A 144179-nucleotide genomic window follows, 5' to 3' on the forward strand; every position below is an offset into this window, starting at 1 on the left:
TGTCAATATAAGAAACCGAGGTAACAAATGAGAAACTTGAGTAACGAATGAATAATATGAATGAAGTATAACGAATGTGATTTTTGATTAACGAATAAAGGACACAAATGTCATTATTCAAACGCATGAAAAATAACATATGAGAATGTAACGGGTGAGGTGTATCAATGAACGAATAGGGTAACGAATGTGGAAATTTAACGTATGAGTGAACAGTGTAACAAATGGGTGAATAACCGAGCGAATGGGTTGTTATGAGTTCAATTGGAATGAATGTGAATCTTAAACGTATTGAATCAAACGCATATCTTGTCACACCCCAACCTACGGCGGAAATTCCGGGGCGTGAGTTGATTACTCACATCTCTTAAGGTACTATCATGCAATATTAAAAGAGACAATATCTATTAAGTTTAATTAAATAATCAAGTACATCAAAGTAGACGAATTACATAACTTAGAAATAATGCATGTAAAACAAAATCCAACATCTACTTCTTGTATCTTCTTCTCTAACATGCAATCCTAAAATTCTTCAACAAATCTTGCTAATCATATTATACGGTAACCTGCATATGCGTTAAAAATACAATAATTTTGTCAACACTAGGTTAAGTGAGTAAAACACCAGATTTAAGAAACTATAATAATAATAATATAAAAGAGCAAACTGTGTCAAGTGAGATAAGCAATTTAACCAATAAGCAAGTAATAATGTTGTCTGTAAGCTTGATGCCAGTTGAACTGAACGAAGGCTAACACGACGGACGTATGATCATACTAGTCTGGGAATGTGTTGGACCTCTTCGACATGTATTCAAGTAAATCATATAAGCATACAACACGTTAGGCATAAATTGTTAAACACATAAGACTAACAGTTGCAAGTTTGAGTATTAAATAATAGTAAAATATCTACGAACGCATGTGTCCCCAAAAACGGTATAAAATAAGTAAAAAGAGGGGATTGGGATACTCACTTTAGCAATTAAACAAAGCGGGAAAGAATACGACAAGAACCGATAAATCACGCTCTTCGGGAATTACCGACGAGAATCCTAAGTAATAATAATTGCGAAATAAAATACAGATTGAATAAAGAATCTAAAAATAGAGGTCCGGGTTTTGATGATCGAGTGTAATCTTACAAAATCTATCTATTAGTTTAATTTATTACTAATTCTGTTAATTTGGATCATTACCATTAATTAAAAAAATTTGGTCGGTTTTTGTGTTTCGTTACCCCTAAAAACAGCCCAACTAATTTAATACTTAAACCCAACGAAAGCCCACTTAAATTATAAAGACCGAACAAAAAAACCTAATAACCCAAATAATCCTTTTAAGTTTAACAATAAAAAAACCCGGATACCACACCCCACCAGTTCACCACGCCTACCGCCACCTGTCGCCACTTGCCACCTCCTGACCTCACTCTGCCCCTCCACCTCCGACCTCTCCATCTTTCCGGTAAGATATCTTGTATTTAGGGATTTATGGTTGTGTTTTTATTGAATATATTTGGGATTTATGGTTTATGTTTAAATTGGAATTTATTTGGTATTTAGGGTTGTGTTTAAATTGGAATAAATTAGGGATTTAGCCTTTAGTTTTATATGTAAATTGGAATTGATATTAGGTTTTTGGTTCAAATCTTGTTTAGGGAACTTTGAAGCTAAGTAAACAAATGATTAGGTATTTAGGGTTAGTTTTATGTGTAAATTGAAGATGGTTCAAATTAGCAACATTTTTAAACGTCAAAGAAAAGAAAATGATGACATTGGATCATCATCAAGTTTAATATATTCCAACTTCAAGTTTAAACATGGTTGATATTGTATGAAATATGGAAAACAAAAATTCGTTAACATTGTTTGAAATATGGAAAACAAAAATTATATTTGTTTCGTTAACATTGTCTGAAAAATGAAAAAAAAATTAAGCGCTATCTTTATGTTTTAAGTCTAGATCGGCCACTGGCTTGTGTCATATGTAAAGCAAGAAAAATTAAACTTTATGGGGGTTGTTGTGGTTGGAATTTATTTATTTGTTTATTTGGGCATGTATTATTATTCTTTCAAAATATTTAGTAACATGATAGTTTTTTTAATATATTGTTATAAAATATATATTTAAGAAGGTGAAGATACAAAGATGGTGCCTAAATGAAGTTTTTCATGGTGACCATTAGATGGATCTTGAAGCTAGTGGAGTTTGGTGTAAGTTCAAGTTTATATATATATCTTTTATGATCTAATGACTTAAATTGGTGATTTTGTGTTGGCTCACAAAATTACTATAATGGTTAGGCATTCAGATTATTTGCTTGTTTGGTTGTGTTTTATTTTGTGTTAACAAACTAAAGAATAATAACAAACTTGGTAAAAGTAAATAAAGGCTTTTTGATAAAAAGAGATTTTATAAAAGGCTTGTGACACAAAGTAATATTTAAACATGTAATAATAGAGTATTTAGTAAAATTGGTGCATTGTTAAAACTCTAGAGATACACACGTATATATACGTAGAATATTAAAAAATGAATTATTTCATAAAATAGTAACCAACTTTGAAATTTGTTTCAATCAGGTCACTGATAAAAACTTTTATTCCAATTAGGTCATTGAACTTTCATTTTTGTTCCAATCCTAGATATTTTACCTGGATAGCAGGTAATCTAGGTTTTTTTTTTAATTTTTCAATGTTTTTACTTTGAATAATAACTTTTAAAGGTTGCGAAAATTAGTAAAAATGCGAAATATAATTTAAAATTTTCGAAAATTTGAAAAAAAAAAAGTTTTTAAAAATTGCAATAAATTGCAAAAATTGAAAAAAAAATGCAAAAATGTTCAAATATTTTTTTGAAAAATTGCAATAAATTACAATCGTTTTAGTTATATTGTTAGTGGGTTGGGTCGAAACGGGTCATGAGTCGGAATGAGTTAGGGTCGAAACGAGTCACTTAAAAAAAGAGTTGTTTTGGTTCGGGTCGGAACGGGTTAAGGTCAACAGGTTCGGGTTTGAACGGGTCAAGGTCGGAACGGGTCAAAACGGGTTTCGGGTCAGTTTTTTTTTAACCAAGGAATCAGCGCGTTTTCAACACGTTACAACTCGTTTTAACAGCAAAAGCTCGTTTAAGCGCTTTTTTCAGTTCGTTTCAGCACTTAACAGCTCGTTTAAGCGATTTTTCAGTTAAGTTCAGTACCTAACAGCTCGTTTAAGCGATTTTTCAGTTCGTTTCAGCACGTAACAGCTCGTTTAACCGATTTTTCAGTTCGTTTTAGCACGTAACGGCTCGTTTAAGCGGTTTTTCAGTTCGTTTCAGCAACTAACAGCTCGTTTAAGCGATTTTCAGCTCGTTTCAGCACCTAACAGCTCGTTTAAGCGGTTTTTCAGCTCTTTTCAGCACCTAACAGCTCGTTTAAGCTGTTTTTCAGCTCATTTCAGCACCTACAGCTCGTTTAAGCGGTTTTTCAGCTCGTTTCATCACCTAACAAATCGTTTAAGCAGTTTTTCAGCTCGTTTCAACACCTAACAGCTCGTTTAAGTGATTTTTCAGTTCATTTCAGCACCTAACAGCTCGTTGAAGCGATTTTTCAGTTTGTTTCAACACTTAACAGCTCGTTTAAATGATTTTTCAGTTCGTTTCAGCATTTAACAGCTCGTTTAAGCGATTTTATAGTTCATTTCAACATTTAACAGCTTGTTTCAGCACGTTTTGGTTGTTTTGAGCCGAACCAAAACAACCCATTTTGGTCAACACATGCTGAAACAAGCTGTTAAGTGCTGAAACGAACTGAAAAATTCATTAAACGAGCTGTTAGGTGCTGAAATGAACTGAAAAATCGCTTAAACGAGCTGTTAGGCGCTGAAACAAACTGAAAAATCGCTTTAAACAAGCTGTTAGGCGCTGAAACAAACTGAAAAATCGCTTAAACGAGCTGTTAGGCGCTGAAACGAACTGAAAAAATCGCTTAAACGAGCTGTTAGGTGCTGAAACGAACTAAAAAATCGCTTAAACGAACTGTTAGGTGCTGAAACGAACTGAAAAAATCGCTTAAACGAGCTGATAAGTGCTGAAACGAGCTGAAAAATCTTTTAAAACGAGCTGTTAGGTGCTTAATTGAACTGAAAAATCACATAAACGAGCTGTTAAGTGCTGAAACGAACTGAAAAAATCGCTTAAACGAGCTTATGATGTTAAAACGAGCTGTAACGTGTTGAAAACACGCTGATTCATTGGTTAAAAAAAACCGACCTGAAACCCATTTTGACCCGTTCCGACCTTGATCCGTTCTAACCCGAACCTTTTAACCCTACCCGTTCCGACCTGAACCAAAACAACCATTTTTTTAAGTGACCCGTTTTGAACCTAACCCGTTTCGACTCATGACCCGTTTCAACCCAACCCATTAACAATATAATTAAAATGATTGTAATTTATTGCAATTTTCCAAAAAAATATTTGAAAATTTTTGCATTTTTTTTAATTTTTTAATTTATTGCAATTTTCCGAACTGTTTTTGCAAATTTTTGGAATTTTAACTTATATTTTGCATTTTTACTAATTTTCGCAACCTTTAAGTTATTATTTAAAGTAAAAATATTGAAAAAAAATATAAAAAAAAAACCTAGACTACCTGCTATTTAGGTAAAATATCTATGATTGAAACAAAAATAAAAGTTCAATGACCTGATTGAAACAAAAGTTTTTATCAGTGACCTGATTGGAACAACTTTCAAAGTTGGTTACTATTTTATGGAGTAATCCCAAAAATCATCACATAATTTTAAGTATAGAGGCAAGTAAATAAAAACGCAGTGCTATATCGCTACATAAAACGTTTTGTAAAATTCACTTATATTTAAAGCTTTATATAAATCTTCCTCCTTTTTACAAAAATATAAGAATATGCCACCCTAAGTAAGACGCTTATGCATTATCGGATTTTTTCGTGGAGAGTTGCCTTTGGCCATTCACCTTAAATCTTTATGACGATGTTAGGTGGTTTGTCACAGCCCATGTGATAAGTGCTCAGGCCAAGCACGTTGGTTGGGTGGAAAACATACGCTTTGAAGCAGGACATCGTACCTTGTGAAAAGTGCTCAACCAATCACAAGGGGAAGGTCGGCATAAACGGGATTAAACGTGCCAATATTAACAAAGTAATGTTAATGAATCCCAATGGATCTAAGATTTGCAAGGAGGAAATTGTTTTTTTTTCAAACCAACCAATCAACTTAAATTCTTATGGTAAGAGCTCATGCCAAGCATAAGAAGTTAAGGGTGATGTGTATCTTAGCCTTTTAAATAATTAATTAGTTAAGGTTTTAAAAATAAATCATAAGAGTTCTCTATTATTAAGAGTTCTAAAGTACTAAATCTTAAAATTTTATCTTGTAGATGACAACTACAGCGATTACCAACACTTCGTCCACGTTGCCATTTAGTCTATGCTCCATTCTAGACTGAAACAAACTTAATGGCACAAATTTCATGAATTGGTACCGCAATCTTCGGAGTGTGTTAACCAATATTGAGAAATTATATGTTCTTAAGGGACCTGTTCTCGAGGTACGAGTAGGCAGCACAACTAAGGCTGTGAAAGACGCATGGTACAGGCATTCGAAATATGCTCAAGTTGTACAATGTCTTATGCTTGCATGCATGGAACCAAATCTACAACATGAGTTGGTAACCAAGAAAGCCTACGACATCATTAAGCAGTTCAAGTTGATATTCGAGGAGCAAGAAAGAAAAGAGATATATGGCATTAATGTGCTAAAAGTAGTTATAAAATTGTTAACTAAATTAACAAAATTTAACAGTAGACACTAAGTAATACTCTAGATTCTCTAAAACTCGACTAAACTACTAACCGGAAAGTGAACCAATTGACTCCAGTAAAGCTAAATAAGTCCGGATATCGAATTCACGAGACTCTTTAAGTTATGTAAATTAACTACTTAGACTCGAAAAATCAACACGGTTATTTATTTTTAAATTTGTTTAAGGTGGTTATAAATTATAAATATTAAACTAATAAATTAATCTAATTTAGAAAAAACAAGTAACAAAACACAAGACAATTTAATTTGACTGATCAGATGATGATGAAAAACCACCTAGGCTTAAATCCCCTAAGTTGCAGTTATCAATTAATTGGAAAAAACTAGTTATGAAACTGAGATAATAAAATAGATACTTATAAGAAAACCCAAACAAGACCCCTGAATCTTCTCAAGAAGACACCTATGAGTTTCTAATAAGTTTTCAGACACACTAGTTTTATATATTAAACTCCCTTATGGTTATTTAATCAATTATAAACGAGTACCTTTATAATGAAATCCTACCTTACATGGCGGAAATCAAATGTGGTTTAATAAACTCAATTGACTTGATAGACAATGTTAACCAATCAAACCTAGATGGACTCCTTACGAAGAACTAAATCTAGCAATCTTAATCAACAAAGATCTAACAAATAACCTATCACTTTACAGCTCTTTATGTTAGCATCACACGTTTATTCGTTTGATTAACAATATTGTTCCTATGATCTTATTGCAAATCAATCATAAACTAGTCAAGAACACACAGTAAATAACCTAACATAATCCTATTAAATGACAGACAATCACCAAGGATAATGTGGAACAATAAAACTCATCAATCAAAACCAAACACGCATATGCAATAATTAAATGAAATCAAACCATTAACCATAACGAAAAGCATATTCCAAATAAAATCAAACATTAACAAAGGTTTATCGATAGTCTAGGCAGTCTATAGCGTTTAGCCTAGCATCGGAAAATCAAACAAAATAGTAATGAAGGAAAACATGGTGAAAATAATAAAATCTAAAGATTAAAGGTGATAAAACCCGTAGTCTTCAATCACGATCGAATAGCACTTCACACGATGATTCATTAACTTAAAAACTGCCAAATAATGTCATCCTAAGCTCCAAGAAACTCCAAATTCGGTTGGAAATCGTAGATTATTCTTCAGGTTGAGGTTAATGGTGTTTATATAGTAAAACAGGGCCTTAAACCAGATTAAACGAGCAAACTTTATGGAAAAATACCCTCTAGGTGCCGCATGACAAAGACGGCTACGCTGGCCGCGCGACGCGACGTACTCTAAAGAGCCGGCTTCGGCCGGTCCGACCGACTATGTATCTGGTTCCTTTATGATTCATTCCAGCTTCTCGGTAACCTAATTTTGACTCGTTTTTCGCCTTTTTCAACCACGTTCAACTTCCGGAACCTACAAAGCACAAATATGTTAGTAGTATACAAATCTTAACTAAAACATGTCACGCCGCCATCTTAGGCCTGGGCGTATGACCAACAGTTGGTACCACATTTGTAAATAAATCAGAGTTAATGGTGTAAAGCGGAAGTCTTTTATAAAATGTGGATTTAATATAATATTTACATTAACAAAAGACGGGATTTTAAAAGTTCCTGTTTAGTGTTTACAAAACATTTACTTGTTTAATTACAAATCACCACTTTATATATATATTGTTTTTAACAAAATATCCGTCGGATATCTTGAGCACTGTCTTTCCAAACTCTAATCTTGATCACCTGCAAAAATGTTTAGAAAATACGTCAGCAACGAATGATGGTGAATATGTTGATGCTAAAATATTTTCTTTTACCTTCTTAACACTCGAGACTACGTAGGTCTCGGCCCATCGTGGCTTAGGAATAACAAAGTTATAAAACAATACAATTATAAACTCAAGTCTTTACACTAAATACCCCAGCAAACACTGCAACGTTCGCCTTAGTTAAGTACCTACTCGTATACACAAGGTGATGCTCTCCGTAGGACAGCGTCATTGTGACCAGGTGTGGTGTGCCCACCACATATGTAAGGATTCAAACAAAGGTACACGATAGCCTGAGGGCTAGTGCTAATACCTTTGTTTATAAATGTTTTAAAGACATGTAGTCTCATGTAAACCTTTTCATTTAACATGTTTGACTCGTTTTAAAAAACAAGTTTGTAAAGTTGGGGCGTATTCACCTTTTTGATTTGGATCAGCTTCAATACACCGTCCCGTTGCTATCTCGCACCTATAGTACGAGTATAACCTTTTGTTAGTCGGATATACAATCCGGCTTAAGACCTTTAGTCTTTTATAATCTTTACCTCGATGAACCTTTAGCTCATATCACATTTTATTTACTTTAAAACCTTTAGTTAAAAAGTATTCTTTTATAAGACAACCTTTAGTTAAATCTTATTTTCTTTAAACCCCCTACGTTTCTTCTTCTCTAAGAAACGTATTTCTTTTCTTTTCTTTATTATTTAAAATTTTTTATTATTACTTAAATAATATTCTATAACAAAAAATCATATATATAATCACACATATATATATATTTATATAGATATACATATCTCTTTCTTTTCTTTGTTATATATTTCTTTTATTTTATCGAGGTATCGAGTATAACCTCGACTTAGGGTTTTAATCCATTATAATATTATTTTATTCGGACATTATACCTACCTTTGTTGGCTTATGAAAACCTACTAAATCGAGCAGCACTTCAACGCCGCTTTGCCTTCTTTTTCTTCTTGATCACACACCTTTCCTTTGACACTTCTTTCTTGGCACGCAACACGAGGTATCAATACTTCTCTAACTTTGCAAACTTCACGAGGTGATTCGTCGGGATGTCCAGATGGTATCTCCTTCTTGATTGGAACGTCGGTGGTAAGTGGCACGGATATCGACGAACAGGCAGGAAATGGAGTAGTATGGACACGCTTTTCGAGGTGGATCGAGGGTATGATGCTTAAGTTCTAGAGAGATGTTAGAGATATGTATGTGAGATTTGAGGTTTGAAATGGCTGAACCCGTAACTTGCTATTTATAGGCAAATCAGGGGAGGCATGGTGATACACGATGGCCTCCTTGGCTAGCCCGTCGCGTATCGCGATGTAGCCTTGCGCAGTCACCATATAGACCTGTCATGTGGCGTCACGTGGCAGGAGTTGTGTCACGTGGCAACACATGGCGGACATGCTGGCATGTGGTGACACGTGGCGGACGTTGTGCCACGTGTGGACAATGTGGCACGCCACGTGCTTTGTTTGTCAGACAACCCATCGTGATACGCGATGGGTTTCTCTTTTGATCCATCGCGTAACGCGATGGGTCAGGAAACCAGAATTTTTATTTTAATCCCTAAGGTTTAGAATTTTGACATTTTTGGTCCCTTGACTTTAGAAACTTTGGTATTTTGAACTCAAAATTTTCACGATGTTACATCTTCCCCACCTTGAAATAAATCTCGTCCTCGAGATTGCTTCTTTAGAACAAGTGGGGGTATTTCTTCTTCATTTCAGATTCGAGTTCCCAAATGTACTCGGGGCCTCTTCGCGAGTCCCAATTTACTTTCATGATTTTCAATGTTCGCCTTTTCAATTCTCTGTCTTTGTATCCTCAATTTGAATTGGTTTTTCAATAAATTTTAAGTTCTCGTTAATTTCTACGTCTTTTAGTGGCATAGACAAAGATTCGTCAGCTAGACACTCACGCAGATTAGAGACGTGGAGTACATTGTGTATCCCTTGCATTTCCTCGGGTAGTCTCAATCGGTATGCAACAGCACCAATTCGTTCAAGTACCTCGAAGGGTCCAATTACGAATCGAGTACTTAACTTTCCTTTCTTTCCGAAGAGAACTACTCCTTTCCACGGCGAGACTTTCAAAAGAACTTTTTCACCAACATTGAAGTCTAACGGCTTTCGACGGACATTGGCGTAACTCTTTTGGCAATCATGTGCCGTCTTAAGTCGTTCGCGGATTTGTAGAACTTTGTCGGTGGTTTCTTGGACTATCTCGGGTCCAGATAATTGATTATCTACGGTTTCAAACCAGCACACGGGCGTTCTACATTTAAGACCATATAACGCCTCGAATGGTGCGGCTTGAATAACTATTGTTGTGCGAGAATCCATTAGGGGTAAGTGGTTATCCCAACTGCCACCTAAGTCAATCACACAAGCGCGGAGCATATCTTCCAACGTTGAATTGCCCTTTCGTTTTGCCTATCAGTTTGTGGATGATAGGTGGTGCTAAGGTTTAACTTTGTACCTAACGCTTGTTGGAAGCTTTTCCAAAAGTGAGACGTAAAACGACTGTCTCGATAAGAGATTATAGACTACGGTACTCCATGCAAAGCAACAATGTTGTTCACATAGATACGCGCTAATCTATCCATCATGTATGATTCATTGATGGGTATAAAGTGTGCGAATTTTGTTAGGCTATCCACAATGACCCAAATAGCATTATGCTGTCGAGTCGTCTTCGGTAGTTTAGTGATGAAATCCATGGTTATTAACTCCCAGTTTCAAACAGGAAGTTTGGGTTGCTGAAGCAATCCCGATGGCTTTTGGTGTTCAGCCTTGACTTTCAAACAAGTTAGACATTTCACAACATGCGAGGCGATGTTCTTTTTCATCCCATTCCATCAGTAGTTTGGTTTAAGATTTTGGTGCATTTTGTCACTACCGGGGTGCATCATGTACTTGGACTTGTGAGCTTCATTCATTATTTTCTCACGCAAGTCCCCAACGATCGGTACCCAAATCCAGTTTCCCATTCTAAGTATACCATCGTCACCCTTAACTAGCGAGTCAATGGTGTCGTTACGTTTTTCGTCAGAGATCTTGTTTTCATTGATCGCTTGGAATTGAGCGGATATGATTTGTTCGATGAGATCGATTTGGAGTTCTAACCTTAAAGCTCGGACTCTTCTCGGTTTCTCATGTGCCTTACGACTTAAGGCATCGGCCACAACATTGGCTTTTCCTTCGTGACAGACGACTTCGCAGTCGTAGTCATTTAGAGTTTCCATCCAGCGTCGTTGACACATGTTAAGCTCTTTTTGCTCGAATATGTGTTTTAAACTCTTGTTATCAGTATACACGATAAATCTTACTCCACAGAGATAGTGCCTCCATATCTTTAATGCAAAGATTATGGCGCCTAACTATAAATCGTGATTTGTAGAGTTCTTTTCGTGCACTTTGAGTTGTCGAGAGGTGTAAGAGATCACTTTCTTTCGTTTCATCAGTACGCATCCTAAGAAGGAATGAGACGCGTCACTAAAGACAACGAAGTCTTCGGTACATTCTGGTCAGGCCAGTATAGGTTCTTGGGTAAGCTTTTGTTTAAGTATATCGAACGCCTCTTGTTGTTTAGCTCCCCATTCGTACTTAATGTTTTTGCGAGTCAAAGAAGTTAAGGGAACGGCTATAAATAAGTATGACCAACCTATCGTGGGAAGAATTTATAAATCAGAGTTAACGGTGTAAAGCGGAAGTCTTTTATAAAATATGGATTTAATATGATATTTACATTAACAAAAGACGGGATTTTAAAAGTTCTTGTTTAGTGTTTACAAAACATTTACTTGTTTAATTACAAACCACCACTTTATATATATATATTGTTTTACAAAAGATCCGAGCCATCGGATATCTTGAGCAATTCGTCTTTCCAAGCTCTAACCTTGATCACCTACAAAAATGTTTAGAAAATACGTCAGCAACGAATGCTGGTGATTATGCTAACGCTAAATTATTTTCTTTTACTTAATTACCCCTCGAGCCTACGTAGGTCTCGGCCCATCGTGGCTTAGGAATAACAAAGTTATAAAACAATACAATTATAAACTCAAGTCTCTACACTAAATACCCCAGCAAACACCGCAGCGTTCGACTTAGTTAAGTATCTACTCGTATACACAAGGTCATGCTCCCCGCAGGACAGCGTAATTGTGACCAGGTGTGGTATGCCCACCACATATATAAGGATCCAGACAAACGTACATGATAGCCTGAGGTCTAGTGCTTATACCTTTGTTTATAAATGTTTTAGAGACACGTAGTCTCATGTAAACCTTTTCATTTAACATGTTTGACTCGTTTTAAAAAACAAGTTTGTAAAGTTGGGGCGTATTCACCTTTTGATTTGGATTGGCTTCAATACACCTTTTGACTAACAAACCTTTTCTTTACTTTTAAAACCTTTAGTTAAATCTTATTTTCTTTAAACCCTACGTTTCTTCTTCTCTAAGAAACGTATTTCTTTTCTTTTCTTTATTATTTAAGAATAGTTATTATTACTTAATTAATATTCAATAACAAAGAATCATATATATAATCACACATATATATATTTATATATATATACATATCTCTTTCTTTTCTTTGTTATATATTTATTTTATTTTATCGAGGTATCGAGTATAACCTCGACTTAGGGTTTTAAGCCTTTATAATATTATTTTATTATTATTTTTTCGGGCATTATGCCTACCTTTCTTGGCTTATGAAACCCTACTAAATCGAGCAGCACTTCAACGCCGCTTTGCCTTCTTTTTCTTCTTGATCACAAAACTTTCCTTCGACATTTCTTTCTTGGCACGCAATACGAGGTATCAATACTTCTCTAACTTTGGCATAATTCACGAGGTGATTCGTCGGGATGTTGGAATGGTAACTCCTTCTTGATTAGAACATCGGTGGTAAGAGGCACGAATATCGAGAAAACGGGCAGAAAATCGAGTAATATGGACACGCTTTCGAGGTGGATCGAGGGTATGATTCTTAAGTTCTAGAGAGATGCTAGAGAGAGATATGTATGTGAGATTTGAGGTGTGAAATGGCTGAATCTGTAACTGCTATTTATAGGCGAATCAGGGGAGGCATGGCGATACGCGATGGCCTCCTTGACTAGCTCGTCGCGTATCGCGACATAGCCTTGCGCAGTCACCATATAGACCAGCCACATGGCAGGCGTTGTGCCACGTGTTGACACGTGACGGACGTGCTGCCACCTGGTGACACGTGGCGGACGTTGTGCCACGTGTGGACACGTGGCACGCACGCCACGTGCTTTGTTTGTAAGACAACCCATCGAGATACGCGATGGGTTTCTCTTCTGATCTATCGCGTATCGCGATGGGTCAGGAAACCAAAACTTTTATTTTAAACCCAAAGGTTTTAGAATTTTGACATTTTTGGTCCTTTGACTTTAGAAACTTTGGTATTTTGAACTCGAAATTTTCACGATGTTTCAAAACAAACAAAAACTAATGAAATATTATATAAAATATAGAAGGTAAATATATATAAATATTAGTATATCAGATACTATGATATCTCCTATCAACTGTTGCATAATAGAAGGTACTCTTATTATTATCCATGTCCTGAAAATGAAAGGATATGTGGAGAGGTTGGAACGCCTTGGATCACTACTTAAGAAAGACCATGTCATTATGATACTAGGGTTACTTACTAATGAATTACAACATGAATGGTTTTGAGAAGTCCATCTAGGAACTTCTTGGCATTCTAAGGATTGTCGAGAAGAACATCTCATCCAATGCTCAACTATTCCTTATGGTTAAGGATGGTTACATCTAGAGATGGTCAAAAAAACCGGTTGGGGAACCGGTTTGCCGGTTTAAACCGGAAACCGGTTTTTAAGAAAACCGGTTTTTTAAAAACCGGTTTGACCGGTTTACAAACCGCCGGTTCGTATTTCGGTTACGAGTTTTAGATCCAAAACCGGTTAACAAACCGGTTAATGAAAAAACCGGTTTTTTTTAATAACCGGTTATGGAAAAACCGGTTAACCGGTTTAAAAAAAAACCGGTTTTTACCGTTGTGGAAAAACCGGTTAACCGGTTTCTCCATAACCGGTTAACCGGTTAAAAACCGGTTTTTTTTTTTTTTTTTTTACCGTTGTATAACGGCTATATGGCCGTTTTTTTTTTGACCGTTTTTTTTTTTTTTACCATTTTACCCCCACAAACATCTATATATAGTTTAGGTTGGGTATTGGTTAGATCACACTCGATTATACAACTCCATACGCTCTAAACGTTTATTTCATACGCGATTATTTTGTTATCTCACGCTCAATTATACCACATTACCACTCCATACGCTCTTATTTCGTAGTCGATTATCATGGCCTCCCAAAGTGCTGCTTCATCCGTCAACATGGGTGCCTCGAACACGGGAGAAACGGTCGTTCGGGTCATCCCCACGAAAAGAAACCAAGATGTTTGGCAACATTTCGACCTATGCGAAATGTCTAACGGTAGCCAAAAAGCTCGATGCAAACATTGTTTGAAGTTTTATGGCAAAGATGCAAACTCCACTTTAAAAGCGCATGTACAAAGGCCCTTTTGCAAGGCCTTGAAGGACGAATCGGGAAGTAGTTCGCAGCCGCAGATGACGAATCAAGGAGCGGTGTTTACGTACGACCTTGAAGCGGTACGTCAAAAGTTTTCAAACTTTGTGATTCAACAAACACTTCCTTTCAACCACTTCGACAACCCTCAATTCACGGAGATGATGCAAAAGTATGTTCAACCACGCTACCAACACGTAAGTCGTTCGACCCTTAGAAGAGATTGTCTTAAAGCATGGAAAAACGCTAAATCCGAACTAATTTCATACTTTTCAAACTTACAAACTGGTGTAAACTTAACAACGGATGTGTGGTCGGTACCTCATGGTTCGCCCGACTCATACATTTGTGTGACGGCTCATTGGGTTGACCCCGAGTCGTGGCAAATGATGAAACGAACCGTTGCGTTTCAATTGTTTGATTACCCGCACACGGGTAGAAATATTTTTAAACTCTTGGATAAAGTCATTCGACAATACAAGATTGAACATAAAATCTTTTCAATTTCGTTTGATAACGCGTCCAACAATACGGCCGCGGTTGGCCATTTAAAATTAAAGTATAAACCTATTTGTGATGGAGCGTTTTTTCATAGCCGATGCATTGCACATATTATCAACTTGGCCGTGCAAGATGGGTTAAACGTGATCGAAAAGCAAAGAAACAATTTTAAAAGAATGTTACGAGATGTTTTTAGCAACAATAAAACATTTTCAAGATACAAAAAATTTTGTGTAGAAGCTAATTGTCAATGGTTGGGGCCAAATTGGGATTGTCCAACAAGATGGAACTCGACTTGTGATATGTTTGAGAAAGCCATCCAACAAAAAGAATCATTAATTGCGTTTCATCAAATTTTGTCAAGTAGGGGTAAATGTGCACCGTACGATCCTAGAAACTGGTTATTGATTGAGATCGTTACGGAGGTCCTTCAAATTTTTAAATCTTGCACAACTAGTTTATCCGGGGTTTACTATCCAACAAGCCCCATTGCTTTACCAAAAATTGCTGTCATGTGCACAAAGTTGAGTGAACTTCATTGTAGGGGTGCACCTTATTTTGATATGGGTGTAAAAATGAAAGAAAAATTTAGAAAATATTTTCAAGAACTACCCGCTGTTTTGACATGTGCTGCTGCGTTAAACCCTTACATCAATGTTGGTGGTGTTGAAGCTTTAATAGAAAAAATTTGTGATGAGCTAGAGTTAAACGACGATCAAAACCCCTATTATAGCCAAACTTTAAAGAATGCTTTCAACACCACCTTGTCAAACATGTATGATGTTTACCTTACAAAATACGGGTCGTCTTCCCAAATTCATGACTCGTTAAGAGCTGTTGCCCAATCCCAATCCCAAACCGACCTTGAAATGGGGATGTACTACATGATTTGGGAAGACGCCGGTAAACGTCAAAAGGTAAACACCCCAAGCAGTGAACTTGGAAGGTATGGTGGTACCAACTTTGTGAAACACATGACTCCGGATGAATTTAGAAGTCTTGATTTGCTGGCTTGGTGGAGAGGTAAGGAGGATGAGTTTCCGATCCTCGCCGCCATGGCCAAAGATTTACTAACGGTCCAAGCTTCCACGGTAGCTTCGGAGTCTGCTTTTTCTGTTTCTGGCAGGGTTATATCGATTAGGAGGACTCGACTCACTCCACCAGCTATAGAGATGTCGATTTGCTACAAGGATTACTTGGACTCTTTAGATAGGGCACAACATCAACGTTCACTCGAGGGGGAAATGGAGTATGAGGCGGGCTTGTATGAAGACGAGGTCAATCAAGGACACACTCAACCAATGACCGATGAAGAAGCCGCGTACGACGATTACCTAAGGAATAGCTCGGGATCGGGTAGCGAAGAAAATTAGTTAAAGAAACAGCAAACATGGAGGCAAATAATGAGTAAGAAACAGCAAGTTGTTCATGTAATCGTGTCTAAGCATTCTTTAATGTTTGTATTTTTGAGTTACGAATATGCGATAACGATTTAATGTTTGTATTTTTAATGTAAAAACTATAAATGAATGTTATGTGTTTTTAATCTTCCAAGCAAAGAACGCTAACAACGAAAGCAAAGAATGGCTTCGGTTAGTCCGTTTTGCCTTGTAGTTACCGGTTTGCCTTGTAGTTACCGGTTTGTTTATACTGTGAAAAAATAATGGTTATTTAAAAAAAATAAAAATAAAAATAAAAATAAAAAAAAAACCGGTTAACCTAAAAACCGGTTATTAAAAAACCGGTTAATAAAAAAACCGGTTTATTAACTGGTTCTAACCGGTTTCTAAACCGGTCCTAACCGGTTAGACCGGTTAGGGTTTTGACATACAAAAACCGGTTATTAACCGGTCCGGTTATTAACCGAACCGGTTTTTTTCCGGGCAAAAAAAAACCGATTTGTGCACCTCTAGTTACATCAATAACGTACCAACTCATCAAGCTAAGGACAAGGAAAGAAGCTAAGAAGCCATAAGTTACACCGAGAGGTAGGGTGCTAGTTTCAAAGTTCAAGAAAGAATACAATCCAAGCCCAAAGGCACCTCAAAAGCCTCAATTTCCAAATAACCCAAACTGCCTGCTTTATGGGGAACCCAATCATCGGAAATGGGATGACCCTAAGTTTCAATTTGAAATGAGGAAGAACCCCAACATGGCCACTTCTTCACGTATACTCATGATAGAGTTATTTTCTTTCACTAGTAATGCATGGGTGTTTATCACTGGGTGTGAAATCACATCTGCAATGAGTTGCAGGTACCGGAAAAATATACTTGAGAGATAAATAGGAGCACGTGAAGGCTAGACCAATGAGAGGATGCCAGCAGGATATTCCCTAACGACACTGCACATGGTCAGCTTTTACACCAAATGTTTTAAAAAACAGGTATTTTCCTTGTACTGGATTGGGCTAAAAATGCTACAACCGGTTGAACCGGGTTATACCGGGAGGTTCAACTTGTTGAAGAGTTTATCTTATAATTTCCAATAAATGTAATTTCAATCAAAAAATAACCTAAAAGTAAATGATTCCATAACAAAAAATGAATCCAAAAGTTAATCCATATTAAAAAAATAATGCAAAAACACTCACTTTAAAAAGTCCTAAAATTTATACGTTTGAATGTTAATTGTTGGGTTAAAAATAATTTTGAAATAATATGGGTCGCAAATATAAAAAATTTCTAGGACTTAAAAATGGTTTGCCGGTAAAAACCGGTATTTTAGACAAAAGCCGTCGATGCAATATTCTAGCAAACCGGCCAAAATACCAGACTCAAAATACCGACATGCTGTGCGCAATCCGGTTTAAATGGTTCAACCATCCGGTTCGAACCGTTTTTAAAACAATGGTTACACCCAATTAGAGGGAACCACATGTTCCTTCAGGTGAATGAAAGGTTCTTTTAACAATGACAACCCATCCAATCATTCTCTATCCCTCTTGGGTAAAAATTCTTTCATACAATCAACAAAGAGGTACAGACACATTTCATTAATCACACAATATTATTCAGTACTTTCTCCTCTCATAACCGTTGTTAATTAATCTAAATTGCAACAAAGCCCTCCATCTTTAATATCTACCCCGTTTTTTTAGCTAAAGTTTCATAAAACCATCAAGTAGATGTGCAATTTCACTTATAACACTAGTCCAAATATTAACCAGGTCACAATAAAAGACACAAATAAGGTTTATTTGAGAATTCAATAAAACATGTATAACTAATATTACATCAAACATTGTTGATCCGTATTACATCATGACATATGCACGACGATATCTCACTTCCTTGTCTAATCTAGAGTTTTGCAGCTATTAATATAATGCAATTATTATATCCAAACGAATAATAAGTATATGTTTAATGTTTTTAGGTTGCGTGTCTTACAGGCACTAAACACCAAAGTGCTCCCAAGAGACTGGGTTGGAAAGGTGGAGAGACTATGAAAGAAAATTGATGAGGACAACAAAAAAAGATGAGATGAGTAGAACAAACCATGCAAAGATCAGTTTAGACGACAATAATTTTATGTATATTGTATAAAAACATTTTATATTTAACTTTTAATGTGATTAAAATCTTATTGGTTTAACGGTGCACTCTTTACGTTTAGTAAATTTTAATTTTCAGAATTACTTATTTTGTTTTCTTGAAAACTTAAAATTATTAAAAGTATTCTTTTAAAATTTATTCGTTATCATTACCGATGGACTCCCGAGAGCAACCTAACGGTAAACTTAACTTAATATTTAAATTGTATGTAAAAACTGTCAAGGTATTCTATTGCTAATGTAAATATCTTAATCGGTCAAAAACGATCACCTTGGCAAACCTACATAAGTTGTCGGTAATGTAATCTATCGGTGATTCCTCGCCACATATGAGATTATGTACTTACTAATGGATTTTTCGGTAATAATGTACTACTTCCTTTGTTCCATTATAAGTGTCCAGGTTTGAAAAACACAAAGTTTAAGGTGGATTGAATGATTACTTTTTTTTTCTTATCAAATGACAATAATACCCTTGAAAAGTGGGTCCATCAATATTGTTTATTAATGTTAGTTGTGTGTGTTTAAGGGTAAACTTGAAAAATGACTAATAAATTTTGAAAGTGGACACTTGTAATGAGACAAATAAAAAAGGAAATGTGAACACTTATAATGGGACGGAGGGAGTAATAAATTTCTTTTTCACAATGTTAACATAGTAATAGTAAGTATATATATAGGGGAATGTTAACGTACAAGTGAAATTAATGTGCTAAACGTGAGAATCAAGTAAATAATTATGTAATTACTCTATCTAATTACTCTATGATTTAATTACATAATTACTCTACTTGTGTATATAATTACTCTACTTAATTCTCACGTTTAGCACGTTAATTTAATTTGTATTTAATTCAAGCCCTATTGATGTAGATGTCGTGCTCTAATCAAAAACAAGTATTTATGAAGCTTAAATACCTATAACGGGTAAGTAAGGCCGTCTCCACAGGGAATCAGTGGAAAGTGAAAGTAAAGTTCATTACTATTAATTATCATTCTAAGCGGACAATCGATGTCAAGCAGTTTATAAAGATGATTATAAGAACACACGATTACTTGGAAAAGTTTGTAAAACAATTATGAGAGAAAGATTCACTTCAGGTTCAGGTAAAGTGATAACCGACGAATCACAGATTCTTTAAGATTAATTGCGCAGTAATTACTAAACATAACAGTTGGGTTGTGAGGACAAACGATAACCTAACCGAATTGTTGACACAACTGAACTCCGTTTACCCAATTACCATTTTAAAATATGAAAATCAGTTATAAGCAATGACTAACGATTATTGGTTCATTGACATAAGAGTTAACCTTACATGTGATGAACACAACCAGAAAAGTGATGCAAAGTTTGACAATCAAAATCATAAACTGTTTGAACAATCAATTCGTAATGTAAAACAAGATTAAAAACAATCAATCAAGTTCATACTCATTCAAAACATAGAATCTGATCAAAGTTAATTTACACAAAACCCTAGCCTAAAGTGAATACAATGGTTTTAGCCTGACATCGACATCACGAAGGATTCGCTTATCTGATGAGAGGATGAAAGCATGCAATGAATGAACGAACCGGAGGCTTCAGGATGGTAGAAAATCGTCCTAGGGCTTGTACTTGGATGCTAGAATGAAGGATATCTCGAATGGGGGCTGAAAACTCAATATAATAGTGTTAGGTTTTGATTTCCCGTCTGGAGGACTTTAGCGCGGCGCTAAAGTCTAGGGGTGAGACTTTAGCGCGTCTCTAAAGTCTTCTTTTCTGATGTGAGTCTTTAGAGTATCTCTAAACTCCCTTAGCGCCGCGCTAAGGGTGGCTGACAAAATTTTCTTCATTCATTTTGCATCGGAAAGCTTGCCAATCTTTATGAGTCTTCTACATCTTCGTTCCAAGCCCGTAATTCATCCTGATAAGCGTCCTTAACGTCAAGTATCCTGAAACACATAAACACGCTTAAAGTACATAAGTTCACATAATATTTAAACTAAAATTAAACAAATAATATAATAATATACACGACTTTTGCCCGACCATCACCTATATATATATATATATATATATAATGTACGCATATTTTAGTTGTCGTAATGTCACGACTGGGAAGCTCGTTCATAGCGTGATCAAAATGTATAAACAAACTGAAAAGGCATGCTTTTGTTTGTTTAGGCTGATGAGACAAATAGGTCCAGCACATGCCAATAAATTATGTAATGTGTCTAGCTTAAGTTAGAAAAACATTTAGGTTGAAGCAACCTATAAGTTATTTATGAGACTTCATTCCCACTCCCTGTCACAAACGTAATAGAATAATCACTTCACTTATGACTTGTGAAATAATTAAAACAATAATACACCCAATATATCTCAACTTTTGACCTCCAGCACATATATAACATTTTAAGATATTCTTGTTAGATACGCAATTAACTATATTTAAAATGTTTGATTACCAACAAATTTCTTCTTTTCATCATTTCTCATCTTCAAATCTAACTGGTCACTATGATCAAAATAAAGAAATATTGTTATGGAACTTGTTTCTTCATTTCTATAGCAATCAATATATTATTTAGCATATATCTTTATGCAGGTGGAGGAGACAAGAATCAGGAGATAATTAGTTACCGATCATCGTTAACATGGAGTGAGAAAGCAGCGGCTGAGGCAGAGGCGGTTGTAGCGATCAATTGCTCGGGCCATGGTAGAGCTTTCCTTGACAGTTTGGTTTTGGATGGTCAACCTGTTTGTGAGTGCTATGCTTGTTATGGCGGCACAGATTGCTCTGAAATAACTCCTGGATGTGCTGCAGATGCTGACATGTTAATTCTTTCTTAATTTCGATCTGTTGACTTTAAGGTTACGTGCTGTTTTAATCTGCATATCAAATATCGTAGTACCTGGAAATGAGAGTTTAAAAACTGATCTTGAATGCCAAGATTCTTTCTTAATTTCGATCTGTTGACTTTAAGGTTACGTGCTGTTTTAATCTGCATATCAAATATCGTAGTACCTGGAAATGAGAGTTTAAAAACTGATCTTGAATGCCAAGAGGGTTGACTTTTCTTTACTATAAACATGAAAATTATATGATCATCTTTAAAGATGAAAATAGTGTTCTAATAAGAATATAGAGGGCCGGATACAAAGTGATTTTTCTTTTAACCCTAATCACCATGACTCATATCTGCCTCCTCCTCTGATCCAACCACCGCCCCTCTGCACACCTTCCTACATCTCATCACTATCCGGTTCTTTCATATCTTAGCCTTCTTTCTCACATTGACGGCTCCCCTGCACCACCAGAATCCATAATCTCTGACAACAAAAATGTTCCAAATCCCGATTTCATTAATTGGAAAGAAGCCGATCAACAGGTTATGTTACTTATTCAATCAACCCTCACATAAGAAGCCATGGCCGAAGCCATTGGCTATTCCTTAGCTTATCAGGTTTGGCAAGCCCTTGAGCATGCCTATAACTACCAATCTCCAGAACACATCCATAACCTTCATGATTCTCTCCACAATTAACTAACGAAGGGAAACTCCACGGTCTCCGATTATGGTTGAAAATTCAAGTCAATTTGTGACCAGTTGGCCGCCATTGGTGAACCAGTTCGTGATGAAGATAAACGCCACTCGTTTCTCTGTGGCCTTGGCTCCTCTTTTGAGATGTTCTCCACTGCCCAGAGAACAATTAAACCCGCACCACCATTCCGTGATCTTCTTGCGCAAGCAGAAAATCATGAAATTTTCCTTGAAACCCTAAACGGACACTCAACCCCTCAAGCAACTTTTTCGGCTCAGTCAAGCCAGTTCTCATCACACTCCAAATCGCCTCGTGACTCATCTCAGCGAGGTAGATTCCGGGGTTCGTCTTCTGGTCGTGGTCGTGTCACCAACACCAGACGTCCACCACATTGCCAGTTGTGTAGAAAAGATGGACACTATGCTAGTGCATGTCCCTCTCTTGCTAGTTATGCTCAACGAGTTGTTCCTCTTGACGCCAATCTCGCTCAAGCATTCCATGCACAATGTCATATTACTCCAAATACACCCGATTGGACAGCCGACTCCGGAGCTACTGTTCATATGCTCTGATCTAGGGATGAGCTTTCTTTCCTAAATACCCGTACCCGTACCTGTACCTGTATGTGTCTATTGGGTACGGGTATGGGTACGCAAGTTTACTGATTATAGGTACAGGTACTTTCGGGTACAGGTACGGGTATTACGGGTACTGGTACCCGTTAGAATATGTAGGGGCTTTTATTGGGTTTCCAACACTTATGACTTAACTTTTAAGCGAGATTTTTAAAACATAATATATATTAGTTGAATAAGTTCATTCTCAATTTATATGTGTATATTCATATATTGTGTATTCGCATATTTTTATTTCATGTGTATATAATCAAATAACATGTATTAATTTCTCTTTTGTTTTTATATAGAAATTGAGAAAACAATAAACTAAGAAAAGGAAAAGGGAATGGAATTTATATTATGGCTGATTTGTTTCATTTTTAGTTTTGCTATTATGTTTTGGTTGTGGTATTACGGTTTTGGTATTATAGATGATTAATTGTCGATATCGTACTGTTACCGAGTTTAGTGGAGATTGTTTTTAAAAAAATAACAAAGAGGTACCAAAGCGAGTACCGTACTCAAAGTACATGTACCCGTACCCGTACCCGTACCATATAATTCGGATACGGGTATGGGTACCAAGATTTATTGATTTTAGGTACGGGTACTTTTGGGTACAGGTACGGACATAGGTACAGGTACGGTCCCGATCTCATCCCTACTTCGATCCTCAGAAGGTCTCGATGACTCGTATGCCGAATCTGGTAATACGCATGTCACCTTTGGTAATGGTCAATCGTTACCCGTAACACAAATCGGTTCAACTAAACTAAATAATACTATACCCTTACAAAATGTGCTTGTCGTTCCCCATCTCACAAAAAATCTACTTTCAGTTAGTAGATTAACCAATGATTCACCCGTTGATGTCTTATTTTCTAATCATTTCTTTCATATTCAGGACCGAAAAACGGCAGTGGTCATCGCTAGAGGAACCTATGAAAACGGGTTTTATGTTCTTCCCAAGGTCACAAGTCTCTTGTTGCAGCTCTCGTTGTTCCTCACCTCCGTGCTTCTTTTGATAAATGGCATAGTCGATTAGGGCATGTCACATTTGATGTTATCTCTATTTTGAATAAACTTGGACATGTGTTTGTTACATCTTTATTACCCAAACCGGGATTATGTTCTTCGTGTCAATTATCTAAAGCACATCGTTTGCCCTTTATTGAAAATACTAAACGATCTACAAACGTGTTATATTTGATTCATTGTGATCTTTGGGGTCCCGCACCAGTATCATCCTATCCTCCGATGGATACTTATATTATGTTATATTTGTGGATGATTTTTCCCGTTTTACTTGGTTTTACCCATTGAAGTTCAAATCCGATTTTTTAACGTACTCACAACATTCCTAACATTTGTTGAAAATCAATTTTCTAGTTCCGTTAAAGTTTTCCAAAGTGATGGTGGAACCGAGTTTACAAACAACCGAGTTCAAAATCTCTTTCGACAAAGGGGCATTCAACATAGACTTTCATGTCCTCACACACCCCAACAAAATGGACGGGCCGAACGTAAACACCGTCACATTACCGAAACGAGTCTAGCCATGATGTTCAATTACAATGCACCGGCAAATTTGTGGCTAGATGCTTTTACATTTGCCACCTACATCATCAATCGGCTCCCAACACCTCTTCTTGAAAATAAATATCCATATGAGGTTCATTTTAAGCAACCTCCCTCATATGAAAATTTTTGAGTGTTCGGATGCCGAGTCTTTCCGTATCTCCGGGACTATGTAAAACATAAACTTCTACCAAGAAGTGCTCCTTGCATATTCATTGGTTATAGTCCTAAACACAAAGGATATCAGTGTCTTGACCACACTACTTCACGTGTTTATATAACTCGCCATGCTAAATTCAATGAAGACACATTTCCATTTTCCGGTATTATTTCCAATGTGGATGAAACCAAGCTTTTATTTTCCAGTTATGAAGACTCCATCCATCCACCAAAACCCCATCTCCCCACTAAACATACACACAAAACATGTCCAACATCAGAACCTCAATTTAATAAATCTTCCTCCACAAAACAAACAGAGTCAACAAACAGTTCCCTTTGTCCTGACAACAATCCATCCATCCATCCCAACTCCAAGCCTACCATCTAGTCAAGCCTACACCCTACCCAACACCCCAGACCAACCTTAATCACAATCTGTCTCCTCTTCAACCATTTCACCAAGTCCATCCATAACCCAAACGACCCCGCCATCACCTTCTTCCTCTTCCCAATCCATTACCGTCCCATCTCAACCAATTCAGCCCCCTCCCATATCTTCATCACACTCAATGACTACACACTCCAAATCCGGAATCTATAAGCCCAAACATTTTGCAGATTTAAGTAACTTCTCCTCAAACCATTAACAACATGCCTTGTTTGCTGTGGATATTCCCAAAGGCTTTAAAACCGCCTCCAAAAATCCTAAATGGGTATCGGCCATGAACGATGAACTCGCTGCTCTCGGTAACAACGACACATGGGAATTTGTCAAACGACCCAACCAATCTAATATTATTGGCTCTAAATGGATTTATCGTATTAAATATAAAGCAGATGGTTCCCTTGATCACTACAAAGCCCGCCTAGTAGCTCAATGCTTCACACAAGTACCCCGACTAGATTTTTCCCATACCTTTAGTCCCGTTGTTAAAGCCTCTACGATTCGAGTGGTGCTAAGTCTAGCTACCATTTATAATTGGCAATTACGACAACTTTGTTGGAATTACGTGTGCCCGAGACACATACTTATACTAATGTGGCTAACTGTGTTTGATCCAAGTCGGGTCATACCCAATAACAAGCTAGACGACACCAAATGTATTCTTTAATGATTTGATCATTTAAACGAATACCGAACACTACGTGTTTAGAAAATTGGTTTTCTAAACAAACACACTTGAGGATTTAAATAAATTATCTGGATAATTTGTTTATATAAAATAATTATTTAATTGGTTAAATAATTACATAAATGTATGTGCATTTTATAAAAATGAGTTTTATAAAATAAATGGAGATGTTTTAAATGTTAAAACAAAACAACTATAAAATAAATAAAAAAAAAAAAAAAAACCGGCCACCCCATGTGGGTGGAGGTTTTGGTCCAACCAAATGTTTTGTCCTTTTGTGTTGACCATCCCTTTATATCTCCATTCAAATTACATGCATTTGAGTCTTGTCCCCTTCTTGGATTCTCAAGTAAACTTTTGAATTTTTCAAACTCTTTTCTCTCTATACACCCCACGGCTCATTTGGGGATTTTGGGAGAGCTTGGTGAGCTTGTTTTGGTGTTCATAATTCCTAGCAATCAACTTGGTGTTATCACAAATAGCTTGGGGTATCACACTCTTGAGGTCTTCTTCTTTGGAGGCTTGCCATTCATCCACCATCATCTTCAACAACTTGCTTGTTCTTCTAAAGGTAGAAGAAGGTACAATTTACATTTTGTGAGCATCTTGTTCTTGTAATTTTGATCCTTGTTCATTGGTTTTTAGTTTTAACATAATGGTATGTTTATAACAAGTTTTAAAATCTAAGCTTCCGTTGCGTTTTCTAGTTAAATTTGGTTAACTTGAACTTTGATAATCTTGTATAAAAACCAACAATGGCATCAAGAGCCGGTTACAAGGACTTATGCTTCTTACATGTTCATAGATTTCGGGTTTTTCATGGGTGAAAAAGGGGTCCGAAATTTGGGTGGATTTTACCCCTCATGGATTTGTAAGATCTTGACATGCATGAAAGATCTTAGGAAACCATTAATAACATTTGGATGTTGAAAATAAAAAATAATAATAATAAGATGGGCCGTAGCCTCTTGGGGGGGGGGGGCCGATTCCTTTTGGTGATTTAGGGCATTGGTTGCTTAGGTTGCATGCTTAGAACATTTGGTATGTTTGGATGTGTCATAACCGAAACCTAGACCTTGGATGTGTTGATTGTTGTTTGTGTATGTTGATTATGTTTATTATTCAATATGGTTGTAATAATTCATAATCTTAGGCTTGTGTAATTTATTTATTCATAAGTTGGTTTGTAATAAATAGATTAGTTGCATTTTCTTTTTTTTAGAAAAATATGTATTAGGATACATTTTGTAAAAATTGAAGATGCAAGAATTGGTGGATTTGGGCCTTGGACCGAAATTTTGGGCTTGTTGGGCCTCACCGGCCCATCATGGGATTCAAGCCCATTAGGCCCATAAATTTCACTCTTGGGCCCAAGAAGACTTTTGGAAGTTTGGAGCCCATTAACAAGCCCAACAAGAACACAACAACTTGGAAAGGATACTTGAAGCATTTGGATGCAAGGTCAAGTGGGAGTCAACATTCCATCCTTGTGTCATGTTTTGTCCCTTAGGTGTGACTTATGACCTATACTTGTTTCGGCTAACAAGTATGGTCAAACTTAGCGGTTCTCGGTTATGACTATATTTTGCATGTGTTTGCTTGGTTGTTTGTTTTACTTATTGTAATGTGTGGTTGATAGATATTAGGATATCCAAACCGTCACATAGGAACGACAACAAGCATAAAACGGGTTCTAATATATATTTGGTAATATCGCGTCAATTAGTTTAATTAAATGGGTTTATTAAAACTAAGCGATTACTCACATATAATAAAATTGGTTTTATTATAACTTGAACCTTGAAAATTGGTTTTCAAAATCGCCATATTACTAAATGCATGTTAGGATATGGCATAATGTTTTTCAAACTAGAATATTGGAAAACTTAAAATCCCTTTTTCATAATTACCAAGGAAACAAGTCTTACACCATCCTTTTGTATGACACTTAACGTATTAGGGAACTTTAAATGGGATAAAGGTCACCTAACCATTTTGAGCAAACTAATATACTTAGGGTAATATTAACATATTTGTGGGATAAAGGTCACCTAACCACTTGTATGTTAATCTTACATGTTTATACAAGTAGGACGACTTGAATTGGAAACCATGTGATAAAGGTCACCTAAGCATAGGATCCAATGGTGTTGATGGGATAAACATGCCAACACGAAATAAGGATTTCGAATGGTCCCATACCTCTAGAAGTTGCAAAGGGTTGCAATTGTCAAGATTGACTACCTTGTTAAATCAAATAACGGGATAAAGGTCACCTAACCGAAATTTGATTTATCGTTGGATTCTAGAATTTAATTATTATTTTAAAATTTGGAATAAAAGGGTATTAATAATTAAATTGTTTATAATACTAAAATAAAACTTTGTTAAATTTTTGTAGATGGCCGCTAACAATGCAAACACCTCTACCCATAACACCCGTAACCTATCCTTAAGAACCATCCTTGAAAAGGATCGTCTAAACCATAATAACTTTATGGATTGGTATCGCAACTTAAGAATAGTTCTCAAACAAGAAGAGATATCATATGTCTTAGACGATCCCATTCCCGATGAGCCTAACGTGGAAGATGAGGAGGCGTATAACGATTGGGTCAAGTACACCAAAGATTCGGTGCAAGCCTCTTGCCTCATGTTAGGGACTATGATTCCCGAAATCCAAAAGGATTTCGAGCATCATGGGGCATACGACATGATAACTCAATTGAAGGAAATGTTTCTTCAACAAGCTAGAGCGGAACGTTTCGAAACGGTTCGAGCGTTTCATGCATGTCGTATGGAGGAAACCCAAAGCGTCTCATCTTATGTCCTAAAGATGAAAAGCTACATCGAAAAGCTTCGTAGGTTGAATTGTCCCGTGTCTAATGAGTTGGCTACGGATTTGATCCTCAACTCTTTGACCAAAAGGTTTGAAACCTTTGTCATGAATTATAACATGAATGGATGGGACAAAAGCATTGGTGAGCTTCACGCAATGCTAAGAACGGCCGAAGCGGGAATGGGTAAAAGGGTTTTACCCGTTCTAACAATCAATGAAGGGAAAAGGGGACATAACTCCAACCCCAAAGCAAGTGTTGCTAAGGGCAAGGGCCACGTTCAAGGAAAGGGAAAGAGGAAAGCCATCACGCCCATCAAACCGAAGGAAAAAAAGCAAAAGGTTGCGGCGCAAGATCCATGCTTTGAGTGTGGAGAGATAGGTCATTGGAAAAGGAATTGTCCGACCTATCTCAATGCGTTAAAAGATAAGAGGGATGCGGGGCATACCTCAGGTATTATCTTTACTATACATATTGAACTAAATGTTATTTCTTCAAATACATGGGTACTTGATACCGGATGTGGAACTCACATTTGCAATTTGTTGCAGGGGTTCAAAAGAAGTAAACAACTCAACAAAGGGGACATTAGTTGTTAGGACATGAAATGTCATGTGTATGTCCCCAGTTCTATCAGGATGGTTCGATATGAAGATAACGATCGTGAAACTAAGTTAACGGACTGAAAATGTCAAAAGAAACTGATTCGATCGAATCAGTGACTGATTCGATCGAACCAGGTCTCGTTCGATCGAATGAGAGACTCATTCGATCGAACCAGTTTTCGATATATAAACGAAACTTAGGAAATTTCACAAGAGAGCATACATTCTACACACAGTCACGAACCACCACTCTGCTGAAATACTCTCTGCCCGTTCTTCACGTGTCGGTCCTTTCCTCCGTCCCTAGGTGTCAAACCGTCTTAGGAATCGTTACCGCGCGTTGTTGATCACCACCGAATCGCCGTGTTAGAGGATTCCGCACTCTAACACGTTGCCCCGTGAATCGTTGGGAAACCGTGTCCCGCACCGGTCCGACAAAGTGGTATCAGAGCCTTTGGTTCTTGATTCACGTTAGATTTGTGGTGAAATTCGTGTTTTTCTCGTGAAAATCGTAATTTTTGCCGGAAAATTCCGAATTTTTGGTGTTTTTGATCTTGGTGTTCGTCGTGTTCTTGTCAAAAACTGTTAAAATTGTCATATTTTGGTGTTTTGATCTTGGAAAAGTGTGTTAAAAGTTCGAGTTTCGTCAAGAACGTTCTTCGCGTTCTTCGTGTTCTTCGTGTTTTTGGTGTGTTTGATCCGTTTTTTGGTTGGTGTTCATCTGTTTTTGTGTTAAAAGTCTCATTTTGATCTTACTTTGCTCCTTGATCTTCTAAGATTCGTGTTTGTGGTTCAAAATTCGAAAATCCGTCAAAATCTCCTAATTTTGGAATTTCCAGATTTTCCGATCGAACCAGTCTATTTTTGGAACTCATTCGATCGAATAGCCCTCCTATTCGATCGAACCAGTTTGAACTTGGACCGAATCAGTTTTTCCCGCCTAGAAATACTCCAAGTTCATTCGATCGAACCAGATTCGTTCATTCGATCGAACCAGTCTCCAGTTGATCGAATAAGTCACACATTCGATCCGTCCATTCGATCACTGTCTTATTCGACTGTCAGAACCCGTTCGATCAAACCATACACTCAATCGATCGAATCTGTTAACCCATTCGATCGAACCAGTTACACATTCGATCGAATAACTTTCAGAAGATCAGTTCGGTTTTCCAGAGAGACATTCGATCGAATCAGAACATATTCGATCGAATAAGGCACTCGTCCGATCGAACCAGACTCATTCGATCAACAGTTCAAAGTTAACCAAAGGATCAAAAATGGCTTCAAGTTCGAGTACCAACAAGAGGATCCAATCGATTCTCGAAAGCGATTCTGAATCGGGAAGCTACAACAAGCCACCAAAGCTGATGACATTAAACGACTTTACTACCTGGAAGACACGATTCCAGATTCATCTTACAGGTGTAAATCCTGGACTTTGGGAAGCTGTCCAGACAAGTTGGGTGCATCCAACGAATGATGATGGTGAGTCGTTGAGTTACTTTAGGCTATCTGAAGAACAAAAGATAGCCTTCGATGCTGAGAAGAAAGCCTTCTCCTTACTATCACAAGCACTCTCCACTGATCTTTTTCATCAGTTTAACCAGTTTACTACAGCGTCAACTCTTTGGAACGCACTGGTTGACCGATGTGAAGGATCTGATTCCCTTAGAGAAATTCACGCACGGGAGCTCAAGCGTGAATTTGATCTGTTTAGTCCAGAGTCGGGAGAAGATATTGAGTCGTTACTGTCGAGATTTTACCATCTAATGTCAGAACTCAAGTCCTATAACGTCAAAACTACAGGGACTGAGAAAGTTAGATGTCTTGCACAAGGACTTCCACCTAGCTGGAGCACCTTCCTGACAGTAATGAGAAGAAGTCATCAGCTGGAGACGATTCTCCTGTCTGATTTTATTAAAGAAATCAGACACGAAGAGGCTGAACTAAGAGCCTCTTCCAGAAAACCGAGATCAACTTCTGACAAATCACTTTACATGTCAAAACCTCCTTTGTCAGATTCAACTGATCATGCTCCGATGAAGACTGCTTTTGTCTCCTCAACGTCAAATCAATCAAAGGGGACTGAAACGAGATCTTCCGTCCCACTATCAACTTCTGGAAACTCAAGTACTAACTCCGGACCCAAGTCAACGGAGAAAGCAACGTTGAATACTGAAGGCTTGGGAACAGTAACAGTGGAGGTTGCCAAAGAACACATGGCAACTCTAGGCACGATAATTGAGTCCTACAGTTTAATGGTGGCGGGTAAGCTAGGAAATAGTCATCTGGACAGCGATGACTATGAACAGCTTGACGAAGATGATATGGAACGCATAGACATTATGTGGGCTCTTGGCAGTGCGTTCCGAAGGGCCAGAAAGTGGACGAAGAAAACAGGTCAGGCCCTCTCAATAAACAACAAATCCAAGTTCGGCTTTGATAAAAACAAAGTAAAATGCTACAACTGTGGCGAACTTGGTCACTTTGCCAAGGAGTGCTCGAAGCCAAGAAGGGAAGGTCACCAATATCCCTTCCGAACCACTTCATCATCATCCACTCCTGCTGCAGCAGCTGCAACTGTCAACCTTGAGAGACAACTGGTCCCTCAAAATCAAACCGCAGCAAACAACGTCGACATCAACAACGAAACTGCTCTTGCAGTTCAAGGGGATGAAGGCGAGACATGGAACTTGAGCATCAACATGGCTGATGTCACAGTAGTAGATGAAAACTCTGAAACAGAGTCTGTCGATGAACCAGCTGCTGAAGTCCATGAAGGAGAACCTGAGGTTGAAGTGGTATCTTTGGAGATTAAGGAGGATCACGAAAAAGAGTCAAATGTTCCTCAAACATCTCCATGTTCGACAATTCCCGCAGAGGCTGCTAAAGTTGAAGAAGTCAACGAAGTAGAGTCTAAAGCAACTTCTGCATCGTTTCTGGAAAAAGCTGGGAATCTTTGCTTTGCATTCATGGCAGAGACATCAAATGCCAAGGTAAGTTCTAACCCATCAACTCCCAAACCAGAAAATGTTAAATGTTTAAAATGTGAATTGTATGAACAAGAAATTCAATCTCTAAAAGAGAGAATTGAAGATCTCGAGGCTTACAAACAAGCAGCCTCAAGATCTTTAATGGAACTGACTGACGCGCTTGCACAGAATAAGGCTTGGAAGCAGAAAGAGTCTGTTTTTAAAGAAAAGATTGATAGCCTTAAGCGTCAGAACAAGGAACTTGAAATATGTGTTCTGAATCAACAAGACTCTATCAATTTTCACATAAATAAGAATAATGTTTTGAAAAAAGAATTGGAAAACTTGAAAGCTGATTTTGAATCATTGAATTTCAAATTAAAAAGTTACTCAAATTCATCTTATTTATTAGAACACATTATTCCCGAGTTCCGAGGCAAAAAGGAAAGAGGCGTGGGATATAACAATGTCCCACCCCCGATCCTGAATCAATTTTCAAGCACACCAGGAGCTGTGCCGGATGATGAATCAAATGATTATATACCCGAGGACACAAACCAAATTTCTAAGTCTAAGGGTAAAGAAGTCATTGACCCGGCTCCTGAGTCCAAACAAAATGTTGATGCCACAGAGTTAGGTTCCACAACTAAATCGGGCCCACCACCATCTAAGTCAAAGGCAACAACAACAAGAAGTTCTCAGAAGAAAAAGTTTAATCCTAAATCTGAGAAAGTCTATGTGGAACATAGTACCCAGTTTGTAAAGGAGGGTAACGTTAATGAAAAACATAATTTCCCAAAACACCCTCCTAGACAAACTTCACCCCAAAATGTCAAATCCAGGGGGTACTATGATAACAGACAAAACCAGAGTTATTTCTCTCCACCAAGTCAAAGGGGGAGAAACTACTGTTTTTCGTGTGGAGAGGTAGGGCATATAGCAAGATTTTGCTATAAGTACACGGATCCTAAGCAGTACATATCGACTCCGGATCCGAGGTATGTCAAGTCACCTCCTAGGAGGCGACCGACCATTGACATTCAAGGTCAAGAACGGTTTCACACACCGAGGTCGGTTTCTCCTCGGAAACCTCAGCCAACCTCACCACACCAATCCCCAAACCCCTCAGATCCAAGTGTTTCCACTTCGACAAGTGAAACTCAGTCTTCAACCAGCTATCTCAAACATGCTGAGAAGAAGACTGACTTTTGGAAACCTAAGAAAACTAACACTGTTGATAACAACGTCAAATCTGAAAACAGTGTTAATGAGGGTAAATGGATTGAATTGTTCATTCGTGATGAAGATGGAAAACCCAAGACCTTAAGGGCTTGGGTTTCCAATGATATTTAAACCTTTTGTTTTTGTGTGCAGGTTGCTCTATATGATCCAAGATTCAACATGTGGATCATAGACTCAGGAGCTTCCAGGCACATGACTGGAAACATGAATCTCCTTTCAAGTGTCAGACAAATAAAAGGAGGTGCAGTTTCCTTTGCAGGAAATCAAGGAGGTTATATCACGGCCCAAGGAATGGTGTCTAATGGGCGAATTTCGTTTGAGAAAGTAAATTTCATCAAAGAGTTGGAGAACAACCTGTTGTCGATAAGTCAAATCTGCGACAAAGGTTTCAAAGTTATGTTTGACGACCGAGATTGCCACATCTTGCCTAAGGATTTCAACTTTCCTGAAGACAAGGTTTTAATGTCAGCTGCACGCCAGAGTGATCTTTACATTCTGGATATGGCTAAGGCAGGGTCAACGTCTCCAACGGCGACATGTTTCGTGTCCAAGGCATCCGAACGTGATACTGTCTTATGGCATAGACGGATGGGACACATAAATGTCAGGAACATGAACAAGCTTGTGCACCGCAGACTAGTTGAGGGAGTTAATCTGAGAAGTTTTCGTCTCCCTGATTCATGTGTGAAGTGCAAAGCCGGAAAGCAGATAAAAAGGTCCCACAAGTCTAAGAGTTTCCACTCAATTGATATTCCGTTGGAACTCCTTCATATGGATCTTTTTGGCCCAATAAGCGTCAAAAGTATCTCTGGGCACTCATACTGTCTAGTGGTTACTGATGAATATTCTAGATTCTCTTGGGTGTTTTTCTTGAAAGTAAAATCAGAAACGTTTGGGTGTATACAACTGCTGGTTACAACTATTGAGTCTCAATACAATCTGAAGGTTCGAAGAATGCGGTCAGATAACGGTACAGAATTTAAAAATGCGAATGTTGAAAATTTCTGCAAAGAAAAAGGGATCGTTCAGGAGTTCAGTGCCCCATATGTTCCACAAATGAACGGGGTTGCTGAAAGGAAAAATCGTACGTTAATCGAGACAGCAAGAACAATGTTAGCCGACTCAGTGTTACCTGTTACGTTTTGGAGTGAGGCAATTGCCAACGCCTGTTTCACATTAAATCGGGTAGGCATCGTCAAGCGCCACGGCAAGACAAGTTTCGAGCTTCTTCAACGACGAAGGCCTAACTTAGAGCACCTGGAACCATTCGGGGCTCTTTGCACGTTACTTAAAAGGCAAGTCGATAATAAGTTCGAGGAGAAGATCATCAACGGCTATTTTCTGGGTTACAGCATACCTCTCAAAAGGGTCTTCAACAGAACAACAAAATTAGTTGAAGAATGGTACCATGTCGATGTTCAACGCTACACAGAACCAGCCAAGGGGACAGGAGAAGACTGGTTGTTTGATTATGACAAACTGTTCAAGTCATTCAATCTGTATGAGATTGCTATTCAAATGATGTATGAGGCGCAAAATGCACCTCCTGATGAATCTTTGCAATCTTCAACTCATCCTGGTCCGTCATCATCTTCCTCCACAGAGTCTAGCGATCAAGTTCAAGAATCTTCCGAATCTGAATCTGAAGATGAATCTCCAGCAGATGATGTACAATCGGCACCAACTCAGGTTACGTCACAACCTTCATCGTCAAATCAAGAAGTGCCGAATGCAGATCAGCCTCTAACGTCTACTTCAGAGGCACCACAATCCGCTCCAGTTCCTGAGCCGAACTTAACTAACTTGGAACAAAATGTTGTCGTTTCTGACAATCCGGTTGTTAGGACTGAACGTGATCATCCACAAGACAACATTATAGGGGACTTTCAACAGGGTGTCAAAACTCGGCGACAGCTGAATTTTGGTCTCTACACAGAAATGATGGAGTCAGGATCAGTTGCTCTTAATGCCCATGAATGCTTCTTAGCACAAGAAGAACCACACAGCACCACCGATGCGCTGAAAGATTCCAACTGGGTCTCAGCCATGCAAGAGGAATTATTGCAGTTTAAAAGACTTGGTGTGTGGAAGCTGGTGGATCTCCCCAAAGGACAGAAGAAAATTGGCACTAAGTGGGTACTAAAATGTAAACGTGACGATCGTGGAGTGATTGTTCGCAACAAAGCCCGCCTGGTGGTCCAAGGGTTTAGGCAAATCGAAGGCCTAGACTACAATGAGGTATATGCTCCGGTTGCTCGTTTGGAGGCAATCCGGATGTTCTTGGCGTATGCATCTTTCAAGAAATTCAAAGTATATCAAATGGACGTCAAGAGTGCCTTTTTGTACGGTCACATCGAAGAGACCGTATATGTGGCACAACCTCCAGGTTTTGAAGACCCATATCACAAGGACAAAGCCTATCTGCTCAACAAGGCTTTGTACGGTCTTCACCAAGCCCCGAGAGCTTGGTATAAAGAACTATCCAAACACCTTCTGAACAACGGGTTTAGAAGGGGAACCATTGACTGCACACTATTCTCAAAAGAAAAAGAAGGAGATCTAATTATGGTACAAGTGTACGTGGACGACATCATCTTCGGGTCCACGAATAAAACACTTTGTAAGGAGTTCGAACAAGTGATGAAAGAAAAATTTGAAATGAGCTCCATGGGTGAGATGAAGTTCTTCTTAGGACTTCAAGTTGATCAAAAAGATTCCGGTATCTTCATTCACCAGACAAAATACGTCAATGACATCTTGAAACGGTTTGAGATGTTGAGTTCTTCTTCACAGGGAACTCCTTTAGAGGTTAATCACGGGATTAATCCTGACGAGAAGGGTGAATTGATCAATCCAACTCACTATAGAGGGATCATCGGATCTCTAATGTACCTGACTGCTTCTCGGCCAGACATAATGTTTGCTACGTGTCTCTGTGCACGTTACCAGTCAAAGCCGAAGGTCTCCCATCTGATTGCAGTCAAAAGAATTTTGCGTTATCTGAAGGGTACTCCAGATTGGGGTCTTTGGTATCCTCATGATGATAACTTTGATCTACATGCGTACAGTGATTCGGACTATGGTGGTTGTAAACTCGATTACAAATCAACAACAGCAGGATGTCAGTTCTTTGGAAGTCGTTTAGTAACGTGGCAATGCAAAAAGCAGACGTCAGTCTCCACTTCAACAGCTGAGGCGGAATATATTGCGGCTGCCAGTTGCTGTTCTCAAGTTATTTGGATTCAGCAACAAATGCGTGACTACGGTATTGAATGTTCTACTACTCCCATATATATTGATAATTCTGCTGCAATTTCAATTACCAAAAATCCGGTCCATTTTAGCAAAACGAAGCACATCGAAATTCGATATCACTTCCTTCGTGATTGCTACGAAAAGAAGTTAATCGATGTGATAAAAATCCCCACTCAGGAACAACGCGCTGATCTCTTCACTAAAGCATTTGATAAACCACGGTTTTTATATTTACTAGAGATCAACGGCGTTAAACGTATATCAGATGATGTTCCTGAAGATATCATTTAAATTGTTTTCATTTTTTCTTTTCTTAAAAATTTGAAAAAGTCCAAAAAGATTTTGTTTTTTATAAATTCTAGGGGGAGAAAGGTTTCAAGAAAAACCAAAAACAATATAAAATACAAAAACCCAAAAACATTAAAAAAATTTCAAAATTTTGAGAAGTTGATCTTGTTACAAGAAAGGTGATAGTACACAGACGCTATCATACTGAGACATCAAAAAGATTTGTTATGTCTGTACAGCTTATTTTCATTTTTCAAATATTAAATTTTTATACATCACTATCGCTTAAAATTATGTCGGTTACCTCAGTTTGATGGACACATTTTCGGATGTGTGTTGGTCCTTACTTCTACTAGTAGATTATGAGGATAGCCATTAACCAGATGACTGAAAGTGATCGGGGCGGGTTTTGATGGGTCTTTATTCTTTCGCTGAAAAATAGTCGGTTATACTTAGTTAGAAGGACACATACTCGTATGTGGTCGGTCCAGTTGATCCATTGGATCTTCAGGATAGCCGTTTACCTGAAGACTTTGACTTGATCGGGGCGAAATAATTTAAACGTTATATGTTTTAAAAGACATTCATATATATTCAGAAAATGAGAAATTGATCCAACCTTGGAAAATGATAGATACACTGATTCTGTGTGCTTAACTAGTGAAGTTATTAGGCTTAAAAGGCTTTAGAACGGTCATTGTGTGTCATGGTAGCTTTTTATGGTGCGTAAAAGTAGATGTGATACAAACTAAATCTACTCGATTTTACGTGGAAACTCCTTAAGAGTTTTGTATGTCTTCATATATATCTTTCCGAATGATAGGCAGAAAAGCGATTACCCAGTCATACACGAGCCCATAAGTGTTCTGATTCCCGTAAAGATAGTGTGTGAAGAAACTGCAGTGATCCAGATTCGGGACTTGCAATTGTTTACTACTCTGAAGTCTATGTTAAAAAAAAAAAAAAAAAAAAAAAAAAAAAAAAAAAAAAAAAAAATTACATTATGAGTGATTGAAACATTCTAGAGTTAACAATGTCAAGACTTCTCAATCATGGAGTAAGAAAGAAAGAAAACGGGAAGCAGATGAAGACACTTACAACTTTAATCAGACACTATGGGTCAAGGTCAATTCGGGGTGACTTGGGGAAAGCCAAATACGCTTTGAGAATAGATAGGAGGCATCATAATCTCTGAGTTGATACCCACTTAAATTTTGAGACATAATTGAACCTAACTCGTATCACAGAAACGATGAAAACCATTTTAAGTTATTTACATGCTCACAACCTGTTTCTTTATGTCATAATACAGCTAAACACGGATCTGTGTGACAGTCACGTAATTAGTATGATTCCTGTTCGGATCTTTCTCACAAAAAGAATATTCATTATGTCTTGTTTAACTTCGTTTATTCGTAAAAAAAAAAAAAAAAAAAAAAAAAAAAAAAAAAAAAAAAAAAAATCTCAGTAGACAGTCATATACGTCTGTATGATTTCTTATTATAGATCCTTCTCAACCAAAAATAATGTGTTTTAAATTTTTGTACAGTTGTTTATTTCAGTTTGAATGTTATAAAAAAAAAAAAAAAAAAAAAAAAAAAAATTTATTCTGAATTAATTTTTCTTTAATTTTATTCTGCTTAAATGACGATGAGAAATCATCGTGACAGGTTGTCTGATCCCTGTCCCCCTCTCTGTAAATATTTTGATAAAAACCAAAAAGATTTTATTTCTATTTATTTTTCATTTTATTTATTTCTCGTGACAGGTAGTCTGATCCCTGTCCCTCTCTGTAAATAGTTTGATAAAAACCAAAAAGATTTTATTTCTATTTATTTTTCATTTTATTTATTTCTCGTGACAGGTAGTCTGATCCCTGTCCCTCTCTGTAAATATTTTGATAAAAACCAAAAAGATTTTAGTTTTATTTTAATTTATTTTATTTTTTTCTGTTTGTTTAAGAATCGATGAGAAATCATCATGACAGGTAGTCTGATCTCTGTCTGTTCCTACTAAATGTTTATCCAGTGTGTAGGAATGAAAGAGAAACTTCATGCAGGTTGCTAAATGTTCATCTGTGCAACAGGCTATGCATGAAAGAAAGAATGAAGAGACGAGAAAACCCAAGGATGTTTGAGCCTGATATTTTTCAATTGTTACTAATGTCTTATGATCTATCTGTTCTGTAGGAACGAAAATCTCAGGATTGGAAAATATCTAAGAAAACTAACCAAATGTCAAAAGTTTATGTTTTCGTGCAGGTTCAAAGGCATCACGATCGATGGACGGGAAATAAGAAATTTAAAAATTTATTTTTCAAATGTTTTCCCTCATTCGATCGAATAGGTTGCTATTCGAACGAATAACTCGATCGAATGAACAGATTCGATCGAATCAGTGGTTGAGGAATGTAAACAGTTGCGAAGAGACTCATTCGATCGAATAGAATCTCATTCGATCGAATGGTCCAAACGAACAAGTCCGTTCGATCGAATAAGTCCAAAAATAGTATAAATATTCAAACTCATTCGATCGATCAGTTTTATTCGAAATATTTTACGGATTTTTGCTCTCAAATTGATTTTCCTCAAACCCTCTTTTTGATCCGATCATATTATTCGATTTTTCACGTAGATCACGAAAATGTAAGTTTTACATGTTTTTAACCGTGTTTTGATCGAGTTCTTGATCGTTTAAGTTTTCCGGGTTCGGGTGTTCTTCGTTTCTGGGTTTCTGTTTGAATGAGTCGAACCAGTCCATTCGATCGAACGAGTTTCTTATTCGATCGAATGTGACTTATTCGACCACTAGTTCGATCGAATCAGAAGTCAACGATAAGATCTATCTCATTCGATTGTCTGTGATCGAACCAGATCTCATTCGATCGAATGAATAGCTCAACCGATCGAATGTGTTACTCGTTCGATCGAACTAGTCCAGAAAATTTGAAAAGTTTAAACGCATTCAGTCGTTTCAATATCTGTTCGTTCTAACACGTTTAAGTTTACAGATTCAATGGCTGAAGTTGCAGTAGTGGTTGCTCAGTACAAAACGTCCATCAAGCACAACATCGTGGCTTTTCTAGACGAAAAGTCGAGCCACGGGAAAGACTTTGCAACGGTGATAAAGTTTTTGAAGAGGTCAAGGATTTTTGGACCTATCTCGAGGGTCATTGAGCCGATAATGTCAATCCAACAGGAATTTTGGAGAAATGCCACGCACGACAAATCAGTCGTGCCGTCGGTTATTCGCTCCACCGTTAGAGGGCATGCAATTGTTATATCTGCCCAGGTCATTCGAGAAGTCTGTGGATTTGAAGATGATGAATCAGACCCGACCTCCCTACATCCTGCTGCAACAAGAGGATGTTTCGCACGTATGAAGTATGACGGCGACCTCAATGCCGGTCTGCTTCATAAGGCCAACTTGTGCCCCGAGTTCAAATATTTGGCACACGTTGTGATGCACTGCTTGGGCCCTCAACGAACCAGCTTTGACAAGCTGAGGGAAAGCATGCAGTTCACTGTAGCTGCTTTGGTGATGAACCGACCATACAACTTCTCTCAGATGACTTTCGGTCATATGGTCGAGAACATCACGTTGAAGCAAGGGAAAAGTGAGAAGTTTCTACAGTTCCCACGGTTCGTGCAAATGATTGTCGATACTCAAGCACCAGGGTTACTGAAAGAAAACGAAGGTGATGTGGTGAAACTGGACCACATGAAAAATGAGACTCTCAACCGTCTCAAATCTTACAAGGAACGTCCAACCAGGCCACCAATCAAAAGATGCTTCGGGCATTTGGTGAATCCGTCTTACAGGGCCCCTCCTAAAAGGAAATGGAGAAATGATACCAGTGACTCAGACGTCGAAAACTTACCTTTGCATTTTGGGGCTAAGTTAAGGACTTGGGTGATTCCTATCTTTGGCATTGTCGCCTTGGACATATAAGCAAGAATCGCATGCAAACTCTTCGCAAGAGTGGTATTCTAGAAACAAATGAGTATGATTCATTTGATGTATGTGAATCTTGTTTACAAGGCAAAATGACAAAGCAACCCTTTAATAAAACTTTTGAAAGGTCAAAAGAATTATTGGGTATCATACATTCGGATGTATGTGGTCCTTTTAGACCAATGACTAGGAATGGTGAAAGATACTTCATTACCTTTATTGACGATTATAGTCGATATGGTTATGTGTACTTAATGAAACACAAAGATGAAGCTTTTGAAATGTTCAAAGACTTCAAAACTGAAGTAGAAAGACAACTTAAGACAACAATCAAAGTACTTCGTAGTGATAGAGGAGGTGAATACCTAAGTGGTGTATTTCAAGATCATCTTAAGAGTTGTGGAATTATTTCACAACTTACTCCACCTGGAACACCACAACATAATGGTGTGTCTGAAAGGAGAAATCGTACCCTATTAGATATGGTTCGATCGATGATGGCTAGAAGCACTTTACCTCTATCATTTTGGGGCTATGCTTTACTTTCCGCTGTTCGCATATTGAATATGGCTCCAACCAAGAAAGTGGAGAAGACACCTTTTGAAGTATGGCATGGAAAGGCTCCATCGCTATCATTCTTAAAAGTTTGGGGTTGTGAAGCTTATGTAAAGCAATACACCCCAAACAAATTAGAAGTCCGATCCACTAAGTGTATCTTTATAGGTTATCCTAAAGATGATTTAGGATATTACTTTTACGATCCTAGTGAGCAAAATGTTATTATTGCTCGAAAGGGTAAGTTCTTGGAAACTAAGTTCCTTGAGGAAGGAACTAATAGTAGAACAGTGAAATTTGATGAGGATCAAGAATCACAAGATGATACACAATTGGTTAATACTAGCACTCAACAAGAGGTTGTTGAAAGTGATCAAGTGGTTGATCAAAACACACAAAACGTTCGCAGATCTGGTAGAATTAGCAATCCACCTGAAAAATATGGTTTTTTTTGTAGAAGGTTGCTACGTGGTAGATTCGGATGAACCGACCACATACCGTGATGCAATGTCCAAGAATGATTGTGACAAATGGCTTGAAGCCATGAACGTTGAGATGCAATCCATGTATGACAACCAAGTTTGGGAATTGGTTGAACCACCACTCAACTCCAAAGCTGTTGGAAGTAAGTGGGTTTTCAAAAGGAAAACTGATATGCATGGAAACTTGGATACTTATAAAGCAAGACTTGTAGCTAAAGGTTTCACTCAAACTCAAGGGGTTGATTATGATGAAACTTTTTCGCCTGTGGCAATGCTAAAGTCTATTAGGATATTATTTGCCATAGCTGCACATTATGATTATGAAATCTGGCAAATGGATGTCAAGACCGCTTTCCTAAATGGATATCTTGAGGAAGATGTCTATATGGTTCAGCCTGAAGGTTTTGTCGATCCAAAACATCCTAATAAAGTATGCAAGTTAAAGAAATCAATCTATGGATTGAAACAAGCATCTAGAACTTGGAATCATCGTTTTGATGAAGAAATCAAAAGTTTTGGATTCATCAAGAACGCTGATGAGGCTTGTGTGTATAAGAAAGCTAGTGGGAGTATAATTACCTTCTTAGTATTGTATGTCGATGACATTCTACTATTTGGAAATGACATTCCAACCATGGAAAGCGTTAAGGCTTGGCTTGGAAGTAGATTTTCCATCAAGGATCTTGGTGAAGCTGCCTATATTTTGGGAATAAAGATCTATAGGGATAGGTCAAGGCGCTTGATAGGTTTGAACCAAAGTACATACATTGATAAAATCTTGAAAAGGTTCAAGATGGAAAACTCCAAGAAAGGTTTTGTACCTATTCAAAGAGGGACTATATTGAGTTCAGCTCAATGTCCAAGCTCAAAGGATGAGCAAGAGATGATGAAACAAATCCCATATGCTTCTGCTATAGGATCCATCATGTATGCGATGATATGTACTAGACCGGATGTGTCATGCGCTTTGAGCATGACAAGCAGATACCAACAGAATCCAGGAAACAGTCATTGGATGGCTGTTAAAAACATATTGAAATACCTTAGGAGAACTAAGGATATGTTTCTGATATATGGATCTGGTGAGGAGGAACTCGCTATAAAAGGTTACACGGATGCGAGCTTCCAAACTGATCGAGATGATTCTCGATCACAATCTGGGTATGTGTTCACTCTTAATGGAGGAGCTGTCTCTTGGAAGAGCTCAAAACAGGAAGTGGTAGCATTGTCCACTACAGAATCAGAATACATCGCCGCTTCATTGGCAGCTCAGGAAGCTGCATGGTTGAAGAAATTCATTACTGATCTAGGGGTGGTCTCTTCCATTCAAGACCCCCTAGAAATCTTTTGTGACAACGAGGGTGCGATTGCACAAATCAAGGAACCTCGTTCGCACCAAAAGACAAGGCACATAGAGCGGAGATTCAACTACATAAGGGATGAAGTTGAAAAGGGAAAGATATGTATTCGCAAAGTTGGAACTGATCAAAATCTTGCGGATCCATTCACAAAGCTCCTAGAAAGACCGAAACATGAGCGTCATGCGAGTGGCTTAGGACTTCGATATTCTAGTAATTGGATTTGATCTATTTTGTATTAAAGTTTAAAAGACTTTTGTAATTTAACTCTTTTATATGATTATGGAATCTTGAGTTAAATTCTGATTTTGCATGTTTAATCCATGAATAAGTTATCTTATTCTAAAAGTCCGTAGTCGATCACATTTGTGGGAACAAATATGAAGCAAGACTATTATGAACTAGGATTGGTGGATATTCATAAGGAATGAATATGGAGCATAGGTTTGCTGCCAAGGTTCATAGATATTTGTGGGATACAAATATTGGACTGACCCGCTCTCAATATTACTACATGGAGTCGATTGACTTGATCATTAGTAATTTTGAGTAAAGGAGAATTTCATATTATCCTTAGACCTGAGATGTATACTGGGTCTTGATTTTCACCAAGTATTACACTTTGACTCTCCCCTTCGCTATTCGTAAAAGATGGTACATAAGGATGAGCTCAGGTGGAGTATAAAAGTGATAGTGAGAGGCGTATACAGTCAAGAAGGAATTTGTTCCTCTTATGTGTTGAGAGTTTAGATGTCTAAGGCCTGATAAAGTTGAATTGTAAAGAGAATGATCGCCTATGTCTCTTAGATCCAACATGACATCTAGTAACAAAGGGATATAATGATAGATTCACCTAAATCATATCAAGTAAGGAACTTGAAGGGATGATGTTATTGAATGGCACTTCGTCAAACACATTAGGGGTGGTGAACTGTTGTTAGGCGGTATTCACCACTTGCATTAATTTTCTATGTATCTCGTGCAAGTGGGAGATTGTTGGAATTACGTGTGCCCGAGACACATACTTATACTAATGTGGCTAACTGTGTTTGATCCAAGTCGGGTCATACCCAATAACAAGCTAGACGACACCAAATGTATTCTTTAATGATTTGATCATTTAAACGAATACCGAACACTACGTGTTTAGAAAATTGGTTTTCTAAACAAACACACTTGAGGATTTAAATAAATTATCTGGATAATTTGTTTATATAAAATAATTATTTAATTGGTTAAATAATTACATAAATGTATGTGCATTTTATAAAAATGAGTTTTATAAAATAAATGGAGATGTTTTAAATGTTAAAACAAAACAACTATAAAATAAATAAAAAAAAAAAAAAAAAAACCGGCCACCCCATGTGGGTGGAGGTTTTGGTCCAACCAAATGTTTTGTCCTTTTGTGTTGACCATCCCTTTATATCTCCATTCAAATTACATGCATTTGAGTCTTGTCCCCTTCTTGGATTCTCAAGTAAACTTTTGAATTTTTCAAACTCTTTTCTCTCTATACACCCCACGGCTCATTTGGGGATTTTGGGAGAGCTTGGTGAGCTTGTTTTGGTGTTCATAATTCCTAGCAATCAACTTGGTGTTATCACAAATAGCTTGGGGTATCACACTCTTGAGGTCTTCTTCTTTGGAGGCTTGCCATTCATCCACCATCATCTTCAACAACTTGCTTGTTCTTCTAAAGGTAGAAGAAGGTACAATTTACATTTTGTGAGCATCTTGTTCTTGTAATTTTGATCCTTGTTCATTGGTTTTTAGTTTTAACATAATGGTATGTTTATAACAAGTTTTAAAATCTAAGCTTCCGTTGCGTTTTCTAGTTAAATTTGGTTAACTTGAACTTTGATAATCTTGTATAAAAACCAACAAACTTGACGTCAATAATGCCTTCTTAAATGGCCATCTAACCGAAACCGTTTACATGGAACAACCACCGGGATTTGTAAACCCTCAATTTCCAAACCATGTGTGCCGTCTCAAACGTGCTTTATACGGCCTCAAACAAGCACCGCGTGCTTGGTTTCAACGCTTAAGTGCGTTTCTTCTCACCCTTGGTTTTCAATGTAGTCGAGCTGACCCGTCTTTGTTCATTTACAAAGTGAACAATGTTCTCTTATATCTACTCATTTATGTAGATGATGTTATTATCATAGGTAACAATGAAAAGGTGATTAATGAGTTTACAAGTCGCTAAATAAAGAATTCAAGATCAAAGATTTAGGTGCCTTGAATTACTTTCTCGGCCTTGATGTTACACAAAACTCATCTAGCCTATTTCTTAACCAAACTAAATATGCCCATGACATTTTGTCTCGAGCCGGTCTCCTTGATTCAAAACCCGTGGCAACACCTCTCACCACTACTGATATGTTTACATCAAAAGGTACACCTTTTCATGACCCCACCTTTTATCGCTCATTAGTTGGCGCTCTTCAATATCTCACCATCATAAGACCGGATCTCTCATATGCCGTAAATCAAGAAAGTCAATATCTTCAAACTCCAACTACTGCCCATTTTCAGCTTATCAAACGGATCTTACGGTATGTAAAGGGCACATTAACTTTTGGATTAACCTTTGACCGACCCTTAAAAACAACATTGGTGGGATATTCTGACGCCGATTGGGCACGTTGCATAGAAACTCGCAGATCTACATATGGTTACTCTATCTATTTAGGAAGAAACTTAGTTTCTTGGAGTGCAAAGAAACAACCAACCATCTCCCGCTCGAGTTGTGAGTTGGAATGTCGAGCTATGGCAAACACCGCGGCCGAGATCATATGGTTAACTCATCTCCTCCATGAATTACATGCATTTCCACCTGATCGTCATACCCTTTTATGTGATAACAAGAATGCATTATTCTTAAGTCAAAACCCGGTATTACATAAACGAGCTAAACATATTGATATTTATTATCACTTTGTTAGAGAGTTGGTTCTTGCTGGTCGTCTTCACATTAATTTGTTCCAACCACGCTCCAGGTAGCCGACATTTTCACCAAAAGTATTCCGCGTCCTCTCTTTGAACGCTTCCTCACAAAACTTCGTGTTGGCCCACTACCTTTTCGCTCGAAGGGGGGTAACATCGGTTAACAAGGAATTAAAAATTCAAATATGGTTAACCGTCAATTATGTAAAGCTTTATTCTCTGCTATTATGGAGGCTAGATTAGTGGTCAAATATTTATATATATATATTGTATCTTTATTGTTTCAATACATACCGAGCATTATTATCCTCAAAATAATGATGAGTAATTGAGTATAATAGGTTTAGTTGGGTGGTTGTTTAAACAATCACATAGATAAAGCAATAAGTACTAAACTCTGATGAATTTATTCATGCTAATTCTTTGAACTAAACACCAGCCATCAAACTATTGGCTATTTCACCTACACATAGGGATAGTTCAATTTATTAAGGACCATCAAATGTATATAAGTTTTGACCAATATTTCACCTACACAAAAGGGATAGGTAACTTATTCAAGGGTACTGAGATATACATTTAACGTTATTTTAATTCTTAGAGATGTGACATCATGCATATTTGCGGTGGGGATCCTATATTCCTTGAACCATTTTGGATGCAGAATGCCGCTGATAGTGCAGTCGTCATACCAGGATGGCATCGTATGAGTTACTGATTCAACGACAACACTATGATGTCAACTGAGCTTGAATATTACATTCGCAAGCTACATTCCATTGTCGGGAATGCAGTCACCGAAGGACGATACATGGTTTTTGGTGTTGGGTCATCCCAACTCCTAAGTGCAGCAGTTTATGCTCTTTCCTCAGAAAACTCTTCTTCACCATCCAACGTCCTTGCTTCCATACCGTTCTATCCGGTAACAAGTTTTAATTAACGTACTTTAATATCTCTACTAGATTTATTGTAATTATTTTTGTTGGTCTATAGATGTATGAGGGTCAGACTGTGTTTTTCAACTCGGATATTTTTAAGTTTGAAGGAGACACAAACTCATGGCAAGCTAATAATTCAACAAATGACATGAATGTAGTTGAATTTGTAACCTCACCAAACAATCCAGACGGGGAGTTGAAGAAACCGGTCCTTGTAGGGAAGACGATCTACGATCATGCCTACTTTTGGCCACATTTTACACCTATCCCAGGCCCTTCAGATCATGATCTCATGATTTTTACTCTTTCTAAGCTCACAGGCCATGCCGGTACACGTTTTGGGCATGTTTGTTTATATTTGTCATTTGGCACATGGATTTATATATAGGGACGCGTTCACTATAGAAACAGTTTTACTTAAAACATTATTATGAAGTTGTATAAATACCTTCTTTAACCATAATATATAAAGCGATTAGCGGGTTATCTACTATTGAATCAACATATATGTCTGTTGATTATAGATGGGCGATTATCAAAGATAAAGATGTATATGAGAAGGTTTCAAAATACATCATGGTGGCTGATTTGGGGATCTCAAAGGATACTCAACTAAGAGTTTTGAAGCTGCTAAAAGTAGCAATTGAAGAAGTTGGAAAACCGCTTTTCGAATTTGCTTATAACAAAATGAAGGAGCGTTGGGACGGTTGACTTCAGTCTTCTCAAAGTCAACTAGATTTTCAATTCAAAAAAGACATCCTTTGCACTGCAATTTCTTCAACGAAACTAGACTACCATCTCCAGGTTAATTATTTCATGTTTATCTAACCATAATAGTCCATGTTGCTTTTAAACCGTTAAATACTTATTTTTAAACGCAATATCAAACACTCCTTATTAATTTATACTCGTATTATATCAAGTAACTTGAAATTTCTGGTTATACGTGTTCATTAATTACAGCTTACGCATGGGTAAAATGTGAAAGAGAAGAAGACGAAGATTGCGGTGCAGTGCTAGAAGCCAGAAACATCAAAGGACGTAGTGGAAGCACATTTACAGAAAAAGATCGTTATACGCGACTTAGTCTCATCAAGAGCCAAGATGACTTTGAGTTGCTTATGCAACGACTCAATGAGCTAGTGTCTACTGAAAATGGTAGCGTCCAGACAATATGAAAGGCTCAAATGAATCATGTTTACAAGGATTAATTATCATATCTATTAACCTTTGGCATAATAAAAGCTTGTTGGATAATTCTTAAGGCAATCCTAATCTAGTTGCCAGCTTGGATGTAACATGTTATTGAAAAAATAAGAAAAAAGAAAGAAAGATTGATTTTGTTTCTTACGGATGTATAAAGTTTGATGCTTATATAAAAAAAAGTATAGCTTTACTTATGCAACTATATAACACAATCGATAAGTATGGCACCTCTAAGCCCTGATTATACCACTTGTCGACACCATACTTGTCATTTGCATTTTTGTTTTGTTTTGTTTTTTTTTTTCTAATTTTTTTGTTATTTTTTATTTTAGTTCTAGTATCCATGAAATAACGGAAGTCGACCAAACGTCAATTTTGTGATTTTTTTGTGTGATTGAATTCCGGTATCAACAACCGTGATATCAACAACCGTGATGGAAACCAACTGATTCCGCCTAGACTCGTCGCCTCAACATCGGGGACCGATAATGCTCAAGTTTTACCAACAAACACCACCCCATTCTTGCACCTCAATTTTTATATTAACCGTTTTTCGCTTTGGTACCGTAACGGAAAACTGCCGAATGTCAACTTTGTTTTTTAGCTTTGGTATCCTAACAAACGTGACGGTAACCGACCGAATTCACGTAGACTCACCATTTTGTTTTAAATCTGGTAACGTAACCACTACTACAAAATTGGGCTTTTGAGACCAGAGTTTCGGTCGCAAAACAGTAGCAATTGCCTTGTTGCGACCGTGTTGCGACCAAAGATTGGGTCGGAAAAACACACATCGCAATTGCCATGTTGCGACCAAGTTCCGACCCCTATGATCTTGCGACGAAATTTTGCAACTAAGAAAACGGTCGCAAATGTTGCAACCGGTATGAAATGGTCGCAAATATTGCAACCGGTGAAAAACGGTCGCAAATGTTGCCACCATTGCTGTGCGGTCGCAGATCCTGCCATCATGTCTTTTGCGAGCAACCTGCTGCAACCAAATTTTCTAGCAGACTAATTTCCGATCGCAATACAATATCAAATTTATTGTAAAAACAAAAATATTCATAAAATCATATATGTGTGTGTGTGCGTGTGTGTGTGTGTGCAAACACATCAAATTACAAATTTCTATTAAAGATTTTAAAGATGTTCAATATTAACAAAAAAGTTATAGTTCTTATAAGCAAATAAAAAAATGTTATTCTACATGTACACAAAACAAAAACGAAAACAAACATTTTAAGCAACTAGCAGGTAAGCCCGCGTTTCACAACGGGTTACAGTAACAGCATTAACTACATCTCTTTTCTTTTGCTTCTACTCCTTTGCCTGAAAAAAAAGTGTATGATTTGTTATTTATGATTCCATATATAATAACCAACTAAACTTGACCATCAGCTAGCTAATTAACCCAACCATAAGAAAGTTTTGCCCTTGATCACAATTTGAGAAAATACTAAAGAAAAATATTACAGTAACAAATAATACCTGAGTTGGAACTTGGAAGGTTATGAGACGCCTACTTCATTCTGAAAATATTAACTAGGATCCCAAACAACACTTCCACTACAAATATTAAGCTCATGTTAATGCAGCTATAAACCTGTTCACCCATCAGCAGAATATATATCAACAAAGGTTTTGTAAATTAAATATTAAATCAAATAAATCTGTTGCAAATAGTAAAAGAAACTAAAAAAGTATATCATATGCCACAGAAGCACAATGTAGCTTCAGATATGAAGATAAAAGTAACTACCTCAACAGATTAAAAAGTTGCTTGCAAAATTGGGATAGCAAACAACAGTTTCATGATCCACCAAAAACACAGTACCGGATTTGATCATCAGCATGTACCTCCTCGGACCATAGGAGCATCTGCATATACAGGGACAAGTTTAGAAGTGTAAACGTTATATAAACATAACCGATACATTTACTTATTTTTCACAAAAGCTCCTTAAGTGCATTGTTTACTCCCAAATATACTATTTTGTTTTAGCCAAGATAAAAGTTAACAAGTCACTATCCAAAACCTTTTTCAAAAGTGCATGCACCGTAGACAAGTTTAAGTACTTAAATATTCAACAGTTAATTTAGAAAGTTTTGCAGGCACTTTTTACATGTTGAAGGACTTTAATATACCCATAGTTATCAAATGCGATAAGCGCTCAAAAGCGTAGAGGCTGGGCCTAGCGCCCAGGCAATAAGCGCAAAAAAGCGCCTGATTTTTTTTAAAAAAAAAGCGCACATTAAAAGACAAAGTTTTAACTAAAATAGAGCATCTTAATAAGAAAGCATACATTCATTCTTCCAATAGTTTATAAAACAACCGAAATCCAAAACATGAAGTAGTACCAAGTACATCATAATAATTAGAAAAACCAAAAACTAAAACAACTTAATCATCATCAAACTGAGAAGAAACCATTTGCTGAATCGAATATTAAAGTTACATAAGATTATAATAAATAAAGAACATAAAATGCAGAATAAAGGAAAGAAATTCGAAAATAGGAAATTAAGAACAAAACTAACCTATAATTTCTTAGTTTCTTGATGATTTTGTGTGCTATATAATTAATTATGGTATACTGGAGTTTTAGGTACTCTTAGAAAATAGGAAAAGGTTGTTTAAATGATATTTAATACACATGGGAATGCTGGGAACAGTTACTGCTTTTAAATATCTAGGCATGCAACTCGCATTTAATGCGCCTGGCGCTTTAAATGCGCTTAAGCGCAAAAAGCGCACGCTTTTAATAACTATATACCAAAATTAGTTTTTGAAACTTTTATTAAAACCCACATGAAATTTTTTTCTGGCCAAACGGTTTGCCTGAAAAAAAAACCTACATCAAATACCTTGTAGATTTTGTGAGAAACGACCTCCAGTAGTCGAAGACCAGCACATACATGACATAACTTAACCTGATCCACTAAACATTAACCACTTAGTCAACATACATTAAAATTAAAAAAAGAAGAAATTATTAATAAACAATACATTTAGCAAATATAAAGACACTAAGACAGAGCACTAATAGCAAAAAATATTGTTCGTTTTACCTTACATTTGAGTAAGTTAATTACACATCCGACTGTGCATTCCTTTGGCAATCTAATAGTGTATATATCTACCTAACCAATTAAAATGATGCATCAGTAACAAAATACTAAGTCAAACATAAGTCAAAAGTCAACACTAACTTCATCTTTAGTAGCATAATGAAAAGCAACCTTTAGAGTCTTCAGTCATTGAAGTTCTAGCAGCAAGATATCCAATACTTTATAATACTAACACTATATGTCTTTGTCTGTTTGACAAAGAAATAAGCATATTCATTATTTACTATAAGAACATTATAGAGGTAAGCATAGTTTTAGATGGGAATATAAAACTTACAAGTCCTGAGAGAAGTCATCATCCTTTGGTTCCAATAAAGAGAGTTAAGAAACAAGTGGCTTGAGTCACAGATTCGATGGCTCGTCCAGAGACCTATAAACATTATCAAAGCGTTTATATCAATCAGTAACTTATGATTAGTTTGGTAATAGGTAGCATTGAAAGTTAAGTAAAAGTACCAACATAAATTATTATATGTCCTATTACAAAAGATACAAATATACACAAAAGTTAGATAAAATCTTACTAGAACAAAAACATCTTTAGTAGGGAGCATTTTAAACTCAACGAAACTCACTCCAATATTTTAGCCGACAATCTAACAGCACCTAACAGATTGTAGCATACTGCAAAAGAGGTTAGATAACTGATGTATTAGCTCAACAATTCACAATGTTTGATGTCATTAATGGTATAAAATTGAGTAGCTAATGAGCAATATTGGTGTTTCAAAGTCTAAAACTTAACTAAGTGAAAATAAGAACTAAAAGAAATTGAAAAGAATATGTTAAGTCATGAAAATTTAGTAAAAACAGTTGACTACTGAATTACCTTATAATTGTCCTTGACATCACTAACTGCAAAAAAAATCTTAGATCCAGTAGCCTCATCTAGTGAATCAGATATCTTAAAGTAAAAGTTTAAAACTATTATAATAATTTATAATCTACTTAATCAATTAGTAATCTTATACCTTTCACTCTTCTGTTTCAATCAATGCAGCTCATTTTCACCATCTATATTTGAGTGTCACCAACCAAAATAAGAAATTTATTTTAATGTACAAAAAGATGCAAATATACTTAACATACTACATTTATTGAAGCATCAACATGATCATCCAAAATTGATGTTGACTTTCCCTACAGAGAACATCACAGTCAATTGAACAATCACAACCTAACAAAGCTTTTTTTTTTATTTGAACGACCAACAAACATTGAATTGCCAAGGTAACAAAGCTTAACTAGTAAGATTAAAATAACGCCAAATGGCAATTTACATTGTACATTTGTACCAAATTAAAACTTCAAAAAAAAAAGATCTTGGAAGTTACTTTTTGAAGGAAATTGTGCGTACAACGCTGTGTTGAGTGGCAATTGTACATATATATCTCTAAGCATAAAAGAGGATACACTTAAAGAAAGTACCTAATAATGTGCAAATAATGCAGCCAGTATATTTATAAAGTATCTTGTAGTAATCAAATGTCAATTGAGCACGAAGTAAAATGAATGAGCAGAAACAGTCATATATCAGGAAGTTAAATAAAATGAAATGTTGAGATTAAACTACTAAACAAGCCACTCAAGTTACCAACAGCTATCTTCAGAGAAGGTATATGAGTAAAATATAATCAAAAACAGAAATCTAAAGTGTAAATGCATACACAATTACACAAAGAGAGGAATGAAAAAAAATTAGAAACACTAGGGCTTAAAAATATGTTTCAGATATCCATATAAACCAACTATTAGCAGGTTAAAGATGATCAATAGACCAAAGTAGAGGATTAGAATTCATAAAAGTTAATTTTCAACTACTTGTTACTAATTAGCCAAACTAAAGACCATTAAAATCAATGCATCATATAAGATCTGATTAGCATAAGACAAAATCGAACAATAAATGTTATAATCACAGGAATCTATCTCGAACAAACAGAAATAACATAACAAGAAACTTATCATTTACTGTCATCAAATATCAAATCCACAAATCAATCAAGCACAACGCCACATATATACATTTTAAACCAATATCACAATAAATGAAAACCCTAACGAAGTGCTTGCTCAATTCGAGCATTTCACATATCAAATAAAATATATGTGGTAATAAGATAAACTTACAAATTAGAAGCTTCATCGTCACCATCTGCCATGAATCCAAACCCTAATTTACACATTCGAAGCTTCAAATGAACATAAAACCCTAATAATCGAACAAACTCTGTTCAATCGTTACCAAATGAATCCAAACCCTAATTTACGCAATAACATAAGCTAATCAGGTGTGTAACCTAGTCTATTAATTTCAATTTCGCACAATAACAATGAAATAAAGGTATTAGAATGGCGTACCAGTACTGTGAAATCAGAAATCGAAAACGAGTAGTACCAGACGAATTAACAGATTGACATGTAACATATATGTGTGAGTGGCTGAGAAATTAAACGTGCCGAAAGAAATAATCAGTGGAGTGAGAGGTGTCGGATGATGCTTCACGGCGGACGGCAGCAATGGCGGTTTCAGAGGTGCCGGTGATCGTCGGAGGAGCAGATATGATAAAGTTAGGGTTTCAATGCTTGGGCGTAATTTGCTTTTAGAAGTCACAGACACAACTTAACTTTGGATTTTATGGGTTTGTGGAAATTTTAAGTTTAATTGAAAATTAACAAAGTCTTACGTAATTAAATTAATTTACCTATTGCTACCCCTACGTTCGTTGCAAATCAAAATCAAAACTACATTCAAAACACCGACCGCTCTGTCACCGGTTGTAAAAACACCGACCACTTAAAATAAGCGGTTGCAAAAACTCTAATCACAAAAAAGGTTGCAAAAACTCCGACCGCTTAGTTGCGGTTTCAAAAGTTCCGACCGCCTAGCCACTCGGTAGCAAAAACTCCGACCGCCAAACCACCGGTTGCAAAATATTCCGACCGCTTAGCTACCGTGTGCATTTCGGTAGCAAATTTGCTACCGTTTTTTCGATAGCAAATTTTGGTAGCAATTGCTCAATTTTCTAGTAGTGAACGCACATGATGATAACCAACCGGATGCCGATGTTTTCTTTGTTTTAGCTCCGGTACCGTAACAAACGTGACGTAAACTGATCGACTTTTTGTACACTCACCGTCTCAACGTTCGGGATCAACAACGCTCTATTCTTCCCAACGTATGGGTTTTACTGACATACGCCACCCATTAGTCCACCTCAATTTATATATTTTATTTTTGGCTTTTAGTGACTATCGCGACACCGAAACCGATCGAATTCACATCGACTTATCGCCTCAACTCCCGCCCGGGACCGACAACACTTAGGTTTTACCAACCTACCCCGTGCAACATGCCGGGTAAAACCCTAGTTCATAACATTGAAAGTGTTTGCAAAAACAAATCGTTTAAATATCTAGGCTTAGAAGAGAGAAGTCTTGGGGTTCAAATCTCATATACAAAAATAATTAGAAAGAAAGTTATAATTAAAAATTAAATACAGTTTTTTGTTTATCCGTTTGATATTTTCTTTTTTGTTAATGACATAGATAATATCTATCTTTTGTGTATTAATATAAATTTAGGGATGCTATAATATGTCGGACATAACACGTTAAGGCATGATGACCTGTGATTTTAAACACGAACACGATACGGTTACTAATCGTGTCATTTTTCAAGCACGAACTTGTTTAGTAACATGTTAACATGTTAAGACATGTTAAGGGACATGTTTAAAGATACAGTGAATAATACACATGTAACGAAACCAAAATGAGCATAAATGTCTTAACTAATAGATAATTCTTAATATATTTGAAACAAAAAACCATAAATCAAAAATATACTGGAAACAAAAGACGACAAATCCATAACAAAATTGAAACATAAAACCATAGAAGCAAATCATAACATTCATAAATAAAATATCTGGTTTTGATGGGCATTATTAGTGAAATGTTGTTTGTAAGTATGAATTTAGGTTTAAGACTTTAAGAGTGTATGTATATTTATTTTTTTAATATGAAAATCTACACAGTTTACTAACACGTTAACATGTTTTTAACCTGTTAAGACACTAATTCAAACATATCTTAAACAGGTCGACATGTTAATATATGAAACCAGTTTGCCACACCCTAACCTATAGAATAAAATACTGGGGCGCGACCTAATTTGTATTATAGCTCAAAGACATTAAAAATAATAATAATAAGTGTCAATTTCTATTTTATTCATTCTAATCATCGTACACAAGAGTTTCACAAAACAAAATAATTCAAAACATTACATTAAACTCAAACTAACAAAGTATTCTGTGTTTTTATTAAACCTAAAGTATAACTATTGTCTTGCATCTTCAATCATCCCTACCTAAGATATGCGTAAAAATATATATGTTTTGTTAACAATAATGTTGAGCAAGTAATCACAAGTTTTGAGATATATATAATGATAAAAATGATAATTTCTTGTGATAATGTGTATTACGTCAACTAGCAAAACATAAAATAAAAGTGTAAGGCCCCGATCCCGGTGCCCTACATTAGCGTTGGATTTACTCATAAACACAGTTCTAAATATCAGAGTTAATTAAAACTATCGCGGAATAAAACTAAAGGTCAACCATTCATTACAAATATTCATAAACTTGTCTTTTAAAACGTAAATAAAATATAATATCAAATCATCATGACAAATCTTCAGATGCCAGCCTCTTCAGATCCTGCTATGTGTCCCTGTCAAGCCAGCTGCATCAGTCTATTAACCTGCGTGCATACTAAAAGTCAGCTACTCTGAGTGAGTTCTAGTTAATCAGGCAACATACATTACATTCACATACTTACATATATACATATCCGAAAATACATACATTCATTTTCCTTACATACTTACACACATACGTACATTCATTCTTTCTTTCATACTTACATACATACATACTTTCATTCATACATATACGTTTTAAAGAGCATTCCGCCCTATAACCTTCGCAGATATTATTAGGGTTTGTTCCCTACATTCGCAGATATTACTAGGGTCTGTTCCCTACATTCGCGGATATTATTAGGGTCTGTTCACTACATTCGCAGATATTATTAGGGTCCTAATGTTCCCTACGTTTGCAGATATTATTAGGGTATGTTTCCTTTTTAACCATACCTTCCATTCGTCATATAACCATACATACCTTTCTTTATATAATCATACTTTCGTACATACTCATTTCATTACGTACTTTCATACATACATATTTCATGCTAGGCATACTACACATTTCATTCCATGTCGATACATGCAATATTTTGAAGATCGTTCATGCACTAACAAACATTCATTCATAACATTCATACATATTATCACATCAATCATTATAGCATACACTTACCATTTAAGGTAAGTGTATTAACGTTCACATTGAGTATGCACACAGCCCCGAAAACATAGCAAGGAAGTGGGGCTAGAAACTCCCCAGAATGCGGTTACGTTCACCGTTAATGGTTATTCCTTTCTTTAGCCATGCGCGACTAACTGTATAACCATTACACGTATCAATTAACTATCACTACCCATATCATGTTTCTAGTTTAATTATAACCCTCAATGAACGGGGGTCCGGGGGCAGTGCCCTTGGAAGCGGGGTTCTAGGGGCAGCAACCCCTAGCGGGTCCAAGGGGTAGAGCCCCTGGCTGGGGTTAAGCTGCCAGGTCAGCTTGGAAAAATTTTATTTTCATTAACTGTTCTTAACAAATTTTCCATTAGGATTCTATAATAATATTTTATTGTTAATTCACTAACCCTTTAAGGTATCTTTCATCAACTAATAAAGTTCGAGGACTTCTTTGTAATTAATCTATATTACTCTAAGTCCAGATTCCTTTCTGTCATTCTTTCAAACCCTTGTTCGTTATCCAGTTCGTTAACGAATGGACTCCTTCATTATTTCTCTATTATAGCGAATTGGCATAGCGAAAGGTTGTTCATTCGTTATTCTTCCTTAACGAATGGGCATAACGAATGGCTGCACATTCGTTATTCTTTCTTAACGAATGGGTATAACGAATGGATGCTCATTGTTATTCTTCCTTAACGAATGGGCATAATGAATGGCTACTCATTCTTTATTCTTCCTTAACGAATGGCTGCTCATTCCTTATTCTTTCTTAATGAATGGGCATAACGAATGGCTGCTCATTCGTTATTCTTCCTTAACGAATGGACATAACGAATGGCATAGCGAATGTAGCTAATTCATTAGTTTTCCGTAACGAATTAGGGTTAGTTCAGAGAATGTCAGAAAGATTCTCTAACATCCCTTATCCTCTTATGCTGTTTTCCGGCACCGTCATTACCGTAAAACCGAGTTCTCGCCGGAAAAGCGAGATCTCACCCGTTTTTCCACCGTTTTCACCGTTTACATCCAATTCGATCCAGATCCGAGCTAGGGTGACCCCTAAGCTCGTCTTTTGATCGTTTTATGCCTGATTCCTTCTGGGTCTCGTAACTTTAACGGTTGAGGGTGTCGGTTTATCGTTTCGCGAATAGATCTAGCGGGTTTGGATCCATATAATATCATAACGTTATTACCTCGGATCGATGCTCGGGTTTTCTTGGTTATTCCGGCTAGAGAGAGAAATATGAGAGAGAGCTTAAGTGTGTGTTTTGAGTGGTGTATAGAATGGGTGAGAATGAGTGAATTAATGGACAATTAAGATATATATATCATGGGTCATGGGCTTAAGCCCATGGTCTTTTCTCCTTCCTTTTTAATCCAAGTCCATCACCCATATTTATTTAACCCAACACAAGCCCATCTCATAATCACTAGTATTATTATTTTATTAACTGAAACGAAAATAGAATGTTACAAAAAGTGTCTTTTCAACATGCCACTATATTCGGACATGTTTACTCGGACGACGTATGATCATACTATGAGGATGAGATACCAACCAACCAACCATAATAGCTATAACACATAGTCATATAACATTTAGAAACTAATCAAGAAATATAATAGTATGCAAATAGTGGAATTATGTATGAGTATATAAATGTATAATAAATAAATAATAAAGTTGTGTATGAATAAAGTCCTCATAACAAAAATATAAAAAAGAGAGTGTGATTACTCACCTTGATTGGTGAATGAAAAGATTGTGTATTTGGTTAAGCTTGGGTGAGTCCTAATGAGTAATCCCTAAATACAAGTAATTATTCTTTAGAATATGTGGATAAATAAAGGTCAAATAAACATATAGGTTTTAAAATAACACAACTAGAAGTTAAAAAAGCAACAAAAACGAAATCAGTTTTGGACAGATTTCTGTCACCGCTTGCGTAAATGTTTAAAAATATCAATAACTACTCAAAATTTATAAACATCTCCAGTCAACTAATAAATGTGTAAGGAACAACTTTTCTTTAGAAAGATTACCCATATTCGGACCGAGATCGGCTAAAATAGTCGATCTTCACAGAGGGTACAAACCTAAGCACTAATTTTAAAATAACGATTGTGAAGCCATACAAAAGAATAAAATACAAATAAACAATAGTTAGGCCGTAACGAAATAAAGCTAATTATAGGGGTTTTCCTTGTATCTTTCCAGTTTTTTATGACCAAGTTATTGCTCGACCTTTGTCGAACAATTCTGTTGTCAAAATTGGAACATTGTAAACAACAATGTTTTTTATGCTTTGAAATGAATTTTGATTAAGAGAATTATGAATCACTTATGGTATGATAAATACAATATGTTTGGTCATGTATCATCAAAATCCTAATAACTCTTGAATTTAAATAAATAAAATAAACAAAAATTTCAAGAATGTAAGAACTTGTTAAGGTGTGACTATTAAGGATCATATTGCATTCTTATGTTCTTTGTCTCCTCCACCCTATACACCATAGTGTATAGATTAGGTGTGATCATAAACATAATTGGGTGATGGTCTTAGAACCAATATTACAATAAGAAAATAAGAAGAAAAAAAGAACAAAGACAAGAAAATATATATGAACAAAACTTTATGTATACCTTGTGATCTTGAGATGAACAAACACAAGAAAATATAAATTGAAATCTCCATTAGAAGAATTATTATTAGAGAGAGGAGAAGAAGAATGAACAAAGGAAAATGATGGCAATAAGGGGCTATTTATAGTTGTGATTAGAAGAGGGTTAAGTATGTAAGTCTTGAAGAGAAAATTGTGTTTGGAATATGCTAGAAATGTGCTTTTCTTTTAATAGAAGGCGCCATATAAAATTGGATGATGTGATATCATTCCTTCAAGCTGTTGAACATGAGATGATTGAGAACCACATGCTCAAATAATATAGACCAAGCTTCCCTATTGCAAATTCTTTGATTGCTCCGATGAGTAATTTGTCTACATGACCTCAACAACAGCTTCCTATTATTGAAGAACAAACTGATTTCAACGCAGAGCCTCCAAGAGTGTATCCTGTTACACCTACTTTTACTCAATCTACTTAGCCTAGATTCAATGTTCAAATGTTAGAAGATGGAGACACTTCTTCAATTACAAGTGGCCATGCTCCCTATGTGCTTTTGTTGGAAAAACTTGATTCATACAAGTGTTGTTCAAGAAGATATTGAGAAAACTGATGCTGACAATCTTGAGGATACAGAATTAAAATGGCAAGCAACAATGTTGGCATTGAGAAGTAAGATGCTATACAATAGGACATGAAGATCCACATACAGGACCAAAAGATAGAATTGGGTTTGACAAGTCCAAAGCAATATGTTATAACTGTCAACAGCTGGGCCATTTTGCAAGCGAATGCAATCTACCAAGACAAGACAGTACAAGAATCAAGCCAATGAGAATTAGTTATACCAAAATTAGAATCAACAACAGTACCCTCAGAGAAACCAAACACTAAATCAACCCCCCCCCCCAGACAATTCTTGACCAACTTCTAACCAAATCAAAACCAACATATTATCCCTCAACAACATCACCAACCTCAAAGAAATAAAAACACCCCTGTTATCCAGAATAGAAACCATCAAAATCAACGGGTATTAATAACCATCCAAGAAACCAAGGGGACGTAGATGTTTCTCAAGAAACACAAGATGAGAACTTTGACTGGAGAAATCATGCACGCTAAAGAAATAGAGAAAGCTAATGTTGCATATATGACAAAGATAAATGAGAATGCGCTGAATCTTCAAGTTCTTAGGCAATTTCTGAACACTCTACTTCTGATTTATTGCTCGTTATTGATGATTTGAGAAAGGAAGTGGGTATGTGGCAAGCTGAACATAGTAAGAAAGACAACATCATAAATGTCTACATGTCAAGTGAAAGATCTTATGAAACTTAAATCAAAGGTCTTAAAGAAGACTGTTTGGAAAGCTACATAACACAATCAAGGTGCAATATTGAAATAGAAGGTATCAAGAAATTGTATGTTGAAGAGAAGCTGAAAAACACTTAGCTTCAAGTAGAAGTGGACTTTCTAAAAAATTTGGTCGCTACTGGAAACATATGTGGAAAACTTGAAAAGATCAAACCTGAAGATAAATGCAAAGTTGTTCCATCACCTTTCTATGACAACTACTCAATGAAAGTTGATAAGGAGAATAGAGAAGCTTACTTGAGTCAGTTCAAGACAACACTCAATGATAAGAAAGAGTTCATTTATGAAAAGGTTGTTGTGAATGATGAAGGTGAGTTTGTAATGAATGAAAATGACTGCAAATCAGTTGATTCAAGTGAAAATTTCTTGAATGATAAGGATAGTGAGTAAACTGAATAAGTCAAAAGTAGTTCAAGCAATTCGAGTAAGCATTGTTAAAGTTTTAGCAGTTGCAAAGATTATGAGAAAACCAAGAAAAGATCTACCAAGAAGAAAATTTCATCTAGGATAATCAAGGAGTTGCCATTAATACTGCAAAACTGAAGAAACACTGTGAACAAATGAGGACGAATCATAGAGCATTTGATATTTGTGGAGATCCAGAAGAATTACCCAAGAAATAAATACCAAGTTTGGAATGGTACTCAAAGAGTAGTGGAAAATACAAGCCACCACAAGATCAAGTTGTCAAGAATGCAAACTCATCTGCAGTGAACCGAAAAATTAAAAGGACTGAAGACTCATTAAAGAAGATCAATCACTTTCCACCCATCTATCCTCTGTTTTCTAACCATGAACTGTTTGATGTTGATGAAGTTGAATATGTTCCAAGGATAAGATCAAGTCCTGAAAGTGAAGAAAGATCAAGAAGTCCTCATCAGATTAGAAGGAATAAGCTTCATCAAGGAAAAATAAGTTCAAAAATATGATGTTTGTGGACCTACTCAGGTGGATTATGATAAATAAATTTTTGCACAGAATTCATTAGGAATAACTCTACCCAAGCTAAGTGAGAGATTCAACAAGGGAAAGTCTAATGAAAACCTTGGATCTGTTGGTATAGTTTGGTGCAAGATCTGTGATGCCTATGGTCATCACACAATCTCATGTTGGAACAAGAACAAAGAATCTTTTGTTATTCTTGATTTCAAATTTGGACTAGAATAAGTATAAAGATTATCTTGGAAAGTGAAAAGATATTAAGAATTCAGAGGTTGTCAAGGGTAAAGCAATAAAAGAAGAAGTCATAGTGATGGAAATAAGTAAACTGTCACCAATGAATGATATATCTAGTGTGACTAGTTCTGAGGCATCTTGCATATCATATTATAGAAAGGTCAAAAAAGTTAGTCCATTCAAGAAGAAATTATGTGAAAAACTTAATGGTTATGAGAAATTCCATTTGAAAAATGGTTTTGAACCGAATGGATTCTCATGGAAGTCAAAGAATGAAGTCCCAAAGATAATTTTGAAAAGGGATGAACCAGTTTTGCAAGAATGTCTAAGTTTGATAGTATACAATGGGAACAATGAAGAACATGGTTATGATAGTGATGAGTCATGCGAAATAGTGTATGAAGATCCAGTTCCATTTGAAAAGGATAATGATCTGCTTAAGGAAGTACAAGTCTCTTTGGCTTGTGTTTCACTCCAAATCTAATCAAGTTTTCTCTTTAATATGCAGGAACAATCCACAGAGCAGAATGACATTTGGTACATGGATAGTGGATGCTCTAGGCACATTACTTGCAATAAGAGGTCATTGATTAACTATGAAGAGAAGTATGAAGGTCTTGTTGCATTTGGAGTGATGAAAATGGTGGCAAGATTGTTGAAAAAGAAATTCTAACAACTGGAAAAGTGTCATTTGATAATGTAATACATGCTGAAGGACTTCAGTGCAATTTATTGAGCATATCAGAGGTGTGTGATAATTTTTATAAACTGGGATTTGATGACTCACATTGCTTTATAGTGACACCTGAGTTTGTGATCCCTCCTGACATGATCATGATGATGGCTCCTAGAAATTGGACCTATATGAAATAAGAATGAAAAATGTAGTGTCAAGAGGAGGAACATGCCGTGTCTCAAAGGCTTCTAAGAATGATCAAGGTTATGGCATAGGAACTTGTGTCATGTTAATTTAAAGAAGATGAAAAAACTTATCAAGGGTGCACATGTCATTGGTTACCAAAGAGAGTTCAAGTTAGATGACAAATGTTCCTCATGCATGAAGGGTAAACATCACAAATCATCACACAAGGAAAAATTGATAAACTCTATTGAACAAGTACTTGAGATGCTTCACATGGATTTTTTGGTCCTGTGAGTGTTCCAAGTATTGGAAAGAAGAGATTTTGCTTGATGATCATTGATGATTATTCAAGGTACAGATGTGTATATTTTCTGTCTGCAAAGGATGATACTACTGAGTTGATCAAGGGATGTTTAACAAGACTTGAAAATCAGCTGGATATAAGATTGAAGGTTTTAAGAAGTAAAAATGGCACAAAGTTCAAAATGGAGTAATGACTGAATTTTGTCTTGAAAAAGGAACCGTTAAACAATTTAGTGCTTCTATAACTCCTAAACAAAATGGGCTTGCAATAAGAATAAATAGAACTCTAATTGAAGCTATAAGAACCATGATTGCTGATGTAGTTATGCATGTATCTTTTTGGGCTGAAGCAATCAATACAACCTACTACGTTCAAAACAGGGTTTTCCTCAACAAAATTCATAAAAAAACTCCATATGAGATTTTGTTCAATAGGAAGCCCCATGTTAAGTTCCTGACGCCCTTTGGCCGCAAATGTTCATTGTTAAACACCAAGGACTATTTGAACAAATTTTAGTCTAAGTTTCTTGATTGTTTCTTTTCTGGATATTCATCACAAGAAAAAGCTAATAGAGTATATGTGAAGGACCATTTATGTGTGATTGAATCATCTGATATAGTATTCAATGAGAACCATTTCAACTCTGTTGATGGTCCTAGTTGGCTGTTTGATCTTGAAAAACTTATCAATACATTCAAGATATACCCTGAGGACATTGAAGAAAGTGCCAATCAAACAAGTGTTCCTAAAGCAACATTTGAAATGAAAATGGTTTTGGACAAACTATGGTCCAAAGTTGCTGATGAGGGAACTGGATTTCAGTTCAAGAAAAAGAAAAATGTTGAGAATGTAGAAGCTGAGAATGATATAAGCAATCAAGAATCAGATGCTGTAGTAACTACTGAAGTTCCATCTCAAGATGTTGTAGAAACTAAAAAAGGTTCTGACAAATTTGTATGAATCCATATTCAACAATATTGAAATCTCAAATGACATTGCTTCCACTTCAAACATTGAAGATCAACAACATGATGAACCAAATCTTAATGTTACTGACTTGGATCCTGAAATTAAAACAAATTCAATCACTCAAACCACCTCTACTCAACGAAATCATCCAACTGAAAACATCATTGGTGACCTTCATGAAAGGGTAACCAGGAGTAGATATGAAATTGCAAACATTTATCTATTCTCTTGCTTTCTATCCTACTTGAACCAAAGAACATTGTACAAACATAACAAACATAACAAACACATCCAACGAAGATACACCGTATTGCCTTCTTCTCCATCTTTTCTCGTAAATGGTTCGGCACGAATACATAACAAACACATCCAAATTCTCGGAAATACGACACATTCGGCTTTATCTTAAATAACTTTTCATATGGTCATTGGTACTCTTGTTCATGTTGTGGTAACCGATTTATAACATACGCCGCCATACGCATTGCTATAGCCCAAAAACGACCAGGAACATTTGTAGCATGTACAACGCTTCTACATGTTTCGCCTAGATGTCGGTTCTTCCTTTAGGACATGCCGTTCTGTCGTGGCGTGTTCGGGCACGTTAGTTGCCTTCGGATTTTATTTTCTCTTTAAGTATTTGTCAAAAACAAACGACAAATACTCCCCACCGTTATCCGATCGCAAGTTTTGAACCGTGCACTTCGTTAGCCTCTCGGCCTCTTCCTTGAATAACTAAAACTTCTCGTATACTTCAGATTTTTCCTTCATAAAATCCACCCACACGTATCTAGAGAAGTCATCTATGAATGTAACCATGAACTTGAGACTTTTTATAGAGGGCTGTTTCACGGGACCGAACACGTCCGAGTGAATTAATTCTAACGGTTCCTTAGCTTTATAATTTGAGCTTTCATATGGTTGCTCGTGGGCTTTTCCAAACTGACACACGGCAGACACCGATTCTTTCTTTACTTCGAACTTCGGTAAGCCTTCGACCAACTCTTTTTTCACCATCAATTCTAGTTTGTCGAACCCAACGTGGCTTAACCTGGCGTGCCATAAATCCGCAGTTTGACATCCACTTGTTTTGTCAACATATGGGGATTCAGCGGATAAAACATAAACAATGTCAGTTCAATTTCCTTGCAATGTAGGAATAGAAGGAGTTTCAAATTTATCAAAAATCAACACGTTATCTGATCCGAACATAACGTAGTTACCCATCAAGGTTATTTGTGGTACGGAGAATAGATTCGTCTTCATTCCCAGAACGTGGAAAACATCTTGCATCACGAACTCCTTTCAATTACCATCGGCTAGAAAGTGAACCTCTCCTATATTAGCAATTTGATGCCTCGAGTTATCCGCAATAACCACCACGTTATCTCCGATATACTTCTTGCACTTACTTAACTTTTTTTTCTCTCCGGTTAGATGATTTGAGCATCCCGAATCAATAATCCATTCTTCCAACCGGTTTGACTTTGGCTCGGTTGTAACCGTAAGAACCGGTACCTCTTGAATTTGTGCCATATTCGCCTCGACATCCCATGGTTCTTCACTCTCGGTTGTTGCTGCATTCCCTTCTTCGGGTTTCTTAGAAGGACAATTCTTAGACATATGACCTCGCAAGCCACAATTATAGCACGGATATGGAAATTTTTTGTTTTGGTTCTTTCTGTCACTTGTTTAAGAACCCTTACCTTCAGGTTTATGCTGCCACTGTTTTTTCTTTCGATCAGTTTGATCTTTATAATTTTTGTTTGTTCTAAATTTTCCTTTGCCACGGTTAACGTACAAGGCCGAGTCCTCCTTCCTCACTTGATCAATAACAGATAACCCAGCCATCTGAGTAGCGAGTGATTCTTGTGCAGCTAACAAATTCTCGAAATCAACCAGGGATGGTTGAACGGGCCAACCTTCGATGGCGGCGACATAGCTTCGAAATACAGGTTTCAAACCGTGAACAATAATCCGCTTCATTATTACGTCACCAATACGAGCCTCGCGGTCTAATTCTCCAATCTCCCTACACAACGACTTCACCCTGTGAAAATACTGCGGGATTGATTGTTTTTTCTGACTTACAAATAAGAGTTCGTTTTCCAACAATTGAAGTTTGGCATCGTTTCTCTTAGAGAACAAAGCAGCCAACGCGTCCCAGGCTAACTTTGGTGTTGCAAGATCTCGGATATGATCTAACAGTTCATCCTCCACTGTCGTCTTTAGGATGAACATCGCTCATCCGACTTTAACTCTCCACTTGTGAATCGCTCCGTTAGTAACAATTCTTAGTTCCTCCGTGCTTGCATCGTTGATAACCTCCCATAGATCCGAACCTTGTAGAAACGAACTCATACAGGTAGACTGTGACATCTGACCCGATCCGACCCGACCCAGGTACCCGTTTCTCCGATCCGATCTCTTTCTTTTATGATTTAATATTTATTTTTACTTATACTTTATTTTTAATAATAATAATATATTTTCCTTCCCGCCTCTTCCTCTCTTTTCCTTTCCTCCGTCCCGTCCCTCTTCTTCTCTCTTCCCGCCTTCTTTTCCCTCTTGTCGCCGTTCCGCCCTTACGCCTTGAACCTCCTTTTTCTCTTAACTCTTCGCTTGTCCTTTGTTTCTTCCCGCCTAAGGTTGTCTGCGCAGCTCCACGCGCCAGACTCCTTACAAGGAAGCCTGCGCGAAGACCAGTTGTTCTTGCGATACGCGAGGCGAACTGTTCTCGCAGCGCGCTAAGAATTGTAGTTCTTCTCGCAGCGCGCTAAGAACGGTAGTTCTTCCCGCGACGCGCTAAGAATTGTAGATCTTCTCGCAGCGCGCTAAGAACGGAAGTTCTTCCCGCGACGCGCTAAGAATTGTGGTTCTTCTCGCAGCGCGCTAAGAATGGTAGTTCTTCCCGCGACGCGCTAAGGATTTTAGTTCTTCCCGCGGCGCGCTGTGGACTTTTCTCTGTCTGCCTTCGCCCTCGCGCGTGCGCTCGATGCTTTCTCGCGCTATGTCTTGAGTCTTTTCTTCTGTTTAATCCAGCCGTTTACTTTTGAGATGTCTTATCTTTTGTGCTGTTGACCTGACCTATCTTATGTCTGAAAAGTTACTTTCGGCGCAGCATGCGCACCAACCCCATTGGTTGACAGAAAAAGTGACTGACATTATCTTTTGAGATCTGCTTTTCCATGCTTGACCAGTACCTTTATCTGACCCGCCCATGCTTTTACTGTTCCCTGTCAGCTTTTCCTTGCCCCCTGCAGCTGCCATATCTTTTGATATCTTTTGCTTTTGGAATCTTTTGCTTTTTGGAGATCTTTTCCCCTTTTTCTAGGGATTTTGTGTTCCCTAGGGTTTCCCTATAAATAATAATGTTATTTTCTTTCTAACACATCACACACAAACACTTATTATCTTCCTCTTCCTTGCTCTCTGCCGTTGATCCTTTGCCGTCTCCTTTCTCCTTGCCTTCGCTTTCTATCCTGTTCTGCCCTGCTTTTCCGGTAATATATATATAATATATAATAATTTGTTTAAGTTACTTATTAATTATGCTAACTTATAATCTAGACTTAAATCAAACCATTAAAACAATAATCTTATCTATAGGTTAACTTGTGCTTGTTTAAAATTGGTTCTTGCTTTATCTTTCACCGCATCGTTTATCAAGTGAGTAATCTCGTACCTAATCCCTTTTTATTTTAATGTTTTGGGATGTTCATGTGTTCGTACAAACTTAGAGTCTTAAATTTGTTTATGAACTTTAGTCGCGCAGTATCCCATGTGTTGAGGACGTTTACTTGGCTGCTTATTTGTATGTGTGTATCATTAACCGCTTTGTTCGGCCTATTCCGAAGTTTTCATGGATCCATTGGATGAACACGGGAGACCTATCGTTTACGGTTTTCTTTGTTTTACACTTGCACAGATGTTTTCTCGTTTTTGTGCTCATTTGGGAGCACGGATTGAGCTATGAACTATGATCTATTTAGGCTTGATCACAATCTGATTACACCCTTGTTAAACACCAGACATACACGTGTTGCGCGCAGATTTATTGTTATCTATGTATTGTATTAAACTTGATTTCTCACCAACACGCAAGTGTTTGACGTTTTATTTTAACACATGTTCAGGTTTGCTGTAGCTATATTTGGAGCTTGTGGACACGTATGACGTTTTTACTTTTGGACCTAGATTAAAATGTAACAAGACAAGTTATTATTGTTCGAATATTTTGTTTTATAATATTTTGATTTATGTTGATTTATGTTATCTTGTGTTTACGCTGCGCGTGCGCGAATGAATATATCTATTAAATATTGACACCCAATAGTGTCACGAGTAATGAAACAATATGTGGCGCCCCGATGTATAATCCGCCTTTGGTCGGGGTGTTACATAGACCATGTATTATAGTTCAAGTTGTTCAACTTCTTCACCGCACCGAGCCCTTGAAATTATGCCATGACTAACGGGTTTTGCTTAGGCTTTTCTTCACCGAACGATTCTTTAACCTACAGCCAAATCAATCGCTTAAACAAGCAATCAATCGTAGAACGAATCACACGGGCTGGACTTCGATCAAAGAATCAGATACGAATCGGTGGTTGGCTCTGATACCACTTGTTACGATTTACAAGTTGAAATCAAGAACTACAATCGAACACACCCAAACAAAATACCAACTCACGATTTGTGCTCAAGGAGCTTTTCTGGTATTATTAATAAGACTCACGAAAACCAAGATACACATAGAAAACAAACAGAACTACAGGGTTTATATAGACCCATACAAACACAATCCTAAAGTACCCTCAAAATCCACTAACGGAGTTTTACCGTCAGAGGGTGTGAACTGGCAGGATCGGAATCATCAGTTATAATCAAACCAAAAAAACGTTTAAATGCAACTAATTGCGGAAGCGTAAAAACCTTAATTCAAAAGCTGCGTCACGCAGGACGACTTAAAACCAAAGATAACTGTTAAAAATAAGTTTGCAGAATAAAAGTGTTTTCATTTAATGCATGCTCCTAAACCGCGCGCCCGCCTCGGCTACCTGAGAATAACATACTAAAAGTGTCAACACAAGGTTGGTGAGTTCACAAGTTATATAAGATAAATCGTTTAGCGTTTTGCGTAATCTCGTTACGGCGTTTCAGTGTTGCGTAACCACGTTACGGCGTTTAAGTGTTGCGTAACCACGTTACGGCGTTTAAGTGTTGCGTAACCACGTTACGGCGTTTAAGTGTTGCGTAACCACGTTACGGCGTTTAAGTGTTTTGCAATACCAGATAGTGTTACGTCAAATTATATATCGATAGGTAGCTAATCTATACAACAAGTATCGCTAAGTGGTTCGAGACCGAAGCTGACTGTTTATCAAGTGCCCGTCACCAGGTCAACCCAGACCATGGTAAGTTTTAGCCAAAATTACACCCACTCAACCTCCAGTTGAGCTTAGCGTCGGGTGGGGTTTGTCAAACCCAGTAGTACTACTCAACAGTGACTCGCTATTCCAAATATTAACCGGTTCGATGTGTGGGACTTCAAATGTTACGTTTGCCGCTTAGCCTTTACAAGTGATATATAATTTATAACAAAATCTTAAATATGCGTTTATCTCAGAAAATGCGTTTATCGGAGTATGTTATCTCCCCCAAGTGAAAAACGTTTGAAAACAGTTCAAAGAGCGGGGTAAGTGAAACTCACTGTTTGCGAAGAATATCCCGATATAGATCACCAAGTGATGCGCGTCATAGAAACTCTCTAGCGTTCTAAATAACAAAGAGATTTTCTAAGTATCGGTACGTTTAACGAGTCTCTAGACTCGGCACATAATACCTATGCACGTAACAGATTTCGTGTTTCGTTTGTGAATCGTGTGTGACTTAAACAAGTACAATTGTGATACGATACATGAGTGAGCAATTACTTTCGTGTCACGTACTAATAACATACTTTACTAGCAATTATCCCCGTAAGGGCATTTTGGTCAACAAACAAAAATTAACTAACCATTATTCCCCATAAGGGCAATTTGGTCAATTCATGGCAATCAATTAGCAACTATTCCCCGCAAGGGTATTTTGGTCAAAACATAACAAATATATAAAAACTATCATATTTCATGCATTTTTACACAACTCAGCAGTTAGTTTCATTATGACAGAATTTCTACTTGAAAGATTGTACTATTTCACCGATCATAACGTCTCAATTAATTCACCAAAAATCACCACAGAAGCATACATATCTTAGGTTTCCAGAACATATTTTATCTTATTTTTATTCCACATATTTTTCTTATAATGACCAAAACATTATAGCAAACTCATATCAGTCAGATTCATGCGCAACAGAATGTTATTTGCAATTCCCGTTAAACGAAAAATCCAATAAATACAAGACCACTTGGGTTTGGTTCCTAACTCAATGAGTCAACTTCCAGAAGTGGAACCAACCCAATTGGCCTCGTGGTTCATGAGATATAACATTTACAACTTAACCTAACAGCAGGTCTAACAGCTCAGCTTTGCACCACGTTTTTGTAAAATAATAAAAGTACACTTCTACTTGTCCAAAAATTACAAACTTATACTTCATGGAAACTAGACTCAACCTAGTTTACTGCAGTACCCACAATCTCAACCAATTTTCACGTTTACACTTCGTTACAGTCATTTAAACATCGTATACACATTCTGCCCAGATTCTGTTCACATCAAAACTTAACAATTTCACTAGCCATGGATCACAAATAAATCATATAACATGCTAGACACTAATACTACTATCCATGCATCTCAATTACACCATACATACAAGATTAGGGTTTGTGTTTTAACTCAAATCAAAGACAACAATGAATCATGCAACAACATCAATCTAGTTATCAATTCATTATCCAAATAACAACAATCCTATTAACCATATACATGAACAAAATCGGCTGCCTAGGGTTTGTACTTAACCCAATAAACATCAAAATTAAACAACAAGAAGGTAAAGGATGATCAATTATACCTTCCTAGCACCTAGTTCTTGGATTAATCACTTGATTTGATGTGTATATGTGTGTGTTCTTGTGGACGGCAGCCGTGGAGAACAAAGGGAGGGCCGATCAGGGTTTGTGGTGTGGGGGAAAAGAAAAGAAAATAAGTTAGGGTTTGTAGTTAAGGTTATATTTATAATTATACAAGTTACACTCTAGTCCCTCTACTTCCAAGTGTTACATCTCTAGCCTAACTAATTGGTTCTTGTTTCTTGTTTAACATTCCACATAACATAATCAAGTAACACACATATATCTAATACATAATTATCACATAATTATTGTTTTGACGTTTTTCGTTCATTTATCAATCGTTTGCGTCAACTCGTTTGCGTTTCGGTGCAAATCCCGAAAGACTACACATGTAGTAAGTGTTAAGCGTCATTTAAACCCTAGTTTAAATGTAATGAAGTGTGCGTTATAGATTTAACGATCTTAAAGTTTGAATTGACGGAGTTGAGTTAACGGAGTTAAACTGAAATTGACGATTGTCACATCATTCCCATGTTAAAGAATTTTCGTCCCGAAAATTTGAGTCAAGTCGTGATGAGAGTCTGAAAGAGTAAAAAAAAAATTTTCAGTTTGTCATATCATCCCCTAGTAGAAAGAAATTTCGTCCCAAAATTTAATTCATACCTCCGGTGATGTTTGACGGTTTGCCGAGTTTCGCGGTTTTCTGTGTTTGGTTAGCCCTTCAAAAAGGTGAGGATACTTTTTCATCATTTGATCCTCGCGTTCCCACGTGAACTCCGGTCCACGTCTTGAGTTCCAACGAACCTTAACGATTGGAATTTTGCTGTGTTTGAGCGTTTTGGTTTCCCAATCCAAAACCTCGACTGGTTCTTCAATGAAACGTAACTGTTCATCAATTTGTAGTTCCTCCAAAGGGACTACTAGGGATTCATCAGATAGGTATTTCTTCAAATTTGATACGTGGAATACATCGTGTACGCCACTGAGTTCTGTTGGTAGGTCCAGTCGGTACGCCACCGGACCAATGCGCTCAGTTATCCGGTACGGACCAACATACCGTGGGTTGAGTTTGTTTCGCTTTCCAAAGCGAACCACACCTTTCCAAGGTGAGACTTTGAGTAACACCCGATCGTTCACTTGAAATTCGAGAGGTTTTCGGCGCTTGTCGGCGTAACTCTTTTGGCGATCTCGTGCTGCTGCCATGCGATTTCGGATTTGAACAATCTTTTCCGAGGTTTCGAGTACCAGTTCCGGACCAGTGATTTGGCTGTCACCCACCTCTGCCCAGCAGAGTGGTGATCGACACTTCCGTCCGTACAGCGCTTCAAACGGCGCTGCCTTAATACTTGCGTGGTAGCTGTTATTATACGAAAACTCTACCAAGGGTAAGTGGGGTTCCCAACTTTTTCCGAAATCTAAAACGCATGCACGCAACATATCCTCCAGGGTCTGAATAGTCCGTTCACTTTGCCCATCCGTCTGAGGATGGTATGCTGTACTCATATCGAGACGGGTGCCCAGTGCGCTTTGCAGCGACTTCCAAAAGTGCGAGGTGAAACGAGAATCTCGATCGGAAATGATCGAGACAGGCACTCCGTGTCTAGACACCACTTCTTTCATGTATACGCGAGTCAGTCTTTCCATTTTGTCCGTTTCCTTAATTGCTAGGAAGCGTGCCGATTTAGTCAACCGGTCAACGATCACCCAGATGGTATCGCATCCCGTCGGTGTCTTAGGCAAACCCGTAATAAAGTCCATTGAGATGTGCTCCCATTTCCACATTGGGAGTTCCGGTTGTTGCAGTAGACCAGATGGTTTCTGGTATTCTATCTTGACTCTGGCACAAGTCAAGCATTTGCTCACGTAGGTGGCAATGTCGGCTTTCATGTTCGGCCACCAGTAAAGTGCCTTTAAATCATGATACATTTTATCTGAGCCAGGGTGGATAGAATATCGGGACTTATGAGCTTCGTCCATCACTAGAGTTCTCAACTCTCCGTATCGTGGAACCCAAATCCGGTTCTCAAAATATCGGACCCCGTCCGATCTGGTTTCAAGTTGCTTGTTCATGCCCCGCATGAGTTCCGATGGGAGATTTTCATCTTTCAAAGCTTCAAGTTGCGCATCGCGAATCTGATCGGGTAAGCTGGCATGAATCGTGAGTTGCAATCTCTCACCCGTCTGGGTTTATCTGTTTCTTTTCTGCTGAGGGCGTCGGCCACCACATTGGCCTTTCCAGGGTGGTACTTGATGGCACAATCGTAATCTTTAAGCAACTCGACCCAACGACGCTGTCGCATGTTCAGCTCCTTCTGATCGTAGATATGTTGGAGACTCTTGTGGTCGGTGTAAATGGTAAACTTGGTACCGTACAAGTAATGCCTCCATATCTTAAGAGCAAACACCACAGCTCCGAGTTCCAAATCATGGGTCGTGTAGTTCTTCTCGTGAATCCGTAGTTGTCGAGAGGCGTAGGCTATAACCTTCTCGAGTTGCATCAGCACACAACCGAGACCTTGTATAGATGCGTCACAGTGTACCTCAAAATTTTCCGTTCCCTCGGGGAGGGCTAAAATAGGGGCGCTACAAAGCTTGGTTTTCAACAGTTGAAAAGCGGATTCTTGCGCGTCACCCCAGTTGTACTTAGTGCCCTTGTGGGTCATAGCGGTGAGGGGTTGAGCAATTTTTGAAAATCCCTCGATGAAACGCCGGTAGTAGCCAGCCAGTCCTAGGAATTGTCGCACCTCAGTCGGAGTCTTAGGTGCTTCCCAGTTTTTGATGGCCTCTACCTTACCGGGATCGACATGGATACCATTCTCGTTGATCACATGTCCTAAAAAGTGAACCTCGCGAAGCCAAAATTCACATTTCGAGAGTTTAGCATACAGTTGTTCCTTCTTCAATAGTTCCAGAATTACCCTTAGGTGCTCTTCGTGGTCAGTCTCGTTCTTGGAGTAGACGAGAATATCATCGATGAAAACAATCACGAACTTGTCGAGGTACGCCTTGCATACTCGATTCATGAGATCCATAAATACGGCTGGCGCGTTGGTTAGGCCAAAAGGCATAACCGAAAACTCGTAGTGACCATACCGTGTTCTGAAAGCCGTCTTTGAGATATCTTCTTCGCGCACTCTCAGCTGGTGGTAACCGGATCGTAGATCAATCTTCGAGTAGTAACTCGATCCTTGAAGCTGGTCAAACAAATCATCAATTCGGGGTAAAGGATAACGGTTCTTGACCGTCACCTTGTTCAACTCCCGGTAGTCGATGCACATTCGGAAAGTCCCGTCTTTCTTTCGGACAAACAAGACAGGGGCTCCCCATGGCGATGAGCTAGGTCGGATAAAACCCTTATCCAACAAATCTTGCAACTGAGTGGACAACTCCTGAAGTTCCGCCGGTGCGAGCCGATACGGGGCTCGTGCTATGGGTGCTGCACCGGGTGTCAACTCGATTTGGAATTCGACTTGACGAATAGGAGGGAGTCCGGGCAAATCCTCTGGGAAAACTTCCGGAAAGTCTCGCACAACCGGTATGTCTTCAATTCGTTTCTCCTCCGCGGGTTTCTCAACAATCTGCGCCAAAATTGCCGGATGACCCTTTCGTAGATACTTCTGTGCCTTCATAAGGGTAATGACGCTGGTGGTCATGCCGCTTCTCTCGCCTCGGACCGAAATGATCTCGCCGGAAGGGGTGGTAATATGGACTATCTTATCATGGCATATAATCTCCGCTCGGTTCTCGGATAACCAGTCCATGCCGACAACGACATCGAAACTACTAAGCGTAAAAGGAATAAGGTCGATGTCAAAGACATGACCTGACAGTTTCAACTTACATCCCGCAAGTATATGAGTTGTTACTACAGTTTTACCGTTAGCTAATTCGACAGGAAACTTAGCGTCTAACGGGGTTGGAGTAAGGTCTAAAAGTTGGCTAAAGGCTTTCGACACAAAACTCCTATCAGCTCCAGTGTCAAATAAAACAGAAGCAAAACAATCGTTTACAGGGAACTTACCAGACACCACATGCGGATCATTGCGGGCTTGACCCGATCCAATCACAAACGCTCTTCCTTTGCCATTGCCTCCACCATTACTGCCACTTCCATTACCCCCGTTATTGTCATTCTGTTTCAGCTTGGGGCAATCCTTCCGGAAATGACCTTCCTGCCCACATTCAAAGCATCCCTTAGTTGTCATCGGTGGCTTAGGAGCACCCTTTGCCGCAAGGTCTCCTCTACATTCTTTCGCTTGGTGACCTATCTTTCCGCATCTTTGACACTTGACACGGTCACACTGGCCAACATGATGAAAGTTGCACCTGTTGCACTTTGGATATTTCCCAGCATATCCGCTCGAAACCTGCCCGCTACCGTTGTGGTTGGTGTTGTTGTTGTGATTCTGAGTGTTAAAGCTCCGAGTAAATTTGGGCTTACGGTAGTTGTGTTGCGGTGGGAGGTTCGAGGATGAAGATCTGGTGTTGTCAAACTTTCTCTTCCCGCTGTTCGGGTTGCTGTTGCTGTTACTGTTGCTGACGTGGTCATTACTCGGGTTGTCACGGGCTTTAGTGGTCGAACCCCTAGGTGGTAACGCACCTTGGGTCACAGCCTGATCCGTCAGTTTGTGAGCTAAACGGATCGCTTGTTGGATCGTGGCTGGTCTGGAAGACGTCACCATGCCCTGAATTTGCGGTGCTAAACCATCAATGTACATTTCTATCCTCTTGCTCGGCGGATCCACCATCCGCGGACACATCACAGCCAACTCGTGCGAACGAGTAGTGTAGGCTTCGATTTCCGAACCCACTATCTTCAACGACCAAAATTCTGACTCCAACTTCGACATCTCCTCTCTCGGACAGTACTCCTCTCGCATCATGTTCTTGAACTCCTCCCAGTTCATCGCGTTAGCCAGTTCCAATCCAAGAATTTGCACATCTGCACATCGTATGGGGACACCTCTGAGTGTGCCTCTGGCTCAGCCGGTTCTTCCTCCGGTTCCTCTTCGGGTTCCTCCTCGGGATCTTCCTCGGGATCTTCTTCAGGCTCCTCTTCGGGATCTTCTTCAGGTTCGGCCTCAGGCTCCGAATCAGGCTCGGCTGCGTTCTGAGCAAGTTGCATTTGTAAGACATCGCAACGCTCTAACGCTATCTCAGTTCGGGTCCTTGCTTCTTGGAGTTGCTCTTGTAAGTCTATCATCTCGGCTTGCATCTTCATCATAACCTTCATCTGTTGATCACTGGCCTCTTGCATTTCTTTCATTGCCGCTGCCATGCGGGCAATCTCCTCCTTAGTCTCGGTTCCGTCTTTAAACAGTCTGGAAACGTTCTCTCTCGTGTAGCGCATGTAACCCACATCACGCTCCAAACAAGAAACGACAGCTGCGAGAACTCGCTCTACAGGTTCGGTTATGGGTGGTAGGGTGTTGGGATAAGCAGGGTGGTTCGGGTGAGGTAACGGGGAAACTTGTTCGCGATAGACCATACGTCTGATCATGTTAGGGTACCAATCCCAGCTAACGTCGTTTTCGTAAATGCCTCCGGATAGGCAGTACCTCTTCGGTGCGGGAGCTTCGAGTTCCGGGACTACGCGGGGTGGCGAGGCGGTAGGTAACTGAGGTTCCTTCCCGTGAGCATGCGTCATCGAATCGGATGATGATGAGGGTGGCGTCGACATTCCTACAGGTAAGCCGTGTATGCGCGCGTATGAGTGAAAGAGATAAAGAGATAAGATTACCAGACTACACAAACCTATGCAGTGCGTATCATTATAACTAATGGGTCGTCGCGGTTATAGTCTAGTATGCATGCAGCTTCTAGTTCGCTATAACCAATGGCTCTTATACCAATCTGTCACACCCTCAAAATCCACTAACGGAGTTTTACCGTCAGAGGGTGTGAACTGGCAGGATCGGAATCATCAGTTATAATCAAACCATAAAAACGTTTAAATGCAATTAATTGCGGAAGCGTAAAAACCTTAATTCAAAAGCTGCGTCACGCAGGACGACTTAAAACCAAAGATAACTGTTAAAAATAAGTTTGCAGAATAAAAGTGTTTTCATTTAATGCATGCTCCTAAACCGCGCGCCCGCCTCGGCTACCTGAGAATAACATACTAAAAGTGTCAACACAAGGTTGGTGAGTTCACAAGTTATATAAGATAAATCGTTTAGCGTTTTGCGTAACCTCGTTACGGCGTTTCAGTGTTGCGTAACCACGTTACGGCGTTTAAGTGTTGCGTAACCACGTTACGGCGTTTAAGTGTTGCGTAACCACGTTACGGCGTTTAAGTGTTGCGTAACCACGTTACGGCGTTTAAGTGTTTTGCATTACCAGATAGTGTTACGTCAAATTATATATCGATAGGTAGCTAATCTATACAACTAGTATCGCTAAGTGGTTCGAGACCGAAGCTGACTGTTTATCAAGTGCCCGTCACCAGGTCAACCCAGACCATGGTAAGTGTTAGCCAAAATTACACCCACTCAACCTCCAGTTGAGCTTAGCGTCGGGTGGGGTTTGTCAAACCCAGTAGTACTACTCAACAGTGACTCGCTATTCCAAATATTAACCGGTTCGATGTGTGGGACTTCAAATGTTACGTTTGCCGCTTAGCCTTTACAAGTGATATATAATTTATAACAAAATCTTAAATATGCGTTTATCTCAGAAAATGCGTTTATCGGAGTATGTTATCTCCCCCAAGTGAAAAACGTTTGAAAACAGTTCAAAGAGCGGGGTAAGTGAAACTCACTGTTTGCGAAGAATATCCCGATATAGATCACCAAGTGATGCGCGTCGTAGAAACTCTCTAGCGTTCTAAATAACAAAGAGATTTTCTAAGTATCGGTACGTTTAACGAGTCTCTAGACTCGGCACATAATACCTATGCACGTAACAGATTTCGTGTTTCGTTTGTGAATCGTGTGTGACTTAAACAAGTACAATTGTGATACGATACATGAGTGAGCAATTACTTTCGTGTCACGTACTAATAACATACTTTACTAGCAATTATCCCCGTAAGGGCATTTTGGTCAACAAACAAAAATTAACTAACCATTATTCCCCATAAGGGCAATTTGGTCAATTCATGGCAATCAATTAGCAACTATTCCCCGCAAGGGTATTTTGGTCAAAACATAACAAATATATAAAAACTATCATATTTCATGCATTTTTACACAACTCAGCAGTTAGTTTCATTATGACAGAATTTCTACTTGAAAGATTGTACTATTTCACCGATCATAACGTCTCAATTAATTCACCAAAAATCACCACAAAAGCATACATATCTTAGGTTTCCAGAACATATTTTATCTTATTTTTATTCCACATATTTTTCTTATAATGACCTAAACATTACAGCAAACTCATATCAGTCAGATTCATGCGCAACAGAATGTTATTTGCAATTCCCGTTAAACGAAAAATCCAATAAATGCAAAGACCACTTGGGTTTGGTTCCTAACTCAATGAGTCAACTTCCAGAAGTGGAACCAACCCAATTGGCCTCGTGGTTCATGAGATATAACATTTACAACTTAACATAACAGCAGGTCTAACAGCTCAGCTTTGCACCACGTTTTTGTAAAATAATAAAAGTACACTTCTACTTGTCCAAAAATTACAAACTTATACTTCATGGAAACTAGACTCAACCTAGTTTACTGCAGTGCCCACAATCTCAACCAATTTTCAAGTTTACACTTCGTTACAGTCATTTAAACATCGTATACACATTCTGCCCAGATTCTGTTCACATCAAAACTTAACAATTTCACTAGCCATGGATCACAAATAAATCATATAACATGCTAGACACTAATAATACTATCCATGCATCTCAATTACACCATACATACAAGATTAGGGTTTGTGTTTTAACTCAAATCAAAGACAACAATGAATCATGCAACAACATCAATCTAGTTATCAATTCATTATCCAAATAACAACAATCATATTAACCATATACATGAACAAAATCGGCTGCCTAGGGTTTGTACTTAACCCATTAAACATCAAAATTAAACAACAAGAAGGTAAAGGATGATCAATTATACCTTCCTAGCACCTAGTTCTTGGATTAATCACTTGATTTGATGTGTATATGTGTGTGTTCTTGTGGACGGCAGCCGTGGAGAACAAAGGGAGGGCCGATCAGGGTTTGTGGTGTGGGGGAAAAGAAAAGAAAATAAGTTAGGGTTTGTAGTTAAGGTTATATTTATAATTATACAAGTTACACTCTAGTCCCTCTACTTCCAAGTGTTACATCTCTAGCCTAACTAATTGGTTCTTGTTTCTTGTTTAACATTCCACATAACATAATCAAGTAACACACATATATCTAACACATAATTATCACATAATTATTGTTTTGACGTTTTTCGTTCATTTATCAATCGTTTGCGTCAACTCGTTTGCGTTTCGGTGCAAATCCCGAAAGACTACACATGTAGTAAGTGTTAAGCGTCATTTAAACCCTAGTTTAAATGTAATGAAGTGTGCGTTATAGATTTAACGATCTTAAAGTTTGAATTGACGGAGTTGAGTTAACGGAGTTAACCTGAAATTGACGATTGTCACATCATTCCCATGTTAAAGAATTTTCGTCCCGAAAATTTGAGTCAAGTCGTGAAGAGAGTCTGAAAGAGTAAAAAAAAAATTTTCAGTTTGTCATATCATCCCCTAGTAGAAAGAAATTTCGTCCCAAAATTTAATTCATACCTCCGGTGATGTTTGACGGTTTGCCGAGTTTCGCGGTTTTCTGTGTTTGGTTAGCCCTTCAAAAAGGTGAGGATACTTTTTCATCATTTGATCCTCGCGTTCCCACGTGAACTCCGGTCCACGTCTCGAGTTCCAACGAACCTTAACGATTGGAATTTTGCTGTGTTTGAGCGTTTTGGTTTCCCAATCCAAAACCTCGACTGGTTCTTCAATGAAACGTAACTGTTCATCAATTTGTAGTTCCTCCAAAGGGACTACTTGGGATTCATCAGATAGGCATTTCTTCAAATTTGATAAGTGGAATACATCGTGTACGCCACTGAGTTCTGTTGGTAGGTCCAGTCGGTACGCCACCGGACCAATGCGCTCAGTTATCCGGTACGGACCAACATACCGTGGGTTGAGTTTGTTTCGCTTTCCAAAGCGAACCACACCTTTCCAAGGTGAGACTTTGAGTAACACCCGATCGTTCACTTGAAATTCGAGAGGTTTTCGGCGCTTGTCGGCGTAACTCTTTTGGCGATCTCGTGCCGCTGCCATGCGATTTCGGATTTGAACAATCTTTTCCGAGGTTTCGAGTACCAGTTCCGGACCAGTGATTTGGCTGTCACCCACCTCTGCCCAGCAGAGTGGTGATCGACACTTCTGTCCGTACAGCGCTTCAAACGGCGCTGCCTTAATACTTGCGTGGTAGCTGTTATTATACGAAAACTCTACCAAGGGTAAGTGGGGTTCCCAACTTTTTCCGAAATCTAAAACGCATGCACGCAACATATCCTCCAGGGTCTGAATAGTCCGTTCACTTTGCCCATCCGTCTGAGGATGGTATGTTGTACTCATATCGAGACGGGTGCCCAGTGCGCTTTGCAGCGACTTCCAAAAGTGCGAGGTGAAACGAGAATCTCGATCGGAAATGATCGAGACAGGCACTCCGTGTCTAGACACCACTTCTTTCATGTATACGCGAGTCAGTCTTTCCATTTTGTCCGTTTCCTTAATTGCTAGGAAGCGTGCCGATTTAGTCAACCGGTCAACGATCACCCAGATGGTATCGCATCCCGTCGGTGTCTTAGGCAAACCCGTAATAAAGTCCATTGAGATGTGCTCCCATTTCCACATTGGGAGTTCCGGTTGTTGCAGTAGACCAGATGGTTTCTGGTATTCTATCTTGACTCTGGCACAAGTCAAGCATTTGCTCACGTAGGTGGCAATGTCGGCTTTCATGTTCGGCCACCAGTAAAGTGCCTTTAAATCATGATACATTTTATCTGAGCCAGGGTGGATAGAATATTGGGACTTATGAGCTTCGTCCATCACTAGAGTTCTCAACTCTCCGTATCGTGGAACCCAAATCCGGTTCTCAAAATATCGGACCCCGTCCGATCTGGTTTCAAGTTGCTTGTTCATGCCCCGCATGAGTTCCGATGGGAGATTTTCATCTTTCAAAGCTTCAAGTTGCGCATCGCGAATCTGATCGGGTAAGCTGGCATGAATCGTGAGTTGCAATGCTCTCACCCGTCTGGGTTTATCTGTTTCTTTTCTGCTGAGGGCGTCGGCCACCACATTGGCCTTGCCAGGGTGGTACTTGATGGCACAATCGTAATCTTTAAGCAACTCGACCCAACGACGCTGTCGCATGTTCAGCTCCTTCTGATCGTAGATATGTTGGAGACTCTTGTGGTCGGTGTAAATGGTAAACTTGGTACCGTACAAGTAATGCCTCCATATCTTAAGAGCAAACACCACAGCTCCGAGTTCCAAATCATGGGTCGTGTAGTTCTTCTCGTGAATCCGTAGTTGTCGAGAGGCGTAGGCTATAACCTTCTCGAGTTGCATCAGCACACAACCGAGACCTTGTATAGATGCGTCACAGTGTACCTCAAAATTTTCCGTTCCCTCGGGGAGGGCTAAAATAGGGGCGCTACAAAGCTTGGTTTTCAACAGTTGAAAAGCGGATTCTTGCGCGTCACCCCAGTTGTACTTAGTGCCCTTGTGGGTCATAGCGGTGAGGGGTTGAGCAATTTTTGAAAATCCCTCGATGAAACGCCGGTAGTAGCCGGCCAGTCCTAGGAATTGTCGCACCTCAGTCGGAGTCTTAGGTGCTTCCCAGTTTTTGATGGCCTCTACCTTACCGGGATCGACATGGATACCATTCTCGTTGATCACATGTCCTAAAAAGTGAACCTCGCGAAGCCAAAATTCACATTTCGAGAGTTTAGCATACAGTTGTTCCTTCTTCAATAGTTCCAGAATTACCCTTAGGTGCTCTTCGTGGTCAGTCTCGTTCTTGGAGTAGACGAGAATATCATCGATGAAAACAATCACGAACTTGTCGAGGTACGCCTTGCATACTCGATTCATGAGATCCATAAATACGGCTGGCGCGTTGGTTAGGCCAAAAGGCATAACCGAAAACTCGTAGTGACCATACCGTGTTCTGAAAGCCGTCTTTGAGATATCTTCTTCGCGCACTCTCAGCTGGTGGTAACCGGATCGTAGATCAATCTTCTAGTAGTAACTCGATCCTTGAAGCTAGTCAAACAAATCATCAATTCGGGGTAAAGGATAACGGTTCTTGACCGTCACCTTGTTCAACTCCCGGTAGTCGATGCACATTCGGAAAGTCCCGTCTTTCTTTCGGACAAACAAGACAGGGGCTCCCCATGGCGATGAGCTAGGTCGGATAAAACCCTTATCCAACAAATCTTGCAACTGAGTGGACAACTCCTGAAGTTCCGCCGGTGCGAGCCGATACGGGGCTCGTGCTATGGGTGCTGCACCGGGTGTCAACTCGATTTGGAATTCGACTTAACGAATAGGAGGGAGTCCGGGCAAATCCTCTGGGAAAACTTCCGGAAAGTCTCGCACAACCGGTATGTCTTCAATTCGTTTCTCCTCCGCGGGTTTCTCAACAATCTGCGCCAAAATTGCCGGATGACCCTTTCGTAGATACTTCTGTGCCTTCATAAGGGTAATGACGCTGGTGGTCATGCCGCTTCTCTCGCCTCGGACCGAAATGATCTCGCCGGAAGGGGTGGTAATATGGACTATCTTATCATGGCATATAATCTCCGCTCGGTTCTCGGATAACCAGTCCATGCCGACAACGACATCGAAACTACTAAGCGTAAAAGGAATAAGGTCGATGTCAAAGACATGACCTGACAGTTTCAACTTACATCCCGCAAGTATATGAGTTGTTACTACAGTTTTACCGTTAGCTAATTCGACAGGAAACTTAGCGTCTAACGGGGTTGGAGTAAGGTCTAAAAGTTGGCTAAAGGCTTTCGACACAAAACTCCTATCAGCTCCAGTGTCAAATAAAACAGAAGCAAAACAATCGTTTACAGGGAACTTACCAGACACCACATGCGGATCATTGCGGGCTTGACCCGATCCAATCACAAACGCTCTTCCTTTGCCATTGCCTCCACCATTACTGCCACTTCCATTACCCCCGTTATTGTCATTCTGTTTCAGCTTGGGGCAATCCTTCCGGAAATGACCTTCCTGCCCACATTCAAAGCATCCCTTAGTTGTCATCGGTGGCTTAGGAGCACCCTTTGCCGCAAGGTCTCCTCTACATTCTTTCGCTTGGTGACCTATCTTTCCGCATCTTTGACACTTGACACGGTCACACTGGCCAACATGATGAAAGTTGCACCTGTTGCACTTTGGATATTTCCCAGCATATCCGCTCGAAACCTGCCCGCTACCGTTGTGGTTGGTGTTGTTGTTGTGATTCTGAGTGTCAAAGCTCCGAGTAAATTTGGGCTTACGGTAGTTGTGTTGCGGTGGGAGGTTCGAGGATGAAGATCTGGTGTTGTCAAACTTTCTCTTCCCGCTGTTCGGGTTGCTGTTGCTGTTACTGTTGCTGACGTGGTCATTACTCGGGTTGTCACGGGCTTTAGTGGTCGAACCCCTAGGTGGTAACGCACCTTGGGTCACAGCCTGATCCGTCAGTTTGTGAGCTAAACGGATCGCTTGTTGGATCGTGGCTGGTCTGGAAGACGTCACCATGCCCTGAATTTGCGGTGCTAAACCATCAATGTACATTTCTATCCTCTTGCTCGGCGGATCCACCATCCGCGGACACATCACAGCCAACTCGTGCGAACGAGTAGTGTAGGCTTCGATTTCCGAACCCACTATCTTCAACGACCAAAATTCTGACTCCAACTTCGACATCTCCTCTCTCGGACAGTACTCCTCTCGCATCATGTTCTTGAACTCCTCCCAGTTCATCGCGTTAGCCAGTTCCAATCCAAGAATTTGCACATCTGCACATCGTCTGGGGACACCTCTGAGTGTGCCTCTGGCTCAGCCGGTTCTTCCTCCGGTTCCTCTTCGGGTTCCTCCTCGGGATCTTCCTCGGGATCTTCTTCAGGCTCCTCTTCGGGATCTTCTTCAGGTTCGGCCTCAGGCTCCGAATCAGGCTCGGCTGCGTTCTGAGCAAGTTGCATTTGTAAGACATCGCAACGCTCTAACGCTATCTCAGTTCGGGTCCTTGCTTCTTGGAGTTGCTCTTGTAAGTCTATCATCTCGGCTTGCATCTTCATCATAACCTTCATCTGTTGATCACTGGCCTCTTGCATTTCTTTCATTGCCGCTGCCATGCGGGCAATCTCCTCCTTTGTCTCAGTTCCGTCTTTAAACAGTCTGGAAACGTTCTCTCTCGTGCAGCGCATGTAACCCACATCACGCTCCAAACAAGAAACGACAGCTGCGAGAACTCGCTCTACAGGTTCGGTTATGGGTGGTAGGGTGTTGGGATAAGCAGGGTGGTTCGGGTGAGGTAACGGGGAAACTTGTTCGCGATAGACCATACGTCTGATCATGTTAGGGTACCAATCCCAGCTAACGTCGTTTTCGTAAATGCCTCCGGATAGGCAGTACCTCTTCGGTGCGGGAGCTTCGAGTTCCGGGACTACGCGGGGTGGCGAGGCGGTAGGTAACTGAGGTTCCTTCCCGTGAGCATGCGTCATCGAATCGGATGATGATGAGGGTAGCGTCGACATTCCTACAGGTAAGCCGTGTATGCGCGCGTATGAGTGAAAGAGATAAAGAGATAAGATTACCAGACTACACAAACCTATGCAGTGCGTATCATTATAACTAATGGGTCGTCGCGGTTATAGTCTAGTATGCATGCAGCTTCTAGTTCGCTATAACCAATGGCTCTTATACCAATCTGTCACACCCTCAAAATCCACTAACGGAGTTTTACCGTCAGAGGGTGTGAACTGGCAGGATCGGAATCATCAGTTATAATCAAACCATAAAAACGTTTAAATGCAATTAATTGCGGAAGCGTAAAAACCTTAATTCAAAAGCTGCGTCACGCAGGACGACTTAAAACCAAAGATAACTGTTAAAAATAAGTTTGCAGAATAAAAGTGTTTTCATTTAATGCATGCTCCTAAACCGCGCGCCCGCCTCGGCTACCTGAGAATAACATACTAAAAGTGTCAACACAAGGTTGGTGAGTTCACAAGTTATATAAGATAAATCGTTTAGCGTTTTGCGTAACCTCGTTACGGCGTTTCAGTGTTGCGTAACCACGTTACGGCGTTTAAGTGTTGCGTAACCACGTTACGGCGTTTAAGTGTTGCGTAACCACGTTACGGCGTTTAAGTGTTGCGTAACCACGTTACGGCGTTTAAGTGTTTTGCATTACCAGATAGTGTTACGTCAAATTATATATCGATAGGTAGCTAATCTATACAACAAGTATCGCTAAGTGGTTCGAGACCGAAGCTGACTGTTTATCAAGTGCCTGTCACCAGGTCAACCCAGACCATGGTAAGTGTTAGCCAAAATTACACCCACTCAACCTCCAGTTGAGCTTAGCGTCGGGTGGGGTTTGTCAAACCCAGTAGTACTACTCAACAGTGACTCGCTATTCCAAATATTAACCGGTTCGATGTGTGGGACTTCAAATGTTACGTTTGCCGCTTAGCCTTTACAAGTGATATATAATTTATAACAAAATCTTAAATATGCGTTTATCTCAGAAAATGCGTTTATCGGAGTATGTTATCTCCCCCAAGTGAAAAACGTTTGAAAACAGTTCAAAGAGCGGGGTAAGTGAAACTCACTGTTTGCGAAGAATATCCCGATATAGATCACCAAGTGATGCGCGTCGTAGAAACTCTCTAGCGTTCTAAATAACAAAGAGATTTTCTAAGTATCGGTACGTTTAACGAGTCTCTAGACTCGGCACATAATACCTATGCACGTAACAGATTTCGTGTTTCGTTTGTGAATCGTGTGTGACTTAAACAAGTACAATTGTGATACGATACATGAGTGAGCAATTACTTTCGTGTCACGTACTAATAACATACTTTACTAGCAATTATCCCCGTAAGGGCATTTTGGTCAACAAACAAAAATTAACTAACCATTATTCCCCATAAGGGCAATTTGGTCAATTCATGGCAATCAATTAGCAACTATTCCCCGCAAGGGTATTTTGGTCAAAACATAACAAATATATAAAAACTATCATATTTCATGCATTTTTACACAACTCAGCAGTTAGTTTCATTATGACAGAATTTCTACTTGAAAGATTGTACTATTTCACCGATCATAACGTCTCAATTAATTCACCAAAAATCACCACAGAAGCATACATATCTTAGGTTTCCAGAACATATTTTATCTTATTTTTATTCCACATATTTTTCTTATAATGACCAAAACATTACAGCAAACTCATATCAGTCAGATTCATGCGCAACAGAATGTTATTTGCAATTCCCGTTAAACGAAAAATCCAATAAATGCAAGACCACTTGGGTTTGGTTCCTAACTCAATGAGTCAACTTCCAGAAGTGGAACCAACCCAATTGGCCTCGTGGTTCATGAGATATAACATTTACAACTTAACATAACAGCAGGTCTAACAGCTCAGCTTTGCACCACGTTTTTGTAAAATAATAAAAGTACACTTCTACTTGTCCAAAAATTACAAACTTATACTTCATGGAAACTAGACGCAACCTAGTTTACTGCAGTATCCACAATCTCAACCAATTTTCACGTTTACACTTCGTTACAGTCATTTAAACATCGTATACACATTCTGCCCAGATTCTGTTCACATCAAAACTTAACAATTTCACTAGCCATGGATCACAAATAAATCATATAACATGCTAGACACTAATACTACTATCCATGCATCTCAATTACACCATACATACAAGATTAGGGTTTGTGTTTTAACTCAAATCAAAGACAACAATGAATCATGCAACAACATCAATCTAGTTATCAATTCATTATCCAAATAACAACAATCATATTAACCATATACATGAACAAAATCGACTGCCTAGGGTTTGTACTTAACCCATTAAACATCAAAATTAAACAACAAGAAGGTAAAGGATGATCAATTATACCTTCCTAGCACCTAGTTCTTGGATTAATCACTTGATTTGATGTGTATATGTGTGTGTTCTTGTGGACGGCAGCCGTGGAGAACAAAGGGAGGGCCGATCGGGGTTTGTGGTGTGGGGGAAAAGAAAAGAAAATAAGTTAGGGTTTGTAGTTAAGGTTATATTTATAATTATACAAGTTACACTCTAGTCCCTCTACTTCCAAGTGTTACATCTCTAGCCTAACTAATTGGTTCTTGTTTCTTGTTTAACATTCCACATAACATAATCAAGTAACACACATATATCTAATACATAATTATCACATAATTATTGTTTTGACGTTTTTCGTTCATTTATCAATCGTTTGCGTCAACTTGTTTGCGTTTCGGTGCAAATCCCGAAAGGACTACACATGTAGTAAGTGTTAAGCGTCATTTAAACCCTAGTTTAAATGTAATGAAGTGTGCGTTATAGATTTAACGATCTTAAAGTTTGAATTAACGGAGTTGAGTTAACGGAGTTAACCTGAAATTGACGATTGTCACATAAACCAACACAAATTGTTGAATTTGACTTTCAAACGAAAACAACTTTATCCAAAAACTAATAAAACAAATAAACTTAAACTTATTCTCCAAGTAAGCATAAATACCCCTTGGACTTTTATGATCTTCTCCTTCCACCCCTCGAGATCAGACCGTACCTCAATATTGCTCGTTTTTTAACAATATATACAAGTTTGTATAACTATTAACTTTTATGTAAACAATGTTACTCTCTAATATTTTGTTTATGAAAATTTATGGTTGTGTATTTAATATCCTAGTTTGAATAAGTTAAGAATCTAAAGTTGTTAAACCTTTTACACATACATTAACGCACAGGTAACTGGCGAGACCAAAACCCTGGTCTCTTGTCACTGAAAACAAACAGATGCCGCTGCGTGATATCTTTCCTGCTATCCGCTGCTACAGGTTTCAATTTTTTATTGCTTTTTACAATTCATATGGCTGTGTCAATCGAAACTATTAGGGACTTAGGGTTTGAACTTATTCTGTTGATTGTATTAAAAATAACTTATATAAGTTGACCCAATTGTCTAGAAATGTGTTCCTTTTTGCATTTTAGCATTTCTGCTGCTATTGTCTTGAAATGTATCCAAATCACGATCGTTATGGACCTGCCTTCAACGTTCACTCTTTTTTAAGGAGTTTGCTGCTGTTTCAGTTTCGGTTTCTGCATATATCCCAACAGTTGGAATCAATTTCTTGAGCATTGATTTGCTGTCAATGGCATTTCATGAGAAGCTTATTGACATGCACAACCGCAATCTTCAACTCGGGATCATATCGCTTTACTTAGTTAGCAGGGTATTGGTGGGCCCTTTGAGATTTCCCTAACGGATTCTCTTGGTCAACAGGAAAAGCTTGAGATCGTTGTGTATGTTAGATTAGGTCTTTTTAATAAGTTGTATAAAATCTGAATTTTGCATTTTGAACTTTTGGTGGGCCTGTAAACGAACAAGAACGGAGCATGCTCATTTTAGTTTATTTAACTTCAACCAAACAGGGTTTTTTTTTGGTTCGTTTTCGTTAAAAAAATGAATGTGTTTGTGTATGTTTGTTAACAGTATGTTGTATAAACGAATGGTTCAATAACATTAACGAATGAACATAACGAGCTAAAATGAATTAAAAGTAATGCAAACATCAATGTGATGGGCCTAAAACGTTATTAAAACTAGGCTACATTGTAATGGGCCTAAGTATTTAATTGAATACATCGATGACGGTAAACGAACAAACGCAAACTAACAAACATAAATAAACGTAAAAGAACGCACACAGATAAGCGAACAAATATAAATAAACGAACGCTCACAAACATAAATGAACGAGTGAGATATGTGTTCATGTTCATTTGTTCAAGTGATTGTACAAAAAATTCCGTTCGTGTTCGTTCGATGAATATTCTGTTCACGGACACAAACAAAGCTCCCATTAAACGGTTCATTGAACATTCGGTTCATTTACATGTCTACTTTTGGAGAACAATTTCTGTGGTTGGTTTGAGTAGTGTGACTATTAATTAACCGCTAACATTGAGTTTGTCTTTCATTTGTGACTTGTACATTTATCGTACTCCATTCACTACATCATTCGTTTCACCCTTTTGCAATAGATTAAAAAGGAAATTTTTTTTTGGCCATATTGCCCAACCAAACTCGTATTATTAATGATCGGTTCTGACCTGTTCTTCAAAGTTTACCTTAATAGGGTTTGTTATAGCAGATGATTATGTGCCTGTATTAATGTTTTATAATCTTAACTTTGCAGGAACATTGTATAGTTTTGATGATTTCTCAGCCTGTGTTTCATGACAACTACCAGACATTTTGGTAAGGGTATCTCAAATGGCACTATTTACCCGATCCGCCATCCTAAACAACCACTTTTACATTCGTTTTTATGGGCAACCCGTTCGCACATTTGTCGACGCTCGAGTCAAATGGGTCCGAGACCCATACCTCGACTTCGCAGTCGAAAAAGAAAAAAACCTAAAACAAATCATTTCACTCAAAAACTTAATCATTTCACAACCCTCTAAAACCATCCCCCCTTTCAACCATATCCGCTTACAAAACCACTTTTAACCTTCCGACCACCGCTCTTAATTTCTTCCAAAAATACCCTTCCGTGTTTCAAATCTTTCAACCATCAAAACCATCATCCCTCCCTCACGTCAAACTCACCCTGCAAGCGATCACCATTCACAACGACGAATCCAAGATTCTTTACTCGACCAGTTACAAAAAAGATGTAGCCGAGCGATTAACAAAATTATTAATGCTCACACGTCTGGGAAAACTTCCCTTAAAACATTATTGGTTTATTACTCTTCGACCTCGGTTTGCCACATGATTTTATCCTCACATTACTTCCCGACTTCCCTGATTATTTTCAGATCTGTAACATGAATTCAAACATGTTTGGTTTAGAGCTGGTGATGTGGCGAGACAATCTTGCAGCCTCGGATCTGCAGAAAAACAGTGCGGGTAAAAAGGGAATTCCGATTAAGTTTCCGATTAATTTACCAAAAGGTTTTGATTTGGAAAAGAAAGTGAGAATCTGGATGCATGAATGGCAGAATCTGCCTTACATATCACCGTATGAAGATGGATTCTTCTTATCACCAAATACTGATCAAGCCGAGAAGTATACAGTGGCGGTTTTGCATGAATTAATGCATCTTTTTATATCAAAAAAGACTGAAAAGGAGAATTTGTTGATGTTAGGGGATTATTTGGGGTTCGGGCCTCGGTTTAAACGGGCTTTGGTGCATCATCCCGGGATCTTTTATGTTTCGAATAAGATTCGGACACAAACTGTGATCTTGAGGGAGAGTTTTAAGAAGGATATGTTAGTCGAAAGGGGTTTGTTGATGGGGATTCGGTATCGGTATCTTCACCTTATGAATCAGAAAGTGAAATCGAAGAGGTTAACGGCGTTAATAAGCGAGTGGGTGGTTATGCTAAAGGAGGTTAATGATTAGAGGTCAAAATAGGCCGGTTATACAGGTTGGATAACGGGTCAAAATGGAAACTTTGAAGCTGAGTGGGGTGGGGCGGGTCAGGTTATTGTTTATTGCTGTGAGTGTGGATTACTATTCCCATTTTCTGAAAAAGGTTTCAACACTTTTTTTTTTAAATGTGCCATTGTCATTAGCACAAAATATAAAGGGGGGCCATTTGGAGTGAGAATCTTGACTTCAAGGCTATGTTTTTATTCTGATGTTCTAATGTATTTAATTTGATTTTATTTCTCTTTATAATTTTTGGATATGATGTTAGAGCGTTTCCAGTGGGTGTTTTTCGCTCCCACGAACGGCTGTTGTGGCTAGAGTTTACCTACTTTATTGAGCCCGTCGAGCGATTCACAGTATTCTTTATGCAATGTATGCTGGTATTTTTATAAAATGCTCTAGTTTTTTGAATGGTGAATGTGAACTTGTTATGCGGTTGAAATTAACAATGATATATCCATTTCCATTGAATTAATTGACCATGTTTTAAACCTCGTAGTTTTTGTTTCTTTTTTATTTTCCTTATCAACCCTTTTTATGTCTCATTCTTTTGAAGATCCTTTTTTGGAGGGTAATCCTTTCTTCCTTCAAGTCATCCAAGTTATCATCTTCAAATAAATTTAGGTTAATTTGTTTTGAAAAATAAGAAGAAAAAAAATCAACGATTCTACAAATTTTCTGCATTTGCCAATCTTTTGTGTTGCTTTTCCAGGTAGAGGTGCACATTCCAGTTAACCGTTAATCAGTTAATTTGCTAACCGTTTTTTTTTTTTTTTTTTTTGGCGGGAATTAACCGGGTAGACATGTTAATCGGGTCAGGTAGTACATGATCATTCACCTGAAAAACCCTAACCGGCATAACTGGGTTCGGTTAATACTCGAACCGGTTAACCGATAATCAGTTGACTGATAACCGGTTAAAAACCGTTTTTTTTTGAAAAAAGTCGAAAAAATAGAAAAAAGCTGGAAAAATAAAAACAAAAAACTAGAAAAATCAGAAAAAAAAACACTAAAAACACTTGTTTTTTATTGATTTTTAACACATTTTCATAATCATTGTTAAACGTTTTTAATTGTCGTGACATGGAATTCGCTCGTTTATTCTCTCCATTTATTGTTTATTCTTCCTTTCGGGCTTCAGCTTCATCGTTTTTTATTCTTCGTTATCCATGTCGTCTACATTAAACAGGCCTTCGCGATCCGATTCGAGACTACTCGATCGCACCGAATCATCATATATTTGTTCTTGCTCGGTTAGTGGTTGTGTGACAACCGTTTCTACTTCTTCTTCGCGTAGTTTTTCTTTAACATCAAGCTTCCCTTCAAGATTAGATGTATGTTGGATACGGTCCGCCGCATCCAAGTGGTCTTTTAAGCAAATGCACATTTCCAACGATTCCAGTGTTTGCCTCGTCCTTCGTATCGATAAAATCCTACCACTTAAAGAAAAAGCACTTTCCGAACTTACCGTAGAACATTGAACGGTAAGTAAATCCCAGGCCATGGCGGAAAGCATAGGGAATTGGGGTTCCATTTGCTTCCACCAACCGAAAATATCAAAGTTTCAAAATCATCTGTCGTGACCATAAAATCGGTTGCATCATACCAGCTTAGCTTGCTATTTGGTGCGCTACCACGAGCTTTTTTAATTTTATTGTTTCTTATATGATTAAACAAACTTATGTTTGGGTCACTTGATGTCGATGATGAGCTTTCTCCAAAACCCATTGATTGTCGAAATCTCTATGTCGAACCAAATTTAAAAGCATAAAATTTATACATGTTTCTAAATAAGTTTTAAATTTTCTCACTTGTTTTGATGCATAATTATGGTAATCTAAATGCAAATCCAAAGCCAAAACAATTTTTTCGATTAAAGTTTCAACCCCGGTAATGATTAAAATCGGGTTCAACCACAAGCAAAACTGTCGGCAATTCATCAAAATATTTTCTCAATTTTAATATCATTTGAGTTATCATATAATCGTTGCATTGGATCGGCATATTCAAAATCATTTAGTTTGACACAATCTAACAAATTTGGTGAAGAACCAATGGACTCATCGGGTAATAAACTCTCGGACAAATAAGTGTTTTGCATTTTTAAAAACTTTAAGCAAATCGCTTAACTTTGTAATCGTATCCCAACCCTTCGACGAAAATGCCATAACTTTTTGTTTAATAGAAAGATTGTCATGAAATAATTCCAAATTCGGTCTTTGTCTTTATCTTAACCTGCTATCAAGCATTAACCAAGTTGAATTCCACCTAGTAGGTACAACTAAATACGGACATAAAGTTATGGAATTCGTTTCGGTACACAATTGCAAATATCTTGTATATCTTTGCTAACTAGTTCTAAAAATTTCGGTTAACATTATTCTAAAACGTTCAGTTAACTTTTTTTATTTGCTTAACTTTTAAACCGTCTTGCACAACCAAGTTAATAATATTTGCAACATATCAAATATGAAAAAAAAGCACCGTCACAAATAGGTTGGTATTTTAGTTTTAGTTTTTCAACTGTTGCGACATTATTTGACACGTTATCGAAAGATATGGAAAGAAGCTTGTCTTGTAATTTATATGTTTTAATAGCTCCATCTAAGATATAAAACTAGTTTTGGGCGGTGTGAGGATAGCTAAATAACTCAAACACGATTGTACGATTCATCATTTGCCAAGTTTCGGGATTAACCCAATGCGCGGTAACGCAAAGATACGAAAATAATATACCATGTGGAGCCGACCAAACGTCGGTTGTTAAGTTAACACCGATTTTTAAGTTTTCGAAATCTAAAACTAATTCTTTTCAGCCTTTTTCCACATTTTTTAACAATCGTGTAAGGCCCCGTTACCGGTGCCTCACTTTAACGTTGGATTTACTCATAAACGCAGTTCATAATATCAGAGTTAATAAAAACATTCGCGGAATATTAAAACATTCAAACCATTATATTACATAACCATCATTTCTTGTCTTAATGGACATTCAAATTATTTAAACATAAAACATTGTCTTTTAAAACATCATAACATAACACTTTATTGAGATGCCAGTGTCTTCAAATCCATGCCATGTGCTTCCCCTCAAGCAAGTTGCCTCATTCTACTCACCTGCGTGCATACTAAAAGTCAGCTACGCTGAGTGAGTTCTAGTTAATCAGACGACATACAATACATTCACATATTAGCATATGCACCCGAAGGTACATACCTTCATATCTTCTTACATACTTACTTACATGCGTACTTTCATTATTTCTTTCGTACTTACTTACATACTTTCATTCATACATATACGTTTTAAAGAGCATTCCGCCCTATAACCTTCGCCGATATTATTAGGGTCGGTTCCCTACGTTCGCCGATATTATTAGGGTCGGTTCCCTACATTCGCCGATACTATTAGGGTCGGTTCCCTTCATTCGCCGACATTATTAGGGTCGGTTCCCTACATTCGTGCTACTATAACATATCTGTCATTTACATACTTTCCTTGACAATATGTGCAATCTCCGAAGAGCGTTCACGTACCATCAACATTTCATACATACATTGTTCATACATCATACATTTTCATGCATACGTCATTCATACATCATACATATCAATCATACCTTTAACTAACACTTGACGACACATGCAATATCCGAAGATCATTCACACACCGTCAAGCAATCGTCATACATAAATCATACAAGGCATACACTTACCACCTAAGGTAAGTGTATTGACTATCACATCGAGTATGCACACAGCCCCGAAAACATAACAAGGAAGTGGGGCTAGAAACTCACCTCAATGCGGTTGCGTTCACCGTTTACGGTTATTCCCTTCTTGAGCTGAGCACGACTAACTGTATAATAATTATACGTATCAATAAACTATCACTACACATATCGTCTTTCTAGTTTAATTATTACCCTCAACGAACGGGGGGTCCGGGGGCAGCGCCCCTGGCAGCGGGGTTCCAGGGGCGACAGCCCCTAGCGGGGTTCCAGGGGCGACAGCCCCTAGCGGGGTCCAAGAGTCAGAGCCCCTGGCTGGGGTTAAGCTGCCAGGTCAGCTTGGAAAAATTTTATCTTCATTAACTGTCTTAACACATTTTTCATTAGGATTTTGAATCATTAAATATTTGCTACTTAAAGTCCAAGGGCTTCTTTGTAATTAAATCATTTTTTTCTAAGTCCAGGGACTGTTATTGTCATTCCGTTAAACTTCTAATTCGTTACTGGTTCATAACGAATTGGCTTATCTTAGCGAACTAGTTCCTATAACGAATTGAACCCTTTAACTAACTGGACTCCTTAACGAACCAGTCCATATAGAGAACCAATCCAAGTAGAGAATTGGACTTTCTAATTGGTTATTTCTTTTAACGAACTAACTATCACGAATCAAGGGTAATTCGTTGCCCTTTCCCTTAACTATCACTATCACGAATCAAGGGTAATTCGCCGGAAAAACGATTTTTAACTCGTTTTTCACTGTTTTTCGTCCCGTTTGATCCAGATCTGAGCTAGAGTGATCCCTAAGCTCATCTTAGGTTCGGTTTATACCCGATTCCACCCGGATCTTGTGACGTAAACGTTCTAACGGGGTCGGCTCGTCGTTTCGTGTTTATATCTAACGGTTTTAAGCTCATACAATATCATACTATCATTACCTTTGATCGGGATCGGTTTCCTTGGTGATTTCGGCTAGAGAGAGACTAGAGAGAGAGAGATTAAGTGTGTGTTTTTGGGAGGTGTAAGGGATATGTGTAAATCAGGGATTAAATGGTGATTATGGTTTATATATTTAGGGATCATGGGCTTAAGCCCATGGTTTTTCCTTCTTTCTTTCATACCCAAGACCATCACCCATATCCATTTAACCTAACACTAGCCCAACTCATTTTCTAGTTATCTAAACCGATAACGACCCACTATAAAATAGACGAAATTTTTTTTATTATTATAACCAAAAGTAGGATGTTACAAGTCTTCCCTCCTTAAAGAGGTTTCGTCCCTGAAACCTAAATATTACATAAACAAACTCGGGTAAAACTTGCGCATCTCATCCTCAGCTTCCCAAGTGGCATCTGATCCTTTCCGATGCTTCCATATCACTTTCACCAAGGGTATAACCTTGTGACGAAGTTGCTTCTCTTTGCGATCAATAATCCCTATCGGTTGCTCAATGTAGTTCAGCTGTTCATCAACTTCAATATCCATCAATGGCACGTGAGACGTGCCATCAGCTAGACACTTCCTTAGATGAGAAAAATGAAAGGTTGAATGAATTCCTTCTAACTCACCGGGTAAATCCAGCTTATAAGCTACTTCCCCCACACGATCTTAAATCTTAAACGATCCAATGTACCTCGGTCTCAACTTTCCTCTCTTCCTAAAACGAATAATTCCTTTCCAAGGAGAGACCTTGAGCATCACATTGTCACCAACTTTAAACTCAATCAGTCATCGCCGCTTATTGGCATACGACTTCTGTCTTTCTTGAGCAGCTTTCATTCTTGCTTTGATCTGATCAAACCTTGAGGAGGTTTCTTGCACAATTTCTAGGCTTCCCATCTCCTTCTGAACAATCTCTCCCCAACATAGTGGAGTTCTACAGCGTCTTCCATATAACATCTCGAATGGTGGCATACCAATACTTGAATGGTAGCTGTTGTTATAAGAGAACTCTACCAGATGTAGATGATCATCCCAACTTCCACCAAAGTCTAAAACACAAGCACGTAGCATATCCTCAAGGGTTTGGATTGTCCTTTTAGACTATCCATCTGTTTGAGGATGATACGCCGTACGGATGTTCAATCTTGTTCCCATAGCTTCATGGAACTTCTTCCAGAATCTCGAAGTAAACCGTGTATCTCTATCAGACACAATCGACAGTGGCACCCCATGCTTAGATACAACCTCTTTAATGAACAAGCTTGCTAACGTTTCTGACGAGATAGCCTCTCGTATGGGCAGAAAGTGAGCACTCTTGGTCAAATGGTCCACAACCACCCAGATGGTATCATGATGCTTAGCTGTACGAGGTAGCTTAGTTATGAAATCCATGGTGATGTGTTCCCATTTTCATTCTGGTATCTCTAAAGGTTGCCTCTTCCCATAAGGCTTCTGATGCTCTGCCTTGACTTGTAAACAAGTTAAACACCTACTGACATAATCTACCACATCATTCTTCATTCCTAGCCACCTATAGTCTCTTTTCAAATCTTGGTATATCTTCGTAGCTCCTGGATGAATCAAATATCTTGACTTATGAGCTTCATCTAAGATTCGACCTCTGAGATCTCCATGGCGTGGAATCCACATGCGTTCAAACCTAGTCTTAACACCATGCGTGTTTTCCATCAACTCGTCTTGCTGACCGAAAATCCTTTCTTTCTTTACTAGCCTTTCATCTACCAGCACTTCTGCTTGCACTTTGACGATTTCTTCAAAAAGACTTGAATTCATAATCAATTGGTATGACTTCACTGTTGCAATGACTTCCTCATTCTTATGGCTTAACGCATCGGCGACCACATTAGCTTTACCAGGGTAGTACTTAATGTCGCAGTCGTAATCCATTATCAGTTCTAACCATCTTCTCTGTCTCATGTTCAGCTCTTTCTGTTCGAAGAAGTACTTTAAACTCTTATGGTCCGTGTAAATGGTACATTTAGTACCATACAGGTAATGCCTTCATATCTTAAGAGCGTGCACTACTGCCGCTAGCTCTAAATCATGCGTCGGGTAAGTACTCTCATGGATTTTCAACTGTCTAGACGCGTAACCTATCACCTTTCCTCGTTGCATCAACACACAACCTAACCCACGATGCGAAGCATCAGTGCAAACAACCAAATCCTTGTCACCATCGGGTAAAGCAAGGATAGGAGCTTGCGTGAGTCTCTTCTTTAACTCCTGAAAAGCGTCTTCTTGAAACTTACGCCAACTGAATACTATCGACTTTCGGGTCATGCCGGTCAATGGTGCGGCTATCTTGGAGAGACCTTCGATGAATCTCCTATAGTAGCCAGCTAACCCTAGGAAGCTTCGTATATCAGTCGGATTCTGTGGAGTTTTCCAATTAGTTATCGCTTCAATATTAGCCGGGTCCACGGTAATCCCTTCAGGATTAATCACGTGACCTAGAAATTGCACTTCTCGCAACCAGAACGCGCATTTCGAAAACTTAGCATACAACTTCTTTTTCTTCAGAGTCTCCAATACTTCTCGCAGATGCTCAGCATGATCAGACTCTTTTTTGGAATAAATCAATATATCGTCGATGAAGACAATAACCGACTTATCCAACATTGGACCGAAACACCCTATTCATCATATCTATAAATGCTGCGGGAGCATTCGTTAGACCGAATGACATTACGAGGAACTCGTAGTGTCCATACCGCCTCCGAAACGCTGTTTTAGGGATGTCTGCCTCTTTCACTTTCAACTGATGATAGCCTGATCTGAGATCTATTCGTGAGAACCAACTTGACCCTTGCAGTTGGTCAAACAGATCGTCAATCCTTGGCAAAGGATATCTATTCTTTATCGTAAGCTTGTTCAACTCGCGATAGTCTATGCACATTCTCATACTTCCATCTTTCTTCTTCACGAACAACACTGGCGCGCCCCAAGGAGAAACACTTGGTCTTATGAAACCTTTGTCGAGGAGTTCTTGCAGTTGGGACATCAATTCTTTCATCTCAGACGGCGCTAGACGGTAAGGCGCTTTCGCGACGGGCTGGGCTCCTGGTACTAAGTCTATATGGAATTCTATCTCTCGCTCCGGTGGCAACCCCGGAAAATCCTCAGGAAATACTTCTGGGTAATCGCGCACTATAGGAACATCTTTTATTTCTTTTGTCTCGGCCGTAGCGTTGACAACATACACCAGGTAGGCCCCACACCCTCGTCTTAATAACCCTTCGGCTTTTATCATCAAAATGACGTTAAGACCTGAACTTTCCTTATCACCATAAACCATCACCGCACTGCCATCCATTCCCAAAACTACATCGAACCCTCCTAAGGTCATGACATACAAGATAACAGGGAAATCATGTACTTCTAATTCTATCTTACAGTCCTTAACCATTTTCGTTACTTTCACCGAGATCTCACTAGCGGTTTCTACGATGAAGGTTTCAGACACTCGGAAACGTTTCATTTTAGCTAGTTTACTAAATGTCGTAGCTACAAAACTTCTATTCGCACCCGAATCAAATAATACTGAAGCAGAAATACCGTTTACTAGGAACATACCGGTCACAACATTAGGGATCTGTCTAGCTTGTTCCTGGCCAGCATGTAGGCTCTAGTTCTCGGCCTCGCTTGATCAGCATCTTTCTTCTCACTCCCTCCAGCTTCACCACTCGTACAAGTCCTCGCCAAGTGACCTGTCTGTCCGCACTTATAACACGCGGGCTTCACATAGCTATCTTGAGCAAAGTGCCCCATCTTACCACATTTGTAGCAGGCATTTGACCCTGATCTACACTCCCCACCATGGGACTTCCCACACTTGCGGCACACCTCAGACCCAGTGCCCCACTTGCACTCTCCAGCTTGCATCTTTCCGCACGTCCTACATGACCTTTCTCCCACACTCTCGGTTGCTTGTTCTTGGGGTTCCACATCTGAGTACCAGGTCGTTTGGAAGGTGCGACCCACTTCTTCTCCTTCTTCTCATCCATAGCCACCTCATCTGTCAAGTTCTCATAAACCGTTTCCGTGAGCCCCACAGCAGAATCAAAAGTACCTGGTCTACCAGCCTTGACCAAGACACGAACATTCTGTGGCAGTCCCCTGAGGTAGCATTTGATCCGCTTGGCCTCGATGTTCACCATGTCTGGCACCAACCTTGACAGACAGTTGAATTCAGTGAGGTATTCTCGGTGCGTCATCTTACCCGCCTTCAGACTCAAGAACTTCATCTCAACCTTCTCTACCTCTGCAACAACACAGAATCGTTTCATCACTAACTCCTTCAGATCGTCCCATCTCAAGGTCTTGATCTCTTTTTGACTCTTCCTTTGCTCAACTGTCTCCCACCAGTACATCGCCTCCTCACCGAATGATTGGGTAGCATACCCCATAACTTGGTCGGTACGACATTCTCTAATTCGGATAATTTTGTCCATCGCAGTTATCCATTGGAGAGTAGAAATTGCGTCTTCCAAGCCAGTTAGCTTTGGTGGATCACAGCCTTTGAAAGACTTATAGTTGCATCCACCACGGCCCCTTTTCCTATCATCAACCTTTACCGACTTAACCACACTTGATTCCTCCTTCACCTCCTCATCATCCTTCATACTCTTTTCCCCCGACTTCTCAGCAGACTTTTCAGGGTTTCAGTTCTTCGCAGCAGCTGCTACCCGCCTGAGCAATGGCAGCTTGAACGGCAGGGTCAAGTTGATACCCTTCGTTGTTACTCGAATTCCCACCGGCTGCACTTCCTTTGCCTTCATTGTTAGTAGCGGCCTCTACTGACGGCTCTCGGGCAACACGTGGCCTACCACGACGTCCTGTACGCCCTTCTTTTCCAGCAGCTTTCTTAGCTCCGGCCATCCATATGGAAACACAAACGTCATCACATTAGGAACCATTTAGTGCAAGGATAGTAAGGCTAACAGGTAATAACAGTGGCCAGCTGTGATTAGCTGATCACGTTACTTTCCGTGTCCTATACACTTCCTCTCATGATTGTAATTGTGCTAGTTCTATTTATAACAGTTAGACAATCAAACAGTTCATATCATCACATACCCTATCCCTAGCAATTAAGCTAGCATTCATACATTCTTTATTTAGCTACTACGCAAACATTTATTCATCATTCTACTTTACTTGTGAATTTAATCACATACTTTACCTTTACTTAGCTTGCTTGAGTGACACATGGCATTATCGTACTGGCATCTTCTTTCTTTTCTTACTTTAATCTCATTCTCTGTTCGAGTATAAGCATGTAGGATGCTTAAATCTCTAACTTTGCTCTGATACCAACTTGTAAGGCCCCGTTACCGGTGCCTCACTTTAACGTTGGATTTACTCATAAACGCAGTTCATAATATCAGAGTTAATAAAAACATTCGCGGAATATTAAAACATTCAAACCATTATATTACATAACCATCCTTTCTTGTCTTAATGGACATTCAAATTATTTAAACATAAAACATTGTCTTTTAAAACATCATAACATAACACTTCATTGAGATGCCAGTGTCTTCAAATCCATGCCATGTGCTTCCCCTCAAGCAAGTTGCCTCATTCTACTCACCTGCGTGCATACTAAAATTCAGCTACGCTGAGTGAGTTCTAGTTAATCAGACGACATACAATACATTCACATACTAGCATATGCACCCGGAGGTACATACCTTCATATCTTCTTACACACTTACTTACATACGTACTTTCATTCTTTCTTTCGTACTTACTTACATACTTTCATTCATACATATACGTTTTAAAGAGCATTCCGCCCTATAACCTTCGCCGATATTATTAGGGTCGGTTCCCTACGTTCGCCGATATTATTAGGGTCGGTTCTCTACATTCGCCGATACTATTAGGGTCGGTTCCCTTCATTCGCCGACATTATTAGGGTCGGTTCCCTACATTCGTGCTACTATAACATACCTGTCATTTACATACTTTCCTTGACAATATGTGCAATCTCCGAAGAGCGTTCACGTACCATCAACATTTCATACATACATTGTTCATACATCATACATATTCATGCTTACTTCATTCATACATCATACATATCAATCATACCTTTAACTAACACTTGACGACACATGCAATATCCGAAGATCGTTCACGCACCGTCAAGCAATCGTCATACATAAATCATACAAGGCATACACTTACCACCTAAGATAAGTGTATTGACTATCACATCGAGTATGCACACAACCCCGAAAACATAACATGGAACTGGGGCTAGAAACTCACCTCAATGCGGTTGCGTTCATCGTTTACGATTATTCCCTTCTTGAGCTGAGCACGACTAACTGTATAATAATTATACGTATCAATAAACTATCACTACACATATCGTCTATCTAGTTTAATTATTACCCTCAAGGGAAACACATTGAGGAGATGTTGGCGACATTCGAATTCTAAGATTCTAAGAGTGCGGCGAATCCTATGGCGGAAAGACCACTTCTTTCAGTTAATCCTAAAGGGAATTTAGTATATCAAACGTATTATCGATCAATGATCGGATCCCTAATGTATCTCACTGCTAGTCACCCCGACGTCATGTTTGCAGTCTATCAATGCGCGCGCTTCGAGGCTAATAGTAAACTTTCTCATTTAATTGCTGTTAAACGTATATTTAGATATCTGAAAGGGAAACCGAAGCTAGGAATTTGGTATTCCAAAAACTCAGAATTTGATTAATATGATTTTGCTGACATCAATTATAGAGGTGATGATATTAACAAGAAATCTACGTCTGCTGGATGTCAATTCTTGGGTGATAGACTCATTTCATGGCAATGAAAGAAAAAACAAACAGTATCCACATCCACTACTGAGGCTGAGTATGTTGCTGCTTCTGCCTGTTTTTCAGAGGTTGCCTGGATGCAACACCAATTGCTGGATTATGGTTTGGAATTTCTTGACACTCCAATCTTTTGTGATAATGATGATGGTATTACTATTGTTAAAAATCCCGTTAAGCGTTCTAAAGCCAAGCACATTGACATAAAAATTCATTTATTCGTGAATGTTACGACCAAAAATAGATTCATCTTGAACAAGTTCATACTGATACTAATTTGTAGACTTATTTACAAAACCGGCCGGAACAGCCAGATATAATGTGCTCGTAGGATTTCTTAAAATGCTACGTTTCGACGATTGAGTTCCTTTGAGGTTAAATTTGTACATAAATCATACAAGGCATACACTTACCACCTAAGGTAAGTTTGCTTGATTCCGGGGCCGGATTGTTTTTCACGGATTGACAATGTTTTTCGAGGTGAAGCCTTAAAGTGGAGTTCGACTCTTATGCGTAAAATTTTCCACATTTTTTGCACCGAGCCTTAAACATCCCGTTCGACATTTCGCAAATTAGACCAAAGGTTTTTATCTCGATTTGTTGAGACAATCTTCTTGACTGTTAAAACACCAAGTTGTTCCAGTGTAGCCTTTTTTTTTTTTGCCTTTTAGAAGTGGATTTTGAGTTTGGTTTTTGTGGTTTTTTTTCGTTTCTGAAAGCTCGGGAAGTGGTGTAATCAACCCAACACACCTAATACATATTTATACCTGTAAAAAGGGTTAAAAATGGTCAAAACGGTCTTATGACCGTTCGCAACGGTCCTAACAACTGCAACATGTTTTTAACGTCATTATCCGGTTATTAACCAGTTTGACCAACCGGTTTTCAAAAAACCAGTTATTAACCGGTTCCTCGGCTGAAATCTAAACCCGGTTATAAACTAGCTGTTATTCCGGTTAGATATGGACCGGTTAGTAACTAGTTAGACACCGTTTACTAACCGGTTAATCGGTTAAAATTGACCCATTTTTAACTCGTTCCATATTTAATGATATGCCGATTCGTTCGTTGCAGTTTCTAACCATATCTAAAGCTTTGTCCTTTTTTTTCCGATGAAATGCCCAATTAATGATATGCCGATTCGTTCATTGCAGTTTCTAATATTATTTGACCTATGAAAACTAGTAACGTACCCGTCCGGTGGACGGGAAAATCAACACGTGGGAATGTGGGGAATGCATCAACTCAGTAACATGAATGAGCATAAGAAAGATATGGATGAGATACTTAGGTCGTAAAAAACAGTGAGTGTAAGCATGATTGTATTTTGACATGTTAACCGGTACCTTATGGATTTGTTTTAATGTTATAGTGACATAAGTATGAACAAAGATCTTCGCAAGTAATTGGGGTAACTCCACAAAAGTAGAAAATCTATTGAACAAAACTAATTTTAAACAATAACTGCATGGAATGCAATATCATACATATATATACAATCACATTAACAGAGACAAACTTCAAACAATAATTGAACAAAAAGTAACATCAGGCATTTATGTACAAACATGATGCATAACGATCAACCCAAGCGATATATTGGGAATTTGGATAGTTTGTCTTCTCTCTTGCAATTCATCCATGGTTCACTTGTGTTTTGACCAACCGTCATTTGCACAGTACACTTCAACCGTGTCTTCCATTGCATTTTACCTTTCTTCCTGAGTTCCTGATTTTATGTTTTCTTCCGGCTTCAAAAGCCAGTACCTTATGCAACAGCCAATCACTGTTATTGAAAGCTTACAAAGAACCAGTATGTACCACAAAAGAAAAGAAAACTAAATTTTGTTTGATTCTCCAAATTAGCTTTGGCTAAATTCAACAAAACCTCCACCACATCTACATAACAGAGACCTAATTATCTCATATATGATACTATTATAGAACCCTTTTTTTCTCTGCATTTAAGAAAACAACTTTTAATGTTCCTTAGAAGGTATAAACACTATAAAGAAAACCTTCTTAAAGTTCCATAAAAAAAGTTTGTTATTTTTATCAAAACCTTTTTAGGGCATAAAGAATATAAGGAAATAGTTCAAGAACACACACCTAATAAACAGATGAATTTTATAAGTCATAAGAGAACTCTATTCCAAATAACCTATTGACGAAGAATTGAAAGATAAACTAATCAAAAAGGTCAACTACAAAATTCTAAGATAATTTGTTATTAATACAAACTTTTATTATATTAATAAGTTGTTATTTATAAGATTGTTAATAGGTTTATTTACAATTTTTATAATATTTATAAATTGTTACTGTAAAATAATTTCTTTTATTATATATTGTTTAAAAAAAGAAAAAAAATAATTTACCAATATAGCCGACGAATGAGACGTATGATCTACATGCAAGCCATTCCCAGGGCTATGCGCCACGTATAGGGCTATTATAGCCCAAGAATGGCTTATGTCTGGTCATACACCACCCATTTCAAATTAATAAAAATAAAACTTAAACAAATTGATTACTAAAACTATAAGTGTGGCCCATTTAATCTAATTAAAAGCTTGACTCATTCACTAAAACTGGTACTTTTGACCTGTTAACTAAATATGACGAGTTTGATCCATCTGCTAAAGTAGTTCAATTCACTAAAAATGATATTTAGGTTCGTGAGCCTGCTTAATCTCGATTAGTAAAGCTCGCGCACAGGCTTTGTTTATTAAAACTAATAGAGTTATATTATATGTCATTATATTATCATAATCTTTGTAAATCTTATCTTAATATAGGAGATAATACTTTGTAATTATTATATAAGGGAGATAATGAATGAGAGGAAGGCAAGGAAAACAATTTCTATCATGGTATCATTAGCCTAACTTCATCTCCTAACCCTAACCGATCTTCTCTTCATCGGTGCCTCCTCTCTCCTCCCTCCACCCTTCTGTTACATCTTCCTCTCCTCTCCCTTCGATCATGGAGACCAAAATACATCCCACCATAACTGTGTCCAACATCAAAACCTTCATCCCGATCACCTTGGACAACAAAAGTGCCCAATATGTAACATGGTCAAGTTGTTCAAAATCCACTGCACAGCCTATCTCATGGCTGACCACCTTGAACCACGGGTGATAACTTCCTCCTCCTCTACACTACCGGCGAAGGACAAAGAAAAAGATCCGGCACCCCCTCCAACCGAAGATTCCTAGAAACGGCTTGACGCCATTGTCCTACAGTAGATACATGGAACGATCTCCATCGACCTAGTACAGGCCATTATGAAGAAGAATACCACGGCCTATGATGCATGGACTGCTTTGGAAAACCTCTTTCAGGATAACAAAAGTACTCGGGCACTACATCTCCAATCAAAGCTCACACATACACGTCTCTAAAGCTTCAAAGACATGGCTGCGTATTGTCAAGAGGTAAAGATAATAGCTGATCATTTGCATAATGTTGAGGTGCCGTTTTCGGAAACTCAATTGGTGTTGCAAGTTCTCGGTGGGTTAACCGAACAATACCCGACAACTGCAACAGTCATACGCTCCACCAATCCTCTACCGGACTTCAACGAAACCCGTTATCGCTTATGTCAAGATGAAATTGAGATGAACAGCCATGCTCTCCAAGCCTATCAAACAACGGGTTCGGCTCTCTAAGCGTCGGCCTCGAAGTCTGATCCGCAACAACATGACAATGGACCCACTTACAGGTCCGATCCGACATCTGAACGAGGCCAAGGACCGCGGTCGCAGGCACGGCAGAGACGTGGGCGGGGTTCCTTTGGCAAAGGACAAGCAACTTCTTTTTCTCCCCAGCCATACACTCCTTAGGCCCCCTTTCTTGGGTACTGTCCCAACATGGGTCAGTCACAATCCCAATGGCAATAATGGGCTGCCTCCCCACCTTGCCCATACCCGACCTTCAGCAAACCACCATCCTCGGGTCAAGGCATTCTTGGTGCAAAAGCCGCTCAAGCATATCCCACGGGTTATACTCCTACCGACATTGAGCAAGCACTTCACACAATGGCTCTCAACCCACCGGAGCAACCTTGGTTCATGGATACTAGGGCATCTAACCACATGACAAACAATCCAGGTAGCTTTATGTCTTATTTTAATAATGGCATTTTACGCAACATTATTGTGGGCGATGATAATACTATTCCCGTGACCGAACAAGGAAATCAAACCCTTAACCCACCTTATCCACCCCTAAAATTAAATAATGTCCTTTTCGCCCCTAATATTATTAAAAATCTTATGTCGGTTCGTCACCTAACAACCGACAACCAAGTCTCTATTAAATTTGACCCGTATGGTTTTCTTGTGAAGGATCTCAAGACCAAGGCTCGTATACTACGCAACAATAGCTCCGGGGATCTCTACCCTCTCACACCTCTAATCCTATCAAAGATCAACTCTGCATCCTCCTTTGCTGCTCTTTCACAAGATGTGTGGCATCAACGCTTGGGCCACCCGATATCAAATCTATTAAAATTTCTTAATAAGTCTAGTTATATTCATTGCAATAAATTTAATTCGAAACTTTGTCAATCATGTGTTTTTGGTAAAAGTACTAGACTTCCATTTGTTAATTCTAATACTTCTATTTCTATGCCATTTGATTTATTACATAGTGATCTATGGACCCCCCCAATCACCAGTAACGGGGGTCACTGTTACTATATGTTGTTTGTTGACGATTTCATTAACTTTATTTGGACATATCCCCTTAGTCACAAATCCCAAGTTTATACAATATTTAAACAATTGTCAACCTTGATTTACACCCAGTTTGAACGAAAAATTAAGCAATTTCAATGTGATAACGAGAAAGAATATTCTAATCGCGCTTTTCAAACATTCTGCCACCAAAACGGAATGAAATTATGCTTTTCGTGCCCCTATACCTCTTCAAAAAACGGCAAAGCAGAATGCAAAATCCGCTCAATAAACAATGTTATACGCACCATCCTTGCCCATGCCAACCTACCTAACAATTTTTGGCACCATGCTTTAGAAGTTGCCACGTATCTAATCAACATTCTTCCTAGCCAAAGACTTAAACTCAAAACACCTACACATCTCTTCTACAATCAAGCCCCGTCATACGACCACCTTCGTGTGTTCGGATGTCTTTGCTATCGTCTCATCCCTCACACTACCATACACAAACTTCAAAACTGATCCACACCTTGTGTTTTTCTTGGTTACCCCAACCAATACCGCGGGTACAAGCGCCTTGACTTATCAACCCAAAAAGTCATAATTTGTCATGTCCAATTTGACGAAACAATTTTCCCATTCAAGAATGTGGTCCGGCCAGCCCTCCAAAACTACCAATTTCTAACCGATTCTATCCATCCTACTTACTGGCCTCACATTGGCTCCAACACTCAAATAAACACCCCCACCTCTTCATCCCAAGTCAATCCTACTTCGGACCACTCCCCACCACCCAAGCCCAACCTTTGGCAGCCCAATCCTCACCTCACCAAGTCCAATTCTCGGCAGCCCCATCCCAACCTCGTATTGTCTATTCTCGCCGACCAAGATTAAAACACTTCAAACACCACTCCTACCCCTCCTGCTTCCCAAAACTATCAACCAACCACAACCCACCCTCAACCCATTAACCCGACCTCGTTGTCCCACAACGAAACGTCCGTACCCGGTCCATGGATGGAATTGTTAAACCTAGAAAACTATTTAACCTCAATAATTCTTCCATCACTTCCATTCCTCGTTATCCCAATATTGCCTTATCCACACTCGAATGGCGCCAAGCAATGCAAGTTGAATTTAATGCACTTATTAAAAACTAGACGTGGGAACCGGTTCCACGGACACCGGACATGAATGTCATACGTAGCATGTGGCTTTTTCGCCACAAATTTAAATCAGATGGGTCGTTGGAAAGATATAAAGCACGACTTGTTTGTGATGGTCTAAATCAAAAAATGGGTGTCGATTGAGGGGAACATTCAGTCCCGTTGTCAAATCGTCAACGATTCGGGCCGTCTTATCATTGACTTTAACCCATTCGTGGTCAGTTCACCAGCTAGATGTCACCAATGCTTTTTTACACGGATCTCTTAAAAAAACCGTGTATATGTATCAACCGTTGGGGTTTCGACATAGAGACTATCCCGATTTTGTGTGTCGGCTCAAAAAGTCTCTTTACGGTCTCAAGCAAGCACCACGTGCATGGTACCAACGGTTCACAGACTTTGCAACTACATTGGACTTCATTCAAAGCCGGTGCGACAACTCTCTATTTGTCTACAAACATGGAGTAGAAACGGCTTATTTACTAATTTATGTGGATGACATAATTCTGACCACTTCATCTGACGCTCTCCGTGTCACCCTCATGGCCAAGCTTGCCTTAGAGTTTGCAATAAAAGATGTCGGTCCTTTAAGTTATTTTCTTGGGATCTATGTTTAACGAAACGGTAACAATATGTTTTTGTCACAAAAGTCTTATGTAGCCGATATATTGGAACGAGCTGGTATGTCCGCATGCAAGTCGGTACCCACTCCCGTTGACATAAAATCAAAGCTAAGTTCACATAACGGAACCGGTTTTTAAGATCCAACCTTATACCGCAGTCTGGCCGGAGCACTTCAGTACCTAACGTTTACAATACCAGATATTTCGTATGCGGTTCAGCAGATTTGTATGCACATGAATTCACCAAAATCGTCACATTGGCATGCCATATTACGTATCCTTCGTTACATTCGAGGTCCAGTACACTTTGGTCTAACTCTCGGCCCTACGCGTTCTCAGGCGTTACGAGCATACACTGATGTTGACTGGGTAGGTTGCCAAGACACTCGACGTTCCACGTCAGGCTACTGTGTCTATTTTGGTGACAATCTCTTATCGTGGTCTAAAGAAATTTTTTGGCTACGTAACTTTGTTGGCTAACGTGGTAGCGGAAATTTGTTGGCTACGTAACTTGTTATTGGAACTGCATCATCCTTTATTAGTTGCCACATTGGTATATTGTAAAAATATCAGTGATATCTACCTTTCGGGCTATCTAGTCAAATGGTGTTCTATGAAATTGATCGTCAACGGAGGGCTGTGGATCGGGAACGGTACTTGATGTATCCCAGATTTTTACAGATGATTCTTAATCACGTAGCTCCGAATCTTCCACAACGTCGTCCTTGAAGAACAAAGCATATCGAATTGGACATCCATTTTGTTCGGGAACAGGTTCATCGTGGCCACGTTCGTATTCAACATGTCCCAACTCGCTACCATATAGCCGACATTTTCACTAAAGGTCTCCCGAAGATATTGTCTGACGACGTCAGATCCAGTCTCAGCATTCAGCCCCCTCCTGCTTCGACTGTGGGGTGTAATAGAGTTATATTATATGTCAAATATATTATCATAATCTTTGTAAATCTTATCTCAAAATAGGAGATATACTTTGTAATTATTATATAAGGGAGATAATGAATGAGAGGAAGGCGGTGGAAATAATTTCTATAAAAAACGAACCTCGGCCCAGGCTCGGGATCATTTAAGCTCAACTAAATATAGCTTTTAGCGAGCTGATCTCGAGCAACTCACGAGTGGCTAGGCTTGCTTGGGACCCATTTGACCAAGTTTCCAATTAAGTTGGTTTTATTTCTGTTTTCTCAGTGTTACCCATTGGAGAAATAATTAATGATGTGTGAAAATGTATAATATAAATAAAGAACGAATCACAATTAAGCTTTAAATTTATAAAAACGAAAATCCTATAGAAACCACACAAAACCGGCAAGTGTACCGATCATAAATAGTATAGCATCAAGGAAGTCCGGATGTCGAACTCAAAGACACGTGAAAACGTTTATGATTAAGAAAACTCTAACCAAGACTTACCAAGATAATATTTATTTAATTTTTAAGATTTTATTTAACTACTTAACTTAATTAAAAGAAACTGTTAACAAAATACTTTAAGAAAACTTTGATTTAAATTCAATGAATAAAAACGTCTACCTAGGAATGAATCATGTTAACAGAAATAACAAGACAACGGATTGAAAATATTCAAGACACCGGTTATAAAAGATGACACAACCAAAACTTGTTTAAGAAAGTCAAATTACCTCTCAGTCTCTCTAACAAACTTTAACTTAGTTTAGTTGATTTTTAAAGAACAAACCGGAAAAACAATTATTAACGTGTTCAAATATCGACTCTCCTCTCGGTCTCCTCGACACACTATCCTAATGGAGACGAATACTACGCAACCAAGGATAGAGGAACAATTTAACTCAACCCAAATTAAACCAACTAATTGCACATAAACACTCAAACTTGACGAGACAAAAACCCGCTCTCGCGCGGTTTTAATTCTAACAAGTAAAAGCAACGAGACAATATTACTTCTTATCACCTCTCAGTCTCAAAGAAGATGTATTCTAACTGATTTTAGATGATATATTACCCACTTATCCCTACGGTTGCACATCCCGCAAATAAACCCAAAACACCAAGTAAAGAGCTTAACAAGCAATCAATTAATCAAAACCGATTCAATTAACTAATGCAAGAGGATTATAAGCAATAACAAATAAAACACAGCCATCATACATAATCTAATTCATGGTTTAGTTAAACTTTACATCAATAATTTAAGTCTTGAACATTAACAATCCATTAAACAAGTTAAAACTACTCAACAATCATCTATCCTAGGTAGAACAAACAAGTTTAGCTACACATCACTTTTGGACAGCCACAAACAATCAAAGTAAACATCAATAACATCATCATAAACATTATAAAACTCATTCAAGATCCAAACTCAATCAATAACAAGTCAATCTATCAAACAATTGCAAAACAATGTAAAACAAAAGACCAAATCAATCAAAGTTAGGGTTCTTGAAAGATAAATAAAGTTTAAGGATGTATACTAAGTAATATGGCTGAGATTTGTGAGTGTTTGAAGCCCTTAGCTGCTGCCTAAAGGTTCCTTCTTCTTTCTCCAGCCGCCAAAGACAACAGCCGCTGCTTCCTTCTTCTTTTTCCCGGCGGTTACTGTAGCTGCGATCGTAGCTTGTAGATGTTAGGTTTTTAGGTTTTTTTCTTTGTATTTCGGGATTAGGATGAGATGAATGGCTGGAAACATTATTAATTATCATAATATAATATAATATAGAGCTTTTAACTTGTGGGCTTGGACCGGGCCTTGATTAAACTTTGAAACTTTGACAATTAAACCCTCAAAGTTCTCTTTTTCTTGCCTTTTTTTCCACATCTTTCCATAATCTACACAAAACATTTCAACTATGTAAAACTTTGCACTTAACCCCCTAAACTTACATAAATTTGATATTAAATCATTAAAACATCATAAAATTGTAAGGAAATATAAGTGTGTTATTCAACACATCAAACATCCCCACACTTAAACCTTTTTCGTCCCTGAAAAAGTCTAATGCAGTTGGATCAGAATCGGAAAATCAAAGTTAATTCAAACATATAGGTTAGATTTTAAAGCTCAGAAAAACGCAAAAACCGCGATTATCGATATTGTTGTCCACCTAAACCCATGCCTTAATCTTTACTGAAACAAATAAGATCCGACAATATTACTCAGTGGTTTACACAATTAAGTCCCGCTTATTTTCTGCTTTTACCGGACCAGACCACCCCAACTTGACTTAAACCTCAAAATTAACAGAATTAAAACTTTGTTGCTCAATATTTATGAATAGTTAAGACGATCAAGGGTATTGTTTATCCACCTAAGCTTAAGCATCAAAGTCTACCAAGCAGCCATTAGATATGATTAAGGTTCAATTATTTATAGCCAGTGCTCCCCACAACATGACATACCCCCGTTATCAAGCAATACCCCAAATCCATAACCATAGGTGAGTATGCAAAATTTTATCTGTAGGGCTTACATGTAGCGTGTCCCTTGTGGTCCGTTTCTTAATGGTAATGAGACACGAGCAAGGGGACCCCACATGACTAACAGCGTGGATGATCAAGTCTGTAGTGTATTTGTACTTTCGTACTGTTTGTGATCATGTTTTTACACTTATAAGGGTTTGCTCTTTGGCTTTATTTTAAATATCCACAACCCCACTTAAGAATTGTGAATACCCAGCTAAATAGATTGCATACAGACCCATGGTCTCTGGACCCGAAGCATCCCATCAATACAGGATTTAAGGTTATAAAACCATACGCCGATGAGGTGTAAAACACTAAACTAGCATTTTAAGATTTATATCACAGGCTACACGTCATACTCTAACGTTAAACCTACCCAAGCATCATATGATAACGTATTCAAATTTTTAAAACTCATGATACTTCCACTTTTTCATACCAAAATTTGAGGATTGAGTATGGCCCGACCTTTCATTGCTTATTTTCCACGGACAAAACGCTTTACCCACAAAAGATTTCCGTTTAACCGTTTTATCAAATTTGCCCTTTCATTTTCAAGGCTGAGCCTACCGCCACATCCCAAGTTAAGTGCGTTTTCTTTTATTTATCTCATATTATTAATAGTTTGAAAAACTGATTTCCGAATAAAATCATCATCTCCGACTTTAACGCAAAAGAACTAAAAACAAGGGACATTTTTCTTTTTTTTTTCAAACAAACTTGAACGACGAACGAAAACGAAAAACGAGTGAAAAATATTTATTTTTAAATTTTTAAAATTTTTATTTTTATTTTTTTTCTACAACTAAGTAAAATAAATTCCCATCCCCACACTTAGAACGAAATCGTCCTCGATGAGAACAAGGAAAAGAAATAAAATAAAAATAAAACGTAAAGCATAAATTTAAAACTTTAAAGAGCAGAAATTAAAAAAGAGAACGGGTTACTCCCCTGGTTTAGATACAGATTCTTCATTAGCTGTTTATGATTTGAACGAACGACCGTATAGCATTTCATTCGTGGCCGCAACCTCGGGTGAACCAGTTCCAAAACGCCATCAGAGCTACCATGCGCATAATAATACCTGTAACAACTCAAACTCGCTCGCATGTAGCGGCGTACAAAACAGAAAACAGAAACATAAGAAATAAACATATTTTTTTTTTTGTTTTTGAATTTTTTATTTTTTTTGATTTTTATTAAATATTTTTTTTATTTTAAATAAATAGAAATAAAACAAATAAAAACAGATAATAAAGAGAATCATAATACAAACTCTACAACTCGGGCTGTCTCCCGAGTGATGCATCCATCACGACTAATCCTCGGTGAATGAGTCAAGGTAGAACACTTCGACTGTCTGATCAGTTATCGGCTCTCCAATGTAGTGCTTCAGTCTATGGCCGTTCACCTTAAACTTCCCGCTTCGATCTTGTATCTCAATGGTACCATACGGGAAAACCTCAGTGACCGTGAACGGTCCCGACCATCGGGATTTCAACTTTCCCGGAATAACCTCAACCGGGAGTTATACAATAAAACCTTATCCCCACACTTGAACTGCTTATTACCCTTCAGTTTTCTATCATGCAGTTCCTTCGTCCGCTCCTTATACCGAAATGATTGTGCATATGCGTGATCTCGGAGCTCCTCCAACTCGTGCAACTGATGGAAACGTGTACTCTCAGCGACGGATAAATCAAGATTGTTGGTGCATAATGTCAGTAGTTCATAGTCTAGTGTCTGTAATCGAGTCTGTAATGTTTAATAATGTTTTGTATGTTTAAGCGAAGTTACTGACAAGTTCGCTTAACAGGCGAACTTGTTAGTCAAGCGAAGTTATGGACAACTTCGCCTGAACATGCCAGGCGAAGTTGTCGTGTATAAATAGTCCTAGGTTATGGCTTGGTTAGTGATCGTTGTTTTAAGTTCGTGTCAGTAGTTCGAGTTCATTGTAACGTGAGGACGAGAGTCTGTAACAGTGATATTACATCACGTGTTTGAGTTATAATATATAACGTGTGTTCGTGTGATTCGTGTTCTATACTCGTAACGATCTACGCAGGGATTCCGCACCTGAGTAGACCGAGATATCTCGTGCGATCCGTCCAGGGAACCTACAATTGGTATCAGAGCTTTTGCTCGATTGTGTGGTTCGGGATATTCACGCGGGTGTAGAAATCGTCCCGTTTCGACTATTCGCGGGACGTGTTTTCTGAGTTTTTGAGTCAACCTTACCTTCTACCATCGTAATCAAGCCTTTGCACCGTCAAAAACCTCGTAAAATCCAGATTTCAGATCTGCAAAAACGTCCGTGTTTATCAGGCGAAGTTGCCGTCAGGATACGTAGGGTTTCGGCGAAGATATAAGGTTAAGCGAAGTTATCCCCAACTTCGCCTACCTTCTCAAGTTCGCCTAACTCAGCGAAGTTCTCTACAACTCCGCCTACCTCCTAAGTTCGCTTACCTTAAGCGAAGTTAATCATCTGCGAAGTTCTTCAGCGAAGTTAATCAGTGGCGAAGTTAAGGCTTAAGCGAAGTTATCCGTAACTTCGCCTACCGTACTTTTCAGAAAATTTTTTTGATTTTTTCGGGTTTCTTACTTTCGGGAAAGATGTCGTCGATTAACATCTCTGAGTTAGTGAAGATGGAAGTTGAAGCAGGGTCAGCTACTAAGGCCCCAAGGTTGCTGAAGGGAACCGATTTCGTCGCATGGAAGGATCGGTTCATACAATACGTCAAATACCAGGATGCGAAGATGTGGGTATGCATTCAGGATGGTTATATTCCACCAGTTATGGAGTATGAAGGTCGTGATCAAATCAAAAAGTATAGCAAAATGGAAGAAGAAGAGAAAAAGATGTATGAGGCCGAGAGCAAGGCTCATGCTGCTATTACTATGGCTCTTCCACAAGAGATCCTTCATACGTTTAGAAAGTACACGTCAGCAAGAGAGCTTTGGGAGCTCTTGAGAACAGATTTGAAGGGAATGTAGGAATACGTGCTTCAAAGATAAAATTGCTCAAAACCCAGTTCTCAGTCTTCAAGTATTTGAAGAATGAATCTTTAGATGATATTATCACTTGATATTACCATCTGATGACTGAATTGAGCAACTATTCAATCTCCTACCGAGAAGAAGAAATAGTTGAGAAGCTTCTAGATGCTCTCCCACCAAAATGTGAGATGTACACTGTGCTGATGAGGGAAGACAAAGACTTTCCCACATATGATCTAGAAACGACAGTCAACAAGCTCAGAACCTTTGAGCTTAACATGGTCAGAAAGGAGACACCTATGGATCAGGTTCAAGATCCAGGTATGTATGGAGCTGAAGTCAACACTAGCTCAGGATCGAAGACTGAATCTGCTGCCTACTACTCGAAAGGGAGAGTCGAGTGCAAACTCATCACATGAGGGTCATGTGTCAGTCAACACAAATGGTGATGTTTGCTATGTAGCAGGTGGATCGAGTGGTTCTCAACCCCTGGTAAGCAAGAGTAGTTGCTCTCCAAGTATTCCCAGCAACAACTACTCCAAGATGCCTATGAGTGTCAAGTCTGCTGAAGAGCAGTTTGGTCTCTATGCTTCTTTTATTGCTTCCTATGAGAACTACATTCAAGGGAAGATTGTTGATCCAGCTATGTTGGATGAAGACTATGACCAGATTGATGCTGATGATATGGAAGAAATGGATCTACAATGGCAGATGGCCATGATCGTGAGAAGAGTGAAAAGGTTTATGAATAAGACCGGAAGAAAGTTTGTCGGTGGAAGGCCAGGGTTTGACAAGACGAAGGTGAGATGCTACAACTGTCAGCAAAACGGCCACTTTGCTAAGGAGTGCAGGAATGAGCGTGTAGAACGTGGTCAAGGAAAGTCTACACAGCATAATGAGGGTAGAAAAGATTATAGTGCCATGATGTCTAGAGAAGATGGTGAATACAACTGGAACCTGCAATCTAAAGAAACTTTTGAGCAGGCAAATTTGGCGAAGGTTGAAACTGAAGAAAGTGAGAAGGTTACCGGAGAAGAAAAAGCTTTCATGACAGATGTTAAAGACAAGCCCTCCGAGGTATGTTCTAAACCTACATGTTCTAAATGTGAAAACTTGTCTGAGCAATTAGCAACTATAACCGATCAGTATGTTAGGTTGGATGCTGAATTTAAAACCCTAAAAGAAGATCATCATTTTACAAAAGCAAGAGAAAATAGCTATAAAGTCAAAATAAAAGCTTGTGAAAAAGATGTTAAAAGTCTAAAAACAAAACTTGCTGAAAAAATTGAAGTGATTGATTTAAGCTATGAAGTTTTGGAAGAAAAAACCAAACTAATTGCTGATAGAGAAAAACAGATTGCTGATCACCAGGTAAAAGTGGTGGAACTGAATAGAAAACTAGAGCAGTTCAGAAATTCCTCTGCTATTCTTGATCACCTTGTTAGTGATCAAGGTTCCTCTGTTAAGAGAGGAGGAATTGGTTATCATGAGGTTCCACCACCGTATAATCACAATTACACTTTTAACCCTAGTGTTCAGAAATCTGTTGACTTTGAGGTTGCTCAGACAGTACCAGTTAAAGTAACTTGTAAAGAACCAAATGTTAGTGGAGGCGAAACAAGTTCGCCTGTTTCAAGTGTTAAAATTTCTGATCCAAGTCCAGTCTCATCAGATTCGGATAAGTCATCCGAGTCTGGTAAGGCAAAAGAGGAGGTGGTATTACCCAATGGTGGAGAGAAAGATAAGACGAATAAAAAGAGTACTCCACTAAATCCGTACGTCCCACCATATGTGAGACGAACGGGCGGTAATAAAGCCTCGACATCTAAAACACCGGTTGATAAAAGGGTTGAGCATAGGTGTTGTTCTAGGTGTAATCAATTAGGGCACCTAGTTGCAGATTGCCCTCTGAAGCAGCGATTCAGAGGTGTAAGGCCTACTAAAACTGAGAATAAGCCTAATAGTAATTATCATACTGCTAAAAATGAAAACCATTTAAAATTCAAAAATGTGACTAATTCAGGTTTTCATAGAAACAAATCTCAGTTTTACACTGCTAATAACCAAACCACAAGCTATAATTCTTTCAATTCACAAAGGTTTGGAAGGCCTCACAATCAATCTTCAAGGAGGTATCCTAATAGGACTTACAGGAATTATCGAGATACTAACTTTGGAAAGCCAAAGTTTGGGATGTATAGATCCAAGACCAATTGGTCTTGGGTCCGTAAATTCTAATCTTTTGCTTTATTGTGCAGGAACAGTTGAACAGGGCTGCCAACAATCTTTGGGTTGTAGATAGCGGCTGTTCCCGGCACATGACGGGTAACAAATACTTGTAACACGATTTGAAACTTGTTCAAGGAGGGAGAGTGAGCTTTGCCGGTGAAAGTGGTGGCAAGATTACAGGAATGGGAACGGTGTCGAACGGAAAGATGACATTGGAGAAAGTTAACTTTGTGGAAGAATTGAAGCACAATCTGCTGAGTGTGTCGCAGATCTGTGATAAGGAGTAGAGGTGCACAAATCGGTTAACCGGACCGGTTTTTTTTGCCCGGAAAAAAACCGGTTCGGTTTATAACCGGACCGGTTAATAACCGGTTTTTGTATCTGAAAACCCTAACCGGTCTAACCGGTTAGGACCGGTTTAGAAACCGGTTAGAACCGGTTAATAAACCGGTTTTTTTATTAACCGGTTTTTTAAAAACCGGTTTTTAGGTTAACCGTTTTTTTTTTTTTTTTTTTTTTAAATAACCATTATTTTTTCACAGTATAAACAAACCGGTAACTACTAGGCAAACTGGTAACTACAAGGCAAAACGGACTGACTCCATTCTTTGCTTTCGTTGTTAGGGTTCTTTGCTTGGAAGATTAAAAACACATAACTTTCATTTATAGCTTTTACATTAAAAATACAAACATTAAATCGTTATCGCATATTCGTAACTCAAAAATACAAACATTAAAGAATGCTTAGACACGATTACATTAAGAACTTGCTGTTTCTTACTCATTATTTGCCTCCATGTTTGCTGTTTCTTTAACTAATTTTCTTCGCTACCCGATCCCGAGCTATTCCTTAGGTAATCGTCGTACGCGGCTTCTTCATCGGTCATTGGTTGAGTGTGTCCTTGATTGACCTCGTCTTCATACAAGCCCGCCTCATACTCCACTTCCCCCTCGAGTGAGCGTTGATGTTGTGCCCTATCTAAAGAGTCCAAGTAATCCTTGTAGCAAATCGACATCTCTACAGCTGGTGGAGTGAGTCGAGTCCTCCTAATCGATATAACCCTGCCAGAAACAGAAAAAGCAGACTTCGAAGCTACCGTGGAAGCTTGGACCGTTAGTAAATCTTTGGCCATGGCGGCGAGGATCAGAAACTCATCCTCCTTACCTCTCCACCAAGCCAGCAAATCAAGACTTCTAAATTCATCCGGAGTCATGTGTTTCACAAAGTTGGTACCACCATACCTTCCAAGTTCACTGCTTGGGGTGTTTACCTTTTGACGTTTACCGGCGTCTTCCCAAATCATGTAGTACATCCCCATTTCAAGGTCGGTTTGGGATTGGGATTGGGCAACAGCTCTTAACGAGTCATGAATTTGGGAAGACGACCCGTATTTTGTAAGGTAAACATCATACATGTTTGACAAGGTGGTGTTGAAAGCATTCTTTAAAGTTTGGTTATAATAGGGGTTTTGATCGTCGTTTAACTCTAGCTCATCACAAATTTTTTCTATTAAAGCTTCAACACCACCAACATTGATGCAAGGGTTTAACGCAGCAGCACATGTCAAAACAGCGGGTAGTTCTTGAAAATATTTTCTAAATTTTTCTTTCATTTTTACACCCATATCAAAATAAGGTGCACCCCTACAATGAAGTTCACTCAACTTTGTGCACATGACAGCAATTTTTGGTAAAGCAATGGAGCTTGTTGGATAGTAAACCCCGGATAAACTAGTTGTGCAAGATTTAAAAATTTGAAGGACCTCCGTAACGATCTCAATCAATAACCAGTTTCTAGGATCGTACGGTGCACATTTACCCCTACTTGACAAAATTTGATGAAACGCAATTAATGATTCTTTTTGTTGGATGGCTTTCTCAAACATATCACAAGTCGAGTTCCATCTTGTTGGACAATCCCAATTTGGCCCCAACCATTGACAATTAGCTTCTACACAAAATTTTTTGTATCTTGAAAATGTTTTATTGTTGCTAAAAACATCTCGTAACATTCTTTTAAAATTGTTTCTTTGCGTTTCGATCACGTTTAACCCATCTTGCACGGCCAAGTTGATAATATGTGCAATGCTATGAAAAAACGCTCCATCACAAATAGGTTTATACTTTAATTTTAAATGGCCAACCGCGGCCGTATTGTTGGACGCGTTATCAAACGAAATTGAAAAGATTTTATGTTCAATCTTGTATTGTCGAATGACTTTATCCAAGAGTTTAAAAATATTTCTACCCGTGTGCGGGTAATCAAACAATTGAAACGCAACGGTTCGTTTCATCATTTGCCACGACTCGGGGTCAACCCAATGAGCCGTCACACAAATGTATGAGTCGGGCGAACCATTAGGTACCGACCACACATCCGTTGTTAAGTTTACACCAGTTTGTAAGTTTGAAAAGTATGAAATTAGTTCGGATTTAGCGTTTTTCCATGCTTTAAGACAATCTCTTCTAAGGGTCGAACGACTTACGTGTTGGTAGCATGGTTGAACATACTTTTGCATCATCTCCGTGAATTGAGGGTTGTCGAAGTGGTTGAAAGGAAGTGTTTGTTGAATCACAAAGTTTGAAAACTTTTGACGTACCGCTTCAAGGTCGTACGTAAACACCGTTCCTTGATTCGTCATCTCCGGCTGCGAACTACTTCCCGATTCGTCCTTCAAGGCCTTGCAAAAGGGCCTTTGTACATGCGCTTTTAAAGTGGAGTTTGCATCTTTGCCATAAAACTTCAAACAATGTTTGCATCGAGCTTTTTGGCTACTGTTAGACATTTCGCATAGGTCGAAATGTTGCCAAACATCTTGGTTTCGTTTCGTGGGGATGACCCGAACGACCGTTTCTCCCGTGTTCGAGGCACCCATGTTGACGGATGAAGCAGCACTTTGGGAGGCCATGATAATCGACTACGAAATAAGAGCGTATGGAGTGGTAATGTGGTATAATTGAGCGTGAGATAACAAAATAATCGCGTATGAAATAAACGTTTAGAGCGTTTAAAGTTGTATAATCGAGTGTGATCTAACCAATACCCAACCTAAACTATATATAGATGTTTGTGGGGGTAAAATGGTAAAAAAAAAAAAACGGTCAAAAAAAAAAAAAAAAACGGCTATATAGCCGTTATACAACGGAAAAAAACCGGTTTTTAACCGGTTAACCGGTTATGGAAAAACCGGTTAACCGGTTTTTCCACAACGGTCAAAAACCGGTTTATAAAAAAACCGGTTAACCGGTTTTTTTATAACCGGTTATTAAAAAAAACCGGTTTTTTTTATAACCGGTTCGTTAACCGGTTTTGGCTCTAAAACGTGTAACCGAAATACAAACCGGCGGTTTGTAAACCGGTCAAACCGGTTTTTAAAAAACCGGTTTTCTTAAAAACCGGTTTCCGGTTTAAACCGGCAAACCGGTTCCCGGACCGGTTTTTTTGACCACCTCTAATAAGGAGTACACCGTTCATTTTACAAAGAATGAGGCGATTGTGTTGCAACCTGGTTTTCAGATACCAGAGGAGTGGATTGTGATGAAGGCTCCACGTGAAAGGAATACATATGTTATGGATATGAGGTCGACTGAAATGGCCACGGAAGAATCATGCCTTATGACAAAAGCGAGCGAATCGGAGTCCGAATTGTGGCATAGGAGAATGGGGCACATTCATCTTCGGAAGATGAACAACATTGTCAAGAATGGACTTGTGCTGGGCGTTCCCTTGAAGAATTTCAATTTTGAAGATAAATGTATAACATGCAAGAAGGGAAAGCAGCACAAGAAATCCCATCACACCAAGAAGGTCAATTCTATTGTCAGTACTCTAGAGTTGCTTCACATGGATTTCTTCGGTCCCGTGAATGCAAAAAGTCTAGGAGGTACTTCTTATTGCTTGGTGATCACTGATGACTACTCACGATATTCGTGGGTATATTTCCTGAAATCAAAAGACGAAACGGCTCAGATGGTGAAGAATTTGATTACCAAAGTTGAGAACGTTATGGATAAAAGGGTTAAGTTCATCAGGAGTGACAATGGAACGGAGTTCAAGAATTTTGAGATGGAGATCTTCTGCCTTCAGAAAGGGATTGAACACCAATACAGCGCTCCGTATACACCGCAACAGAATGGAGTGGCTGAAAGGAAGAACAGAACATTAATTGAAGGAGCCAGAACGATGCTGGCTGATTCGAAGCTTCCTGTGGTGTTTTGGGCTGAAGCTGTTGCTACAGCCTGTTATGTTCTGAATAGAGTCTTAACTGTTAAAAGACTTGGTAAAACGTGTTATGAGCTTATGCATGGGAGAAAGCCCAACTTGAGTGGTCTTGAACCATTCGGGTCCCCTTGTTCGATTTTAAAGACAAATTCTAAATTTGATGAAGTAGCTGATGAAGGAATCTTAGTCGGTTATGTTGTTGAGACTCCCAACAGACGTGTCTTTAATACATCGACCAGCAAGGTTGAGGTGGTGTGTAACACCGATATCACAAGTTACCAACCGCCAAAACCAAGCAACGGACCTGCTGAGTTTTTCGACTATGTTAAACTTTTTAAGTCTTTTAACATACCGTATTTGGATATTGCTGAAGAAGAAGAGAGAGTTGCTACGAAGATGATCCTTGATGAGGAAGAAAACCTATTACAAAGACAGCTGATCGATAAATGTCAACCTTCCTCATCAAATGCTGTCGATACCCCTGCTGCCTCGACTGAAGAAGAATTTTTCAATCCATTTCACTCTCAGCATGAAACAACCATTGACGAGTTCTCTTCTAACTTGGAAGACAATTTGCATGTTGGTTCTGTTCCGACCACGAGAATTCATAAAGATCACCCTTTAGAGAATGTGATTGGTGATGTGTCCTCCGGTGTATAAACAAGACGTAGCTTGAATGAGCACACCTGTGTTTACACAAGCATCAAGGAGACAGGGATAATCAACGAATGCTTGTACACCTGCTTTATCAGCCAGATTGAACCGAAGAATTATCAAATGGCTCTCAAGGACAGCTCGTGGGTCGAAGCTATGCAAGAAGAGTTGGCTCAATTCAAGAAAATGGAAGTTTGGACTTTGGTTGAAAAACCGAAGCATGTGCATGCGATAGGCACAAAATGGGTGTTTAAGTGCAAGAGAGATGAGAAAGGGATTATCATAAGAAACAAGGCGAGACTAGTCGTTAAAGGTTTTAATCAACAAGAGGGGATTGATTATAATGAAGTGTTCGCTTCTGTCGCAAGGTTGGAAGCCATTAGATTGTTTTTGGCGTTCGCTGCTTATAAGAAGATGAAGGTATTTCAGTTGGATGTGAAGAGTGCGTTTCTGAATGGGAAAGTTGATGAGGTAGTGTATGTTGAGCAACCTCCGGGTTTTCCTGACCCAGACTTTCCTGATCACGTGTACAAGTTAAGCAAGGAATTGTATGGACTACATCAGGCACCTCGTGCCTGGTATTCAACTTTATCAGATTACTTGCTTGAAAATGGGTTTGAAAGAGGGAAGATAGATAGCACGTTGTTCGTCAAGAGAGATGGAAGCGACTTCCTGCTGGTGCAAGTCTACGTGGATGACATTATTTTTGCTGCATCAAGAGTCTCCATGTGTCAAGATTTTGAGGCCGTCATGAAAAAGAGGTTTGAAATGAGTGCTATGGGTGAACTAACTTTCTTTTTAGGATTGCAGGTTGATTAGAAGAAGGATGGGATGTTCATTCATCAGACCAAGTATGTCCATGATGTGCTCAAACGCTTCAAGATGGAGGACAGCACTCCATTCGACACTCCAATCTGCGTCAATCACAAATTGGGTGCTGAGTCAGACGGTGATGCAGATGTGGACCCAACTCAATATCGGGCTATTATAGGTTCTTTAATGTACTTAACTGCTTCTAGGCCTGATATAATGTTTGCTGTTTGTCTTTGTGCACGCTTTCAGGCAAACCCAAAAGAATCTCATCTGAAGGGTGTGAAGAGGATACTGAGGTATCTCAAGGGCAAACCGAAGCTGGGGTTGTGGTACCCGAGAGGAGGAGACTTGGAGCTAGTCGCTTACACAGATTCTGATTATGGAGGGTGCAATCAGAGTCGGAAGTCAACAACTGGAGGATGTCAGTTTCTTGGTGGCAGATTGGTGTCGTGGCAATGCAAGAAACAGACTTCGGTCGCAATTTCAACCTGTGAAGCAGAATACATGGCAGCATCCAACTGCTGCTCCCAGGTTCTTTGGATTCAACAACAGTTGCGCGACTATGGTCTGAATTTCTTACTTACTCCTATTTGCATTGATAACACAGCTGCTATCTCAGTAACTAACAATCCCGTGAAGCACAGTAAAACTAAACATATTGACATACGTCATCATTTTATACGGGATTGTGCTGAGAAGAAACTGATTGTGCTTGAAAAGGTGGATACGCTTGATAATTTCACTGATCTTTGTACTAAAGTGTTTGACAAAACAAGATTTCAAAACCTTATCGAGCTGAATGGGATGATCAATCCCGAGTAACCATGCTTTTCATGTTATATTTAAAAAAAAAAAAGTCACTATCGCTTAAAAATATGTCGGTTGCCTCAGTTTGAAGGACTTGTCTTCGGATATGTTTTGGTCCTCATTTTCTACTTGTAGAATTTGAAGATAGCCATTAACCAAAGGACTGAAAGTGACCGGGGCGGTTTATGATGAGTTTTCATTCTTTCGCTTAAAATTAGTCGATCATACTTAGTTAGAAGGACACATACTAGTATGTGGTCGGTCCAGCTGATGCATTGGATCTTCGGGATAGCCGTTTACCTGAAGACCTTGTTTTGGTCGGGGCGATTAATGTTAAAATTTTTAAAAGGGGAAATGAAATTATTTTTCAAGTCTACTACTTCGTAAGAAGTTCGTTTGCTATGTTTAACAGAAAATTGATCCAACCTTGGAAAATGATAGATATACTGATTCTGTGTGCTTAACTAGTGAAGTTATTAGGCTTAAAAGGCTTTAGGACAGTCATTGTATGTCATGGTAACTTTTTATGGTGCGTAAAAGTAGATGTGATACAAATTAAAACTACTCGATTGTACGTGGAAACTCCTTAAGAGTTTTGCATGTCTTCATATATATCTTTCCGAATGATAGGCAGAAAAGTGATTACCCAGTCATACACGAGCCCGTACGTGTTCTGATTCCCGTAAAGATAGTGTGTGAAGAAACTGCAGTGATCCAGATTCGGGACTTGCAGCTGTTTACTACTCTGAAGTCTATGTAAATGTTTATCATAAAAAAAAAAAAAAAAAAAAAAAAAAAAACTTATGAGTTATTGAAACATTCTAGAGTTCAAAATATCAAGACTTCTCAATCATGGAGTAAGAAAGAGAACGGGAAGCAGATGAAGAATACTTACAAACTTAATCAGACACTATGGGTCGAGGTCAATTCGTGGTGACCTGGGGAAAGCCAAATATGCTTTGAGAATAGATAGGAGGCATCATAATCTCTGAGTTGTTGCCCACTTAAATTTTGAGGAATAATTAAACCTAACTCGTATCACAGAAATGATGAAAACCATGTTAAGTTATTTACCTGCTTACAACCTGTTTCTTTATGTCATAATACAGCTAAACACGGATCTATGTGATAGTCACGTAATTAGTATGATTTCTGTTCGGAACGTAGTAGTCCTATCGAGACTGAAATTTGATCCCTTATACTTTAATTTTTAAAAGTTTCTTGTACTTAGGTAGTTTTATAATTTTTGTATCTGGTTACTTGGACTTGATCGTGTTATTTAATTCTTAAAGGGAAGTTTTAAAAGTTAATTGCAAAATGTTCAAATTATAAGGGTTGATTTTGTAAATATAGGCGATGTTGTTGAACAGGCGAACTTGTGAATAACTTCGCCTAGGCGAAGTTAACCGTAACTTCGCCTGTATAACTTCGCCCCTATATAAGGATTTTCAAATGTCATTCGTTCATTATTTTATATCAGCGAACTTATTCCGAAAATTCCAGCGAACTTGTCTCATAAACAAGCGATCTTGTCCGTCGATTTCATCTCTGTTCTTTTTCTCAGTTTCCGTTATGATTCAAGGTTCGTGGTGTCGACATATCGTATAACACATGTTCTTTCTTGTTTATCTAAGGTCGTGTCGAACCGTTATGAAACCTCGGACCGTCGGATTTTTGAAACCGTTTTTCAAACTTGTTTTTACGTGGTTGTGAACAACCTGAACGTCTAGACCATCATAAAATCGAGTTTTACGGAGTCCACAATCGTTAAAATCACCAACTGCACGTCGTTCGAAATCCTTACTGTCGCCGATTCAGATTCAGGCGAACTTAAGGTTTGGGCGAAGTTATCTGTAACTTCGCCTGAGTCTAAACTTCGCCTGAGGCGATGTTGTGGTGAGGCGAAGTTAACATTAACTTCGCCTGGACCTTTTTAACTTATCAGTTATTAGACGAACTTAAAGCTGAAGCGAAGTTGTTCCCAACTTCGCCCCAACTTTAACTTCGCCGATACATATTTTATCACAACTTCGCTCATGGTAACAAGCGAACTTGTGTTATACCTTAACGTTTATCTAACTTGCTTCGTTTGTTGCAGATATGGCTGCTGTTGCCGGTGCTGGAGGTGCTGGAGGAGATGACGGAGATAATCAGAGGCAATTCTTCCCGGGTCACAATATGTTTATCACCTTAGACCCGGAAGCGAGCGGTGTTGAGGATTACCGCGAGATAATCACATTCCTCATTCGCTCGAGGATATTCCACGCTCTCACTACGACTCTGCCGATATCCTTACCCAATATCGAGGATTTCTGGCAGACTGTGGAATACGATTGCCGCGTTGAGCCCCCGGTTATGCGAGCAACCGTCAACAATCAAGAGGTTTAGTTCTCATCTGAACAAATACGGGTGGCTTTACGTTTCGGTGAGGAGACTAGGGATGACCCTACAGAGTTTGTGGCTCCGTTCCGTGATGGAGCGTTTCTCCGAATGGGCTATTCTGGTCCATTAGGTGATACTCAGAGGAGGAAGGGTTTCCTACTCGATCAGTGGCGCTTCCTCATGCACGTAATGATTGTCTGCATGTCAGGGAGGAAGGCGGGCACTGACGGGATGGGTGCGACCATGCAGTCCGCAATGACTGCTCTGACTTATAACAAACGTTATAGCTTCAGTCAGATGGTCTTTTATGAGATCGATAGACAGAGGAGAGCAATGGCTCGTGAGAGGTTCATCATGTACCCAAGATTCATTCAGATGATCTTGAATCATGTTGCTCCCACGTTGCCTCAAAGACGTCCAATACGATACGTGGAGAGTGTGAGCAAACGTATCTTCGCTCAATGCCGCACATCCAGTGCGAGGAGCAAGCCTGAGCTGCGTCCGAGGCATACTCCACTGTTTGGGTATTTAATCAACCCGGAGTATGTTCCTGCTACTGGGGATGAGTTCAGAGACCCTCAACCACAACAGGCAGGAGCACCTCGAGATGTACCTGCTGTGCCTGTTGTGTCGGTTGTGGAGGATGTAGACCTTGATGCTGCATTTGGTGGCCAAGGATTCTTCGACATGGACCGGTTTGATCCGCAAGAAGAGGTGCAGGTCTCTGCTGCACAGGTTCGGGAAGTGAATGTTACTAGAGCAGCTACGACGGTGGCTGACTCAGATCTTGATGATGTTATGGATGAGGCGAGAAGGATGTTGGTGACACGAGAAAGGACGTTAGGGAAGAGAAAGAGGACAGTTGATGATACTGAGTCAGAAGAAGAAGAAGAGGATATTCACAAGTTGATTAGACGTTCAAGACGGGAAAGGACAGGTGTAGGTATGGGAGCTGGAGAGACTTCAAGAGTTGTACGTTTCGCTCCATCCGCACTGTCAGGTATGTCGATTGTTCCTACATCTGTACAGGTTACAAGTTTAAGCGCCGTGGAAGTTCCCGTGGTGGCTACATCAGCTGTCGGCATCCCATCCATCACACTACAGATGACGACTCCGGAGATTGTGTCTTTACCACCTCCAACGCTTACTCCTTCAGAGGTGGTTGCACAATTTGTAGAGTCCACAGTCGTTGCAACTGCAGGGTTGTCGGTCACGATACCACCTGCGGTTACGTCCACAACTGCTTCTGATGTCCCGGTTACATTCGAGATCCCTGCTGAGTATACTCAAGACACATCTCACATGAGGTTCGATTTCGATGCAACCCTCTCAGACTCGGAGAGAATAGCTGCACTTGAGCGGGTCGTGGCTGAACAATCAAGGGTGAATCTTGTCCAGACCCAGGCTATTCAGCGCCTTGTAGCAAAGAATCAACTACAGTCGTCCCTCCTGGTTGAACATGGGCGAATTATAGATGCTATGAAGGAGTTCTTGGCATCTCAGGGGGAGACAAGCTGTAGAGGCGACGAGTTAAGGACAAAGAAGAGAAATGATAGAGACGATGATCCCAATGCATCGAAAGGTGCAGGTGGTGAGTTGCCAAGAACTACTCAAGCTCTTGGGACTTCCACAACTCAGGGGGAGTCTGCAGGTGCAGTTGGTGGTGATGAGGTGGTGATGGTTGATGATGAAGATGATGTGATTGATGCTTTGAAAGAATTAGATGATGATATGCTAGATGATGATGTGATGTTTGATGATGATGTGCTGCCTATTGAGGAGATTGAGAAGATTGGAGCTCAGATTATGATTGAAGAAGATGTTGAAGAAGGTGAAATAGTAGTAGAGAATGTAGAGCATGACATTCCAGGTGTGGAGAAAGCAGATATGGGTAATGAGACAGTAATCGATGAGACTGAATGGGAAGAGCAGCCTAGGTGGAAGGAAGGCTATGCTCAGTGGTTCGTCAAAACGAAGAAACCAGCGGTCCCTACAATGTTTAAGAAGAGTTACAATATTAAAGGCTATGCTGAAGCGAAGAAAGGGATTATTTGTTGGATCTATGATGAGCAGTTGAAGCTCTTTGTGATTAAACGGTATGACGGCGTTCAGTATTTTAAAAGAATGTTAAGGTCGTTGAATACACTGCCGGAATGTGAAGTGAAAGACTTAGCCAGATTGGGGTTAATCAATCGAAATGACGATAATATTGCTAGAGTCATTGAGAAAATTGTATGGAGAGAGAGTATAAAAGAGAAGAAGTTTGAGCTGTTGAAACCGCAGAAGGGGAAACTTGTTGAAGACAAGGATAGAGGTTTGAGAGCTGATGGAAAACCTTGAATGGTCATGAAGTATAAACCGATTCGGTGCCTTAAAGAAGTACCGATGAAGCTAATGCCCAAGGATGTGCTTAAAGACCTAAAGTGGTGGTATGTGGATTGTGAGACAGCAGAGGCGGTGATGGAAGACGAGGATGAACAAGAGCTCCTAAGAGTTTACGATCCGATGCATTTGGTAAACTTATCGCAAGCTGATCTGAAGGTGCTTAATGAGAAGAAAATCTTTTATATTCCTGCTTGGAAGGACGAAGCGAGGAAGTATCAAAGAGTTGTGTCAGTTTGTGTTAGAGAAGGAGTGCATGCGTGAAGATACAAGATTGAAGATTACAAGACAAGTGCTTAAAGATCAAGATATGAAGCTACTGCCAAGGGGGAGTCTGTTGGTGCATAATGTCAGTAGTTCATAGTCTAGTGTCTGTAATCGAGTCTGTAATGTTTAATTATGTTTTGTATGTTTAAGCGAAGTTACTGACAAGTTCGCTTAACAGGCGAACTTGTTAGTCAAGCGAAGTTATGGACAACTTCGCCTGAACATGCCAGGCGAAGTTGTCGTGTATAAATAGTCCTAGGTTACGGCTTGGTTAGTGATCGTTGTTTTAAGTTCGTGTCAGTAGTTCGAGTTCATTGTAACGTGAGGACGAGAGTCTGTAACAGTGATATTACATCACGTGTTTGAGTTATAATATATAACGTGTGTTCGTGTGATTCGTGTTCTATACTCGTAACGATCTACGCAGGGATTCCGCACCTGAGTAGACCGAGATATCTCGTGCGATCCGTCCAGGGAACCTACAAAGATTAACCCTCTGAAGGGCCATGAAGCACGATGTTCTAACTCAACTGGAAGATGACAGGCCTTCCCATAGATCATCCGAAATGGTGTGGAACCAGTCGGAGTTTTGTAAGCTGTACGGAAGGCCCACAGAGCTTCATCTAATTTGTCGGACCAATCCCGACGATTTGAACCAACTGTTTTCTCGAGAATACGTTTAATTCCCCGATTACTCACTTCTACTTGCCCACTGGTCTGTGGGTGGTAGGCGGTCGCAAGCCGGTGGGTGACCCCATAGCGCTGCAACGCCTTCTCCATCTGCGCATTGCAGAAGTGAGTACCTCGATCACTGATCAAGGCCTTCGGGACTCCAAAACGGGAAAACAAACCTTTTAAAAATCTCACTACAACTCGGGCGTCGTTAGTGGGCAATGCTTTGGCCTCGACCCACTTGGAAACGTAATCAACAGCCACAAGAATGTACTTGTTCCCTCTAGACGACAGGAACAGGCCCATAAAATCGATACCCCAAATGTCAAAAACCTCGCATACCTGAATCGCATTTTGGGGCATCTCATTCCGGGATGAGATATTACCAACACGTTGACATCGGTCACAATTTTTAACAAACTCATGTGCGTCTTTGAAAATAGAAGGCCAATAGAATCCAGAATCAAATACCTCCTTCGCTGTCGAACTCGCACCGTGGTGACCTCCTGTCGGTCCCACATGACAATGGCTCAAAATCTGCCATCCCTCCTAAAATCTCCTAATTAACTGATTAGCACCAACACGGAAAAGATATGGGTCGTCCCATAGGTAGAACTTAACATCAGCAAAGAATTTCTTCTTTTGCTGGTAAGACATCTTCGGGAGGTATCCATCAGCAAGATAGTTTGCGAAGTCAGCGAACCATGGAAAACCTTCCTCCTGTGCCTTAACGAACATGAGACTTTCCATCGGAAAACGGTCGTTGATCCTGCCCCCCGAATCTTCTAACTCAGCACCTTCTAATCGTGAAAGTTGATCGGCCGCAACATCCTCGGCCCCCTTTTTATCACGGATCTCAATATCAAACTCTTGAAGCAACAGGATCCAACGGATAAGACGAGGTTTGGCATCCTACTTGCTGAAGAGATAAGGAATAGCAGCATGATCCGTATAAACAATCGTTTTGGACAAAACCAGATAGGACCTAAATTTGTCGAAAGCGAACACCACAGCTAAAAGCTCTTTTTCGGTGGTGGTATAGCTTTCCTGTGCGCCATTTAAGGTCCGGCTCGCATAATAGATCGGATGGAAATGTTTATCCTTCCGTTGTCCAAGAACCGCTCCGACTGCGAAGTCGCTCGCGTCACACATTAACTTGAATGGTGACGACCAGTCGGGAGCAACCATGATCGGGGCGTTAACAAGTTTGTCTTTTAGAAGATCAAACGCCTCGATACACTGCTCGGAAAAAACAAATGGAGCATCCTCCAAAAGTTTGGTCTTTTAGAAGATCAAACGCCTCGTTACTGTAGCTGCGATCGCAGCTTGTAGATGTTTGGGTTTTTAGGTTTTTTTCTTTGTATTTCGGGATTAGGATGAGATGAATGGCTGGAAACATTATTAATTATCATAATATAATATAATATAGGGCTTTTAACTTGTGGGCTTGGACCGGGCCTTGATTAAACTTTGAAACTTTGACAATTAAACCCTCCAAGTTCTCTTTTTCTTGCCTTTTTTTCCACATCTTTCCATAATCTACACAAAACATTTCAACTTTGTAAAACTTTGCACTTAACCCCCTAAACTTACATAAATTTGATATTAAATCATTAAAACATCATAAAATTGTAAGGAAATATAAGTGTGTTATTCAACACATCAATTAACATAACATAAATCGGCTCATCTACTAATAATATAAACAAAGAAATGAATATAAAAGTAGTGAATACTTAATAGACATACCTACTTTGAGCACTTCACTACATGCATCTTTATAATTTTGATTTTTGAACTTCATATATGATGGATACTACATCACAATCGGAAGCGATGTCCTAAAAAAATATATTAAATTACAAATAAGCCCCCACTCTAGCAAGTGAATATGAAACACTGATAGATTAAAAATCCAAATTAATATGAAATACATCATTGAAAGACCAATTGCTTTCTAGCAATGTTGGTTAAAAGATTGTGGTCAACACAATTTGGGACTCCGTTGGCATGGTTGTAAGGGTACATGACTAAGCTAGCTTGGGCATGTTGTATGCAACTTCGGAAAGGAAAAGCAGTTGACACGAGTAGATCACAAAGTCATCAAATTAGGGGCAAACATGCTGGTTCTTGACCCAAATGCAGTAACATGACACTTTGAGTCCATTTGTGCTTTAACATTACCAAGAAACCAGGTTGTATGCATTTTTAAATCACACATAATTAAGGATTCATGATAGGGTTAGAACAGAAAACTATAGAGATGTAAGGAAAAACCGATTTCTGGATGAATAACCAGATGTGATCGGCGCTAGGTTTAATAACAATTCACCCAAATATTCAAGGTTACATAAGACACCAAAAACAACATAAAAAGGCAATAATGGTCCCCAAACACATGCAAACCAAAGAAATAAATAAAAAACACTAAACAAGGAAATAAGACTCATAGTTCATATCAATACTCATTCCTTAACCCACTTTTTGATCTCAAGAAGTGAGCTCAGAAAAATCTGGAAAACGCAACTTCAGCTCATCCAAGAACTCCAACGTGGCATATTGTGTTACCTGTCCATTCCAATGCACCAACACCTTCATGGCTGCTCGGTTACCTCATTTAACTAATTTTCGGTCCAGAACAGCGCGCAGCTGAAGAGAGAACCGAACCTCGGTTGGTAAAGGAATGATTTTAGATGGTGGTCCACCCGCCCCCTTAAGTAGTGAAACATGAAAAACAGGGTGAATCTGAGCCTCGCCCGACAAGTCCAACCTATACGCGACTTTTTCCACCTTCTCCACAACAAAAAAGGACCGAAATATTTAGGGGTGAGTTTCGAATGCTTATGGACCCGTAACGAATTCTGCATGTAAGGCTGAAACTTGAGGTAAACCCAAGTGCCCGTTTCAAAAACCCTTTCAGTTCGGTGTTTTTCGGCTTGTTGCTTCATACGGTTTTGAGCTTTAACTAACGATTGTTTCAAAACTTTCACAACCGCTTCTCGATCTTGCATCATCTCATCCACATCCTTATCCCCCGTTTCCCTCGGAATGTAGGGAATATGAAATGGGGGTCGATACCCGTAGATGTCCTCGAAGGGATTTTTTTTCCCGTAAACCATCGTCTCCACCCACAACCATACAATTTCCCTTGGTTAGCCACTTTCCATTCCACTTAAACCTTGGAAAGTTCTCCCCGTTTTTAAACCTTGGAAAGTTCTCCACCCGCTGACGCATCCGTTGCGATAACGAACTGTTTAGTAGGGTCGGGCAAGGATAAAACTGGAGCCGATGATAGGGCCCCTTTAAGCCTGTCAAACGCATCTTGAGCCTCCTCACTCCATCGGAATGCATCTTTTTTAACAGATCTTTGAGGGGTTTTGCGATAATTCCAAATGATCAAATAAAACGCCGGTAATATCTGATTAACCCCAAAAAACCCCGCAACTGTTTAAGGGTCTTGGGGACTAGCCATTGTTGCACTGCTTCGATCTTATTCGGGTCCGTTTTTACCCCTTCTATATAATATGACCCAAATACTCCACCGCTCGACCCCCGAACACACATTTAGGTTCTGTAGCAAACAACTTGTTTTCTTTCATATTGGAGAGAACCTGTTTTAAGTGTTGAACATGCTCGTCTTCACCTTGTCTATAAACGAGTATATCATCAAAAAAACACCAAAACCCCTTTCCGTAGCATGGGCTGGAACACATGGTTCATAAGAGTTTGAAGCGTGGCTGGTGCGTTCGTAAGACCGAAGGGCGTAACTAGGAATTCATAATGCCCCTCGTGGGTTCGGAACACTGTTTTATGAACATCCTCGGGTGCCATACGAACCTGATGATACCCAAAGCTTAAGTCCATTTTTGAGAAAAAGAGGCTCCACCCAACTCATCCAACAACTCTTCAATTAAAGTAATAGGAAACTTATCTTTGATGGTGGCATCGTTAAGTCGGCGGTAATCCATACACATCCGCCATTGCCCGTCTTTTTTCTTCACAAGCACCACCAGGGCAGCAAAAGAGCTCTGACTGTTTTGAATGACCCCTGAATCTAACATCTCTCGCGTGGTGTTTTCTATCACATCCTTTTGAACCGACAGGTACCGACCGGTAAGGACGTTGACTAATGGGCTCTATCCCCTCTTTGAGAATCCTTTGGTGGTCGAACGGTCGCGTAGGGGGGTAACCCCTTTGGCATTTTAATCACCTCAAGAAAGGATCAAGTTAATGCCTTCCATGGGAGGCCGTCTCGTGACACATTCGGTCACACACCACCTTGGATTGGTAAGTCTTATCGGTTTCCCCGCTAGCTAATTGTAGGCTAAATAACTGTAAACTCCCATCCTTGGCATGTTCTTGCAACAAATCCCCCATCTCTTCTACCTTTCTACCGAACATACCGATATCTTATTGTTTTGTAACCCCTTTAGCTCGTATTGTTTCCCTTCAACCTCAAATCGCATGGTCATCTTTTGGAAATTCCAAAGAATGTCATGTAGGGGAAGAAGCCATTGCACCACCAATATCATATCGTAGTTTTCTAAAGCGATAAGGAACACCTCTTTGGTAAACCAGTGGCCTTGAATGGTCCATTGAAAATCAGAACACATTTGAGTGCAACTATGTTTTCCCCCCGCTACGCTAACATTAATCGGTGTAATGTCTTTAAGCTTACATTGCAATCTTTTAGCCAACCGAATGTCAATAAAGTTGTGAGTCAACAATGAGTCAATCAAAATGTGGAGTTGGCGGGTCCCCATCGAGCCTTGGACTCGCATTGTGGAATAGGAAGGAAGGCCCGTTAAGGCGTGAATCGAAATCTGGTGGTCTTTTTCTTCCTCATCCTCAACTGTTTCAACTACCCCTACATCGTCTTCATCATCCATTTCAATTATATAAAGTAGGTTTCGGTTCCGAGGACATTTATGACCCGGAACAAATTTCTCCATGAACCAAAAACACTCTCCTTTTGCTAGTTTTTGTTCCAACTCTTTACTGGTGAGACGACGTGCACCCCCAGTCGGTCTGGTAGCACTAGCGGTTATTCAGCTAGGTGTCGGTAAAAGTGGTAGTTTCGTAGCATTGTTCGGTGGTGTAATCTTGGAATTGGTGTTGCTCTTCATGCTACCCATATCTCCTCTCGTGTTAAGTTTACCCTCCCAATTCTCATTGTTAAGTGCTTGAGTCTTATCCAACTCATATGCCTCATGCAACGTGCGTGGTTTAAACATCTTAACCGGACTCCTAATGTCTGGTTTAAGGCCTTAAGGTAGAGGCTAACAACTTGGGTTTCACTAAGTGTTACCTTATTCAATAGTGCATCAAAAGCTATATTGAGATCATGAAGCGAACCCGTTTGGTTGAGGGAGGCTATTTCCTCTAAGGGATCTTCAAACATAGCATTAGAAAAACGGGTTGTAATAGATAGCACATAATTCTCCCACCGAACTTCGGATACAGTAGCATTACGTGTACGCAAGAAAGCCCGGTGCCACTTGATTGCATCCCCTTCAAATAGAACAACAACGCACTTGAGTTTCACATCCTCGGGAGTCTCATCTACTACAAAAAAGTGTTCGCAACGGTAGACCCAACCCTCCACGTCTTCACCAAAAACTTGGGAAATTCGACCTTCCCAATCCGTAGGGATCTGTTACCCTTCGAGTCTACCCCGTTAGAAGAAAACGACTGACCCGAGCCAAACCCCATGCTACTTTCCTGGCCCTATTTATCCTGGGCCGCTTTCAAGATTTCTTGTTGTTGTTTCATTAACGCCGATAGTGATGTTTGGATCTTTGTGATTGCCTTGTCGTGATTCTTGAGGGTTTTGTCGACATCCTGGTTGCGAGTGTTCGTCATGATAACGAGAGTAATTCTGACCGAAGATCAGAATGTCATTGATACCCTTAATAGGGTTAGAACAGAAACTATAGAGATAGAAGGGAAAACCGATTTCTGGATGAATAACCAGATGTGATCGGCGCTAGGTTTAATAACAATTCACCCAAATATTCAAGGTTACATAAGACACCACAAACAATATAAAAAGGCCATAATGGTCTCCAAACACATACAAACCAAACAAATAAATAAGAAAACTAAGCAAGGAAATAAGACTCATAGTTCATATCAATTCAAGATTATAATCAAGATAACATATAAGAAAACCTAGAGGTGGCAACCTTGACCCAAACCATTTCAAATGGATTAATTTGGGTTGTTTTAAAATTTAAATGGGTTGATCTGGGTCATAGGATTTAATTAAATGGGTCAAAATGGGTCACTTGAAAATTCACATTCTTATTTTCGGGTCAAACAATATAAAAAGCCCATAATGGTCTCCAAACACATGCAAACCAAAAAAATAAATAAAAAACACTAAACAAGGAAATAAGACTCATAGTTCATATCAATTCAAGATTATAATCAAGATAACATATAAGAAAACCTAGGGGTGGCAACCTTGACCCAAACCATTTCAAATGGATTAATTTGGGTTGTTTTAAAATTTATATGGGTTGATCTGGGTGATAGGTTTTAATTAAATGGGTCAAAATGGGTCACTTGAAAATTCACATTCTTATTTTCGGGTCAAAATAGGTTGACAAATTTAACTATATGGGTCAACATGGGTTAGTGTCTTAAGGAAAAGTGGCATGTTCGGGTTAAAATGGATTTTAGATTGGAACGAGATTGGTTTAGGTTTCGGCTTGGATCAGGTTTCGTGCCGACACGAGTTTTAGCACTGGACGGGTTGGGTTTCGATTTCTTTTCGCACTGGACGGGTCGATTTTGGTTTTTGTTTCGTTTTCGTCGACTTTTCAGTTTCGGTTAATTTTTCGGATTTTTTTAGATGAACGAGGAGAACGGCGAAAACATTTTGTTTTTCATTTTTATTTATATTTTTAGTTATGATTTTTTTATTGTTTTTTGTTGAATTTTGTTTTGAGGGGTTTTGATCTTAATAAAAACCAAAAAAAAATTCAAAAAAATTAATAAAAAATTCATAAATCAAAATATATAAAAAAAAAGTAAAATAACTAAAACTTTTTGTCCGTTGTCCTCGTTCAACCAAAAAATATCTGAAAAATTAACCGAAACTGAAAAGTCGACGAAAACGAAACAAAAACGTGCTGAAACAAGCTGTTAAGTGCTGAAACGAACTGAAAAATCGCTTAAGCAAGCTGCTAAGTGCTGAAACGAACTGAAAAATCGCTTAAGCGAGCTGTTAAGTGCTGAAACTAACTGAAAAATCACATAAGCGAGTTAGGTGCTGAAATGAACTGAAAAATCACTTAAACGAGCTGTTAGGTGCTGAAATGAACTGAAAAATCGCTTAAACGAACTGTTAGATGCTGAAACGAACTGAAAAATCGCATAAACGAGCTGTTAGGTGCTGAAACAAACTAAAAAAATCGCTTAAACGAGCTGCTAAGTGCTGAAACGATCTGAAAAATCGCTTAAACGAGCTGCTAAGTGCTGAAACAAACTGGAAAATCACTTAAACGAGCTTTTGCTGTTAAAACGATCTGTAACGTGTTAAAAACGCGTTGATTCGTTGGTAAAAAAAACAAACTGACCCGAAACCCGTTTTGACCCGTTCCGACCTCGACCCGTCTAACCCGAACCTGTTGACCCTAACCCGTTCCGACCCGAACCAAAACAACCATTTTTTTAAGTGACCCGTTTCGACCCTAACTCATTTCAACCCTAACCCATTCGGACCCATGACCCGTTTTAACCCAACCCAACCCATTTGCCACCTCTAAGAAAACCCCATTACTCGTCTGACCTCTTTGCCTTTTATAAAAGATATCATCATCACAACCTTGATAACTGAACAATTAGTTACTCATTCAACTTTGCACTACAAATGATGAGAAACTTGAAAATTTGTGTTATCATGCTTGAACATAATCCATGTCTAACTTAATATAAGTAGTATTATATTTTGACAACTCTATTATGTATTAAAAAGAAACTTAATAACCTGACAGCAAGGAACATCAGTGTTCTAAAACACTTAAAGGTATATAATGCATTAAAAAAACTACACAAAACTGACAGCAACTACATAAATCCATACTATTTTGGTAGCTATATAGTGCTAGAAAATTGCACGAAACTAACAACAATAACTGCACAAATCAGAACTGTTTTTGATTCTCTTCATGCATAAAAACTGCAATAACTTAACAAAAAAAAATTGCATAAATCTGTACAGTTTTGACAGCTATATAGTGCATAAAAACTGCACTAAATTGACAGCAATAAACTGCACAAATATGCATTGTTTTGACAACTTTTTATGCATAAAAATTGCACTATTCTAACACCAACAAACTGCATAAATCTGCACAGATTTGACATCTATACAGTGCATAAAAATGCACTAAATTGATAGCAATAAACTGCACAAATATGCATGGTTTTGCCAACTCTTTAGATATAAAAACTACACTAATCTAGCACCAACAAATTGCATAAATCTGCGCTTTTTTTTTGTTTCAGAACATCTCTAAGTCATAAGTTCAAAACTTTTCAAGTTAGCTAATAATTAGTAAGAATTATGAACAACAAACCGTTAAGAGAGTTATGAACAACCACAAGTTTCTGAGAAGTTGAAATCATTTCAATCACCTCTCGAAAGCCATGTATACTTTTCCTTTGTTCCTCTTCTATACGTTTAAGATCATTCTGCAAGAGTAAAAAATATTGGCAACTAAACGGGTTGAAATTGTAACTTTTAATAATAATACGTACAATAGGGTATGATCACCTCTTCAGTTATTTGAAAGATTTGCTGAAGTCGACAACTATGATTGATTATTATAAGAAGAAGTCCTGGTTGCCACATGTCCCGACAAATATGAATAGGATACCTGATGTTTCTCATTTGTATAATTTTGTAACGGCAACACACTATTGTAAAAAAAACTTGAATGAGAGAGATGATACAACTTGTGTCAAAATTATTCACATAATCAAAATTCTGTTCGTTGTTGATATCATTTGAAGGGCCTATTATATGTCCTTTAAATTGTTCACAGTCACCTTCATTCTTCATTGATATACCCTTCTTTTCATACTGCAATAACACGTAAACGAATATCATAAGTATCATAAACATGCTTGTCACAAAAATAAATACATATAATAAATAATACCTTATCAGGATTGTAAAGCTGAAATGATATTAAGTTGATCCATTCCATTCCTTTCTCACTGACAAAACAACATAAAGGTGTTTCGAACATAACAAATAAGTTTAACCCCCCTGTTCAACATACTTGCATAGCAAACAAATTTAAGATAGAACTTTCATACACATATTAATTACCACATGATGATACAAATACAATTAATAATTCTGCCATAATACAAATAAATACGATGTCTAGGGGTTCATGTTGACCAACCTTGGGAGCGACGTATGCAATCGAACCCTTACGAAGGACAAGCGAATCAATTTCTTCCTTGCGTCATTAGACAAATTGCAGATAAAACTCCGACGATGGCATTGATGCGTCAATTTGATAGAATGGTTTTCATTTTTAAATTTGGAAGATGGAAGACGTAACTATGGATTTGAATTTTATAACTATTATGCGTTGTGGAACCGCTGGAGCGTATGGGAGGGAGTAAAACTACACTGGTAACTGCTGATAACTGCTGTTTGAGGGATCATCATCTACGGTCAGGATTCCACCTTAAGACTTTTCTAGGGCTCAGATCGAAGGAACATGCGGTTACAACCGCCCTCAATCTTCTCTGGCCATATAATATATAATTTTGATGTCTGGTTAATGTACATTTGCGTACTAGAAAGTGAACTACAATAGAAAAAATTTACTAGGTTCGTTCTATATGTGGCACATGTGGATGGCATCTCCACATACACTGCATTGCATGGCTACGTCCGTAGTGATGGACTCCATGATGGGTAATGTAATGGTTGGCCTTTTAAGTTTTAATCTTTTTCCTTTTTATAAAAGTAATTACAAGCTTAGCTTGCGCTATACCTGTAGTAGGAGATACCATAGTTACTTGGTGAGGTTTGGAACTCTACTGCGAGAGGGACGCCTCGCAAGCCGGGCTTTCTATTGCTCGTTTCACTCCCCCCCCTTTACCACATCATGGGGGTTTACAGACTATCATAAAAAATTATATCTTAAAACTTTTATAGTTTCAATTTGTTAAGAATATATGTAAAATATATCATTTCATTTCCTAAAGTAATTAATATTTAACACACTTCAAACTCATTCCATTTTAGTAAATTCATCAAACCGGGCCATAGTGGCTTCCCTGAACAATCTTGTCTTCTTCGCCACCCACAAACTCACGACACCCACAAAATCCACATCACATATTCAATCGCCTTTACAATCCCTTTACTATTTCATTGTTAGTTGAAAATGAGATTTTTAATAAAGTTGGGCGCCATGTATCCGATGAAATGTCTTTTTAAGTTTTAGTATCATTTTGCCATATTTTATGACAACTCATTCTTCTACTTTGAACGGCTTATGGTCGTGTCCGTTCTTATGCTTCATTGTTGTTCAAATGGTGGAGCGAGAAATAAGCGGATTCCTCGCTTAATCTCTCATCTCAAGAGTGTGCACCTTTCTAAAGAAGAACGTAAAAGGAGTTGCGGGAGGCAATTGCTACGGACCATGGGTTGTTTTAGACAGTTAATGAAACATTGAAGGATTTGGATCAATGGTTGTGCTGAGAGTGCATGAATCTTCATGCCTTGAAACGTGCTTGTCATCAACCTGATTGCAATGTGAAGTTTACCTATCGTGCAAATTACTCGGATACACACATTTTTGGGATTTCGAAACCTTCTATCAAGTGGCCCGAGACAACTGTTCATGAGTCCGTCATGTTGGATGTGTCCCTCCTTGATCGTGTCCTTAACGCACCTATCTTACAGTCAAGAGTATCCCTTATAGTTGTCGGTTGGCTTTCTCGCAAGCGTTGAAAACAAAACTTTATAAAGTGGTTGCTCAACAAGGTTCTGTTGATGCAAGGATTAGGCTGTTACCTCTTCCTCGTTGCACTTTACTGGTGTTCAGACCCAAAAATAGACAGGAAAGCGGGTCAGGTAATACGAAAGCCTTACAACATCGTCAAATAATGAGTTCTTTAGCCATATGGGGGAAAGTTGACGGTATTGCCATACTAATTAAAAATGAGTTAAATGTTTCTGGTCCGGGGTCCTTAGGACAATGTGACATGGATATTCAAAAAGAGGGGGTCTTCTCAACAATAACATTTAACAATGTCTTCGGAAAGTTGCAGATGGTCACTTTACTACATCAATAAAGGTGTTATGCTCATTTGTGTTGCATTATACAATGGTGATACCGCAAAGGATTTAGAGGCTAAACACGCGTACAAGCAACCCTGTTGTGACGAAGGTTGATAGTGTCCTTGGTTGCATCAAATCGTTCCCTAAAGGAACTTCGCGTGGCGGTTTAAGGGTGCAACAAATTTTGGATGCTCTTTGTGGAGAAGGGGCAGTTGTTGCTACTAGCCTCATATACGCTATCACTGCATTGATGAATTTATGGTTAGGATGGAGATGCTCGTCTACATTGGCAGAGTTTGTCGTGTCAGCTCCTCTTACACCGCTTTTAAAACATGACAACGAGATTCGACCTACTACAGTGGGTACTATATGGAGGCATTTGGTTTCTAAGGTTTCTATGAAAGATTTTGGCAGAGAAATGACCAAATACCTTAATTATTTTCAGTTTAGAGTTGGTTTGTCAGGTGGTGCGAAGGCCATATTACATAGCGTCAACAGGGTATTGAGTGAGTGCCACACTGATGGGTCTCTTTCAATGCTTACAGTTGATTTTTCTAATTCACTTAATATAGTAGATAGATCAGCTTTACCTCACGAGGTAAGGATCAGATGCCCTTTTGTTTCCTTGTGGGTGGAATTTTTATACAGTCAGTCATCAAGACTATATCTTGGAGATATCATATTTGGTCCATCACGGGGGTTCAACAAGGTGACCCATTGCAACCAATTCTTTTCGCCCTTGTTTTGCACCCCATTGTACATAAGATTCGAGAAAATTGTAAGTTTTTTCTTCATGCTTGGTATTTTGATGATGGGACTGTCATTGGACATTCAGTGGAGGTGGCTAACGTTGGGTCCAACTTTCAGCCTTGAACTGAATATTAAGGAAACTGAGCTAGTTTGGCCTTCTTGTGATGGTAGAGAGTCTCGTGACAGTTTAATTCATGTTTACACCGGAAGACCATTATTAGGGTGAAGCTTCTTGGGGGAGCTGTTAGTAAAGACACCATGATTAATTAGGGGTTGGAAAAGAAGAGAGATGTTAATGCTGTTGATTTTATGCGTCTTCTTCCTAAACTAGGTAACCCACATAGTGAGCTAATTTTGCTTCAATCATGTATGAGTATTGCTAAACTTTTCTTTGGTTTGAAAACATGCCAACCTGTACACATGGTGGAGGTAGTGTTGTTCTTTGACAAGGGATTATGTGAGGAGATTGAGGACATTGTAGTTTGTGGGGGGTCCTTTCTTTAGAGACCACCAATGGAGCCTTGCTTCTTTACCCATTAAGAATTAAGAATAGGGGTTGGGGTTTCATTTGGCAGTAGAGGCTACCTCATATACCTTTGTATCACATCTTGTGAGATAGTGGTATATGTTGGATGGAGTCTCATTATTCTTGTGCTCTGGCTTGTCTTCGTGATATGATTGCAAGCGTCAGTTTTAGCAATTTCATTAACAAAGAGACCGACCCCTTAAAGCCCAACATGCATTGGCGAGTGCTCTATTTTTCATGACATGGAGTCACACTTTGACATGACAAGTAGACTAAAAGTCATTTTTGAGTGTCTATGAGTACCACATGCTCAATACTTTCTTCTAGCTATCCCTGTAGATGGGTTAGGCCAACATACGTCTCCAATGAAGTATCATACTATCCTTAAGTATCACCTCATGATTCGTCCATTCCCAGTCGATGAGATATGCCATGTGCTATCGCAAGGCATGTTTAGACTCATCTAGGGAACACACGGTACATTGTAAAAAGCTCTAGGGGTTCAAGTATCATGAGAATCCATAGAAGATTTATAACACTCGATCTAGTCTTTCATATGATTGTGTAATCGCTCAATTAGGTTAGCTGTGTGTGTTAGTGTGTGTAACAAGAGAGAATGTCGGCAGAGTAACGAGGGAAAATGAATAAAATAAAGAACTGATAAATAGAATAACTGTTACATGGGTATATATATAGGTGATTACTCATTCGCTATACATCACATAGAGAATGAGCATCCCATTCTCTATGTCGTTCGCTATACAACCATAGCGAATGACCCTTCATACGTTAACCATCTTATTCGTTAACAAGCCTAACGAATGAGCCACAAAACTGGTCTCATTCGCTATACAACCCATAGCGAATGAACCTTACATTAACTACCAAAATTCCCCTATACATTAGATCTATTTGGAAATACATTAAACAAAGACCGAGACGATAAATGATGTATCAACAAACTCCCCCCTCATCTCGAACTTTGTGGTCATCAACTCTTGAATCCTCGGTCTTCCAATCCGCACAACTATGAATTCCATAAGCATGAAAAACCCAAACAACACGTTGGAATTTCATAGCTACCTCATTATCTTTGTTGTATGCCCATTTGATCTGATTACTGAATAGTACGTTGTTATCAGACTTAGACAAGTTGATCAGCCACATCGGATCTAAAATCTGAATAAATTCAAAATTAACTCCAAAATCCATTACGATTACCGCTTCACTTGTCTTGTCATCATAATACCACATATTGAATCTCTTATAAAGACTTTGAGGTAAAGTCTTTAAATGGACTTTCTTCAACGTTTGAGGCGGCTTCACTTTCAGTACCAACATCCTCCATCCACTACGTGGATCAATTTTATCCACAAATTACCTTGTTGATACCTGATGCTTAAAATATATGAATCCACAATTTACCTCATGGACAAGATGATGATAAAACCAATAAATAAGTTGAATATTTCCATGGTTCATGAATGGTCTAATCGCCAACGTACGAACATCCCAATGTGGCATTGAGAGAATATCAGTGAAGTGCCCAAAATATTGTATACCGTTCTCCCACTTCACTACACACACCTTTAACTCTAGTTCGTACATCCACGAGACAATATCACCTTTAGCGGTCTTCATGGCAACAAACTTCTTTATTTGAATTCAAATAGTCTTCTTTTTGTGCATACCGAAAAGTTTCAATCTGCTTGTTCATCTTCTTAGAATTATATTGGAACATACCATCAACAGCTTGTTGTGTGTCGGGTTCCTTCTCTTTCTATGTACTTTTCTCATTTTTTTTCTTATATGTTAAATACTCCTCGGCTGTTTCAAAAAGCTCAGTTGTGAAAAACGGATTCTGTCACACCCCAACTTAGGGCCCAGGCGTGTGACCAATAGTTGGTACCCATTTTGTAAATATATAAGAGTTTAAGGTTGTAAAGTGGAAGTCTTAATTAAAATATTAACATATTTTAAAAAATAGGAATTAAACAACTGTTAGTTGTTAAAAAGGCGTTTAAAGGTGAAAACCATTATTTGCATCATTTTAATACTACACTTCAGCTGAGCCATCAGATCGTCTAATGACTAACCATCATCTCTAATCACCTATTCTTGATTACCTGTAAGA

At 38.8% G+C, this 144179-nt stretch overlaps 3 protein-coding genes, 1 long non-coding RNA gene and 1 pseudogene across 5 annotated transcripts; 3 read left to right on the plus strand and 2 right to left on the minus strand.

Annotated features, from left to right (window-relative positions):
- The first annotated feature begins 20732 nt into the window (after positions 1-20732).
- Positions 20733-90567, plus strand: LOC143535846 (protein WHAT'S THIS FACTOR 9, mitochondrial-like; annotated as a pseudogene). The gene is made up of 2 exons (XR_013135781.1): positions 20733-21128; positions 89311-90567. The product of XR_013135781.1 is annotated as a protein WHAT'S THIS FACTOR 9, mitochondrial-like (transcript).
- LOC143535854 (uncharacterized) lies at positions 21723-22409 on the plus strand. The gene is made up of 2 exons (XM_077029992.1): positions 21723-21758; positions 21903-22409. The coding sequence occupies exons 1-2, from the start codon at positions 21723-21725 to the stop codon at positions 22407-22409; spliced, it is 543 nt and encodes a 180-aa protein (XP_076886107.1).
- LOC143535847 (tryptophan aminotransferase-related protein 3-like) lies at positions 46393-47967 on the plus strand. Its single transcript, XM_077029987.1, has 4 exons — positions 46393-46752; positions 46824-47110; positions 47293-47572; positions 47732-47967. The coding sequence occupies exons 1-3, from the start codon at positions 46564-46566 to the stop codon at positions 47477-47479; spliced, it is 663 nt and encodes a 220-aa protein (XP_076886102.1). The 5' UTR covers positions 46393-46563; the 3' UTR covers positions 47480-47572; positions 47732-47967.
- On the minus strand, positions 49465-51552 carry LOC143535845 (uncharacterized). Its single transcript, XR_013135780.1, has 4 exons — positions 51384-51552; positions 50843-50908; positions 49737-49855; positions 49465-49543 (listed from the first exon to the last, which is right to left on the minus strand). It is a non-coding gene; the product is annotated as an uncharacterized LOC143535845 (long non-coding RNA).
- On the minus strand, positions 65122-66057 carry LOC143535855 (uncharacterized). The gene is made up of 2 exons (XM_077029994.1): positions 65523-66057; positions 65122-65444 (listed from the first exon to the last, which is right to left on the minus strand). Exons 1-2 carry the CDS (start codon positions 66055-66057, stop codon positions 65122-65124), a joined length of 858 nt encoding a protein of 285 aa, XP_076886109.1.
- Positions 90568-144179: the final 53612 nt, after the last annotated feature.

This window comes from Bidens hawaiensis, unplaced genomic scaffold, assembly GCF_021521415.1.
Source record: "Bidens hawaiensis isolate Kalapana, Puna unplaced genomic scaffold, B.hawaiensis_p1.1 tig00010668_1, whole genome shotgun sequence".
In the NCBI taxonomy this organism is placed as follows: Eukaryota; Viridiplantae; Streptophyta; class Magnoliopsida; order Asterales; family Asteraceae; genus Bidens; species Bidens hawaiensis.

Excerpts from the sequence above, each read along its gene's own strand:
- LOC143535854 (XM_077029992.1), top strand. The coding sequence starts at position 21,723 with ATGGCCGAAGCCATTGGCTATTCCTTAGCTTATCAG. Across the intron at positions 21,759-21,902 it reads GCTATTCCTTAGCTTATCAG|TTGGCCGCCATTGGTGAACC; the intron begins GTTTGGCAAGCC and ends ATTTGTGACCAG.
- LOC143535847 (XM_077029987.1), top strand. The coding sequence starts at position 46,564 with ATGATGTCAACTGAGCTTGAATATTACATTCGCAAGCTACATTCCATT. Across the intron at positions 46,753-46,823 it reads CTTCCATACCGTTCTATCCG|ATGTATGAGGGTCAGACTGT; the intron begins GTAACAAGTTTT and ends GTTGGTCTATAG. Across the intron at positions 47,111-47,292 it reads CATGCCGGTACACGTTTTGG|ATGGGCGATTATCAAAGATA; the intron begins GCATGTTTGTTT and ends TGTTGATTATAG.
- LOC143535855 (XM_077029994.1), bottom strand. The coding sequence starts at position 66,057 with ATGTTCATCCTAAAGACGACAGTGGAGGATGAACTGTTAGATCATATC. Across the intron at positions 65,445-65,522 it reads GTGGCAGCATAAACCTGAAG|GTCATATGTCTAAGAATTGT; the intron begins GTAAGGGTTCTT and ends GTGGCTTGCGAG.